The following is a 144,179-nucleotide window of genomic DNA, read 5'->3' on the forward strand; positions in this document are numbered from 1 at the left end:
TGGCAAATCTTCTTCCAGCTATAATTAAGATTATGCCAGCACTGTACCTCGTAACTTATATTTGCACTTGTTTATAATACAACCATAAAGATCCGCTTCAGTCAGAAATTTGGCACTGGTGGCTTACATTTGGGAATAAAAATGTTTATACACATTTAAAATTTAAGGAAAATGAAAACAAAACCATTCACACGTATTTAATCGGCCATCAATGGCAACAAATTAACAAAGTCTGAAACAGTTTAGTAGAACTGAGAAATGTAGTAGTGACCATTTATTAACGGAGTTTATTTTTTTATGGATTTCTGCTTCCATAACTATCCATTTAAGGAAAAGATACATTGCATGTTCATCATGAACACTGGTCTGCTTCCTCTACCCTGACTTCTGGCCACATTTCTGGTCCCCTCTTGAGAAAACTAGTTAGGTCTTTATTCTATAGACTTACAGCATCTTAATAGTGATTTATCTCTTGCAGTTGATTTGCTACTCTGTTTGCTATAGCGCTTCCCTTCCCTTCCCCACATCTTTCTCTAACACACGCGAAACTGGATGGCTTATCTGAGCCCTTCTGAACAGCTTCATTGGGACACAGGTACAGTACTGCTCCCTGCATTCAAACTCTGATATGTTCTTTCTGTAGTCATTTGCCCTACAGGTAATGGTACAGGGAGCTGCAATGGTATCCCCTCAGTACTGAGTGAAGCAGAATTGATTGTGTCTTAATTCAGTGAGAAACTGGATCTAACATATCAGAAGTCAAATAACATAGCAAATATATTATTAAAATGGATGACCCAAGTTCTGTATTCTGAATAACATTTTAAATAGTCGGTGTACGTACAGTTGAGGTAATGTGCAAAACTTGAGATAATAATGGGCTTATTCAATACATAAATGAGATGATTGGTTTATCTTATTCAGCCTATTTAATAACTGCATGTCTTTTCTGCTATTTTTGTTTATCTATTATGAGACTGTTGGTAATCAAAAAAACTTTACATATAATAAAAACCTAAAATGCTGTTAATGCTCTTCCATTTTGTAAAAGAACAAAAGTATTCTCATATTACTCATTTCTTGGCACATAACAAACAGTTAGTATCTTTTCCACTGTGGAAATTATATTTGAAAAATATTACCTAGTTGCTACTGTTCTAACTTTTAGAACACCACCATGAATTTGTTGGTTCACGTTAATGACTCTTGGTCCTATAATTAAAAGAAATCAAAAGCCCTAAGAAGAAATCAAAAGACATCTTCGCTTTGCTCATATTTAGAAAACAACCAGACAGCAAAATTATCTTTTACAAAATATTTAATATTGAAACCTACTCACAGCCTATTTGCAGGCAAAGTGCTGCTAGCTTCAGTGGACAGATTTACAGATGAGTTTTGCAGTCCTTCCACTGGGGCTGTATCAGATCCAGAGGTTTTTGTGACATACTATTTCAAACCAAAATAATTTAAATACTTAAAATAAACAATTTGAAGCAAGTATATGAATTCAAAGGTTTAATTACACATCTCAAGCCATGTGCTTGGCTCTCTTTTTTTAATGCTTATTATTCAGTGATAAAAATGTGTGAAAAAAATGACAATTGTGTGTCAGGTGATTCCTATTAGATATAAATGGGACTGGAATATAGTGTTACTGATTTTGATTCCCTTCCTTGAATTTAATATCAGGATTGCTAGGTCTAAGCAAATATTTTTCTTGATAGTAGTGTCATATGATAAATATATTTTTACATATTCACAGACCACATGTTCAGAGGGAATCTGACTTTTGCTACCGTCTATATGTATATAAGTAGGTATGTATGTTAGAATCCGTTGCTGAGATCTACAAGTTAAACATGCAAGAAATTTTATGAAAGATTGCTTTCATTAAGAAAAAAAAATAAATTCTGATATCCTTGAAAGATTACATGTAAGTTAGGATTGCAACATAGGGCAAATACAAAATCAGATCAGTATTAATGCTGAAATCTATCACGGTATTCTTTACATAGTGTTCTGACTAGCATAGCCCCCAAAAGACTTTTAAAAAGTAATTAAAATTCCAATCTGTTCATATTAGCAGTGTCTTCTTTATAAAGGTGATACAATTTATAGCTCTGGGAGTACTCCCTTCACTGATCCTTAATATCACAGAACTCCACAGAATATCTCATGCTTTTTTTTTTTTTTTTTTAACATTTTCAATTAGATGCAGAGTCTTCAGCTAGGAGCGTTACTTGAAAATAAAAAGTTTGCTAAACATGTACACAGATGGCAAAAATCTTTCCTAATAACATTAATAATTCAATTAATCTAATACCTTGTAAGTAACTTTTATAATTTTAAAGGCTGTATAAGCCTCAAGCCCGTCTGTGTTACACCACCTTTCATTTATGTCAGAAGGTGCTAGGAATCATCTTGCAGTCAGTAGTACAAACAGAAACAGTGAAGTATTGATGTGAAAATTTAGAATTAATATAATGACTACTCTTTCTACTGCCTTCTGTCTATACATACATTTGAAATGCTGTTGCATGTTGAAATGTTGCATGTTGAAATGCATATGCCTGCATGTTTTGACCTGTGAATATAATATTGTGCAACACAGCTCATTCTGTCCTTCTAGAAAGTAATTTTCTTGTTATTGTGGTATTTATCTGGGCATCAAAAGTTCTGGGTTCCAGTCATAACAGCGAGCTTGCTTTGTGACCTATAGGACATGACTTAACCTGTAAGATTTTCCTGCCTGAAAAATGAGAAACACTCCTTCAGCAGAATGAAGAAGTGCATTTCCTTGAGGATAAAACTTTAATATAAAAGGGGCAGGGAGAATCTACCCTGCTAGTTTCTTTCCTGTGTCACAAAATATTTTGAAGGCTATTTAAAGATAACAGACACTGTCAGAGGGACAATGTGGTGCCGTATATCTGTTATTTCTTTTAAGCTAGTCAGTGAAGTCAAGAGTACAATTAACACAAACCAGTTACAGTACTGCCCTACACAGAGCTACTGAAATAAACGTCACTAGCACTGCACATGTCAAACTGATGATATGTAGTGCTGCAATACCCAGACAAAACCAAACCATGTTTACATTTATATGTTCTGCCTTTTCCTTCAAGAACAGTGGAACTCTGCAGACTTCAGGGAACCTGCCAGCTCTAGCAGGAGTAAACCGTGCCCGAGAGCCTCAGGCGTGGGCACTCCTCCCATCCTGGAGATCTCTCGCTCACCCGGAGGGGCCGAGAGAGGAGCCCTCGTACAGCACAACTGCTGTCCCGATGGACTATGCCATCCCTCCTTCCCCAAAAGCACCAACGAGAGGTGTGCCCACGCAAAGACCTTTCAAGTTGAATAAGCAGAGAATAGCTGAGAACCCACAATGTCTTTTCTAGGTTTAATCATAAATTTATTTCGGGACGGCATGACAATTTTATTTTAATATTTTTGTGCATTTGATTTAAATAAAAGTACTGGGCAAATCTATTAATTTGATAAATGGCCTGATGTATGTTCTTAAAAGCGGTTAATATTCTAAGTGAGGTCCGCTATAGTAGTCATTCAAATTAGCTTGCAAAATCTGTGTCATGTTTTCAGACGCATACACGCTAAATTCTTACATTAAAAACAAGTTAATCGTACCAAAAGAGTGAAGCTCTCGCTCTTAAGCCAAAATATATTCCTCTTCATAATACCGTGCAGTTATCGGCATGTCCCTTGGATTTATGACTTATGACATTTGTTTACCAACAGGTGGTTGCATATCTTGCCATTTATATTTTAAGCAACAGTAAACACAACTAAAAATAATGTAAGATAAACAAAATAAAACTCAGTGGGGTTTTTTAAAGTGTTCTTAGAGAAAAGCTGTACTTATAAGCTAGGTCTTCAAGTAGTTCACACCAGGCCCAGCAACACAGAAGAATACTGCAAGAGCAATAAGGATTTTTAGGGGCATTATGATAGTGTAATGGAAACACATCTGCCCCCAAAAGTCCCTCATTTTCCCTGCGGTAAAGAGCCATGCAGGAAGTGGTGAATGCTGTGGAACATCAAGAATGAAACTATAAAGAAAAATTTTTTTAGTTAGAACAATTTTCCAACAATACTTCAGGATTTCATAATTTCCTGTTAGTCCACTGCATAGGAAAATTGTAGTTTTTCAAATAGCTTCTAAGTCATTTACTTTGGATGTGTAAGATGGTTCAGTCCATTCACCAAAGTGAATTCTGAAGCAGCTATCTTAGAAATACGGTTAGTATTGGGAAGCTAAAAACATTATGCATAAAGCACAGACAATCCAGGACAATTTTTGTTCTTTCAGCTCCCAAAAAGCAAAAAGTAAAACAGAATAATCATCATTAACAGTTGACCCATATCTCCCATTTTTAAGGATTTACTTCAGTGACAGCACAAATGTTAGTTTATGGAAGGAAATGATACATAATAAAATTATACAACATCTTTCATTTTAAAGAACTTAAAAATATTTTCCAACCAACCACGTGGGCAATTTTCCATACATACAGAAAGACCACTCAGAGTACAAATGCGAAGAGAAATCAAATTTAGAAAAGACTGAATACTCCATATTTATAAATATCCTTAGTAAAACAGGTAGCACATTTGAACTTTAGTTGTGCCTGTTCAATTGACATGCCTAATAAAAAGTTACTCTTTCAAAATAATCCACGCTAAATAGCACCTAACAGGCATATTTTTCAAAGGATTCTTGTAGCATAACGTATAAAATATAATAATATTGTTGAAAAAAGCAACGCTCAATTCCTCATATATAATTTAATATGGTGTTCTGTGTAACACATTTGTTCTTTGTTTGTTTGTGTTATAATATAAAAAATTATTCTTTCCTCAGGTTCCAGAAATTTTACTGTGATCTCACTTGTATTCTTTGTCAAAGTAGGTCCAGTGATTTCAGTGGAGATACTGCTGACTTACACCAGCATCCAGGCACCTACTGACAGATGTGTGCAGTTTATGTGACTTAAAATAGGCCTCTTTCTTATTACAGAAGAAAACTTCTATACAAACAGTAGCAGCATCAAAGCAAAAATCTAGATTATGCTGACTTTAGTAGACATTTTTAACAATAGCAATATATAACAAATAGAAATACCGCTTCAGTAAAATTAACTGCATTCATATATTTTTACTGACACTTGTGGGCCAATCCTGAAACATCCTGAAATTATTTTTCTCACCCTTTCCTAAAACCATTTATACATCCCTTGTTGTAGATGACAGAACACATTTTGTCTTTTTTTGTTGTTGTTTGTTTGTCTTAATTCTTATCCTGACCTACAAAACAAAAGAAAAGCTATTACTTTAAAAAATTGGTGTCTAGCTACTGGTTTATATCGGTTCATATAGAAAGGCCATGATTCCAGTAAAAGGATTTGGATTGCCTGACTGAAGCTCAGATACTTAAAATAGCAAAAATGCATCAATACTATATTACACAGGTGAATTGTAGCCTCCTCCATTAACAGCTAAATTAAAATATTACAGCAGTATTAACTAAAAAGATGGAAATAGTTTTGTTTAAAGTTATTAATGTGTATCAACGATGTAAGCATTCAGTATATTAGGAAATCAGTTAGGACTGATGCATCGTTTTTAAGCCTTCTTTTGAGTTCAGCTAGGAGCATGTATGCTCCAAACAGGAGAAGAAAAAAAATGTATTTTAAAACTCTGGAGCCTGTCTGTAGAGAATTACGTTTCCAACGTGAAAAATAAAATGTTGATAATTGAAGAGCCTTTATATCTAATAGGGAGTCAGAAATCAGTGGTAACCTTCTGAAACCAACCGCTAATATGTAGTCATATTTGGCTAGCTCACAAAGCAAGTTAGCTCGATAATAGGCGTGTCATTTCTATTCCTATTATCTTTATTTATTCTGTACGTGTTGTAGAGATGTCCTGAAAGAAATCCACAAACTGACTAATACCTCTCCATTCACGTGTCACCTACATAAACATTGCCCTTGGACTGAAACCTTGTAAACAGAAATTACTTGGGCATTTTGACAACAGGCAAAAAAAGCTGATTCTTTGTTTCTTTTTTCCATGGGTGTACCTTTACCAAATTCCTTACACATTTGCATCGTTTGACTGAGAAAAGCATATGACATTGCAACAGGAGGTTTGCTTATTTATTTAACTGATGTTTGCTGTGAACAGGGCAGATGATGCCTTAAATTGATTAATTTCACCAGAAGCTTCACAGTCTCAAGCTGCACGCTCTGAAGTGGATTTGGCAGTTCATGTAATACAACCACTTTTCTACCACTTCTTCCACTACAGGTGCAGCTTCCAGGCGATACCAATGTTTTTCCCCCAGTATTTTAAAGCCATCCAAAAAACCTTACAATTTTTTTTTTCTTCATAACCCGCTAAATATTATTTTTACAGCAAATAAAAGAGGATTTTTGAGTGATACCTTTTAAAAATACATTCTGAACATACTGATGTATATTTGTATAGATTTCCTTTGTGGCATGAGGTCCAGGTTTTGTGCAGGCAAGCAGTGCTGATGTGTAACATTATAACAGAGCAAAGAACAAGACACAATTTAAAAATCATACCTTGGATGTCTCTGTTCTTGCCCTGGAAAAACTCTGGATAGCTTCATAGGAAGGGATAACTGATTTTGTAGCCTTTACTAAGGCAAAATTTTTAGTTGTTCCAGGTCATGAGTTTCCAAACTCGGGGTCACTACCTCCCTCTCTTTTTTTCTGTGGCTACATCAGAGGGGAGTCACAAAACTTTTCTGTTGCAACATGAGGTCAGCAGATGTCAAAGGTTGAGGCCCTGCTTCAGAAAATGCAGGCCACAGACCAATCCCTAAACCATGCCACTTGATTCTGGTGGAGATCCTGGTCTTTTCACTGCTTTCAATAAAATTTCAAAAGTAAACAGATTAGGCCATTCGATAATCCTCTGCTGGTTCAGTGTTTGTAAGCTGGTTTTTTAAAGGTTTGCTTAAAAATGCAGAAAAGTCATTCTAAAAATGTAGTTTAAAATTTATTTTAAATAGAAACATAACTAGTAGGGCTTTCAACTTTATAAATTATAAATGCAATAAATAATTGGAGTTGATCTTTCTAAATACTATTTTTTCAATAATTCATGACAGTTTTTATCTCAAGGAAAATTAATTTTGATTCCAAACATACCATCTACTTTTTGTCTTCTGTAAATTTCTTTTTTCATTTCAAATAGCAAGACAGACTGATCCCAGGTATTTAATTATTAATGGTCTGGATATGCAGTGCACTTCAGGAGTCCCAGCTCTGAGGCTACCACCCCACACTGCACGCAAACCTTGTGGGAAAACCAGTGTGAGGGAAAGAGATCAAATTTTTATAACATAGATGTTTAGGGAATCTGCCACTGTTTTGTCTAATCATCATTCATTTGGGTAACACATATAAAATGAACATACATTGAAAGTTGAATATATATGCATGCTATCTGTAGTAGTAGAAAACTGTTTTTCTGCATACTAGAGACAAACAGCTCTTTCTGTAAGCTTACTAATGGGAAAATATGTGAATAAAAATTTTCTATGAGGAAGGCCTACAGAAATGTAACTGTGTTAACACTGCTCATTAATAATTAAAATAGTTTATTAATTCTATAGCTAGGTTATTGGTGCTAGAAGGAATGCATGTGAATTTTATGTATCTTCAATAGAGATTCAGATAGAACCTATTTGAAAAAATATCTAACAATAGCTGGTTAACAAAGTATGCTACGTAAAGCACATCTCACTGAAAGTAGCTATACAAAATTACATGTTTTAACTTAAGAGCTTTAAAGTAATAGTTGCCAAGAAGCAACTGCTGTATTTCAGCAGAGCAGAGTTGATCTTTGCTGCTCTTTGGATACGTGAGTTTGTTTCTCTTTTCCTTAAAGCAAGATCCTCACATTGATCTACTTTCTGATCTCTGATTCTCTGCTCTTATGTTCTCAGAATATTAGTGAAGAGACCAGAGAAGTTAACCCAATCCAAATCTGATGACTTGTAATATTGAACAGGTCTAGAAGGTATTCACAAACTAAGTACTATAATACAAAAATAAAAAATTTCTACAGTTAAATTTGTAGCTTAATTGGCTCATGAAAATTTAACCTTCTCATAAATGCTGCTCTTGAACAGCATTATTCCATGCAAAATAGTAGCTAAAAGGCTTTTAGCAGCACAATTCAGACCTAAGCTCTTCCACATCAGATTTCAGTCTAAAACAAGTGAGGAATTTCTTGCACTGAGGTTTGGATATGTCCTGTTTCACATGTGTAGCTATTACATTGCTATAAAACGTAAAATAACAGAATTGCATAGAAAAATCTTGATAATTCAGCATGATATCCGTTTGCATGAATATACAGATCCTGCATATAGTCATGAGATATAACACATACCAACAACTTCGCTTTAACAGCGTATCACTGTGTAACTTCAGCTGAATTTCCAGGCCTTTTTGAAATACTCAAATTGATTCAGCCTGAGTAGGTCAGCACTTAAAATTAATCTGACTGCAATGATAATGTGACCACAATGTGAATGTCTAGATGTTTATGTGTAACTTAAGCAGGTGATTAGCTGGCATAAAATGTCAAAACTATGACAGACACATTTACACCAACTGAGAGGATGCTCCTGTATGTATTTTGTGTGCATATGCTGTATACGTGAGCCATTCTATAAATTATATTGTGTGACTGTAATGTGTTTCATTCAGTCTTAAATAGATGTACGGTATATTCAGAAACCACAAGAAAGTTCAGCTTATCTACTAACAAATTTTCAACACTTACTAGAATCCCATGAGGAAAGTACAACTACATCATTTTTAAGTAAAAAATATGCTTAGCTTGTTTAGGATATCGATACCAAAATGTAAGCAGTAACGTGAACAGCTTTACCGAGCTCAGGTTTACAGTGCCTTACTCATAAGAATATATTCTACAACTTTTATCAGTACAAAAATTAGTAATCTTTAAATTGGTTCATAGATACAGACTGTACACATGTAGACACACAAACACACACATGTAAAAAAACCAGCTAGTTGATGAGGTACATTAAAACCGAACACTTTGTGAGAAAAAAAACTGAGGAGGTGATTGACAATACAAATGTTACTGGTGTTTATGGGATGTTTTCAAGGTTTAATCTGCCTCTCTTTTCAAGGGACTTACTTCCTTTTCTCCCAATTCACCTATATCAAATGGCCACTCTTTGAAACATAACTTTTTCTTTGGCTTTTGCTGTCTTTTTAAGAGAAAACCACCACCACCAGTTAGAAAACTTTTTTTTTTTTTTTACGTTTAACTTTCAGAATGATAGTATTTTCTATCCACTTTTTATCACTGAGGATGACATTAAAGTTAGAATATTATTATTTATTTAAAGTGTATAGTAGCCTTTTACTAAGTGCAGCAGTAGTTTACTACTGAGTTTAATGTCCACTGTAAGAGCCATAACGTACTGGTTTCTTTTGCAGAACAAAGTGACCACCAAAAGCGGGACTTTGTGGGCCAGTTGGATAAAACATAAGCTCATCTCGCCCCCAAAACCCCGACTCTGGAACCACAACCTTCCGAGATTCAATTTGTAAGTAAAGTATCTTTGTAAGATATGCCCAATCAACTGAGAGAATCATTGCTTATAAAGTGGGAAATTTTCAGACTAATAACAGAGAATATTATAGCCAAGTCACAATACACACTCCTTCACTCTGTGGACAGCAGGAACTGCTAACAGATACTGTTTGGTTTTATTCGCACTTAATGATTTATGTATTAAGTAGGTAAGCGGCACCTTCTGTAAGTGTCTATAAAATGACACGGAACTCCCCCAGAATGACGGTTATTTATTAGACCCAGCACTCGAAGCATCTATTAAGATTTCTTCTCAAAGCGAGCAGCAACTTCGTTGTCTATCTCTTCCAGTGTATTTCAGCCTAAAGTCGACACGTTACAGAGAGATGTCTGTCTTTATTCTACATTCGTTACTTGTACACTAAACTAGACAGTATTTTCACTTCACGTGAAACAAGTGGGTCTTTTCCCACTAACAACGGTAGTTTCAAGTATTCAGCTGGTGTCTAAATCTCACTCCCCTCAGCTTTATGTTTCTTAAGAGCTTCCTTCAAGGGCGAGAGGAAAAGCAGAGATCTGTAGACAAAAGGACCGTCTTTTCTAAATCCTCAGTTTATAATTCCAACAGAACTTCCAAATAAAGTCCAAGTTTAAAAGCGTGACCGTTTACACTTGGACAGCTGAAGTAGGTAAGCGCTGTCAGTTACTTTAAAAGAAACTAACTACTGCGCTTGGAAACCCGCTCTTGCGTTTGTTCTGCTGTTGGCAACCAAAACGGGGAGCCAAAGAACGCTGTCCTAGCTGAGCGGCTGGATAATCAGCAAATACATCGTGAAAGGAAAACGCAGAGAAGTTGATGGAAATTCCGGCCAAGCAGAAACGCTAGAACGAAATACGTGGCCTGCGGAAAGCGGAATTAGCTGCCTTGCTTACGAAGACCTCGCTCACCGCCGTCGCGCTTGAGCTTACCGACCACACGTACCGACGCCTACCAGCGCGCCCGCCCGCCTTCGGCCACAGCCGCCCCCGCCGCCACGTTCCGGCCCCGGGACGGGGCCGCCGGCCGGACGCCCGGGAGCAGCGAGCACCTGTAGCTCCCGGGGGCGCCCGGCACGGCGGCAGACCGGCCCCTGCCCCGCACGGCGCCGGAGCCAGGCGGGGCCCGGCCTCCCCCGCCCGCCGGCGCCCCCTCCGCGGCCTGCGGCAGGTGGGCGCGGGGCCGCCGGCACGTGCCGCCGCGCCGCGCCGCGCCGCGCCGGGAGGCGGCGGGGGATGCGCGGCCCCGCGCCGCGGCCGCCCCCGCGCGCCCGCGGCCGCCCCCGACCCCGCGCCCCCCCCCCCGGCGGCGCGAGGCGCCTTTCGGCGGCCGCGCCGGCTCGGCCCGCGCCCGCGCGCCCAGGTGCCCGCCTGGCGCGGAGCGGCGCGGAGCGGCGGCACCCCCTCCCTCCCTCCCTCCGTCCGTCCGTCCGTCCGTCCGTCCCTCCCCGCTGCAGGGCGCGGCCCCGGCCGCCCGCGGCGGCGGAGCGGGGCGCGGGGCGGCGGCCCCACCTGCGGGCCTGGCAGGCGGCGGGGACGTGCGCGGGGCCACGCTTCCCCCCGGGGGGGCGGGGGAGGGGCGCGGAAGGAGAGCGCAACTTACCGCTCGTCAGTGCCCCGGCGCTGCCCCCGCGAAGCCGTGAATAAATCAACGGCCGAAGCGAGCGGGATCCCGGGGAGGGGGAGCCGGTCGCCTGGCAGGTTCCCGTTCTTGAAAGGAGACAGCCCTCCGGTCCTCGCTCCGGGCCGGCTCCTTCCGTTGGCAAAATCCTGACTCATTACATAAAAAGATCACCCTGCCAGGCGCCCAGAAACATTTCTTCATCACGGTCACGCCACAAGCTAAACAAGAGGCCACATCAAGGGGAGGGGGAGAAGGGGAAGCGGAGGGGGGAGAGAAAAAATCCAGAAGGTTTTTTGTTGGTTTTTTTTTTTTTTTTTTCCTTAAGATCCTCTTCCTTCAAAAAAGAAAAAAAAAAAAAAAAGTGCACGGGGAAAAAAAGAGCAGCCACCAGGAAAAAAAACTAGAGAAGATTCACTCATTGTTGCCACAAAGACACCTCTCCCCACTCCCTCTCCATGCTCGTTCCTCCAACAGTGCTACAAAGACGTGCAGTCTGCGCCGGGAGTTGCTGAGCCCCAGCCGTGAGCTCCTCAACTCCGCGGGGGCCGTGCCAGGAGACCCGGGGCTCAAGAGTCCTCCGAGAGTAGGTGTGGTAAGTCCAAGACCGTCCGAATTTTTTTATTTTTTTTATTTTTTTTTTCCTAGAAACTACCTCCAAATATAGTAACAGGGAAGGGGCATTCCTAGAAATTCGGGAGACGTCAGAAAGGGAAGATTTGTGAAATTCAGCTTCACTTCCTGCAGAGGGCTCCTAGCACAGGAAAAAAAAAAAAAATCAAGTGAGCAATAAAGTGCTTTTCATGCTTCTCTGATCAGATAATGGTTAAAAAAAGAATGGTAAAACACTTAACTCACATTTCTCCGATATGATCTAGGAGTTTCATATGCGAAGAAAGCTAATCAGTAACCCCCTTCCCTCATTTTCTACTAATGTTTGTAGATGTCTTATCTCCTGTATTTACTTTCCCCCGTGTCCTCATATCAGACCTATGTACACAGCAAATAAAAGGAATATGCATACGAGTGAAAAATGGGCCAAATGATAACCCTGCCATGTATCACAGGAATGCTAATTAATGTTCGTGTGTTATTTTAAACAGGCTTTGTGGCTTGATTCTTTCACGCTACACTGATGTGAATAATTCATGTAGATGCGTGCAGTATCGTTACTCGCATGAACAGGAATCCGTATAGGCTGGCTTTTATTTAAGGGCCCCAATACTGAGAACTGCTGAGCGCCGTCAGTCCCCATTGACTTAACGGTATCTTAGGCTGTTAATTAATTCTGCTCAGCAATTCACGGGATCAGGCCCTGACCGACAAATGTAAATCGGGACTTGCAGCAGACCTGCACACTGCCGTGAGACACTGTTATTCCTCACGTGTCGCCTAGATCTGTGTATTTGCTTTGTGCTTGTGTCTAACACCCCGTTCTTCTTTAGTCTTATCTTTTAAAAAAACACTATTTGATACATTTCATAGAAAGCAGAAGTGAATGTTTGCAAAGCAATAGTGGATGAAGATGTTGTTACGTGCTATTAATTATATAAATATATCAATGCATTTGTAATAAAGCATTATTTATCCAGGAATAGCAAAGGTTGCTGTAAAAAACACAGTAGCCAGCTTTTGGGGAAAGATAATAGATTTCAATGTGTGCAACTCTTGCAGGTTAATTGAATTTCCGTAATGAAATTCCCCTCAGCCACATGAAATCCTTGGGTTTGTTCTTTGAATTTCATTATGACTTGCAGAGTCTTCTCTGCCCTCAAATCAAATGCAATAAAAACACTGTAGTCTGGCTTTACTTCAGTGTTTTATAAACACTCACATTTAATCAAAACTTAGTTACAGACACATTGTCTATCTGCAGTTTTGAAGGGGAATTAGCAGAGTTCACCTGACAATCCTAAGTGTGCTTTGACTGCTAAGTATGTTTTAACTGTTATCACAGTGCTCAGTAAACGATTGCTTCAGAATACAGACTCAGCTTTCAGAGAGGTGCACCCACAGTGTTTCGTTAGCAATAATGCCTGGTTAGAAGTAGATTTATTTTAAGTAATCTCTTGGAATTCCAAACGGCTCTAGTTAATTGCAAAAAGGCCTTTTTAAGCTGGCTGGCTTACTTACGGCACACTGCTCTACTCTGCCTGTCACTCTCACTTCCTGAGCGAAAAAGTGAATGGCAGCTTCAAGTTCAAGATCTTTTGATCATTAAAAGAAATGGATGTGCTGTCCTCTGTTGGTCATACTGGTTGTCACATGTAAAATTCAATTAATTCAAAAAGGCAGTAAGAGGCTCTGTTAAAACAACAAAAATGATGAAAGTAAATTTGCTCCACCTTCCGCTTTCACCAGTAAGACTGCACAGTGTGAGGGATTTCTAAATCATTTCTAAAAGATGATGAAATGATGGATACTAGAAGCTGGATTAAGGAGAGGACCCATTTCACATGACTCCATACTTAGAGATTCAGCCCCACTGGACTCCGGCTGCTGTTGGGCCACCCACCCGCCCTGCTGTGCCAGCATGCTGGGTGACAGCGGGAGCTGCAGCCTCCCTCCGGCTCCAGGGCTGGGGCCAGGGTTGCGGGGGGGCTGCCGCGCTGCCAAGCGCGGGGTGAGAGAGGAAGTTTCCAGCTTAAATTTCACGTCACACGGTCCGGCCTGGGGACAGGGCCATGTGTGCCAGTTCGGATAATTTGTGCTCACATGTAATGACTCACGTCGTGTGATGCAATGGCAGCTCTGCTGCTTCTCGTAGCGCTATAACTATGGCAGCTCAGGCTTTGCCAGGTACGCGTAATGCAAATTCCCACTTTACCGCTCATGGTGTCCTTCTGGGAGTCATGATGTGTAGAAATGCTCTGCTCTGCTCAGTGTTGGTAAGCAGCAGTAGCGTGTCCGCTTTGGGTCTTCATTTCAAGAAGAGTGTGTAGCAACTGGAGAGGACCTCGGTGATTGTAGCAAGAATGATTAGAGGTGTAGAAAACCTGACCTAAAAAGGGAGATGTTAAAATTTGGGGATTGTGTTGTCTAGAAGGGAGAAAGCTGAAGGCAAACATAGTAACACTTTCAAAAAGGTTTAACATCACATAAATGAATCTATGTCATGGCAGTCAGCCTGTGTGGTATGTTAATTATCTCTACATCTTAACTGCTACCGGAGCTATCAATTTCTGGTCTGCACTAGCTTCTCTTATGCTGTGATTTCATAGACAGTTCTCTAATTACAAAACTAATTTTGAGTAAATAACCATAAGACATGTCTTAAAAATGTTACTTAGCAAAATTACTGTGCTAATAATTTAGCAAAGTTATTTAGCAAAATGTAAGTTCTGTCTGCAAACTAAGGAAAACCAGGCTCTGTATCGTCTAATTTCTGTTTGTGCCATGTAACACAGACTCACAGCCCTCAAACCATTGTTAGGTGGGTGAGACGCAGCCGTAGCTCTCATGCATACCTGGCTTAGTCCTATATTTCTAAAAAAACAAGAAAGAATTTATGAAAGCATTACTCATCACAGGCAGGGTGGCTCCTCTCCAGGTTTATCCCTGAGGTTGGAGTAAGAGAAAGCAGTATTTATCAAACACATGTTTTGTCCTTGAGTTTGATTTTTGTTTAGTTTTGAAAACCCTCTTATGAAAGCAGCTTCAGGGACACGGCTGTTCCTCAGTGTCCTTCGTATCCATGAGTAAAAATATCTAAGAAAACAGAAACCAGTTTAGAACATGTTGGGTTGTAGTTGTGCATGTGCTCTGTGCAGAAACTGTCACTGCTCAAAATCAATAATTTACATTTTTCTTCTCTCTAGGGAGATTGGGCAGTGTTGTCATGGATTTCATACTAGAGATTTCAAGTTAAAAAATGAGCTGGAAGGTAAGCACTATGATTTCCTCTCTGCTGATGCTTCATCAAAGTTATGCCAAATTTGCTGAAGAGCAGTTTTGGACACTTGTGAACATTGATAGTGAACTAAGTGCAAAAAATATAGATTTTAATTACATGTAATTAATACAGTCAGATAATCTTCATAACACTAAATCTGTGCAAAAAAAAAAAAGCCTTATATAGAATAAATGGTTACAGCCCTTCTTTAAATCAAAGTACCACTTGAATGATGATTTTGACGTACTATCAGAATTTATGTATTTTATTTTAAAAGATTTTACAAAATCTAGCGTAAATAGGTAATGACAGGGTTTTTTGTTCATACAACAGCTGTACAGTTTTGATTCTAGACAACAGTGGTGCGAAATACGAGAGGAAGGTTTGTGAGGAAGAAAACAAAACCGACTGTGTGGACTAATAAAAGGTCAGTGAAATTTCAAATGGCAAGCAAATATCAAACATGAATCAATAAAGGTTTCCTTCAATGTGTAGTGCTGTTATTATTTACATCATCGGGATGGTTTTAAGCGCGGGTTTGGTGGCTGGCCCTGTCCGTGTCCCGAGTTGGACTTCCCGGCTGCTCGAGGTCCTGCCGGACCAGCTGCATGGCTGACGCACCCAGTGTTTGCTTGCGCTTGGAGACGGGTGAGCATCGCACGCGACCAACCTGCCCTTTCCTTACCCAGTTTCAATGTCACAGGGAATTTTTCTGTTTAAAAAACCAGAAAACGTAAAGTGAACACTAGCCAGATTGCAAATAATCCTTCCAAGTAGTTAGTGATGTAGATGAAGAAACCTCTGGTTTTACTAACCAGAAGGCAGAACTAAATTAATAAATAATTAACTGAATTACAGGCTAGGGGAAGCAGTGAAAAGAACCAGGGATTACAGGAGGGTCTCGGTAGCTGCAGCCTGTGGAGAACGGCTCTTCAAGCCAGAGTTGGCAGAGGCCCGTCTTGTTCCTCACAGGAAGGGATCCACGTTGTGGTGGGCGCCATCGCGTGCTGCGAGGCTGCCGCCTGTGACACGGCTTCCACTGGGGCAGACATCTTTTCCGCGCCCTGCGACAGCGTCTGCTAATTTCGCTTCTTCGGGTTGAGCTCGAGGGTCTCTTGACCATAGGGTTAGGCCCCAAGGAAGGTGGTCTGAAGAAAAACGGTTCCGTTGACTGCCAACGCGGAGAGCGAGGTTTCGGCAGCCGGTGTAGCGAGGTAGAGGAGGGCGGGTCTGACTGGCGACAATCGCAGGAGGAGCAGGGCGTCCCTGCCAGGCCCCTCGGTGGAGGCGGGAGCACCGCTGCCGCAGGTGGGACCCGCCTCAGCGGCGTTACTCGTGCTCGGTGCGCTCAAGGCCGCCGCCGCTCACATTCCGCTGCAGGCGCGCAGCCGACCCGCGGCCGTTGCCGGGTGCCCTCCCGGGCCCGGAGCCTGTTCGACCCCCCTCGGAGAGTGCCGCTGCCGGGCGGGTCTCCTCTGTCCGTCCGTCCGTCCTGGCTGGCGCCGCCAGGTAGGGCGGAGCCGCGGGGCTCCCCGCCTTCCCCTAAAAAGGATCGGGAATGCTCCTGCCGGCGCGAGCCCGCCAAGGCACGGACGGGGTTCGAACCCGTGATCTTCGGTTTACGAGACCGACGCCTTACCACTTGGCCACCGCGCCTGCGTTAACGCACCCTCCCGACGCCCTCCTATCGCTGGCGCCACTCCCGCGCCGCCTGCCGCCCTCGCCAGCCGCGCGCCAGCAGCGGGCGGCCGCCTCCGCCACGCCCCCGCGGTCCGCCGCGCGCGCCTGCGCCTGCGCCAGCACCTGGCGACCGTTAGGCGGTCCGACACGGGGGGGGGGGGGGGGTGAGTAGGGGGCCACTGCGCGCGGCCGTTCCTCCCTCAGGCGCGGAGGGCGCGGCAGCAGGTTGCCCCTCGGTAGGTGTCTGCGGAGGAAGAGGCGGTAGTTGTGGGAGGGGGGCCGAGGGAAGTCCCTCTCTCCGTGGGAGCGGCGAGGAGCTGTCCCGTCCGTCCGTCCGTCCGTGGAGGCGTCCGCAAGGGCAAAGCCCTCTCCCCGCCTCGGCCCCGGCGAGGCGTCAGGGCCCCGGGACTCTCCCGCCTGTAAGGGCGGCCGGGCCGGGCCGACAGAGGGGTGTTCCCCGGGGGGCTGTGTGTGGTTTTGTGGTGCCGCAAGTGGCGGGCACGCAGCTGAGGTGCGGCGGGGGTTTTCTTCACCGAAAGGTGGCACTCGCTGCGTTCAGAGCAGTAAACGCATTGGAAGCGATGTGGTCTTCCTCGGACCAGAAAGAGCAGCTTCGAGAGCGGGAAGAAAAGCGGGAATAAAACTTTCTTCCTCGGAGAAAGAAGCAGAAATGCAAAACGTTGGGATAATTACATGGTAAATGTTAAATTAAAATCACTAAGTGCCTGCTACGTTCCCTATAAAAACTTAGTGTTGTGAAATGCTGAAAAGGTGTTGAAATGAATACATCGGTCTCCTAGATACTTACAAGTGTGACCTGAAAATGAAACTTTTAGTTTTCGTCTACTGTTCACTATGGAGATCCCTTTGAATTCCATGTGAATCTTTTGCTGGACACCCAAGTTATTCTCTGTCTTCCTGGATGAAAGGAGTTTTGTTTATTGACCTGTGGGTGGTACTGATCCCAGCTATCATCAGTCTCGCTCTTTTTTTTTTTTTTTTTTCTTTTGATGGAAGAAGCATGTAAACATGTTAACAGAGGTACCTTTGTAAAGGTTGAGATCAGAGTTATTAATTTGGTGGTGCTGTAATGCAGGTGTGTTAAAAAACAATATATCTATGTCCTTTTGGGATGTTCTTTGAACTGTCATCAGGAAAACTCATGCCTGTTGGCTTGACTGTACGAGCAAATTTAAGTTCTTTAAAAGTTGCCATTTGTCAGCTTCTCTGTGATAACTCTATGCATGCGTGCCTGCCTGTGTTTCAGCAGAGCAATTCAAATTAGGTTGACCTGCAGTGAAAGGTGTCTGATCTAAATTACCTTACTGGATAGTTAGCCTATGTTAAGTGTGTTTGCTACTAACCCTGGCATAGCTGTCCCAAAGGTGATTTGTTCTGGTTTTCCAGCCCTTATGGGCATAGCTGATGGCCTGGCGAACCTGAACACTTGCTGGATGCAGCAAGTCGTGTTCATTGCTAGCTTCAAAGGATATGCCCTCATCTGGACTATGGAAAGCTGGGAAGCCAGAATAGTACTGTTGTATTCTGCTTTTGTCTTGATCATTGTGGTCACTGCAGCACTTAAAAAGTGTGATGATGCATAGGAGTGGAAACTGCCTAACTCAACTCACACCCGTAAATTTTATGATAAGGAGTGACCTCGGAGGGCCAGTTATCTTAGCTGACTGAAGAAGAGTTACTCTTAGTATTACCAAGCTGGCAGTAGGAAGGAGCTAGATTTTAATAAATCATGCTTGACTGATGTCCTTCCATTTCTGGCCCACTAGCTTATTACAAAATATGCTCTTTTATGTGCCATACTTGCTAGTTGTAACTTGTCATCACAGTTCCTGTGCAGTTCATGTCTGTGTTTGTTTTATTCATGTTTTTGTATTTTTATAAGCTGAGAAGTAATTTTGTGCTGGGAGGAAGCAGAGGGGACTATTTGAATTATGTGTAGAATTTGTATGAGTTGTATCTCTTCAAATGCACTACATTTTTAATAAATGTATTTGGTTGGCATCAGAAATAGTATTTAATGGTAAATCAACTTCTAATGCTAAAGTTCTTCCTTAACTGTATGGAGAGATTGAAAGTTCAGTTTGGAATTGTAAAGGTCTTCTGAATAGATTAAGAGGAAATACTTGATTGGGTTTTAAAAAAGTTGCCTACTCTCTAAGCCTAACTTTCTCAACGTGTCTGGAAAAAATGTTACTGTATCTGTCTTAACAAAGTGCTGTTTAATGGTGAGCTGATTTATCAAAACAGTACATTTTATAACTAAAGTTATAAATTTGATTTTAAAATGTGTAATTGCCTGTGGTGTCTTGACGTCTGGATACTTTTGTTTGGAAGTGTCTTTTATGCTGGTTGTTAACCCTTGTTTGAGCTCCATGTGAAAGCCCTTATTCTTTATGGTGAATCCTCCTTATGCAGTGTTCTCTTCTGACAAAATCTTTTTTAAAACACTATGTGACTTTCCTAAAGGAAAGTCTTTAGTAGACACCAATGCTGAAAAGTTGTCAGAGATTTTGTTGGAGGGAGAAAATAATCACCAGGTTTTTTTCTTCCTTCCCTAAGCCTCACTCTTATGCGATGGAGGTGCTCCTTTAGGAGAGGGCTTTGATGTTTGGTTTGATGTACAAAACTAGGCCTTTCTACAAATCTCCCTGACTCTTTTGAGGAGATACAGGAGAACACTCATATTTATGCAGAATTAGTGCAACTCTGTAACTGAGTTTATAAAGACTTGCTGTGCGGCAGCTGGACTGCTTCTCAGTTATCAATTACTTGAGCTTAGACTTTTTCCTAGCTTTGTGAAGGAATGTTTCTGTTCACTATTTTAACTTTTAATCAACAGCTTGTCTGATACAGTGTTACGGTAGAGTGGCCCTGCAGTCCTTGTTCTGCAGAGAAGACTGGAGACTCATCTTCAGGTAGTATTTTATGTGAAGGGAAATATTTCTTAAAGTTACTCTATAAATTTATGGATAAACACTTAAAGGAAAAAAGAAACAGCTATTTGTGTCTCAGATGCTCTAATTTGTTACTTTGATTCTCTTTTAGGAAGGTCTCGGTATGGTTGTAGACTATAGTATGGGGTGTGTGGAAGTCTGTGTGACTTCTTTGCTATCAAAGAAACATCTCTGACTTGAGACAGTACAAATATTCTAAGAAATATATCACTCTAGCAATATTTGTGTAACACACAACAAGCTAATAGAGAGAGTATGTAACATTTAATATTGTACAGAGTAAAGAGAAATGTAATGATAGCCATTTATAGAACATGGTTTAATATATTCAGGTTTTACTGAAAATGAGGGTTTAGCTTGTGTAAGAAGTTCATTCAGCATAATCTCAAGCTTCATCAGTCCTTCTTGTCTTGGTGTTTACATCATAATACTAACATGAGTACAGTTTGGGGGGAGGGTTATGTGTTTATATTTCTTGGTCTTTGTAAAACAATAAAACCCCCAAATTGCCAGTTGGCACCAAAACAAGTGCTTTATCTCTGATATATTCTAAATATAAATTCTGTAATGCACAAATGCATAGTCAAAAAGTGCTGCGCTTGTTTTGCAATATTTATGTTTGGTGTGTGCTATCTGAAAGTAAGTTTGTGGCGTATATAGCCTACAAATTTTTAGAATGGTTAAATTTCATAAAGAAAAGGTATTTTATTAAATTTACAGGGTATATTAGTAAGTTTCAATTTGTTCAATTATATAGGTTTTGTAATATTTGGCCAAGTTCTGATGTCATCAGTGTAGAACAGACTTTAATAAGGAAGCGGTGGGTGATCTAGTATGGAGACTGCCTCCACAAGAGGAGGTATAATAGTAAATATTTAAATGAAGCAGCTTCATCATGAAAAGAAGCTTGTGCATATTGAACAGCTTATAGTTCGTTCTCTTGAAGAAATGCATAGAGGTGTTCTGGAACACAAGCTGAGCAGAATACCAAATGCAAATACGCATTCCCACAATCCAGAACATCTTGAAAACCTTGGAAGAATTTAGGAGTGTCATGAATGAAAGTAGGTGCAATCTTTTCTACATCAGAAATAATTTTCTAATCCTTTCTTTGCCATATTATAGTTCTGAAATATCCGTTAAGCTCTCACAGAATAACCTTATTCTTTGTACTTGGGTTTTTTACAAATTATTTTTTATTGTGAAAAGGTAGCTCCTATTCAGAAAAATATGATACAAACACTATTTCCTTTCTTGTTAAATTCAAGACTAGTACTGTAAAGTATAAAGAATCACAGTATTCTGTAGTTGATAAGAATGCGCATATAAACTCACTTGGGGATTATTTCTGTATTGTGACAATGTAACTCAATTAGGAACAGAAGTCTGTATTGCAAGGTGAAATACACCCAGCAATCTGCAATGGTAGTTTAATAGTTTTTGACTTCACTCTGAGAAGCCTTAAAGGTTCATTTGCGTAAGTGAACAAAATGTTGCATTTGACTCACAAATGAGGTTAAACTATCTGGGGAATAATCAGGAGCTTGCCTGATCACACAGGCACAGCTATCTAAGAGATCTATCTATGTGGCTTGATCTGAGCAGCTCAGTGGAACCTTTCCAGCAGTTTGCTCCAGGTCAGTGACATAAGAGGTTCACAATAGGAACACACACCTTTCTGGAATGCCTCGTTTATGCTGTATTTTGCGTTTCCCTTTTTCCCTCCCTGAAAAAAAATCTCACTTGGAGTGAGGAAGAAACTAGGTTTTTCCCTCTTCCTTTTTTACCCTGCCACCGTTAAGTCATAACAATATTAGAGCCCTCCCATCTCCCTTGCTGTTGCTTTTATACATGCAGGTTGTTCTCTTCCACAAGCTAGTGGTGTGGACTAATCCAAGAGATTATCCTTAGAGAATTTTGCTAGAAACATGACTCTCTGTGGTTGACAAAAATACATACTAGAATACTATATTTTCCCAAGTCTTACCACAGCATCTCGGGTTTTGATCAATTTTTCTTCTTTGATGGGGATGGATGTAAACTAGTGCTTGTTCAGTGAGCTCTTTAGTACCCCTGCGCAGTCATATGTGGTCAGTGCACGCATTATGTAACTTTAAAGTCCTCTTCTGCGCTGGACTTTAGAAGACATTTTAAATAAGGTGTTTTGCTCTTGTGAAAAAGAACAGGGAATGTCCAAAATTACTTAATACATCTTTGCACGTATTAGTATACTGTCAGAGCTGTTTAGGTTTGTGCAATTAACACATGGTTACTCTCTGGGTAGCATAGGAAAAGGACTCCCTTCCAAGTTGTTCATACCTTCTAAAAAGTACTATGGCAGGATAGGTATTCTTGGAGGCTTTGGTTTTTAAGATTGGGCTGAGCCAAAAAAACAGTCATTTTTCAATGAACTAGTTAAGAGATGAGTCGTGGGGGGTGCACCCCAGCAACTGTATATCATGAAAATTCGGTGACAAATGACAAAATAAGGACTGCACGGCTTATGAGTTATATAAAAAGCTCATTGATTACAATTGTTTTAATTTTTATGAAGCCACTTCATTTAAAATATATTGAAGAGTATCACATCTATTTTACTTGTGTGTTATGTAAGGTAGTTCCACTTGTGCATACGTTAGGATTTTTTTTTTTTTTTTAAAGGACAAAAGTACTGAAAAGTCAGGGTTCTTACCCTACCTTTTCCTGAGAAAAGAATAAAAAACAGGAAAGGAATTAATATAATAGTATCGCGGGGGTGGGGGAAGTCCAAACCTAAACTTTTAGAGTTCAGGAAATCTCTATTCTTACAGATTTTGGCTCTGATTTTGAAGACAAACCATCGTTCCTTTGGACTTTGTCTAAGTGCAGGTTTCATTCTTACTCCTTTTTTTTGGAGAAAGGTACTTAGAACATAGGCCAAATTTTTCTGACTCATAAGAGTCAGAATTTTTGTTGATTTTTATTAATGGTATTTTCCACTTTTAAGTAGTAAGCATGGACAAATGAACACAGTTTTCCTTTTTTATTTGAGACACTTAGCAAAAATGCTGAAATATCAAACATTTTCTCGGTAGCTACAATATTGCCACTATGTACAAAATATTTGATAAATGTAGTACACATATAAAAATACAGTATGCATTACATATATACAGTACAATGTGCAAAACATATGGCATTCAAACATATGGAATTGATTTTAGGGGTGCAAACAGCAAATACAAAGGCATCATGGTTTCTTATAGAAAGGCAATACATAAACTGACGCCCTGATTGCCATAACTTGCATTTAGTAAAGTAGTGCTTAAATGAAGAGGGCCCTAGAGACAGATGTCTATCTTCTTTTTTTCACAAAATGAGATGCTAAGACGTAATTATGACTATGAAAATAAGAAGAGAAACACCTACTAGGGTTAGCGTTATTTCTACTGCAAGCAGTACTGTGAAGAAAAATCCTATCTGGAAAAAAGCCTGTGCTATTACTTAATACAAATTTCTCAAACAACAAAAACAAATCTGTACTGTTAAACATCAAAAACAGCTTTGAAAATATCTACATCCTTGATTTTAGAAAAGTATGGATAATACTTTTGGGGATTTAATTTCCTATGCTTCAAAATATGAAGTGCCTCCTTTGGCAAAATAAATGGCAATGCTTTGGTTCCTATTTAAATTTTTATATTATTATAATTTATTTTAGGCTGTCTTTTGAATATCTGAGCTGTGTTTTTTATAAAAATAGCGTGATTATATAGTTATTAACCATTCCCTGCTTTTTATTGAGATTTTGCTCTCATAGCTAGAATGGCTTTTTTTGGCTAGATTTCTAGAAATACATGTATGCACTTTTAACTTAAAAAGTCTTTATATTCAGTATTAGACACTACAGAATGATGTAGGTGTCTCTTTTTTGCACTTTGTTCCTATCAAACTGGTATAAAAGGAATACTTGAGATTACTTCAGGTTTTAATGAATGCTCTTTATTGGCCATGTATATATACTATGTGCAACTCCATTCCACATATCCCACATAAAACCCCATCTCTAGTATCGTCTAGAAGTTATCAAAAGGCAATTTAATAGACCACAGTATAGTTTCAACAGCACATTTACTAGAGATAAGTGGAAGAAATTTTTTTCCAGTTTTAATAGAATTTGCTTTAAGTTTATAATACACAGAAGATGCCATCCAAATAATTGTTTACATCGGTGAGCTTTAGTGTGTTTGATTACATAATGCCCTTCCAGTTAAATGTATTCTACAATTGCATTTTCTCTGTCTTGAAAACAGTTCAGCAGCTTGTGCTTGGTTTCCAATTGTGGTGCCTACAGTTTTCAGGCATCTGAATGTTTGAGATTACATAACATAAAAGCTGAATATTGAAACTTCCATTTTGATCACCTGCTTCCTTGAACATAACTCCTGGTGGTGAATTTAGAAATACCTTGGAAAGAAATTGCAGTAGTAAGTAGTGATGATTTCTAAAAGGTGTGGCCTCAGCTTTTTGAAGGTCTGATTCTGAAAGGCCACACTGCTGGATTAGACTCTAAATCTCTGTAGAAATCAACTGCCATAAATTAATTGTATTCTCAGACAGAATTGCTAAATTTATGACAATGATTTCTTAACTATTTATAATGTTAAACAACATTTTGCCTGTAAACTTACTTGCCTTAATTAATGCTGAATGGCACTAAAAGTGCATAACAAATACCATTTCTGTATTAAAAGCATGATGTGACTCCTCTTGATTAACATTAGCCTTGTAAAATGTATGTCTGAGCTCTGTGTCTATAAGTGTAAACACCAACTTTCGATTTTCACACTGATAAAATGGTATTCCTAATTACTTTGAAGGATCTACTAACACCACATTTGATGGGAAGTGTTCTGTTAGTATATTGCAGGCATTAAATGGCAGATTTAGTGCCAGTACATTCCTTTGCGACTCTTCTCTTAATGAGAAATCTTCAGTTCTGTACAGTCAAACTGCACAGTCATGATTAAATTTAAGATGTATTGTATTTGTGTTACAAAAATTGTCATGTAAAACATGCACACACAGAAGTCTAAGTAAAATCTATTTCTGCCATAACAGGCATATATAACTATGGCAAATATATCACATTTCAGAACAAAGTCTAAAGCAAACCATTAATACACAATTCTGAAATGTACAAAAAAGTAATCACACATTCCCTACACTAGAATATTTGTACTTCAAAACCTAAAATGATCCCATAATTTTTTTAATCGCTTTTTTTTTTTTTCCCAAATAGACTTCTGGAGTAGAAAGCTATACTGTACTGATAACAACACATCTCAACTGTTTGGGTTTATTTCTGCACATAGATTCCTATGGATTAATTAACATTCTACACTGTCAATAAGGATAGTTTTGTAGCAAGATGACTTTGCCAGTTTAAAGCTCTATTTACATGCACATCAAAAATGACAGTACAGTTGCTCTAGGTTACTTTGTCCTCTAAAAATTAATTTACTTGCCTTGTACTTAATCAGAAGGCAGGGTCAGGAAGGGGTAACTCTAACCACACATATGTGGTATGATGTCTGGTGTATCACACGTAATAAATTGACAGTACTGTAGAACACTAAATTTCATTCAAAGTTGTTTTTATCAGACCAAGAGTCCTTAATTCTTATTCTCGTAACAGCTGAGGGCACTTAGTATCTCAGAGTATTAGCTCCCAAGATAATATGATGAAAAGGAATGCAAAAAGTTGAATATATTTGTTTAGTGTTATTGAAGATTCCTATACCATCAAAATTTAAGGCAGACAGTCCACGTGCAATATTGTACTCAAGTACTGTAGGCACAGCAAGAAGGAATAATGAAAGAGGTCTTTCAACTTCATCTTTTGTTGTGAAAAATCTCCATAGATTGTTTTTCTGTACTTCAATCTTAAAGTAAATCCTGGCCTGTAAAACTATTGAAGAAATACAATGATTTAAAGTGCTGGTAACTGATATGATGCAAACATATGATGCCAGTTTAAAACTTGAATCAATGATGTAATCCACTATTTTATCTGAAGCCATTATTAGTAAACCATACTGCATTTGCAGTTAACTCCACAACATGATTGTGTTGTTTTTCTGTTTTTTTAAATGTGATACAGGTTGCTAAATAGTTAACAGCTACTTTCTGTTTTCATTATTTCTTTGATACTCTGATATATATCATTAGTCTAAGAAGTAAGCAAAAGCTTCAGGGCATTTTTTGATTAGCTCCTACAAAACTTTATTTTTGAAGGCTGGTGGCGAGGGAGAAATTCTGCAATGAGATCAGTTTTCAGACTAGAAAACATATCAAGCTTCCATTGTTCAGGAAATAGGGGACTGTTTCTTTTTATCTTAATTTAGGAATTCCCTAATAGGAAATAATTTCAATTTTAAGTTTGATGATCAGCCTACATCATCTATGGCAATATTTAACACCTACTACCTGAGAGACAACCATAGAACTTAAAAGTATTTTACCTCTATTTGCATTTTTTTTGTTTGTTTTTCCAACTGCTATCATAATAGACTATGAAAAAAACAAATAAGGGCTTTAAAAAAAAATAATATTTTCATGTGCTGTGCTTTGAGGTAAGAGCTTAATTTTTGCTATTATCTGTTTCAGATATGACATAGCCTTCTTATCACAAACCAGTACATCCTGATACTGCTATTTAGGATTCTCACTGAGCAGCTTCTCCGTTTAGCTTCCCTGATGTTATGTAGTGGTAGACAAAGCTGTTCAATAGATAAAGTATTCATTAAGAAATGATGGTTGTCCTGTCAGTACTGTCCCCTGCAAGTTGGTCTGATCCTACAAACATCTTTTATTGAGGGCATTGGGACTATTCTTGCATAGATGCTTGCAGGATCGTAGTGCAGAACAGCATTAATTAAACTTTTCTACTTCCTCAAACTGTTGTAATATGCTGAGATACTGGATTCAATGATCTGTAACAAATATCCTCAAACACAGAGTAAATTAGGATATTTATTATTTCCACTGTAGTAATCTTGTTTGAAGACCACTGTTCCCTTCTGTTCACAAAAATAAGCTATACAAAGTTAAAAGAGTATACAAATAACTGTCTGATATACACATTAAAACCTAGCTATTAAATGCAGAGCATTGCTATAGAAAATTCAGTGTTCTCAATATTACCTGGCGTAGCTACGGTGGATTTCTTGCAGTTACACTTAATATCCCTTTGGATGCAGTTAAATTCTTCCCTCATGATTAAAGAATGGGGGAAGAGTTTTAAAAACCACAAAACCAAAATATAAAAACAACTTAAACAAATTAAGAGACTAGATACATGAAATTTCACTGAACCAGCCAGTGCTTCTACTTGCCTTTGCTCTCACAATTCATTTGGAACCTGGCTCAGGCTATCCACAGGAACAATGAAGTGCAGTGATACCTCACCCTCCCCCAAACATTTGCTCACTGTGTCAAAACAGACAGTTGAAATCTCACTTTTTCTTCTCTAAGTTTAGCCATATTGTGTTGCTCATTTAAGCATTACAAAGTCAGAAACATAACTTCTTTCTTAAATATTTGTGATGTGTTTACCTTGGGGTACTTCTAATCAGTAACTACAATCATCCTTTCCTGACTTGTGAAATACAGCTTTCAGAGGGCCCTAATCTGCATTACTGATAGGAGCATAAAGTAATTCACTGTTGTAAACTTGAAAAATCAATAAGGAATTAGCTTCAAGCATTTGTTCTTCCAAACATCACTGTCTTAATTTATCTTAACTGCAATCAGAATGATATAATAATGGACCTCTGCTGTGAAGAGACTTGCAGGTCGTGTTCTCATTGGCTGTAGCTTAATCCCAGTGCAACTGTAGATCTTGCGGATCTAGAAAGTCAGTGGAAAACACGCTGGGGGCAGTAGAACTGAGAGGAGTGAGTCCAGATGAGGAGCTGGGCATTGTAATGTCTAGCCATTCCATATTGTCCAAATTTGTATCAGGAAGGTCAAGAGACAGACAAGAATTATTCGTGGTAAACTGCGGGTCACATGTTTCCATGGGTGAATGAGAGTGATCTAAAATGCTGGAGTGATTAAGTAGATCATTCTGGAGGTCTTCAATTAAAGAAAATGGCTCTCTGTCCTCATTACTGCTTGTCAGTTGAGGAATTTCATTACCTGATGGTAAAGTTCCATCCAAGAGGGCTTCAAGTTGGTTTTCCAAACTTATAGACAAGCTGGTTGTTGGTTCTAAAGACACAGGAGGAGGGGCCATTTGGATTTGCGGTGGTGGGCGGGATACCACTGTATTCACTGGCATTGTAGTGATGTTGGCTGTTACTGGTCTCATTTTAGAAATGGGAGATGGTTCCTCCTTTATTGGAAGGGAAATCTCTGTAATAAAAAAACCACCCACACACTATTGAATTCAGAAAAGATAATGACATATGTCCTCAGGCTTACAACTTCCACCCTTTTCTTGCCCACTTTGGGATGCATCCACAGTGAACTCCATGGACTAAGTCATTCTGCTGTTCTGATAATACTAACACTACATACATTAGACTATGTCAGGTACTCTATCAACAACAAAGTATTTTAAAACAAGTTCCAGAGTTCTGCTTTCAATAATACTTCAGCCAGTTAGAATATTTATATTGATGAAAAAAGGAACAATGTTCTAGATGTTAGCTTTGCCTCCTTCATGATTATAGTTCTTTTGACTAATTAGAATAATTATGGAACCAACATGTTTCCTCATTTGGAGAAGAGCACCTGAACCAATTTTCAGTTCCATCTCTGTTTAGCACTCTGTCTACCTTTATGAAGTAGAGTCCAAGAGATCAACTGATGTGATGAGGATGCATTTATTACTGATTCTAGAATCTAAAACTACTCTTCTGTCAAGAAGTTCCATATAAGATAGTAGCAGTAACCATAAAAACAAATAAAGCAAAGTAAGTTCCAGTTAATTCTTATATGCTAATGGAGAATATGCAAATAAATACTCTAGCACAGGTGATGTTTTTGCCAGCAAAAAAACACCTGACAATGTTTTGCACCAGTTTTCCAAGCAAAAACCACATCCTTAAAAGCTGTAAGAGCATCTATTAAAATGATTGCTTAGTAAAAGCAAAGCATTACTAAACAGACCCTCTCACTCTTTTGAAGTACATTACATTAATAAACTAAACATTTTCAGTGTAGAACTCACTTATGTAAGTGCAAGAGCACCGAATGCTTTACTTCGTTTTTCATAAAGATCATCAGGAAACATTTGCTTTTTTATTGCAACTTAGCAAATATGGAGCAGTTGTTGCCTTTAAGATCCAATAGGTTTAGTAATGTAACACTCAAAGCAAAATATTTAAGTAAGCACACGAATGTTTCCTCCATCTTCTGTTCCAGAGGTAGAACTTCTTCAAACTACCCATGCAATATTTTAATAAAAGCACTGAAAGCATTTTTTAATTTAGCTTGAGTTGTTCAGTGCACAGGTCACTTAACTCATGTCTGTCACTGTCTACTCCATTTTCTTCAGCTGACACTGCAATTTGCTTTGAAAAAGGAAAAATACTTTAATGTTTAGAATATCGCTAAAATCTTCTAATAGCCTGCAATCAGTCACTTCTGTCCTGGCATTCACTGCCATCAAGATTCTTGTATGACAGTAGTACAAAACATTAAGTTAATTGAATTGCTTGGCACCAAGAACATTTCCCAGTATTGTAATGGCTTCTTAGTCTACAAAGCCTAATTATGTCCGAAAGCCTCCTTCTTTTACTGCAAAGCTACTTTGTATATTACTTGAGTTATTTCAGTTCCTTTCTGATAATTCCCTTATTTTAACTGACATAGAAAGTTGTTATTCATTAATGTCTCTATGTAGTTCATTCACACTTTTTCCAGTAACGTATCTTTGATGTTTAGAGTTGATAATATATGGTTATATTTAATGAAATTTTAGTATCAACATGCTTTAACTCTTTATTCTATTTTTTGTATAATTTCAATATACTTAGTATGGACTTGCTCAACTTTTCCTATTTTGATAAAATACATCTGTGCTAACCTAAGGTGTTATTTTAATTGTTTGAATGCTGTATGGATTATTGCAAAGGTCTGCCTGGGCTAATTTAGAAGCAGAGAAGTTCTACAGTAGGTTGACTGTATGTTTTGGTAAATGTTTTCTTTAATAAATAATTATTGCAAACCTTCAGAAATATTAGTTTAATTCAGGCTGGATAGCTTCTACCTCCTCTCCCTGGATGAGTTCTTTCATTTCATTCCTTTAATTATAACACTGACTTTTTATTATCAGGTTTTAAATCTCTACATCACACAGATGCCAATTATCTTACCTCCGCTCTTGATGAGAATATCAAAAAGATCATCCATCTGCTGACTGTGCACACTGGAAATCTGTAATGCATGAGAAAAGGGTTATTCTTTTAAGATGTAGTATTTTTTCCTAAGCTGACTGATCCTAGCTTCTCTCAATAGTACATAAGTACTAACCTATGATCAAGACTAAAATTCTTCATGTGAAACTGTCAATCTAGAAAACAGAGAAATAGTTTGGAGAGACACTTGTAATCCCTGTGGTCAGTTTCAGTACAAAGGAATAGGGAAAAAATCTGAAATGCAAGACAAAGATTTTATGAATGCAACCTAGAAGAGAGGTACAGAAAACTAGGGATAAGAAGGAGAATTACTAACCCTGTTTTGTACCAGGCCAAGTATCTGGAATAACTGCAGGACTTTGCGGGCTGCACCCTGAACTGCTTTCTCTCAGATACCCTGCGAAAGCCATCATTTAAGACGGATTTTGTTAGGTATGGGTTTGTGTTTTTTTTTTTTTTTCCCCCAATTTGTAGATTCATGTTCTTCTCTTTTTTAATGGGGCAGGGCAGCTTTCATCAACTGTTTATCTGTTTGTTTTAAATAGCCATCTCCTGAATATCTGAACCTTAAGCAAAAGGTAACAAAACCTCCGCAAACCCATTCTTTCAAAAATAGTCTAGGAAAAGTGGCGACTTTTATGATGGTCTCAAAATGAAAACAGTGTTTTAAAACATTGGTTATACTCTGGAGATGGGAAGTAATTTGTCATCAGTAGATCTAGCTCCTGGAAAGACGCCAGTGGAGAGGCACTTTGCTAACTGGTAGCAATAAAATCACATAGGACCACCTATGTGCCTTCACTGTCAGGATGTCTCGCACATGCCAAGAACATATAAAATAGCATTAGATACCTATGCTTCTTCCTGAGTGTCTGCCACCACAAAACCAGCAACCAATACCAAGTCACCACAAGGTTTTATCTTTTGGCATAGTTCTGAAACGCATGAGGTTAGGGATGCTCATTAGTTTTGTTTGCAATTTTCCTCCAACACGAAGGTTATCATAGTACACTGACAAAGCACTCGGTAGGATTATTCATCAAGCTTACTAAATATAGACTCTTTTCAAGTAAGCACCTATGCTCATGTTTATATATGTTTGCCTAAGTGTGTATAAACACACTCACACACATTCTCCTCAAGTTTACTCACTTTGGAAAAAGTATTTTCTTTTTTAAGTCTGAACCTTGGGTATCATACATCCTTGAAACAAGTCAGTTGAAGGCTAGTTATTATTAAGTACCAATAGCAGCATTATCTCAATTATATTTGTCACCAAGTGGATACTGCAAGACTCATTTACATGTCTGTTGCTTTTAATGAAAAGAATCATGACACAAGAATCCTGTAGTTAAACACAATTATGAAAATATTAACAGAGTATGTTATAAAATCTTGACACCAAACAAAAAACTAAAGTAAGCAATGGCTTTGATAATTCTAAAGAAAAAAAATGGCTTTACTAGACTCAACAGGAGAAAATAACTACCTCACGGTGCGATGTCTGAATATTGCGGGTCTGTTTTATGGCCTCTTCATAACGAGGAGGATCTTTTGTCTTGGATACTGTGTTGTTGAAGAGGGATTGTTGAACTATGTAAGGCTGGGCTTGAGATGGAGAGCCAGGCTGCATGAAATAACAAAATAATGACTAAACAATATGTTTTAGTGAATTCAAGATGTATCAAGTTCTACAGATTATCCTATTTTGTCATACCAATCTAAATATTTACAAATAACAGTAGCATAGGTGATCAGAGGGATAAAATAATAGTTTCTTTCTCTCTCTCTCATACATACATACATATATGCATTATTAAAATCTACAAAACATTCTTCCTCCTGGAGTGAACTTCAGTATGTACATAGTCACATATTATTTAAGAATAAAAACATAAAGCTGAACTTTATGGAACACTGTTGGGCTAACCTTACCTTGTTAGGAGTAGTAGGTCCATTCTGCACAGAGGGGACCTGATTACCACCAGTGTGAACATTAGAGTTTGACGTTTTATTAATAAAAGATTGTGAAGGTGTTGTAACTGGTGCCGTCTGATAGGAAAATACTGTATTTGATGTGGTAGGTGGAAAAACCTGTAAAGGATTCATGTATCAGTCTTAGGTTGTGGGGTTTTTAAAATATTAATAACATTGGGTAAATGACATTAATAAAGTTTTAAGACTTTTTTTTTTTAAATACTTGCTTGCTTAAATTCCCTATTAATGGAATGTTATTTGTACTGATTTTTCCCTCCAGTGGAATAATTTGTAAATCTAGAACAATTACTCTTTGAAAGAAACTTTGTGCTGTGACAAGCTTTCATTCATCACTGATAACTAAAAATATTTTCCTGCAACTTCCCAGAAGTGTGAGGAAAGTGTAATATAATTTTTCCAAAATACATTCAGGAGAGTATGGAACAGTTTAACGTAGTATGCGTGACTTCCCCACCTAGTGGACAGTCAATAAAATTAACTTACTTCTGGCCTGATACAAACTAGTATATGTATCCACACTTGTCCTGTGCTGCCTGCTTTAAGACAGAAGGGTTTTGTTTGTGCCATATAATTCTAGTTTCTTTTAACTACAGCTATCTATGAGTAGTGAGGGAGAGGCAAAAGATATAACTGATGAACTTGGGTATCAACTGTGAATTTGGTTACTGGTATATAAACTTTTTATTTTTTCAACTGAGAGTCCATACACTCACTACAAATGATTCCAAGCAGTATCCTACTTCTCATATTTTTAAGTTAAAGGGAGAGGAAGAGGACCTATGAATGTATGAGTGCATAAGACTGTTCTTTTAAATTCAGTATCGCTCCCAGATACCTTTATGACAAAGGTGTGACAAATCTCAGATTGGGGATGGAGATAAAGCTAGGATAAGCTCTGTGGAGTACAGTCTGAATACCAGATGGTCTGCTGTGAGAGGGTTTAATACAGTTTTTGTTAGCCACCTGGATCATCTGTGTGAAAACCGTTGTACTTTTCCAGCTGTCTACCACTGAGGTGAATGGCTGTGGAGATGTCTCCTTATTACTGAATGAATTGAAGAACAAGGGCCATGTAGTAGCTAGAATGTTGACACCTCAAGTGTGCAGGAGAAAATAAATGGATTTTTATGCTGGTTTGCATAAAAATCTGAGCTACCTGAGAAAGTCTAGATGAATTGAAGGGAAACCAGTTCTGGAAAACAACTATTTATGGAGGTGATCACTATTAGGAAGACCAACTTCACTAAAAAGTGTGACATTAATAAGTAGCATCACTCACTCACAGTTCATTAGCTCAATCTGACTGCTGAAATATCCAAGCCTCATGAAATGCAAACAATAGACAGATAGATTTAATGCTGAATGCATGAAGACTGTCCTGATCTATTGTATCACATCAGTATTTTACATTCTGATATAAAACCCAGTGCAATTATGCTGCTTGGTTTCCTATGTAAAAGATGGCAGCAGATGTGTGAGAAAAACAGCTAGGATAGGCAGGCATTCAGCTCCAGGATAGCCAGATGCAGACTAAGGTCTGCTGGGAACTATGTGGTCTCCATGACAACTGATCTGAATAGGGCAAAAGACCAGAGGGTACAATTCTTGGTTATCTCCTGCAATCATTTCAAAGAACTTCTAGACAGCAAAGGAAGCAAACTGCTAGTCTCTGGCACAGGTATATGCCTCAGGATGACTGGAAAATTTCTACAGGGAACCTGTTGAATTAACAACGTAAGATTAGCCCCTCACCAAATCCCAGAGAACCTGGACGAAATCTGCTTTTTGGATATATGTCAGTTTTGACTTCTGTAGGACAAGCTCAATGTCCATGAAATTAAACAGATTGAACATGCAGTCTGAAGAGTAATGATGCTCATTTAGTTGTGTTCCCCTTTATTAGCCAGCTGTCTAGAGAATGGCAGGGCATAATGATACATCCTCTATGATAAATTCTTATCTAGAACAAGAGCCTTAGCAGAAGCAGATCAAGGACAATGCACAGATAGAAGCCCCAAATCACATCAGAACATGGGTTTTATGATGCACTTTTGTAAACTGAAATATAAACTTCAAAGGATGAGATATTTTGTAACAGTTACATAAAATACTGTAAAAACTACCCTCTTCATCTTGAAATGTCAGTTGTTTCTGAATTATCCTTTCCTTGGGGCAGGCTGAAAAACCTTGTTGTCCTAAGTGATAGGAGCCTGAGAGTCAATAGCACTGATAAGGAAGAAATAAAGGTCCAAACCCAATCTCTTGAGTTCCTAATAATAGAGGTCAGCCTGGAAGAGGCTCAAAGGAGGAGAAAGCCTTTTCTTTTGTGATGACTGCTGCCGATGGGTTGGTATCAGTCACCATATGAACATGACTGGATTGGCACTCACAGCTGTGCATCCAGTGCTGATGAACATCTGTTTTGGAATGGGAAGTTTCAGAGCTGATTGTTTTGGGTAGAGAGGAAGAGAAGTATCTCTCTGAATCACTCTCTGCATTCCTCAGGAAGAGATGTATATGTGGTGGGGTTTTGACTGACTGGAATTGCTATGCTCAGTATCTGAGTCCATAGTTGCCTTCTTAAGTAAGGATGAAATCAACAAGGAAAGCAGGAAAACTAAAAGGAACTCCTATAAAAGAATCTCTGAAGTCATAGGTAAAAGCTTTCTCTTAGGAACTGCCTACAAGATTCATTCATATTGAGCCAGTGGCAAATAAGAGAAACCGACTGGAATATCTGATACACCATGTGTACCAAGCATGAGGAAGAACGTAGTAGGAGTGGTGCCATAAGAGTACCATGAAGATAAAAATTCTTTAGCCTTACATGTATTTATTTGCAACTGAAAAATAAAGTCCTGCACAGACTAAAATTCTGGAAAGAAAAGGAGTTACAAGTCCATTATATCACACAGAAAAATATGGTACAGAGATGTTAGGTAACTTGATCATTTATATATGACACAGATGACATAAAAGATTCTAAAAGCACTGCCTAGAATTAGATTACACAACTATTCATCTTAATGCTTATTGCTATCCACAAACCTTTCTGATTTGTTGGGTCTGACCAAGTGCATGCTGCGTGATGGTGGTTTGTTTTGATTGTGGAGTATGCATCTGAGGTGCTGTCTGGACCAGGCCAGAAGAAATAGGAGCAGGTATTTGTGATGGGGTCTGTATTCCAGCTTGTGACTGAGCCTAAAGGATGAAGATAAAATATTTGCATTATTCGCATCTCACAGTAAATTACATCATGTAAAAATCTATTGCATAGATTATGCAGAATAGCAATAGCATGTATTCTGGGAAGGATGAGGGTGAACTGTACATAGGAGACAAAATTTTTACTCTCTTTGGTACTGGTGAGTTCCTAGCTAAAAGGTGGTGTTTATTTTGCCAAGGGAGTTTAAGAAAGATAAAGACAAACGAGAGGGTCCACTGAAGAGCAATGAAAATAGTAAGAGATAGAGAGAGCATAACCAGTAAGAAAGGACTATAAGAACTGGGTTTGAGTAACCAGAAAGACAAAACTGATGATGCAAGAAAAAGGTTGTTTTTAAGCAGATCGTAAGCAGATAGTTTTTAATGGCCACTGAAAGGCAAGAAGTGTGTCTAGCCTCAGGAAAGACAATTTTAGCTGGTAGTTAGGAAAACTTTCTGCAATATCAGTGAAGTGAAGTATCAGAACAAGCTGCTTAAGGTTATTACAGAATTCTAGCAGGAATTTAGAACAATTTAGACAAAGATCTGTCTGGGTGCATAGCTACCAGGAATAGCTCTTGCACTGCGGACTGAGGGGCCCATCCCCATCAGATTTTCACAGCCCTCGTTAAATATTGCTAAATGTGATAGCACACATGCTAGCACCAAAGCCCAGGCCCACAACATGCCACCACAGCCAAGTACATGCTGGAGCTGAAAGAATACTTTGCTGGCCCAATAACCATGTGAGTGGCAGGGGATTTCATCTAGCTATGTCCCAATACTACCTTATAGTCAGCCTAAAAACAGTATTTGTGTAACCACGATGGTTTCTTTTTGGAAGTCTGCTGGAGTTCTACAACCTAGCATTCACATTTTTAAATCTAATGAGCTATCACCACACAAGGAAGTTCTAACACATGTTTTGCAAACAGGTATACCTCAAAATAAAGTACTGGGTTTGTAGCTCTCTTATTACAATTTGGAGTTGACAGAATGGTGGTATATGCTGATACAAATCAAAACCAACTGTGCACGGAGGCACTACACGGTAAGACAATTACTTTTCAGGAAAGAGTATCTGGGAACAAAAGTTGCAAAGAAAGCAAGTGCCAGAAGAAGTTATAAAGAGACTGCCCCTTAAGTTTTTCTACTGTTTTCCCTAAAGCAGAAACAGGCTAAGTCTGATTTTAAAGTTACTTACAAGCAGTACGTTTACCTATTTATAATAAATTATGCAAATAGTGCCATGCAGTTTACATGATGAAGAATAAAAAACACCCTTACCTGCAACTTTATATTTCCAACTGGTAGCTGCACTGCAGTGGTAGAATTCGGTCCCTGGATAGATAGTGGAAGGAGCAGCTGTGCAGTTCCTTGGGTAGTTAATAAAGCTTGAGGTTGGGCAACAACTGCAGTTTGTGGCTGCCTCTGTGGATTAACATAAAATTGAGAAATGGCATTCTGAGGTTCAGCTTTGGCCACAGGTATCTCCTGCTTGATAATAACTGCCTTTTTGGCAACTGGACTCTGGCCACTCGTATATACCGATTGTCCTAAAGAATGACTAGCTACAGGTACAGATTGACTTGTACTAGAGCAGTCAGTTAGAGCATTTTCATCTTTGACAACAGCACTGAATTGCTTCTGTTCCAAAGCAGCTGAGTTACCAGAAGTCTGAGACTGTTGCTGTTGTCCCCGCTTTTCAACCTCAAGTTGCATTTTCAGTACTTCCACAAGTTTTTGCTCTTGTTCCAGTTTCCTTTTGAGCTCTTCAATCTGCTTTTCTTTTTCTTGAAGCTTGCGGTCCTTTTCTGCTACATCAAACTCCATAGTCGAGATGCTTCCATTACTGCGATTCTGATTATCATCACTCATATTTGCTCTTAGTGGTGAAGTACTTAAGAATTGGGATGGTGACACCATGTTCATAATTTCTGTGAAAGTATCTGCCATACTAGTATCATCTGTGCTTAGAGTAGATTGTTCTGAAGGAGAGGGAGATATAGGCAAAGGAGAGTTAATGTTTTCAGTATTTACTACTTTGCAGCCAGGTCCAGTAGATGTTTTTTCTGGAGGAAAGCTGGATATTGTATTAGCCACTGGTTTATTTAGTGTTGCAACAGGAAATGCCACAGTCACTTCCCCAGTGTTACCTGTGGCCCCAGTAGAAGTGGTTACTGTAACAGAGCTACTAGTAGTGACCCCATTGTTATTAAGATCTTGATAGGGTTTCAGACGCTCAATAAGATCTGTTTTTGTTCCAGACACTGGTAGTCCCCTCAATTTCAACTCCATTTTAAGCTCAGCTACCTGAAATAAAATAAAGCATGACAGTAAAAAAATAAAATATTAAAACTTATTTACATACATTCTACCACATTACATCTTAATAAGAAAAATGATTTTTCAGCATATTCACTAGTTATTACACCTCAAGGTTCTGACAGTATGCATGATCCATGGGCACAGTTCCATGACCTGCTACTTACTTTCACTGTTTAAGTGGCCAAAACCTTAGTAGTGTTCAGTTTTTGTACAATGAATAGTAGCAAAGTTATGCTGATTTTTCATAAATATTCAAAATAGGAGAATGATCGTACAGCTTCAATTCTGGGCTAAAAACTTCTGAAGCAAACCTGTAGAAGATGGCAGCAGTGCAGATAAAAGCACTGAACACTAGCACACTGAACCCCTTTGTTACACCATCAAGACAGATCTATTTCTGAGAAATTTTATCAGGTCAGTTGGATGACTCAATAGACCCATCAAACACAAAAGGCTCGCTCTCTCTAATTAGCAACTGAACAGTTACAGCTATATGCCACCTGGCTTTCTTTTACAAACATAAAGTTTAAGCAGTCAAAATTAAACCAGTATCTGATAGAGAAAAAAGTGAAGTGCAAATGTGTTGAGTGTAAGTTAATTCTGTGCTTCAAAATATCAAGAAAGAACAGTCACAATGAATGGCTTCTGTGTATGATCTACATACACCACATCTAGCTGTAGAGCGTTTGGGCTATACGTATGTTAGAACCACCTCCAGAAGAATAAAAGGTAGTGACCTCAGTAATATTTCAGTACTTTGCCAGTCTAGAATTTTATATTACAGGTTCTCATGATTTGGAAATGATGAAAAGTCACAGCAATCCATTTACCATCTCTAAGAACCACAGCAATTTTATGTTAAGTAACTGTCTACTTAATGATTATCAGCTGTCTCCCCCAGTCTAGTATCCTTGACACTTGCTTAAGAGTGGATTCCAATTTTTTTGTTTTTCAACAATGTATTTCTGAATTCTTAATCAGAACTGATTTAGATGATTGATTGTTAAAACCACCACCAGCAAGTCTGCAAGTATGGCTTATGTTACTGTTACCACATTAGCAGGAATACCAATAAATTACACAGAAATGGGTAAGTGAAAGGCTTTAATTACTGCAAAGCACAAATTCAGATATTAACTTAAATATCTTAAAAAGTTAATAAAGTTTGAAAAGCTTATTTCAAACACTGTTGTTTAAATTGCATTTTATAGACTTGTTTCATATTAAAAGATTGGCTTTAACTGACGACAATACATTACTGTCTTGAGAATCTGACCTTCTGAAATCTCTTTTTTATCCTTTAAAGTCTAAAAGAGATACTCATTCCCATCCCTCAGAAACCCAACACCTTGGTTAAGGAAGGGAGAAATGAATAAACTGCCCACTAGATGTCCCTGCTCTTCCGCTCAGGTTTGGCACATTGATGTAGTTGCTGTTGAAAGGATCTGAACCTAAACCCCCACAAGCTGCTTCAGATTAATTTTCATTAAGTCCCTCAAAGTATTAATTCCTGTGAATGTATTTCTGAAGGAAGAAAATCGTATGCAATGCTTTCATATTACAGTTTAAACAGAGTTTACACAGTTATATTTATAACTTCAAGAAGCTTTTATGAAATTTAGTGTTCATCTTCAGATGTGTTGGACTCTGGTATGATCTCTTATTTTCTATTCTCTTTTACTAGTGTTATTTCTGTGTTGCTTTATAGCAGTGACTTCTCTGAATATGTTATTACTAGGGCATCTTTTAATTTATACTACTTAACCTCTTCATTGATATATTAAAATTGTCAAGAGGAAATTACTGTTCCAGTGTTTAAATCTGCCTGGGCTAAAACTTCACATGAAGTGCACCTCATAGTTTACCCAAGGTATCAAATTATGTACCTATGCAATCTAGCTGAAATTATTCTTCCTCTTCTAATTCTTTGGGAAAGAAATGTCATTTCTGGAACATATCCACATAAGGAAGCTAAATCAAAACAAATATTTAAGTCTAGAAGAGTTGTGTATGAAAACTTTGACAACCTTATTCTAAACAATTAAGAAAAAAAATACAATTTTCATTGGTAAATAATATCCCAGCTTACTCTTAACAGTAACAGTTTGCAAGTTACAACCTATAGTTGTGCACAGGAGTGGACAAATCCCTCTTATTTTTTACCTTCAAGTCATCCAAGCTTGATGGCAGAGGTCCTGGTTTCCGGCTAGGAATATTACTATTCTGTCTCGGTGAGCTGGCAGCTGATGTTGGTGTACTGTTGTTCAAAGTATTCAGTGGTGTATTCCCGTTGTTACTCTGTTTGTCGTTCAGTGGCCTTCAAGTAATAAGAAAAAGGGGGACAAAAATGTCAATGCTAAACACATGTTTTCAATCAAGAAGCTGTGATTCTGAATCCACTGTCTACCAAGTTAATGAACAAATTAATTTTTTTTACAAATAGATATTTAACACAAAAAAATTACCATTAAATATTTTTAGTATAACAGCACAGAGAAGTATGTTGATATTTAATTTTCTCTTCAGTTGAGCATACTAATTTATGCTTCATAGTTTTTATTACTGTCATGGCATCCCTGAAGGATACTATGGACTGCAGAATCAGTTCATACAAACTAATCATCAGTTAGGGCAACTAGTTTTTGTTTGTCATCAATACCCCCCCCCCCCCCCCCCCCCCCCCCATATTGAACCCTGTGTATCAACCCAACATACATGTCCAACATTCATATATAGTAAGGACGGATGTGAAGGCAGTTTACTTTGAAGATGATGCATTTTTGTCAGCTGTACTTATAATAAGAATATCCTACAAGGATCTCAAAATATTTGTAATAATTGTAAAAAAATTAAAAATGCCATCATTTACACTAGATACCATAAATCAGCTCTTTTATTTTGTTCAACTGATTTATGAAGAAATGCTTCTGAAATGTCAGTAAATGGAACATAAGAAGCGTGGGTAAGCAGGCAGAAACATATCTAGTCCAAATGTTAGGATACATGGTAATCATAAACATAACCACAGATGGTATCTTTAACTTTTCTAGCCTTACTTGCTGAGGAAAAATAACTCAGTTGAAAACTCATTTAGAAAAAAAAAACCACAGTTGAAAGTCATTTGAATTTAGGGTTGTGTGGCATGTTACACTGTAGGCACTTCTAGGAAAAGATTGGTCTTAGATGGTGAGAATGAAACACTGCAGATAGTCAGCTTCTCATCCTGCTATAGAGTGCTGGCAACTCTTTGAAGATTTATTTTTCTGACTGCTTCTATCTATACATCAGAAAGTATACTTCCCACTGTTAAAAGTGCTAAAGATCAACACTGATGAGGAACTCATATAAGCATTAGTGATGATGCTATAAACAATATACAAATTTTAGCTAATTTAGAATTACTCTTCTTATTTGTAAACTGCAAAAACGTGGTCTGTGAAACTGATGTAAAAAGGCAATAAAAACCACAACAATAGTACATGTTTTTGTAAAAGCCATCATCCGTAAGCTTCTATTCTGCTCTGCCTACCTATGTCATATTTGAGTGGAACTGGTGTCAAAACTTTCTTGCTTTTGCATAAATGCTTTTGCATTTCAAATACATATCTGGTCAGAAAAAAATGCATCTAACAGGTAAGAGGTTCTGTTTCCATGTCACACAAAAATAACTAGGACTACTTAAAGGCTTATCAGACTTCAAGATTATTTTAACAAGAAAACCACCTCATCACCTTGTTAAATGAGGCAAATAATACCTACAGTAATGCACATCGCCATTTAAGTTTTCTTGGGTTCCAACTGTCTCTTAACATTTGCAAAACACATTTACTTCTAAAGCACAAAGTCTATAACTGATGTATATATCTTTTCTTTAAAGGACACAAACAATGCTTCACATACTTCAGTGGTGCAGGTAGAATTGTCTGGTAATTGTAGTGTTGTTGCTGTTGGCTCAGGATCTGCAGCTGCAAAAAGAGTTGCTGCTGTTGTAGCAGACGAGCATAGTTGGAGTCCATCTGTGGCTCATTTTTCTCACCTTTCTGATCAGGTGGAATATATTGATGATACTTCAATTTTTTCACCCTTGGCTTAGGTTCTTTACATTTCTTGCTCCGATGCTTATCATTTGGGTTCTTTGGGTGGCTTTGCTGTTCATGGATGGAAAAGATTCAAACAACTACAACAGACATCTCATTTACAAGCAGTTATGCAAAGTACAAAGATAAAGCATATAGGAACACATTTACTGCAAAGAGTTGCTGAATACAATTATCCCTGCAAACCTGCCCAAAAGGATCGCTTACCATCCTTGAAAAAGCTAATGTACTCCAGCAGGCTTATACTGTGCACAAGAAAGGGTCATCAAATCATAATTTGTGAGTGTTTTTTTAATAGATGGCACAAATGAAGCTAAGGGATTCTGCTAGTCATGACCTGTCATTGCAAAGAGGCATTCTTCTAAAACAGGTAAGTTCAAAGCCACTTAGCACTTTGTACAAGTAAGAACTAGTATCTTAAAATATCTGTAAACACTTGCAGATCAGAAATACTTACAGGTCTAGATTAAAAGCATGGACAGGCAGTCCTATAGATTACAGGATTACTCGTATGAAACTTTCAGCAGTATCCTTATTAGGAATACCTGCACACGTGGTAAAACTCTCTTCCTTTACAAGCTCTTTGAAATTATTTTGAGTGAAAAGTTGAAGGCAGTTACCTAGTCATACAGAAGGTATCAAAGCAGCAATCCTGTGTTGATCCATGCACATCTATTACACAGATAGCCTGTTTTGGGGGATATCTGAATTTGTCATTAAGGTCCTGCATTAATTAAGCTGGTACAAGTCCGGTGATATCACTGGATATAGTCCAATTTATACTAGAAATTGACTATTAGAGGTCATCCCTGTACATTTAACTAAGAATTAATTTCATGTAGCTGGAGACCATGGGCAAAGTTGCTGAAATGAAATATTATAGATGACATCTAACACAACCCCCTCTCTAATTGTATTTGAGAAAGTTTTCCACGCTTTCTTCCATGCTTTTTAGGTCAGTGTCAAAAGAGAACTGAATATGTTCTTCTGATATTCAAATACAAGGATACAGTAACTTCTTTCACATAGTACATTCTGCTTATACAATAGATGAACTAAGAAAATAGTTGCAGAAAAGAAGCAGTGCTGTTCACCAGTTTGGTTATAGGTAGGCTATGAATGTGACTGCCTCTGTTCCTATTAAATTATTGTCCGTACAAAACTACATTAGAAAAGATTAATTTTACCAACAGAAAGCAGAAACTCAATATTGCAAAAATCTATTTCCTTATTTCTTAGAGACTTCCATTGCAATATAATGCATAATTCTGCTTGAAAAATGTTGTAAACTGTACTGTAAGGACCTCTTGAAATAATGAGCCAGTCCCTACAAGTGTTAATGGTTGATCTTAGCATACAAAAGCTTTCAGTCAACAACCCAGTATGTTCTCCTCAACACTAATAAAAGTTGTTGTTAGTTATAGGCACTATAACATTACTGATGTATTTTTTCATTAAACACAGCATTGGAAAAGGACATAGATTAAGAACATCGTCCTCAGATGCCATTATTACAAATACCTACCTTTACTAACGTTGGCCCAGGCTTTGCTGCAGATACAGTATTTGTGGTCAGGGTGGTTGCAGCAGTAGAACGTGTAACGTGCTGTTCAATTGTAGAGGGAGTTTTGAGAAATTCAGGAACTGGAGAGGTTAAAGGTGGATACTAGTATTAAAAAAATATAAGGAAAAAGAGAAACATTAAAAACATCCACCACCTGAGTAATTGAAAAAATGTGAAAAGGTTAAGACAATTTACTATCATGTCAAATTCACAAAATATTTTTAGGAGGAATGGCAAAAACAGGACTCTTGTGTACATTTTGGCACACTTCAAATATTGCAAATAAGATAAATTGGTTTCTTACCTTGACTTCTTAGCTTGCATTTTAACTACCACATGTAAATATATCCAAAATCTGTTTTTACTAATATAGGATTTACTTCTAGTTTCACCAAAGCAAAACAGCACTTGATTTTAATATCAATTTTTGTAGTATATCATAAATATTTTTCCAACATTAACATTTTTCATTATTATTATTATTATTATTATTGTTTTTTCTGCAGGTAAAAAGAATGACAACCAAAAAGGATTTATAACAACATACAAAAAAGCCCCCAGGAAAGGCTTTTTTTTCATAACCTTTACACCATGTTTTAATTTGCAGCATTTGTTTCTCCTTTTAACATACATGAAAACAAAAAGAAATATGAAAACATTTTCTTTCTGTCTTTCTTACAAAATCATAAAAAAGAGCTGGAAGGACCTTCAGAAGTAACCTCACCCATTCAAGTCAGGAACATTTTACTTAAACTGCTCCTAACATGTATTTGTCTCTGGTTGGTAGCCCAGAATCAGATTAACTAATTGATGACAGTTCTTAACTTAGCAATTGCAAAAGTCTTCTAGAACTGACAGCTGTCATTAAAGTACTTTTGCTCCTGGCATAAGGATAAAAAAAGAAGTCTTCTATTCAAGGTAGTCAGTCAGAATTACAGGAAAAGATTATGTCAATTAAATTTCTTTTCTTGTTATTGTTAACAAGTTTCATATATGAAGGCTTCTACAACCAAAGAATTATAGATTTTAAGAATATAACTAATTTCTATACTTTTATATGCAATTAAGTACCGAAAAATAGTTCAAACAATTTTATTAATTATAAATAAAACAAGACATAAGGGTTAAAAATAATTAAAGGAAAAATGAAATGCATTGTTAGCAATTGTTAGCGGAGATACCACCATTTGTTACTACTTTGCTTTAAGCAACAATAAAAGTTGACCCTAGACACACTACACATACACTGAAGCAGCCTACTGAAGTTATACTGCTTTATTCCTATAGAATTGAAGCCTTCGCTGTTTTCTGTTTGTGAAGTCAGAATCTTGTGTAAACAAGGAGAATCTTACCACTCAAACTAGTACTGTCAGAAAAGCCTCTCCTTCATGAAGGTCAAACATCAACATAGGAAAACAAACATTTTGTTTCAGAATGATCACGCAGCAGCAGAGCAGATGTATTTTGAAGAGACAGCTTCCTATTGTATTTTCATGGCAACCACACCTCTGACTGTGCCAGGAGGTGCATTTCTTCTGTATTTGATTGACAGCACAATTATATTACTGTGTAGGTACAATCCAGTAGCCTGAACTTCACCAAGTTTGTTCCCTTGCTGTTACAAACATCACATCTGTAATTTCTTCTATAAACTTAGGAAATTGCATACAGACTTAGGACTTTATTATTATTCTTTTCCTGGCACCATTACGCCTACCAGAAAATTCCCCAAAGTTTTCCACATAACAACCAAACTTCACTGAGCTTAACTTTGTCATATCAATTTTTTCTGTGCTGAAATTGTTTTCTGATTTAAAACCCATTTCCTTCTGTAGTGAATATCCCTCTGATGGGATATAGACTGCGTACATAAACAGATCTTAGTCCTTGTTTTTCTAGCTACCCAAACGGATTTTTATTCTTTTCTCATAAAAGAGTTTTTTCATTCTCTGATCATCCTTTCCTGTTTGTGTTACAGTTTTCATTAGTCTTTCTTGGATATAAGTAACTGGAAATGTATAGGATATCCCATATGGGGTCTCATTGGATCCTTACAGTGGCATTACACTTCTGCTGGAATCATCTCTTCTGACATACTTGCAGCTTTACAGAGGACACAGTAGGTCACAGTCAGTTTACTGCTGACCACTGCACCCCAACCATCCTCCTCTTCAGTCCTCTCTTGAGTCAGAGTCCCCACGTTTCCACATTTCTTTTTCATGGGAAGGAGAGGTGTTGTGTATTTTTCTTTATAAGAACTATTCCATTCTATTGGAGTTACATTTCTCTCCTAAAAGCCAGATCAACCAGTTCTTTCTGCATAACAACAATCCAACTCTGTGCTGACTATGCCTTCCATCTTTTGTTACGTGACCCATTCTTATGTCAAGCCCATCCATTTCCCTTCTATTCCTATCAGTAAATATCTTTTTTCTTCAGAATACATTCTAAAACCTTGCATTCTAATTAAGTCAGATGGGTACTTCTCCCTAATTCATTTCTTCTTGTGCTCTACGATTCTTCCATGAGATTGTACCACAAAGGACTTAAATCAGTTTGCTTAAAAACACTTGGTACACATCTTGCAACTTTATGTCCTGGTTCGTCTGTATTTCTGGGATGGCAATTATCAAGCTGCCAGTCTACATGCACTAAGCTCTCCGACTTTTGCCTACAATTAAATTATAATAATTTTCCCTTCTATCTCTGTGTTTCTTTTATACATTTTGCTGCATCTCCAACCATCAGCTGCCAACAGGCAGCTATAGATAGCTTGCCGTAACCTATCTAAACTGTATAGTGGTTTTGATCCTTCCGTAGTGCAGCCATCCAGAGGAAAAGCTCCTGATACTGCTTTACTACATTGCAAGATTCAGTACGCCATGCGTAGTCACTGAAACACTGCACACATGCCAGTCTTGGGGTTGTGTCAGTTTATGGTGGCAGGCTGAAGATATAAATGCCTCTATTTTTATATCCAACTTTCAAAGTGTTTGCTCTGGAAAGCATCTGATATCTACAGTATCTGTGATTTGCTGGACTTGCATAAGAATTGGCAGGGGACTTTAGAGGGACTCACCCTTTGAAAAAGGGTTCTGGATGCTGTATTCCAACATACTGCACTCGTGTTGCTATCAAGTTTAAAAGGCTGATTCTAGTTACAGCAGTAACATTTAAAAAAGCACTTAGTCTGTCTTGTACAGTATTACCATAAAGCACAGGAGAATTCTAATGATCTCATGATTTTCCCTGGTTCTTAAATTTTCTTTTCCTGAAGTCCCAACTAAAAAGTATTTTAAAGGTTTGATACTTCAGCTTTTTCATTACATAATCTTTTACCATCCCTCATTCTGATCCTTCTTGAACCCAAGCAAATAACTTGACTTCAAACATACTATTTAGTAACCCTCTATAGGCTACGAAAACAACTCCATAATGACAGCACAACAAAATTCTTTAAAATGGAAAAGTTAATAACTTAGAAGAAAACCACAACACAAAACCAACCAACCAAAAAAACCCCACCCCAACACCAAACCCCCCACATCTTTAATTCATGTTGTTTGAAAATCATGGTGTTAAACATTCTCATCTTGCCATAGAGAAAATTACTTTTTCCTTACATTAGTTGTTATCCTAAGCTACAAAGGATTAATGGCTACATGAAATACAAAGCTTTTTACAGACTTCCCAATTTAACTTGCAAGTGTTAGATGAGGCAATGAACCGTGCATATCATTTACTTGAAAAAATTTTAAATTAAAAAACTAAATTAACAGGTCTCAACTTCTTAACTTGATTACTTCATAAAGTAACGTAAAGATTATTTTCTTTGAACAGATCTTCTATTTCCAATTGCAGATAATATGGTTTCTGGACCTTCTAACTGCAAACAAGCATCTAACAGGTCACCAAGCTACAGTGAATATATTAAGAAAACTGTCATTATATTCTGTCTCATCAAGCAAAATACTTCAGCTGTTTAGAAGATAACTGTTCAATGTCTTCACAATTGTGAACACCACAATTTGATCTGTTTAGGGTGGTGTATAAAATGCCTAATGCTTACCAGATGCAAATACATCAGGTTAAAGCAAGTTTTAGGTCATCAGTCAACTAGAGCTGAAGGTTCTCAAAGTTATGTTACATCCTCTGAGGCCTGGAAATGCGTGGAGGAGGAAGCCTTGAAAAGAACTCTGGCTGCAATCCACTGTTTTCAAAACATTCTTTGTATTTTATGTTGTAAAATTTGTCAGAGGAAATTAAAAGAATGAAGGAGCAATTTCCCAGACACATCTCCTGTAGAGACATGCTGTGCTGTTATTATTTATTTCAAAAGGAACAACAAGGTAAGCATCTGTTTTATTCTGCAGAAGAGCAACTTCACGTTTTAGATCTGTGCACAGAAGTAGCTGTAATATGTTATGAAATCCATAAGCAAAGGATTGAAGTTCTATCTGAAGGGCTTTTTCAATCAAGTTCAAGTGCTGTTATTTTGTTGCTGCAATCACATATCTATCTTATGCTTCCTACTTGAAAAGCTTTTGGCATGTATTGCTTTGAGTATTTTTATTTAACTCTCCATTAGAAACCTAACTCTTTACTTAGGAATCTAATTTCATGTGGTTTGTTTTCAATTTATTCAACACAAATTACATTCTTTCAACACAAAACCCAATTCACATCTTAATCCGTATGTTAGGGAACAATGAAATAAAATGGATGTGCCATACTTTGTTTCCAGCATTGTTTTTGAATATGAACTTTGCATTACTTTTTTCTATCTACTATAGAATAGTAGATAGTTATAGATAACTACAGAACATGTCATTTCAACACATAAACACAACCTAGTGGCTCCTCTAGGCAAGTATAGCTTGGAATATAAGCACAATTTGTCATTTACTTAGCTCTGTCAGTCTCAAATGAACAAGCTGTTCATGAGTGGAGGTGAGTACTGTTAAAGGGGGCTAGTTTGGAGTTTGCTGACCATTGAAGCTAGTTGCCGTCAGACAACATATGATGACTTTGCTTGCCTTTCCCTCTACTGGAGCCTTAATTTGGGTCTCTTTCTCAGTCTAGAGAAAAAGTTCCACGAAAGTTACAGAAATCTAGTTAAAAGCAAACCCTTCTCCTCTTAACTGGGCTTAAGTTAGTGAGTTTAAAATTACTAGATAAGGTATGTCAGAAAACATCATAAACAATCTATTTTAGCTAAACATAGTAACACTTAAATAAATACATATATATTTTATGAATAAACTTACTGATTAACTCAAAGGTGAAGATAAAGACCTATGAAGCAAGCACTGTACAAAATATTCTAGAGAGCATCCAGATTACTGTATGATTATGCATATAACCCTGTGTTTTCATTAGCCAATAGAAGATAAAAGAAATTAATTTGTAGCACATGATGTTTGTTTCATTACTGTTTTGGCAAATTATTTTACACAAGCACTTTTATAACGTATTTAAAAATAGGGTAGGCGAGCTTACTGTCCATTTCCAATCACGAAATTAAATTGTTTTAAGAAGAGTTCTCTTTCAAAACTTATATTTGCAATTCTTGTGAAAACAGTCAAGTGTTTTCATTCAAACGCACTGTTCTTTAAATACACACACATTTAAATGCTCTAATATAAAGACAACATTTTATCTGCCATGGCAGACATAGTTACTTTCCTTTCTTTGTAAGGAATGTGAGAAAATACTAAAAACCTCATAGAAAAATCAACATAAAGGTTATTTTCATTTCTTAAATAGTCAATTCCTTAGGCACTATTTTAAAACTTCAGGAGACAACATTTAAATTATGTGGGAAACCTTATTTTTTATGGACTTTTCTGGAGATAATGGAATTGACGTCAACTGTTGTTGTTTCAGCTAAGTTTAATTCTAAACGAGTTCAAGACCTTCCCCAGAATGAAGACAGACATTAAGTAATCAATAACAGCTGGAGTAAACCATGGATATGACCTTTTAAACAACTTCTGGGAAAGCTGTAGATCTTCTATGGGCCATAATGAATTTCAGTGAATTTATGGCTTTACTACAGTCTATGGGAATTTCATCATTGCCGACAGCTAAGCCAGGGTTCTAGTCTATACTCTCCCAAACAGCAAATGGGAGTCCCAGACACTTCTTTGCAACAGCAAATGTATTCATTCCATGTGAAACTATGCCCCATTTCTATAGTGCCAGACCAAAGAACATACTGTGAAGATTTTGTTTCAACATTTAAAAACTCTACCTGTGTTGACGTAGTAGCAGTTGGTGTTACTGGTGATGGTGAGTCACTTGTTTTTGGCTCACCAGGGGAAGCTGCTGAACCCTGGGATTCTTGGCTGGCTGGCTGATCTGGTGATAAAGCATCACTGCTGTCTTCATCAAATGAATAATCATCCAAAGCTTGAGGATAATTCTCTTGTCCAACTGCTAGAATGTTTACAAAGAAACAAGCAAAACAATTTTTTTTTTTAGTTACACAAATTAAATTTAGACATTGGTGGCAGAATTAGCTAATTGCTGGAAAATTACCAGTTTTCAGCACAATCTAAACATATGGCACGTAAGTATTTATTGTGTTTTTAATATAATGACAGCTATATTAAAGGAATCAATAAAACTAAGTGCATAGCAGAAGTTGTTTTAATAAGAGATTAAAAGGTATGTTCAACATGGGGAGTGCACACAGACACCTATGACAGATTGAGTAATGTCTACGTTTGGTTATTTTGTAATAATTTTTATTAAGAAGCAAGCCTTTTCAAAGACAGTATTATACTCCAACTATATAATTCTAACTTAGTTTTAAATAAAAATAGGATAACTTCAATTAAATGATGACAGTTTAGGACTCAGAAGCTGAAAGAATAAGTAGTAATAAACTTTGTTTTCTTCTAGTGAACTTTACCCTCAAGAGTTAAATTATTATTTTTCACAATGCTATATATATAACAGATAGAAGCTGTGGGACTTCTACTTGCCTATAATAGCTTCTTTAACACTGGAATCTACAGGAAGAATATTTTTTTCTACCAGTTCCATAGGGCCAGGCCTCTGAGCAATCTTCTCATTCAGGTCATCTGCCAACCGAGCTCTCTTCAGTTTCATCTGAGTGGCTTGTAATGAAGGCTCTGCGAAGGTCTCTAAAAAGATAAATTGATTTAAATATTCTGTTCTATCTTTTCTCCAATTTCATGACAAACAACATCGTCTTGTCTTTGCAATAACTATTCCACTTTCATCAAAAGCAGGCAAGTATTATTCTGAAAATTCTCAAATTAATAACCAAAATAAGATTATATGAGTAGATATTGTTCATCCCCATAATCATGTTTTTCTATAAATATAACCTCTTTTTTACCATCAGTACTACTTTTGGTGAACATTTGTATAATGTCCAACAATAAAGCAGGGAATATAAAATAAATGCTAATTATAATCTGAATGGTAAAAGTTTAATTAATCCATTGATTTTTGGATTCTCTCTTGACAAACATCTTAAAAACTTTACCTTTAAAAATAGCTTCTAGCACAATTTTGGGTCTTCAAAATTGTATTTCAATGAAAATACAGAGATAGGCTGTCAATACAGATGTGATCTATCAATATGGAGACTCCTATCTGGGTTTGGTATCAAAGTGCACGTTTTGAAATCTGATGGCTATTAAATTGACTTGGATTATAGTTATTTGGCAATTTCTTTATTTGTTCAGATTATGGTAAAACACAGTAATTCAGCCCCATTCATAAAAAGACTACTGTTCCAAATGACCTGAGCAACAAGGAAAGTAACAAGGCAGGGTAAAAGTCAAGTTTAAAGATTGTTTGGGGAGGAGGTGATGGATGAAAAGTACGAGGCTGTCAGATTATTTTAGGGTACAAGTAGAAATTGAAGCAATGTATACACTACATGTACATATACCATGGTATAATTACCATTATAGAATAAAAGCAATATGCAATTGCAAATATGTACACAGTTGAGAATACTTTCACTGCCATAGATGTATCTATTACTATACAGGATTAGAATACAGATCACAACAGACACTGCAGAAGTAGAGAAACAGAGCATATAAACCTTAAGAAATAATTCATATCAAAGCCTAATTCAGCTAGAAAACCGAGCATATAACCAAAGTTCCTTCTCATAGCAGCTGAAAATGTACATACAGGTGGGTACATACCTTCGAGGATGTGCATTCTGACCAGCTCAGACCGGTCCGGCCTGCTGCGAATCTTGTGCTTCAAAAAATTTTCAGTCTTTAAAGAAATGAGGAAATAGCATTTAACTACTGTTTACTAGAAAAATCAAAGTAGTTTGATAGATCACTGATGTCCAATCAATGAATATTTGCAGTTGCATTCAGAGAGGTGGACATTGCTGTTAGAACATGGGCAGTAGAGAGGTTGGGTTTGTTTTGTTTTGTTCTGCTTTTCTATCAGTTAAGCAGTGCTAATGAATTTCTATCTTCCCCAAACAAGTTGTGAATGTTTCTGGATTTGATCCCATACCACCACAGAAAATCACAATAGTATAGATCTGCTGCAGAAATACTGCACAAGCGTAATTTACCCAAGTACCCTATACTTAACTGGAGGTAACTATGTATTATGCTATGACCGTAAGTTTATTGCCCCACCACGATCTGTGAAGGATTAAGGAAGTTCCTCTCAGATTTGATACCAATATTTTATTTTAATGTATTCTTCCAAGATAAAAGCACATGTTATTACTGTAATGGTAATAATTCTTTCATGCACTCAGAGAATTTAGTATCGCATACAACTGATTATCTATTTTCAGCTGTTAATAACAAGTTTACACAAAGTGGTTTACCCTGGCTCGCTCCAGGCTCTTTATCTGTTCATGGAATGCAGCTGGACTTTTCAAAGCTGTGAAGGGAGAGTAAGAGTTAAATTGACAGAAAGTGATTTCCAAAAGAAACATCCTAATCAGTATGTGAATATGGGTTTTTAACACCATCTGAGTTGCATTTGCATCTGTCCAGGCTTACATTTGACTAATCCTAGTTGTATTCACTTATATTTAACAGAGATGAGCAACACTCCTAGACAGAATACTTGGAATATTTGATTTTAACAGATATTATGATGTAACAGTTAAATTTTTCACTATGTACACCGCGGTCTATTTACCAAAACTGTTCCACAGTAGAAATTTTATGAGGTAAGGTTCACAATGCCAAAATACTGTTTCATTTATTCCACTGTATTTACTATCTGTCTATACCTCATACTTGCTGTTACTAGAGAGAACTGGACAGTCCCTTAAAAACTATTTGTGCTGATTTTTAAAAAAAATTGTAAAAGCCCCAAATGTTCAGATTAGAAAACAGAATGATGGTTAGCTGCTAAATAGCCAAAAAAGAGTAAAAAACACTATTCAGCTAGAAATAATATGAACTGTAGAGTGCTTCATCTCAGTTGGATTGTTCAAAGGAAGTGAAATGGCAGCAGGCATAATCCATCTTATTCGCCACACTTTTGGCAGAAATAAGATACTGCAAAACACAATCTTTAACACTTTCTGACAGTTCCAAAGTTTTTTCCCAGGTTTCACTCAAAAAGAAACAGATCATTCTGTTCTTGAAGATGATCAACACTATGGACCTCAGAAGGTGAAGATGCTTTAGGCAAAGCAATCTGAAGTCTGCTGTATACTCAGAAACCTTCAAGAAGAGATCAGCTTTAAGATACTGTGCTTTCAGGCTAGAGTTCACCAGTGTACACTGGGCTATTTATAACTTGACAGAATTTTGATATGTGGGGTTTTGTTTGTTTTAAGAAACATCACATTTCACAGTTGAATCTTTTGACAACTTGGACCTATTATCTTGAAGCTAGTCTCATCCCACACTATCCACTTAGGGATTCTCGATGCTTCCTGCGCACCCCTCATTCTGAGGCCAGGCTGATCTCCAAAACAAGTCAGAAAACCTTATACTAAATAATTGTAGTCACTGGGAGCCCAAGTGGAGGAACACCAAAACACCTCTAAGGAAAGAGTTAAATGCAGCTGACCGCTAGGCTACTAAATATCCACATTCAGGAGGACTTTCTTGTGATTCCTAAATTGATTTTAGGTATCGTAAGTGCTGCTGCTGCAACAACCATCATCTCTAACAGACTGAAATCAATAAAGGAGAAAATGGACTCCGGCAATAAAGTGCAGTTGCATAAAGCATGCCAATTACTTACTTTCAAAATACAAGTGCTGTGAGCTCAGACATACAAATGTAACAAATATCCAAATTTACAAACATTATGTGCTTGTCAAAGCAGTATGATCTCCAATTAAATTCCAGTAGTAGAACAAAGTTAGAGATAAAAATGATTTACTGAAGAACTGATAACTTATTGCATAGCTATCAAGGATGGTAGGCAGCCAGGCAAAAAAGTCAGAAGCTCAGCATTACAGAATTCTGAAATCATAAATACGTCTCCAACTGTATTTATGAACTTGGTGATGTTGCTGCCTTAGTGAGACACTTCACACTACGGTGATCAGCAGCAACTTAACTCCTCCAAAGAAGCATCTCAAGGCATTAATTTAATTTTTATCACTATATAATCTTTGTTTTGGTAAAGAATACAAAACTCAACACCAATTTAGACAGTTGTCCAGATGTGGCAAGTTGATCACGAACTTCTGGCAACTGGAAAAAATGTTCTAAACCCAAAAAAATTTTCAAAAAAACCCCAAATGCACACACACACACACAAACCCAACCACAAAAAACCAAACAAAAAACCAAAGCCTCTTCTCATATCCTTGGAAGGTATTCATACTCGAAAAGAAAGGCCTATGCACAGAAGCTTCTGCATTAGGTCACCTGATGCAGTGTACAACACCTAGCCTAACCCACTGCCTCATGTCCTGTAACATCACAGCTACCATCATGCAGGATTTAACACTGAAGATGTATCTGTTAGTGCATAAGTCACAACTTCTATGTGTCCTTTGTTTTTGTTTAGCAACCCTTGCCATCCTACTCTTTAAAGACTGCTGGCTTTGTTATTGATGTCTGCTCCCTTATATAAAGAAATTTATTTCAGTAAGATTAATCATAATTTGAAGAGAGAAAATAAAAGGAGAATCAGACTATGTCTGCAAATATTTGCCTTTTCATCACAATAGCTATTCTAACTGCAACCTTTGCTCAGCATGATGAATTTACTTCGTGCTCATTTAGATTACCAAAAGGATCCTACAAGTCTTTTCAAATGATAAAGTTATTCTTCATGATTCTCACAGAAATGCCTATCTTCATTTTATATATTCAGTTCATAATTAATACAGTATAGTAACACAAATTACTAGAAATAGTGTCTTACGTGGCATGATGCCCTGGTCCACCAGCTGTTCTCGTGTCCGTCTTTGTTGTAGCCTCAGCTGAAGTACTGACAAAAGAAAACAATCATTCATTCATATGTAAGCATACTATCCTTCTGAAAGTACAAAAATATTATTCAAAAGATACCAAGTATTTCAACTTTAGAAATATTTTTTCTATATGTATTCAGACCTGACAATAACCTCTAAGACACCTGTCATTAAGGATCAACTGCTAACGTCATTTGGAGTGACTGCTTCCAATCCCTAGCTATATTAGAGTTTGTTGCTTTTTGGTCACATCTGATAAAGGGACTGTATTTCATACATACGTCCACGTTTCCTATCAACTAGGCCTCATAAGATGTATTACGTATACATCTAAATCTAGGATTTTTTTTTTCTTTTCCCCCTAGTAACATTAGTCTTAGATAACAGAATCAAGAAAACATAGTGAGGTATAAAGAGTTTATACCATAAACTACAACACATAATGATTGTATAGCCTTCTTACATGTCTTAAACCAACTTAAACATGACTGCACTATGTTGAAATAGAGATTCTGTTTTCAGAGCATTTTAAAAGAAAAGCTGTATGTGTTTCGTTGATCATTTTTCCTTAAGGATTTTTTTTTTTTTTAAATATAAAGTCTTATTGTACATTTAAATAAATCTTGCTGACACACAAGAAACTGAAGAGAAGCCAGATTTTACCTGGCTTATTTAAAAACACCAAAAAAGTCATACAATCAGGAACAGACCTCACCCTCTCTCCAAACATCAGAAAATGCTGTTTTCCTGATTGAGATATGTGTTATCACAATTATTTAAAGGACCAAATAAATCCAATACTGTCAAATTTGGAAAACCTGTTTACAGTTTCAGAAGTAACTTCTTACGTTTCATTACATTTAATAAAGTGTACAAAGATTCTCATCTTATTGTTACTGTAAGAATAACCAATGTGACACATTAAATACTATACCAGGAACTGCACAAACCCCAGGGGAGGACATAGACATAAAGGCCTCATACTTTCAAAGATAAGGGCTTTTTTGTAAATGTTCCCGGGGGGAGGGGTGGGGGTGGTGGGTTTAAAATAAAAAAAAATAAAATAAAATAAAAAAGTAGTTGTTTGTTTCTTCTATTGTTCTCTTCCCCTTGCTTCTGTATCAATTTATCACAGTGCTTCATTGTTTCTTAGACACATGTAGGCATTACCCTAATGTGAAATTTCATCTTTTGAACAAAAGGTGGTCAAGATGCTTGGTCAAGAAAAAATATATTAAAGATGTAATATTTACAGTCCTAAATTCTGCCTTGATAGATTATTATGGATATACAATTATGACATGCTGTTCCCATTGTATTTCATGAGGAAGCAAAACAAACTAATGCACTGTACAAAACATCAAAATGAATGTAATTTCCAAAAAATTAGGGTAAGGACAAAGTTCATTGTTTTCAGAATTTAAAAGGAACCAGCTTATTTCCTGTTCTACAGTACAGGAAGGATACTCTTCTGCCTAAAGCATTAAGACTGGGAATAGCAAGTCCTGAAAACAAGGACATTATTTTCTTGTGTCACACAAAAATTGAGAATTTAAATACAAACATTTCAGGGCTGTGGCATGACAGTTCTGTTCAGACTTAACAATATTGTTACACAAGAATTGCACAGGACAGAGATGGGACAATGAAAAAGTAACAACAGTAAAAGGTAAACTGATGGAAAGTCATTCAAAATGTACTGGATTCCTCTGGAAACTTGAAAATACCTGCTGTAAGTAATGAGTTGTATTTTCCAAGTAATATTAAATGACTGTAAAAAGTAAACCGAAGAATTATTTTATAATAGTTTGAATGATTTATTTTTGGTCTTGCTTAATTTCACGTGGCTCTAGGTAAGCCGTGACCTCTTCTTACGCTCTTACTAGTAGGTGCAAACTTGTGCTGCCTGAAGTCTTGAACAAACTCAAATTGTGCTGTTACACACTCCTTTCAGCAGCACTTCCTAGGTTGGGTTTGGCGTATGGTGTAGTGTAGCTAGCTACACACTCCCAAGAAGTTCAGAGCATGAGTAGAGAAATTTAAAATCTTTCTGCAGAAAACCACGTGGGTTTCTAAGTCCAATTGACCTAATCTGTCCCCAAAAATGCAGATAAGTGTGCGCAGACACACATTTATGCAACTGTACACCCAACTTTAAAAATCCACCAGCTTTATACAAGTGTGAATTAAGAAAAAAACCCAAAACACAACCGTATTGGGTCAGGACTTAGCCGTACAGAAAACAAAGAAATGCACATTTCAATGGGAATGAATTGTAAGCATCCGATATAATGTTACAGTGTTAAGCTGCTTTCCCTGGGGCTACTGCTAAGCACTAGCACAAAGCACTGAGAAATTCACTAACTGCTGTGGTGTTTACAGGAAAGCAAAAAACTCTTGATACATTCTTGGTTTGGATTCTCTTGCTTGTAAAATCAAGAAAGCTCAGTTAGTCATAAAACTAAATGGGCAACCCCTTCAAAAATCCTAAATAAGTTTTACCCATTCAAATGATATAAGAAGAAATTTATAAACAGCATAGCAAGACTGCTGTATTTCAGACCCAGTATTTTTGGTCTTGAGTAGATTAAAACTTGACTTTCTTCTGTTCTTCACTCAAACTTTGCTTCCTTTTACACAACTAGGAAGCCATGGAAAAGGTTGAAAAGCTCTGAAAAGTGTCCTGCTCTGGGCAGGAACCTCATCCATGCTATACAGCTGTATTTGGGGTCCAAATTTACACCATACTTAAATGTGGCTGTCTTGGAACACTAAACATGCTACAAATGTGTTTACCAAATCTTTTACCTAGTTACAAGTCAGTTTTAAACATATGCCTCTATTTCAGGCTTAAGGTCTTCAAGAAAAATGACCTGCTCCAACATCAGTTATGTCCAAGGTAGAGCTGATATATATCATCAGACACATTTACAGTAAGTAAATCAGAATTAGTATTTTTTTCAATTCCATCACCTGGAACACAGTGGATAAACAAGCAAATGCTGGTAATATTACAGCACGTGCAGGAATGTTATCACTGATGCGAGTATCTACCAACATATCTATTAAGAAAAAAATGTATTTGTGGTACATGGTATTTCTGATTTCTAATATGCTTTTTACTCAGACTTTCTTTTTTACTTTATCATAAATCCCATTTTGTAGGTGTAGCTGGTTCAGCTACAGCTACCTAAGCATTGCTAGTATGGTGCTTTCAAATATTAATAAACTGAAGCAGGAAAGTTAAACAACTTTGAAATTGACCTTCACACTATGGAATGATCACAGTGTTTTGCAGCGTTGATGGTAACAATTTGAAAGCCCTCACTAATTCACCAATTTGGGCAGCTGGCTAAATGGGAGAATTATTTTGTAGGAAGTGCATTCACCATCTGCTTTATGAAACCTACTACAGACAACAGATACTTGTTCTTCATCTTATCAGACTTTACTTATTTAAAGTTCTAAAGTAGTATCACTGCAATCTCAAATGTGATGTGCAAAGCCTTTGTGCAGGAAAACATAGCTTGACAGTGTTTTTGTAAGAAATTAGTTTAACTGTTAAAATTACATATAAAGGGCTGCAGTTTTATCAGAAATTTATTATTTAATCTGGCTTTCCCAGATCCAGATATTGACATGACTCTCAGACCACAGCTTTTCATCTTTCACATGAAAAGGATCAGACTTCTCTGTGGCATTCCACTATGCGAAGACAGACAGTGCTCACTGTTAGGTCATACGGTTGCATTGGACAGTCTGAACATATCCCACCAGTTCAGCAATTTTTGCATTTCAAGTTTTCATTGGCAAGTTTGTAGGACAAAAAGTCATGAAGGCCTCACACTGTACTTTGCCAATACAAGTAAGCTAAATAACCACTGCAAAGCTTTTAATATGCATTTCCATATATTCCCCTAAAGTGTACTTTAGAGAGTCTGCCTGAGGTACATTCAGCTGCTGAAACTTCTCTTGGAAAACCAACCAACCACCCACCCCACAAACAAAAAGCCCCTCAAAAAACAGTATACCAAAGTTTCTGTTCAAGGTCCTGTTTTGAACCCTCTTTCAACAGCACTAGAAACATACTATGTGTGTGTCCAAAGGAGGAGGACACTTTGAACACTGTGAGCACGCTGGTACAGACTCGTTGAGCGTGATGCAGTTCCTGGAGCTCCCCATCTGTGCCATCCAGCGTGATGTGCATCAGAAAGTGGGAAAGGCTGTGCCTCCCTCTGACATCACGCTTGCACACAGCCCTACACCACAGAAGCATCAAACTGTAAAAACATAGCCCAGTGGATGTGTTACTTATGTTTGTAACTGATGCGATTTCTGTCAGTTCCTGAAAATTAATGCTGCTTGGCCATGGCCACGATAGGTGCTATTTGCCCAGGAAATGGGGGAGGGAGACTAAAATAAATCTATTCAGCAAAAAATCGTGGTAAAAATGTAGGTAGCTTATCTCTTATTCTCCAACTGGTTTCAACCGATTCTTTAATGAACATTAATTCCAAATGTAGGTAATGGGAAACTCTGCTACATAATTTAAGAATGTATTGTCTCTATGATTTGTGGCTTCAATTATGATCAGATATTTGCTTAAGCTTTGCAGAAAGAGTAAAAACTGACCCATACCCTAAACAATGTATAGTCTAATAAGAGAATATGCAGTGGACTATAGCAGAAGGATGAGAAGAACAGTAAGAATGTACCTGCTCATAAACCACATGCACTCAGGTGTGAAGCTTTAGCATATTTTAGCCAATATATCTATAACATACTTATTGTCTCTCATAACACTACTTGTCTACCCATCATCTCTTAACCTACACTGGGCATCGCAAAGCAAATAAGGGATGATTTTGAAGCTGTCCCATGTGTATCTGGACAAGTCATAAATATGTGGAAGGACTGAAAAGAAGGTGCAGTTACTCTCTTATTAAATAGTTATTAAATAACTATCAGGAACTTTAATATTACATAGTGAAGAAAGGACAGCCTGTAGCATGACTAATAGGGAAGCACTGCAGGGAGAATACTAAAGAAGAGAGGATTCATAGTTAGAAAGATGGTATAAGAAGATAATCATTGAATATTTTGACTTGATCAGAGCAAGGAGGTTAAACAGAAACAAAGTTGGATGAAAACCAGATGTTTGCTTTTGCAAACAACTCCAGAATTAAGAAGGTTAAAAAAAGTTTGGTGTCTGATTTTTGTTTAAATAGTGAGCAGTTGAATGTGTTATTAAAGTTTCTAAATAGAAAGTCATTGTGAATAAAAACCCTATTATTTTAAAAAGTTGAAAAGCTGAAAAAAAGTTTTGCTTTTCCAAAGGAAACAGATTGGGAAAAAGCTAATATTTATATCTCAATAAAAGACATAAGGACTTAAAATACTTTTAGCTCCCACAGTGGCAAAAAGTAAGAAGCAGAGATGTTTCTAAGGAAGAAATGGTAACATGAGTACATGAGTTGCACAGCTACATCTAGTCAAAGAAATTTGTTTTACAGGTCTGCTACAGTCAGTAATGACCTTTATATTGTCATTGTAGTTAGGAGCCCTACAACTGAGCAGAAACAAGTTAGACAGACTTGTATCTTTATACTGGAGATGAACCTGAAGTGTGTAGAAAGGAAGGGAGTAAGAATGAGGTTTGTGAAAAGCTTAAAAGGAAATGGGGACCCACAGAAAGCAGCTCAAAGAACAGCCAGAAAGATAGGAAAGATGGGAGTCACAGAAACTAAATCACAAGTTTTCAATAAGGAAAATGGGATGAAATTATCTTCAAAGAGAAGAATGAATGATGTGAGAAACCCTCTACAGAATAGAATGCAGGTTGGTTTAAATCTCATGTAATTTAATCTAATACAGACTTTGCTTATCATATATACAGAAATCCATACAGCAAGAGATTTCTGAACAGTCAGTAACACAAAAGAGGTAAATCTAATAAGGATGGATGAGCTAGGAGGACATACCTTCCAAAAAATCTAAAACCCACTGAGGCATTAGCCAAAGTTCTTATACTGTACTATTTGTTCCTTTTTTGGGGGGTTTTGTTTTTGCTTTATTACAAAGAACTGTTTACAGACAAACCAGCATGGAATCTGGGGAAGGGAGAATTCAAGACATGAGGTACTACAAAACAAAGTTCCACATGGGGTGGTACCAACTCAAACACTGTGTTTAACAGATTGTTCTTATTGGGGTAAATGCAATCAGCTTGTTGCCTGATAGTTTACCTCTCACTTTTACACTTATGCAGGCAGTTACCTGCATAACATCTAAAATCATAGAAGATGATCTCCAAAATAAAGGCCCAGAACTGACAAAGATTTAGATATGATAATACACTATTAATGTCAGTAATACCGTTCCTCATATTTGAAGTGTATGTGCAAAAGAAGGGCTATGTTAACATGACTGAGCAAATCTAGTTGCTAAAAACTGACACAAAATATTTTGCACTTCACATTATCTGGCAGGAATCCCCCTTCACACCACTGCAACTGTAAGAAATTGTCTTTGAACTGCTTCTGAATAAAAGCCACGCATAGAGAGGTCAGTAAAACTCCTGTTTTGACTGAAGGGGAAGGGCAGGTATTCCTTTTTATTTTCAAGTCAGTGTATGATTTTAAGATTAACACCAGGTGAAGAGATTCCAGAATTTCCATGTATTTTCTTCAGTCAATAAAATGATCATTAAATCTTAGATAGCTTATTTAGTACTTACTGACAAAACCAAAATGCATAATCCCTCCTCACAATAAGAACATCTGGTTATCTGACTCTCATCAAGTCAGTAGAAGTCTTCTGACTTCACTGGAGGTATAGATTTTTTACCACCTGAAAAACTGAGTGCCAGAGGCTGGTGCTCCCACTCTTACAGTTTCTTCCAGTGTTAGCATATCAGGGAATCAACGCTTCTATATGCAAGGGAATGGAGATGATGGTACAAAAAGGAGAGGTTATCTGTTAGCCAATGCACTTTATTATTTTGAAACTTCCATATAGCCGTACATTTTATAAAGTTAATGGCCTCTCTTTTCAAACAGTGAGTACTGTTCAGGTTCACATACACTATACCCTAAAGGGGCATAAAGATTAAGAATAACCAAAACAAGCAGATCCTCAATAGCTTGCTAAAGCGTTATGCTGGTTTGAATGCAAGAAAGCTGGCACAAATAGGCACTTATGCAAGTACACATCACATTCTGTGTAAGACCCTTTGAAAGGTAAGAAGCACAGAGCAGTCCAGTCAGGTCTTACTCAGGGTGGATGGTAGAATAAGTGAAAATAAAAGTGTATTATTAAATCACTTAGAACAAACAACTATTATCAAAGCTGAGCAAGTGATTTCTGCTACAAATCTGTAATTTCTATCCTATGGAAAAGATGTCTCAAAGTAGTGCTATACAATCACAAGCACTGGAATGTAAAGAGGCCAAAAATAAATTGATAGTTGTCCTGCAGGAACAATGCTATCTACACCGATTGACAAGCTTTCACCACTGCTTCTTGTCTTGAAAAAAACCCAGAACTCATACTGTGCACAGTTCCAGCCCTAATAATTCCACATCTAACACAGTTAATTACATATCCTATTAATTGAAAATCAAATTTAATCTTTTTATAGAAGGTACTATGAAATGGCAAATAGTTGTGCCATTTAACAATTACACAGATGAAACAGACACTAAACCATTGAGAAGGCATTCATTAGACTGCAAATGGTTCTTTCAAATGACAGCAAGAAGAAAAATAATGCATCAAGATTTTTTTATGTTCTGCATGTAATCATCTCTCCAAAGTTAAAATCCAGTGGATATTAGCTATTTAAGCCCTTAAAACTGCAAGTAAAAATGGGAAAATGTAATGTCCAACATTCCTGCATACTCCCTTGGAAATTTCCAAGAGCCTAGAAACTCCAGTGCAGGCTGCTAGGCTGGCTGCCATGGAAACAGACAGTGCTGGAAATAGGGCCGTTTTCTTTAAATTAAAAAGCTGTTACACAGAAAGCCTCCCTTTCTTCCTGCCAGCTTAAACCAGCTTTTATGCAGCCAAGGTCTCTAACATGTTGAGGTTGAAACACAGAGCAATAGATGTTAACAGACGTTCTAGTTGCAATGAAGCACGGCTGCAGGAGATGAACTATTCTATTGTATCCTCTATCTGAAGTAATTTATAACTAGTTATTTGCATCAGGACTATAACATTAATACAAGTATATGAACAGCAGGGCGGCAGTAAAGTAGAATAGAGTATTTTATCAGATGGTAGGTGGACTATACAAGTGATCTAAGCATTGGTTTTGTATTAGAATTCTGGACCAACCTCACAGCACAGCATGAGTTACAGAATTGCAGAAATTGAGCATCAAGTACTTAACACTGCCTCTTTCAGTTGTTACACTTGCACCCCCAAACTCCAGCTGCTTGGACTTAAAAGTTTATATGGCATTTTCTAAACAGTGTTATTTACACTAAGTTGATTTTCCAGAGACAGATGTGTTGCTTTCTCCTGAGTTGTGATTGTTTCTCCCTCAACTCTATATGCGGTGTTGTACTCTATTTGTAATTCATTAAATGCATTATTGAGACAAAACCAGTTAATCTTTTCAACTAATATTTGTTCTGTGAATAAAACTAAAAATTTAATAAACTGAATGTTTTGTATAGTAAGTAGAAGAAAGAGAAGGTGCTATGCAAGGTACACATTTCAGGAAGGTTATGGAATATGGTAACCAGTTTGGACCTGGCATTACTCATTCCACACGTGTCCAAAGTCAGAAATTTGGTAACGTAGCATTCCTTTCATTTATATGGCATGTCAAAGAACGAAGGAAGGAGAGGGAAAACCCATGAAAATATTTAGCTACCTGTAATTTGTTGGAAGTGATTCTAAATAAGTTACCCAGCATTTTAAAGATAAAATGCATTTAAAATCGTGGTACTTGCCTCCCATCAGCTTGAAGACGGTGATACAGTATGTTAAATACTTTCAGTTTTAAAACAAAAATAATTCATCATTAAAGAAATCACACATCATCTAAACATGAGTGAATATGTTATATTGGGTTCAGTCTTCAAAACTTTCACATATGCCAGGTTATCATTTAAAAAAAGAAAGTATTTTACTTATTTTTACTTGGTTTTATAAAAAAATCCCTTACTTATTTTTATATACTTTTAATGTTCTTTTTTCCATTATTGTATATGTGATTTTTCTGCTAAGACTGTACCCAAAATAATTAAGAAAAACTGAGTATGCATCAGAGGCTGTTTCACTTAAGCAATTATTCAGTCATACTTCCGTTTCAGCTTAGAAATGTTCTGGATAAGTGTAAAGCATTTGAATGGAGACTACTGAGGGCCATTTCAGATAATCTCTTCAGAATTCTGGAGGGAAACCCTGCAGGACTTCCAAATCTTTTAAATTATACCACTGTGATTTAAAGCTTTTGTCTGTAAGCCAGTAATGATGTACACATAACTCTTTCCAGAAGTAACATCATCATAGTGAAAGTAGAAAATGAAAAGCTAGATGGGAAAGATAGCTAAATGTAAACTTAACATTTAAAACAAAAATATAAAGCATAACAATATCGTCAGTTGAGAAGCTTAAATGACTAGGGTATAGGACAATCTGTATTGTGTCCTATTGCTATGGAACACGTTGCTTAGAAACAAGCCAGAACATACACGAGCCTCCAAACAAATTACCGGAATGTCTGCTGGGATGGATATATATATATATATATATGTAAAAAGCAAAATCTATACTTTTCACAGTTCTGTTTATATCTTCAAAATGAGAAAAATCACTACCATCTTGGGTAGAAAGTCTGAATCAACTAAAGCTTACATTTCAAGTATTCTGTAAGATTGCGTACCTTAAATGTATAAATAATAATTAATTTTCTAAATCTACAAGTATTCCTCTGCTTAGTACAGTCTTACAATTTTTTAAAAAATAATTTGCATTTCCTCAAATACTACTATCAGCCACAAAGTGTTCTGTCAGGGGACTCAGGAAACTTGGGTTTAAATTCTGCATCTACTACAGACTTGCTTTGTGATAATTTGGAGCATATTGTATTGAATGATGACAGATGATTTCCAGCCAAGGCCTCTCAAGGAGGTATTACCTCCATTTTCCATGCTCTTCCTAGGCACAGTGGAGTGAGTAAACAAAATACATAACCAAGCAGATCCTCCGACTCATGAGATTACACATTAATTCAAAACACTGAGGAAGGTGGATTTACACTAAGATGCCTGATTGCAAACTGGGATGTAAGCAATGGCATTGTGTCAACTTTGCTATGTAGACAACAACATCTGATTTCTGCAGATGCTTGCCCAGTGGATGAGTCAGACTGCTTACAGTGACAGCAAAGTCCCTGCATTAAGAAGCACTTTGCATTAAAAAGGCTGAGGTACATACATGTTTTGTTGGACACTGTGAAAGGAAAGAAGAAACCTCCAGCATAGCAACAAAACACACAGTGGTTTCAGAGCGTGGTTTCATAACTTAATATGACCTAAGACAGGATTACTGATGAAAAGACAATGGTCTCTTCCTCCCTCCAACCCCAGCTGCTTCTGTTGCATCAACACTGGCAAAGATGGAGCTCATCAGGTCAGTGCTCTGATTTGGCTGAAAAGTAACACTTAAATAGTCTTCAGTAATACCTGTTCACTGATCCTACTCACTTCAGGGCTGCGTAATTACTGAAGCAAACACAAGAAAGAGGTTGGCAGTGAGCAGGGTAGGGCTGGATGAAACTACATGTACTTTCACAGCAGCAGCAGTCTTAATCCTAACCCTTTATGAAACCTTTAAGAAATCTTGTAGTTGCCATAGCAGGTTTCCTTAGAACTCTTGGTTAGCCAACTGCTTCCTCTAATTGGATACAGATTACATACAAAATTAAATTAATACATTGTGGCCTTGGTTTATTGAAGTATTTAAGCATGTGTTTATTGTAATGGTATTACCATATATTTATTATTCATTTAAGTGCTACACTGAAGAAGAAATTTTTGCAGAATAAGTGCTGATTTACTTATAAGACATAAAATTATCCCACTGTCATTAAAGAGACTGTTTATGGTAGATACATGAAGTTAAGAATTTTAACACAGCCTCACAGGATCAGAAAACTGAATTTATAGTGCTTCCTTTATCAACTAAGACTACAGGAATAATACCCCCCCCCCCAGTATTTTTCTCATTATCTGTGTCTCAAAAAACATACCCGGTAGACTGCCACTGATAAGGGGTCATAAAACCACCTCTAAACACCATAAAACAAAACTTTAAAAGTTTTGGTTTTTTTGTTTTTTTTTTTTTTAAAAAAAAAGAACCACCAAACCCAGCAAACCAACAGTAGACTCTTAAGTCTAACATGCTACCGCAGGAGAGCAGTAGAGGTCAAGAGTATCACCAATACTGAACACGCCAGCAACAGCAGGAAATCTGTTAAAAAAACAATTCTCATACAAATATTCATTCGATTGCAAGGGAGGAAGGGAAGAAATCCTTCCTGACTAAATCTGGTAATCTGGCAAGCTATTAACCAGACAGCATGAAGATGTTTCCAGTGAGCACCTGAGAAATCCCTGTGCTTTACTCATTCCACCCTGTATCCTGTTTCTTGCACTTGCCAGTCTCCAGTTTCTCCAGTAAAATTAAAAAGCAATACAAGTCCAGGAAAGAAATTATGTTTCAAGGTGGAAACAAAATTTCCCTCCCGGTTAGTGTTTTTTCCTTAAAGTAACTCGCAGGCAACTGGTAACTTTGAAGCTCAGATTCATATATGAAAAATATAGTGCAAACAAAACTGGGATCCAGCCCGCTTTTAAAACCCACCTGAGATAGCACCATACTGATTTGTTTCACCAATTTAATATTGTGTCTTCAAGAGTTCTGCATGGTCATGCACTGTTGCAGGAGCTCATCAGTCTTTATATTAAAACAATTTAGGGTACAAGGCAAGACTTCATAAATTCACTTTACACCTCAGATACTGCAGCCTGAATATATTCCTAATGTATGCGTTGTTGATGATACTAACTCTTTCTTACTAACTGTATGCACAATGATGTTCTGATTTAAGGCTTTTCACTTGAATTTTCTAAATGTTTTGGCTACTTAGTTGACTTTAGAAGTCAATGCTACAGGAAAAAGCTGTTTAGTTAGCACGGTATGGTTAGCATCAGAGCCAAAAAGTATTTTTGTTCCTTGCTCACACAAAACAGATCTGATAAATCTGATAAAACAGATAAAATTAAGAACTGCTTTCACAGAACAGTCAATATGTAACAATAACATACGAGTTGTTTACAAGAAAGTAGGGTAATTAAGAGGATTTCCTCCTGTGCTATAGGATTCTGTAATGTGTACCTTCTAAGAGTATTCATTAGCCTAAGCAAAGAAAAAAGTCATCCTTGTAATCTAACCTCCCAGTGCCCTTAATATTAATTTGCTGAAGACAGTGTTGGGATTTGTGTTTCTACCAGAAGTCTCTTTCCTTACAAAGAAATAGTACTTATAAAAGAACTGCACCTAACAATTACCATAAGGTACTCATTGCTGAAATAAGCACACAGTACTATCTCAGGATTTTAAGATTATCAAACCTGTGCAAAATATATTATGAAGATTACATTTTTCTTTTTTTGCAGTTTTAACCATTCACAGATGGTATTCGTAAGTATTTTTGTGTCCTAAGAAAAAAGGGTTGATGATTCAGGTGGCAAAACCAGTCACATCATCATTTGAATTAAAGGAAAAAGAAAGGGGATGGGGAGAGGAGGGGAGAGATGGGATGACAAAAAACCCAGAGACAGAATGCCACAAGCTAATTCAGAATATACTGTTCTGTAAAATAAGTGTTTTAATGTTATTTATAGTGTTACTTAAATAGCATGAAATTAACAACTGCAATTGAATTTTTAAAAGTCTACAAAATCTACAAACTACATATTTCCTAACACTGTAAATTGAAAAGGTGAAGCTCTGTTTTAGTCTCTCTAGATGCAAATCAAGCAGATTTGCAATGTTTTCAACAATTCATTCTATATAGTACAAGAAAGAAAATGCCTGTTTTTTCTAAGCTTTAGAAAGAGGAAAGGCTGGAAGAGGAGATCCTGTAGTCACACTCTCAAAAAGAGGTTCATTATTTTAACTATTAGGTTGCCAAACTTAGAAGAGAGAAAAGGATAAGCAATATTCACTGGGGAAAAGTAAAAAAGTAAAAATGGAGAACAGGTACTAAAACAGAGAAAAGGAAGCAAAGATAGTGATTGTGGAAAACAATTATATCTTCTTTTATATATTGAATGATTTAAACTCTAAAATAGTCATGAATTTAGACTGGAAGAGTGTCCTATAACTGCAGGTTTTTTGCTACTCTGACCGACCGTTACTATTGTAATGTACATTCTTTCATCCACTTTCTACATAACTGACATAATTCAAAGACTGAAGATAATCGTTATTGTGGTTACTTATTAGCCCACCTACACTACCCACCATGCTAGTTTTTTCACATCTTTCTCCCCTGTATTTCTTGGTAGCTTAGATTAGTTAGGGTTTTTTTCTTACAGTATTTCCTACAACAGTATGCTTACTCCTCTGTCCCTCTCAACTTGCTCGCCTTCTTTCTTTGTTCCTGTGGCCCCACAGAACTTCAGATGTAGCAGCAGCAGGTTTAACTGGGCCTGTTTGGAGTTGCAAGGCAAACACCATGAAAAAGAAGCCAACATTGGCCCTTTCTCTTCGATCACTGTCTTTCAATCAGTACTCTCTTGTTGTAAAGTAGAACTGTTATGCTCTCAGCCACAGCCACGTGCATCAACACTCAACTTATTATCTCTCTTTCCAATCAACAAGAAACCTTTGGTATCAGTACATTACATACAAATCAGTGTTCTCCCTAGCCCTAGCTTAGAGCCAAGTAAAGGGTTTTTTTAAAAAAAATAAACTGTCAGTTGCTGAATTCAAGAATGACTATGGGCTATCTTTTCACTACTTGAAACATTATTAAGACCCCAATTTAAAAACAAACAAAACCCCCAAACAAACTGAGCATTTACATTCTGAGAAAGGCATGTTCTCATGTAGAAGGGGGAAAAACAGCAGTCTTGCCACAACACCAAGGAATAAATCTCTGAACCACCAGACAATCGAGAGATCTGGAGTAAAAGCCAAGGCAGAGAGCTGTAAAAGGAAAGAAGGAATTTTGTCTACTACAAATAGTTTGTTTCCAATTGATTAAGAACTTGGAGTTTGAGTCTTAAACTGCAAAGAGCCTGGTATGTTAAAATATATCAGTTAAACTGTTCTATGCAGGGCTGGCAGCTAACCTAGTGAGGTCTCTTCCTTCTCCTCCTTAACACTGGCCAGCTAGAAGGAGTAAGACAACTTCCATTTCTCAGCAGTACTATTGCTACAGCTTAACAAATACTACTTTAAATGAATCTGGTATAGTACCATTTGTCAGCTTTAAATAATGCTCCAAATATCCTCTATATTATTGCTATTTTACAAACTAATGCTTATGTATTATATCAATTTAAAGCACAGTCTAAAACCCAAACATTTAAGACGACATAACGTTATTTGAAAAGCATACATCTGGAAAGCAGAGTCAAATCTAATTAAAGTATGAGGGCAGAAGGGAATTCTAGAGAAAGACAGTAGTCAAAAAAAGCACTGTTGAAAATGAGGTAGTAATACATGTCTAAAACTAAAGGTTTGTGGGGTTTTACTTTTAATAGTGTCATATTTAATGACATTTATTTCATTATATTTTTTTCCACAGTGGCATTTTGAAGCATTTTGTGTAATATTCACAGAACAATTTCAGAGTACTTAATTCAGCACTAAATGCAACTCTGAAAAGAGTACTTAATCACTCATTTTTTCTTCATACTACAATTTCTATCAAGCTATTATCATCATTATTTTAACAGCTTCAGGTAATTTCTAAATTTAGCTTTTAGAAATTTTTTTAAGACAGAAAACCATACCTCATTTAATGTACAAAAATTCTCCCTGACATATAGCATTACACCACCAATGCTGGTGAACTGAATCTGCCCAGTACTTCTGCATTTTCTGTCCCCCAACCAGCAAGTGACTGACCTTCCTTGAGACTTTTCTGGCTGTTCAGCTCAAGGCATTCCTTCTCCTTCAGTGGCTTAACATCTCCTGCAGGTAAAATCTCAGAAAAACCCTGTTGCTGCTTCTTGGAGCTATCGATCATGATGAGAATCCTTTAGAATAGCAACATCCAGCATAGGAAAAAAAAAATTAATTTGTCACTAAGCAGTACACTGCTGTCCCGAACACTGCTTCCAGGTCCTCGCTCCTAATAAATGAGCAATTGCGCCTTTGTGCAGCTGAAAGCAGCCATCATCATCCTTCACTTTCTAGGTTGACCTGCAGTATGCTCAAGCTGCTTTAGAGCCTGTAACTCACTCAGACAGCAGGCACAGAGCATGTGAAGCAGAACTCCCAAATCCCACCTCTCTTCCCAGACAACCACTCCCCCTTTTCGTTCAGTTACGCTTGCTTCCTCTGCACATTCGTGTTTCAATATGCAGCTTGATGGTCAATCATCTGACAAAGGATGAGTCAAGCAGTTAAAAATAAATCCAGCAGTCGCTGAAGGAGCAGCATTTGCTGATACCCAAGACAAACTACTGCCGAGGACTCTCTCCCTTTTTGCCCCTTCCCCCACTACTCTGAACACTGCTGCAGGCAGCAGAAATACTTCATCTTTGCCTGACTGGCACATTCGTTACTCATTAAGTTTCACCAGTAAACAAAGCTGCACATTGGCATTTGAAAAAGTTACGTTGAGGAACCTTCCCAGCCACCCCAGCCCCAGGTCTTGCTTCAGACATTTATCTAGCAGAGGTAATGGGAAAACCAGTCATTATTTCCATGTCTTTCCTTGCAGTATAAGGATTCTGTTCCTTGTTGTAAATAGCTAAAACCCAAGTATTTTATTATTTTCCTTTTTGCATTACAGTTACACATCTCATTATTCCCAGCAGTTTCAGGAGTATTTCCTCCCACAGCTTCTGATCTGCCATTCTCTCCAGCATATCACATTTATCTTACGTGAGTCATCAACTTCAGTATCAACCGGGAAGATTCTGGGGAAATGGATCCCCTCTAATTATCTGGCACTGGCCATAAGGAACAGCAGACTAGTTTGCATTTCATGTAGAGAAAATAAACTATATGTAATTTTAAGTAGTCACTACCTGTCAACAAGTAGCTCTAGCAGGTCTATCTTCCCCTCCCTTTGGCCTAAAAATGCTATCATTATACTTATTTTCCACACCCCTACTTCATATTTTAAATCCTTTGGCCTGAAATTATAAGAGACATCTCCACTCAGAAAAACTGTTTCACTTTTATGGCATCAGATTTGAAAAGATCTATATACAATACCAAACACCTGATGCAGAATTTTTAAAAGTAGAAACTTGGAAAAATCATCTTTCCTCTTTGGATCTTTCTACAAGACAATCATTCAACACCGACTCTTCATCTTAGCAATGCACTCCTGGGGCAAGCATTGATACCACAGGGAGCGGGGCTGTGTGACACAGGCAGCAGGACTTGAAGGCCTCTCCCCATCTTCCTACTGCTGGGAGAAGGGAGACCTAGATCTACTCAGAACTGCAGATTCAAAGGAGTCACAAGCTTACTAGGCTGTATCAGCTTCTTGACTTCTAGAGGAGCTGAAAATACAGGCAAAAGAAAACTCTTGCAGCGTAACTGATTTGAGGCAGCTCTCCCAACCTAAGGGATGTTTGCACATCATTTGTATAAAAATTACCAGCTTAAATTAGATTTTGCTTAAATACAAATTATAGACTATTCTAATACATCTGCTTTTGCAGTGATTTTTACTGAACGCAAGAGAAAAAAAATTACCGTGGAAGAACTCCTTCATAAATCAAATGAACTTCCTCACTGCCTGCAGCCAGAACACTTATTATGCATAAGAAACAAAATTAATGTTGAGAAACTCCACACATTCAGGGAAAAAAAAAAAATTCCAGACAAACAGAATACAAACACAAACTGCTTAAGAAACCTATATGAAAATCTGAGACAGTCAATAAATAGAATCTTACAAATTTATGGATATACCAGATTATAACTCCACATTTTTCTTGTGCCAACAGAGAAGTTAACAGTTTGGACGGATTAATTATATTCTAACAGTATAACAATATGTAACAGCAGAAATTGTTTTATGGGAAGGGTACAGTGCACTTCACGCATTTTCTGGAAAATCAGTACTTTGTTCTGAAGCTATTTCAAAATGATTCAGAGAACAGAGTATTTTGAAATTAAAGAAACCAACATACTAATACGGAAGTGTGTACTTAAAGAATTGAAGGAGTAATATTTCCCCTCAAATGTCATAGTTCTATCCATTCCTATCTGTTTATAGTGCTTTATATAAATTAAGAGTGTCCAGTGCTCAAGTGAATGTTGGATCACAGTAATAGCAGTTGGGTAACAGCAGTTCAAGCCTTCATGAACGTTTCTCACCTGTTGAGAAAGATGAGCTTTAGTAGCATGGAGTTCCTGCTGTCCACTCCTCCCCTTTTTCAAGGGTACCCCCTCCACAGCAGAATTTACAGAAATTAATATGCTTATGCTTCAGTCACTTGGAGTTAAGCCTAATATTTTGCTTCAGATTCACCCCCCAGTTCAATGCAAGCTAACATACAGATGAATATTTTAAAACACCTTTAAGTCCAGTCAAAATCTCAACAGTAATTTGCAAATAACTTTATGAAGAAAAGCAGGAATCACAGAATTTACAGAAAATAAGAATGATGAAATTCTTGTGCAGACTAGGAGATATGAATGATCAAAACAATGCTGCGTATTTTCCATATAACCAAATATTGTAGTTGCCAATAAATGCTATACAATATTGAATAGTTGGGACTGGGGCAGACGTTAACAACTGAAGAGGAAAAGACACTCCTGGAAGAAGAAAATAGTTTTTGTTAGATGCAGTTATACTGTGAATATAAAGAATGCCTGGACATTCTGCCCAGGGAACAGTTCCTCATAAATCCCTACACAGAGAATGACATTTATCCCCCATATAACGAAAAAAGGCTCGCAGTCCAACATTGTCTTGTTTTCCCAGCAGTCTTGAATAAACATTAATCCAAGCTCAACTGATAATTTGGATATACTGGTTACTTGAGTGATCAACAGTATAGTTCTATTATTTTTAGTGATAAGGCTTCAAAGAAAAAATAATCACTGTGTCGCAACATGTCTATTAGAAAAGTCTAAAATTCTGAGACAGTTTCACTGGCACCTGGGGGCATCTCACAACTGCTGGCTCAGTAGCTGTAGTTGCAGCACTGTAACATGGGAAAAGTGCATGTTTTTATGAGCAACTTTCTCACATTCCTAAGAACGGTACTAGGAGGAACAGAAACAGTTAGCTGGTTAGCACATTCAAGTACTAAATTCATCTGCTAACCAACGACACTCAGTTGTTCAGTGGTGTCTTGCAGTCACGAGCAGGTCCCATGTGAATCAAGGCAAAGTGCCTCCTCATAATCCCCAGAGAGCCAATTCACCTGCCATTTAAGAGCTCCCCTTTCCCTGCTAAATGAAATAAATTTGTAACTCTCCTAGAACAGTTCACATATGTTCTTACCTTTGACTGCTAAAGCACCAACACCTACTTCTCAGATTAACTTATGCACTTGCAAATCTGATAGCAATTTTTGAAGCTCCTGCAAAATAGCAGAAGCCCTGCCATTGGCCACAGACACCATGTTGATACTTTAAACATACTTCCTGTGTCTGGATTATATCTGTCTCAAAGGTCATTGTTTTGACAGATAAAAACAGCTTTGTACAGCAGTTACTTTCATTGCTGGTTTTGAAGGATGCTAATTCCACATTTATCTTAAAAAAAACCTGTGAAAGACTTCAAGGGTGGGAACTTAATACTTTCCCATTCAAATTACTCATTTTGTCCTATAACAAAAAATCCTCTAGAGTAAGTATTAGTGAAACAATAGCAACTTGTTTGTTCTTTGACCACTTTTTAAAGCCTTTTCTCTATTTCAGCAGCTATACGGTAAATAGAACACAACCCATGAAATATAAATTATATACAAAAAAAGCTTGGGATCTTTCAACTCCACTCACAGTTTGGAAGTGCTTTTGTGTTCAGTTTCTAAAAGGCAGCTGGAATTTGGATTGTCATTGGAAATTAATGGCATTATTAAAAAACAGGCCAAAAAACTTTTTCAAATCGTGAAATTTTCATCTTATCTTTCTGACTGTGTACTTAAATACAGAAGGTTTCATAATAAAGGAAAGAGAACGACTCATTTCCAAAGAAAACACTGGATGTATAACCTCTCCAATTTGAACACGTACCTGTTTCCAAAGAGCGATTTTTAAGAGTACAAATAGCTAAATGACACTGAGGATCTTACAGAAACCTATAATGAGCTAGAAACAAAACTGTGCCTGTAACACTAGTTTCTATCAAAAACCAAAACATAAATATGTATCTCTTTCAGCTAACAGAAAATCTTAAGTGGTGCATGTGGTATCTTTCAATTACAGGCTTAAATCCAATTACAAACAGCATCAGTGTATCAAAACCAGAAGCTGAAGTAAAAGATACACAACACGCTTATCGTTTCAATAAAAATTAGATCTGTTGGAATTCACATCATCTTCAGAGGGTAGAAGTATGTCTCATTTTAATTTCAATTTATTTAAGTTATATATAATGTATACAAGTGGGTGAAATGAAGAAAAAAGGCTTCAGAATGGAACATCCCTGTCAGTTCCATAAACCGTAATCCAGTAACTTCTCATTTATTAGCAATATATTGCACAAGTTTTTCATAAACATTTGCTTTTAATTTAAGGTAATAAATTTTTTTCTTTCCATCCTCCTGCAACACAGACTTTCAAGTTCTGCCAACCTTCAGCCTACAGAAAAAGCATTATTTAAAAAGAGGAAGTGCCTAACAGATATTCGCCAAAATCACAATGTACAGGAGGAAACAATGCAGCAACATTGTACCCTCCACAGTGCCTGCTTGTCTGCAGCACAGAATAGTCCTGTTATCTTTTTAAGTATCAGTGATCTGGTGAGTGAGATCAGTAACTGCAAGCAACTTCACAACCTCATTAAACATGAAGTAACTAAGCTACAATTGCTTTAACAGTACATTCCAACTCTTCACATCATATGGAGCTCATTCCTTTGCAATCCCATAAAAAAACCCAACCCAAATGCTACAGATGAACTTAAACTCTAGGAAAATAAAAAAAAAAAGAAAAAAAAGAACAATCTTATGTATTTAATTTATTTCACTACCACAAGACTTTGAAGTGGGGGAGGTGAAGCCTAATTACTCAAACATTTGTTTCATCTTGGCTTTTCGCACACCTTCATGAATTTCTTGGTCCTTTATATCGTGCTAAGATAATCCAGTTCTTGATCATGGTGTAATAATTTCTTCACATAGGAAAATAGTGCTCTGACTACACAAACTAAAATATTTATTTAACTAATCCCTGTTATAATTTATTCTATTATTTCTTTAAACACTAAGAATGTTACCTCAAACTGTTAACTTAAGGAGTTTTGTTTTGGGGGCTTTTGTTTGTTTCCCTCCTCTGCTCCGCTACTTGCAATAGGTTTCTATTCTGCTTTCTTGTTCTGTTAAAAAAAAATAATTCTATACCAGTACATTAAGCTCTTTGCTTTGAACACTTAAGACATTTGTCAAAAAACTCAGCAGTAAATCTCATACAGTCTTATGCTTGTATTCAAGATAAATATACAAACCCCAAAGCATTGAAGTCTCTCATCTTCATATTCTTTTGGTAGTAAAACATCAAGTATATCTTCTATTTGTTTTTTTGAAAAGTCAAGTGAAAAATTTGAGTAATTTTTGAAATAGCATTGTGTACTTTGCTGTGACTAAGGAATTACCTCAGAAGGACTGGCAATTTCTTCCTATATTCTCCACCATTGATGGTAACAAAGACCCAAACAACCCAAATTATGGTCACCATCTATCTCAGTTACTCTTCCCAGAAAAATCCCAAACACTTACAGTGATATCAAATTTATAACTCTCCATGTTCTACTTCTTTTCTCCCACTAAAACCTGCACAAATTCCTTTTAAGGGAGGACATATGTCGGCAGTGTTCACTGTTTAAATTAAAATTCCCTACCATTCAGCCTTGCCCATATATACATCTAAGCAAATAAATAAATAAATACTTTTAAAGTATATTATAAAATACATAAACATATATTTTTTTATATATATGTTTAACCGCACATATACATATATAATTTTTTAAGGACAATATTTGGTCATCCACCAGGCTACCTATGATTTGCAAAAGGCACATATAATAAGTACTGCACATCAATTACCAGTTCTGTTTGTACTACATTACCTTCTTGTAGTGGCTGATCACAAGCTAACATTGCAACGATAACATATGCAGCTAGGATTTAGTTCTAACAATTTAAAAAAATTATACAGTGGAATTTAAAATTAACTCAACATTCTTTTCTAGCTATGCATTTAGTTATCCACAAGGAATTTCAGGAAAAAAAAAGTCAGAATAAGACAGCTTGATCAAGAGATCTCATTAAAGGAAAACATACTTTCCATATCTCCTGTAATCACTCAAATGCCAAGCCCTCTAACAGGACCTTTTCATATATACCAGATGCCTTAAATTGAGTCAGTCACAGGTCACATCTCCCATGTTAATCTCTTCACAATAAGCAGATAATTTAAGAAAAAAAAAATAAAAAATCTATAAATCAAACTAAAATGATGGAATGTTTGTTTAGAAGTTTACCAAATGGTATGACCCTACTGGAATTCTTTCATGTAGCCTGTGAAAATGTCAGAATATATTCCATTTAAGAGGTCACAGTCCCTAGAGAGCTCTGAGTTTTGGCCTGTATGTCTTTTCACATGCTTTAATATTTGAAAATTGTTCCTTGTAGACACTGACTGATGCCCTGGGAATGCTAGGATTGTGGGAACTGGCAGTACCAATGACAAAGACAGACTTACTGGGAAATCAGTACCTACTCAGTTTGCTCTCTCATCTCATAACAGATAAGACAACATTAAAATATTTACAGGGAGACCAAAAGAATCCATACATTAAAAACCATGTTCTTTCTACGGACACTGTTTGGTTAAAAGAAAAAAACACCAACAAACTCCAAAAAAACCCCACAGCACCCCAAAAAAACCCCAAAACACAGACAAATATGTATTAACTACAATATGCTGTGTGTTCTTACAAAGGATTATTTAGTAGAATATTTGCACCAGACGTTCCATGGACTATTAAAACTTTAAAGGAAAGACAAACCACAAAATCACTGAGGTTGGAAGCAACCTCTTGAGATCACCGAGCCCAACCGCCTGCTCAAGCAGGGTCAGCTGGAACAGGTTGCCCAGGACTGTGCCCAGTCAGATTTTTAATATCGCCATGGATGGAGATTGCACAACCTCTCTGGGTAACCATTCTTCTACACACACACACACATTATATATACACTATACTATATACACACACACAGACACACACACACACTTTTCTATTGTAAACTTATATAAACTATATACTACTTCTATAACTACATAGGTTTTTTAGAATATACTTACTTTGAAGTTTTGGAGGTTTTTTTGTTGTATTTTTTTGGGGGGGTGGGAGGGGGGTGTTGTTAAGCAGAATATCTGTATGCTGTTTTCCAGATCTCATTGCTTTCAGCTTAGTGACTATGAAACTACTGAACTTAAGTTGACATTTCCAATTATTTTCTGTGCCAATCTATTACTTTAATCAGAACTAAGTTTTCCATTTGTTGTTCTCTAGTCTTCCCACTAGCCATCTTTTCCCCACTTTACCTCTCCTGATTCTCAATAAAGTAACTTTTAAGCACAGTAACCTACCTATATAACATTGGGAGATGAAAAAACATGCCTAATTGCAGATCTTAAAAGAGTGGAAAAAACCCCTGTCATACACAGATACAAGGAGAATGTCTGAAATTTACCCGATTCCCTAGTATCAACTTTGCAGCTTCAAACCTATTAACTGCACAGAGGATTAAGAATTTGTTCAGAAGCCATAAAACTATGCCAAGAATGCATGTTACCAGTGCTACATAATGAGGGAGTAGAAGATAAGAGATAACAGGCAAACTAATATACCCACAACTCTTTTAGATGCCAGAAAAATTCCCTTGGTTCATCATATTTATTTAAGTAATATCATTAGGTTAAGTGTGATGTAGATTTCATTCAGTTATTTTGAGAACCGTCTGTCTCCCAGCTGGCTCGACTGGTCCCTTAGGAGGACTGAATAGACACCATTTGGAATATTTGGTTTTGGTTTGGTTTTTTGGTTCGTTTTTTTTTGTTGTTTTGGTCGGGGGGTGGGGGGGAAGGGGGGAGGGGGGGAAGGCGGACAGGGTGTTTTGCATCTTCACCTTAACTCACTACAGTTCTCCACAAGCTCTAGTGGCCCCATAGGAAGCTGTCATTCTCATCAGACCTTCAGTGCTTCAATGTCTTTGCTCCTGAGTGTCATGGTTCTTATGCAGCCAGAGGCACTGATTTCTTCTAGTAGAGATTTTACCAGTCTTGCTTTTGCTTTAAGGTGTTTACTGCCCCAAGGCTTTTTTCCTGACAAAACTTCCAAGACTCTTAGCTCTTTTCTCAATTAGCTCAATTCTGCTGTAGAATATTAGCTGCTAGCCATCAAAGAGCGAGATTTAGCAGATAGCCATGGTGGGCACATAACAACCTTTTCTACCCTCCTCCAGTACAAGATATACAACCCCAAACAGAACCAGAATTCGATCCCATGTCTACTCTGGTCTGAGTTTAGAGAAGCAGACACCCATTAGCTGGAACAAAACTGTTTCTCCACACAATGCAGAGGATAGAGAACAGGCACACTCACAATCCGAAATCATTTGTAGCCAAGACAAAGAGCTGAAACAAGCCTACAGAGTGCTAAAGGACAGTCAACGGCCCGTATAGGAGCCAACCAGTTACCCACCTGTTTTACAAGAATATAGCCAGGCTCCCATCTGTGGATGACAACTGCACATGAGTAACTTACATGTCTCTTTCAGAAACTAGTAGCCACTTTCACAAGGAGTTTCTGGCACCGTGGGCTAACAAAGCCAAGAGAGATTGCTGTAAAACATAGAAGCCAGGACCTTTTAATTTTACATGTACCTTGAAACAACTATGATTGCATGGCTCCTGACATCCAGACCTTCACACCTACCTGTACCAGCCAAAGTGGCACGATCACCAATTCTGAGAAAGTACTAATTCAGCATGCAAAAAGCTTTGCTCATCCAGTATTTCCTTTTTTTGATGGTATCTGCATGTGCAGTCCCTTCCCACCCTTTGGCTCTGAAACAGCAAGTTGGAAGGATGAAAGCAGCATCATTCCCATCCACCCTCCTGCTGTCAACAGCAGACAGCCTATCCTTCCCTCCCTTGCCACCTCCTGGCTCTCAGACAGAAGCTTGTGAAACTGTGGTACAGTGTGTGGGTAGCATATTGTTCTGACTAGTACTTCAGCTGTGCCATGCTGCCTGCTACTCTTGTCATTCTTCCTCCACTGCAGTCCAACTAAACAACACCTAGTCATCAATTTTCTCCCTCCTGCTCCCAAAGAGGAGCCTCATCTGTGTCACTTTTCTCCTCCAACCACTGTCCTTCCTAAGGACACAGCATCTTGACTAAGAAAGCAAACACAGCGTACACAACCTAGCGTTCTTCAGGCAGGGATGCAAACCAAGAGCCTCTTAAGGCCACGGCATTCTGTTTCCCAACCTCCATTCACATGAGGACCCCAACTGCTTACGTGACAGACATGGACTATACACCAGTGGTTGCCGTTAGACTGCCAGAATCACAGGCATGTCTTCAGTCCACTCTATAGGTGACAAGTATCAAAAGCAAAACCAATGAAAAGGTAACTTTTGCTGCTTTTTGGCAAGTGCAACAAGAGTTGGCCTCCAGAGAACAGGCACAATAATACACTGCAATAAACAGGGCACAAGTTTACATGATCAATGCATTGCACGTATTGCCTAATTATCCAGAAAGATGCAAACTAATGAGAAACTGAAATTAATTTCATTAGCAATCCAGTATTGCCCACAGCCGTTGACTTAAAAACAGCTCAAAAGAAAAAAGGGAATCTTAAAATTGTGACAGTCAAGAAGACCAACATACAACATTCTGGAAAGATGTACCTTTGTTATTACACTTAACTACTAACACAAGGTTACCTTCTACAAACAGTTTGTTGTTCTGTCCTCAAATAATTAAAAGTGTTTGCTTTAGAGATGGTTCAGTTGAAGTATTTCAGCCCCGCAATAAAACCTTTATCTAGCAAATCAGCTTGAAAACTCCCATTACTTGCCCTGCTATTAAAATATGAAACATTAATTGGTTAGTATTCGTGTTTCACAGACTTTTTATGATGGAAGACATCTGTCTGAAAAATGACATTTGAGAAGACAAGAATATGTTGCTGCCCTCCTCTCTTTCTCAGTCTCCAAAGAAATTATCTATTTGTCTTTATTCAGGGAGTAAACACCTGCATGTAGTAAATGGCTGCAGAAGCTTAAGATGCTATTGCCCTCCAACTGTTTGTTTTTGATCCTCTACTGGAAGTTACAACCTCTTCAACAGAGTTGACAGAGCATATAGGTGTTCCTTTGTCAACTCAAGGGACAACAGTTCCACTGGAGCTTAATCTAAACCATGAATCTTGCACCAAAAAATACTGAGCTATGCTCACCTGAACTCTTATGCTAGCTTTGCTGTATGACTGTGATCTCTGGGGGCAGACTGGGCAGGGGAAGAGGAGTAAAATGTAAAGAAAAGGACAAAGTAGTAACATCTCAATTGACTGTTGGCTCACCAGGCATGTGCTTGCAATTTCATTGTACATTTCTGTTACCCTGGTGTGACTACCTCCATGGTAAACAAAACCAAACCAAAGCATAAGCCTCCCACACTTCTAGTGTCATTGGAAAAACTTGAAACACGATTTCTGTACTAACTTGTGCAAGCCAGCCTAACAACACTATGCAGAACAATACTAGAGTAATTCACCCTTCTACTGGACTACTGCCAAAAGACTCATTCAAGTAAACAAAAGGTTTAAAGGATCACTACCAAAGCTCACGGAAAGCATAATGCTTCCTGTGTAAAAATATTCAACAAAAAACCTTAAACATTTCAGAATTTTTTATTAAGTGCCACTGTATTTCTGCTTACTGAAATCTTTTGTGCTTACAGACTTATAAAATAGTGACATGTTAACATACTCCTGAAGAAATCCTGTTTTGGTAAAAAGTAAAAACAAAGAGTAAGTATTAAAGCTACTTTTAATATGAATCCATCAAATTAAATTTTACTTTACAAGTTTTCTTCTGACTTTCATCATTTCTACAAAAAAATTACCTTTAACCAAATTAACCAAAACTACTAAATCTGAAATTATAGGTGTGCGATAGTTTGGGTGCTCTGGAGGATGACAGTGCCCAACCTCTTTTTGTTGTTCTGAGAAAGCAATTTGAACACAAACATCCATTTCTTCCAGGAACAAAAGCAGCCAGCCAGTATAAAGTCAGATATTGTCAGCTCTTTCACATAAGGACAGGAAGAGAACTAGGAGGCTCCTCTTAAGTTCATTTAGGAATTATTTAAATACTACTAAAGTAGCATTCCCTCAGTGGCAGGACACTTAAACAACATTAGAAAGATCTAGAACACTGAAAAGGATAGGAAATTGCACCAGTGTCCACCAAACACTTCTTTATCACATCTGTCAGACTATATTCCTCCAATTGTATTTCTCAATCTGCCTTGCAGATTGTTGAGCCTTTTCCTTTTCAAAAGCAATAGGGTTGTGCTAATAATGACCTTGGAAACAATGCCAAACCTTTTGGCCAAGCCCAGCCAGATGACTTAGTCTTGTCACAAAAGACACATATGAAGAGAAGCCACGGCCCATTATGTGAACTTCATACAATCTCTTCCTCAAAGACGACATTAAAATCTTTGTGGGAGGCCTGATACTTACTATGGACAGATGCTCAAAAGTATCCTAAGTCATAAGAGAAATTATGATAAATAATGAGGATTAACAGGGTAATGGTTCTTAAGTCAACTGAGGAGAGTGAGAGGCACAGCAGAGTGAGAGGTAGCTTCTCAAATTATTCATTTCCCCTCTGCCACTTCATTTATGAAAATCTCCTTGTTATTTCAAAAAGCCAGAGCCCTTAAGCATTAAAATCTTTTGTTGCTGCCTTTTCTTTGGAAAATAAACAAGAAGCGTATTATATATGAAGACAATACAAAACCTACCTATACGTTATTTTATTAATTCATGAAAGCACAAAAATACTTTCAAGTTATGGGAAGAATGCCTAAGAAAAGAAACAACTGTCCAGTACAGAAGAACTAAAAGTGAAAGACTAAAGAGCAAACACAAGTAAGTTTAGCACCTGAAGCTGCATACCTCATTTTACTGCTTGCTTGACAATTTACCTTTATTAGTAAAAACAGGAAGATAACAAAACAATTAAGTGAAGGCAATAAATACAGACATAGCAAGGTTTGTCAAAAGAGAAATTGATGAGCTTGCCATCTCATAATGGATTTTTCCTATTTAATTTAGTGCATTCTTGTGGTAGTAGTCTTCAGAATTTAAAAGTTTGAGTCCTTTAGACTCAATATGGACACCTGTGTCATCCATTTCAGTTTTACAGGCAACTAAAAAGTCCAAATTTTCCAGATGTATAGTTACACACAGGATGCAAAAACCCCCACTACATTCTCTTTTTGATAAGGTCTACAAGTTAAGTGTTGACATTTTTTAGCCTCATTATGAAATAGCTTTCTTTAAATACATATTTCTGTTGCTTCCTTGATAAAAAGGTAAAATGTTGTAAGCTATCTTAAAACAAGCTTCTCAAATAGTAGCCAACAAAACCCAATGTCTCCCAAGTTACAATTCTTTTTTCTGCCTTACAAAAAATAATTCTTAAGGATGTAGAGCCAAAAATATTAATAAGTTAGCTGCAGGTCCCTTAGTTTAAAAGGCTTTGAACATATTATATCAGTTAACACAGTATTTTGTATTTCAAGATCTCCACACGTGTTAAAAAATAAGGAAGTAATTGTAAAAGACATGCTCAAATATTCAAAGAGCTTGTCATTCCACATTTATATAAGCTAAGCCTAAGTCTCTTCCCTACCATATTTTCCCTTTATTATGTTTTTCTTTCTTGGAGTGCTATATAATACTGAGGGTATGTACACAAGGCACCATACAGTTAGTCCCTCATTGTGTAAACCAGGAGCATCTTGGTTGTAGACAACATTCCATGTCTTTCTGAAACAGAAAATACCATGACTTGGACCTGTCCCTGGATATTTGATATACATACAGCCTAGCAATATATATCCCCATTTTTTCTACTTTAAAGCCAGGATATTCAGATAGTTTTCTTCTTATTTAATAATGCTTATACTATTAAAACTGAATTAATAGCTAGCTGTAGCTAAACTGATTTAAAAAAATGCTTCAAAACATTAAATACTTCCTTTACATAATTTCAATGTTCCCACTATTTACTACAAATACTGGAAAACAAATCTTCATTATTAGAAGAAGTATTACTGTATTACTAGTGTGACAAAAACCCCAAACACACACACACACACAAAAAGAGAGGTTCATGCCTTCTCCCCAATAAAAATGAGCCTACATTTGGATTCAGGCCTAATTCTTCCTGATGCTTACTGTAACAGTGGAAACACTTTCTTCCTAAGTTGCTATGCCAACATCAACAACAAGGAAAGATACTGGAGAGATTCCCAAAATGTAAATTGTGTTTTTCTTTAGTTGTTCAACCTTAAACCATGTGGCGATTTGAACTTTCTGGAATACAATGTGAAACTTCAATTCTGTATTGTTTTTGCAGAAAAAAACCCTGTTCTTGCTAATTATCCATTTTTGTCTGATAACAATACAACTCTCAAAAATATTTAATTAATACTTTTTCTTATACACCCTCTCTAGTTTTAAAACTATTTAAAAATGTAAACAACTCCATTCTATATGCCTCAACAAAGTATTCTAGGTGGGGTTGTGAAATCAAGACCATGCCATGACAGGTGAAGCTGATCAGGACAGATTTAGTTACAAACACTGTAGCACTTTAACTCTACATAGTATGGTTTGGGAAGATTGAGTGATGAGAGTCAATTAATGTTATTTGAAGAAATCAAACATCATTATTCCCACAGAAAACATTTAAGCAATGCAGAGAAAAGAACAACAGTCACTTTTGCACTCACCATTCTTTCGTTCGTTGAGAGGAGGTAAGTACTGATTGGGCTGCAATGAGAGTTCCTTAAACTCATGAGCAACTGCTTCACTATGAGGACTAGGAGCAAGCCGTGTTAGTGATCCAGAGTCGTCCTCAGCGTCTGCTGTCCCCAAGTGATCCATTGTGTTAAATCGTCTGGAGACAGGGAGAGCAAGTGGTCTCTTAATCACACTATCGTTGATAAAATTAATAAAGAAAAAAAAAAATAATCACAGACATGTTATGTTTTTTGTTCGGGTTTTGGTCAGTTCCTTTGCACACAAAATTCAACTTTAAAATTATATATATGTTACCTACTGATTTACCACAAGTATTATGGGTTTGCAAAAATATAGTAAAGCAATGTATTTACAAGCAATTTCACAGTCATTTGGTTCCAAGAAGCAGGAGTTTCTCTGTTCACTTTGACAGAAATATTACACAGTGTTAACTCTCAATATGGATGTCCAGAAGCTCCTGTCTTATAGTGACACAGCCTGTTTATTAGAAAAACATTCTTTTTTTTCAGTAGCTTATATTAGAGAATGCTCAATTAATATATGATAACATACAAACAGCTTTTAATATTTTGAAGCGCTGTACAACTTTCCTTCGGATCAAAAATCAACTTTCGTATTAATACAGGAATTCATACCACCAAAGAACTATATTAGAACTAGTTAATCTTCAATCCATCCAGCAAGGAAGGCTTTTTGCTATGAATTTTTTCAAATTAATTTTACTGTACACTAGGTACTTATTGTAAAATACTCTACAGAGTGGAATAAAAGTCCCTATTTATTATTTCTTTCCTTTCTACCATTAATGGGGTACTTAATCTACAGCGAGGAGAGACAGAAGCATGAATTACTGGTACAGACTTTTTCTAGCTCACAGAACTCTGAAATCATTAAAATGTCAATAAATCAATATGGACTTCAATGAAGTCCATCCCTGGATTCTTGGAAACTAGAACAATATGAAATATTAATAATTCATGAAGATCCATAAAACTGAAGAAATGTCTTGTTGAATTGTTTGTTTAGTTATTTTTCTTAAGAAACACTGCTGCTTGCCCATACTCAACCTTAAATTTCAAACTTCAGGTGTGCTGAATGTAAATACCACATGTGTTGGGGTGCATATTTAAAGGTTTTTAAAATGCAACATGTGTTTCAACGACCATACCCAAAACATTTCAAGTGTTACTTGATATTTTAAAAAACATCAAGATGATAAAAAATGATCATGACCACCAAAGAATGGCCTACACTACAAAAAGGGATAAAGAATCATGTTGCTCAAAGTGCCAATTTAAAAATAAGACATATAAGCAAGTACTGCTTGATATATACCTCAGTAGAACAAATACGATCAAGTGTATATTTTTCATTATCTTCCATAGTTACCAAGTGGTGCTTTCACATTAAATGAAGACACATTAACTTACTGTTATGCAAGATTTTCTTCTTTGTTCTTCGCTTTTACAAGCATAATTTACCAGCTCTCATTTGATTTCCTGACATTACACTCTCCTCAAACTCCCACTCACCCGTACAAATTAAGTACATTATTAACCAAGCAAGTCTCTTCAGAGTAGAATTTCAGTGAAAATTTAGCTGCTTATCTGCTCATATTCACAGCATTTTATCCACAATTTATTACCTGAGTTATGTCTTAGAGTCACTTTTCAAAGAGATTAAACCACATTAGCTGTATTCATGCCATTAAATCCATATGAAATTAATAGAAACACCTTCTTGTACTAAAGGTTTAACATTTATTATGCTGTATGTTAGCTTTGACTAAGTCTTTTCCCCATGACAGATAACTAAATATCTTGCTTTACATTAAACCGGTTTAACTTCCATCACTTCTACAACACACTGCTAAATGTCCATTTCTTAATTTTCATTTCAGGAATACATGTAAATGTGGTTTTATTGTCCAGATTCAGCTAAGAATAAGGCATGCAAGAATTATATGCAACACATTAAATTATATTGATTGCAACATTGCAGTGCAACTCAAAACAAGTTGACTTCTCACACAAAACGTACTTAATTTGTAGTTTGAACCTGATTAAATCAGGTTAGAAGGGACCTTCTGGAGGTCATCTAGTCCATCCCCCAATCTTGAGTAGGGATACCAGCTGCCCAGGAATTTGTCTTGTCAGGTTCTGAAAATCTCCAAAGCTGGTGAATCCACCACCTCCAGGTAACCTCACTATGAATGCCATGCCCACCTCTTTCAAACAGAGCTGCTTCTACTGCAACCTATGACTGCTGCCTCTTGCTATTTTGCCGTAACACAGATGATATTGCTGACTGTGACTCTCAGATCCCAGTTTTTACTGTGGTTTCATACAGTACATGAACTTGATCATTAGGAAACCTCTAAACTAAAAGTTCTCCAATGCAGAACTCTAACCCTGATTTGAAAGTTTCCAATTCACAGTAAAGTCTCAGCTATTGCAAATTCCTTGTCTTAGATCTTTTGGATAAACAATCTTAACCACTAAAAATAAAGTCATTAATAAAAAAAACCTGCAGCAAGCCTAAACATCCACTATTTATCAGTTTACCATCCTTTACCATTACAGAATTTCACAGGAACAAGCCTCTAGGAAGCAAAACTGAAACAGGTTACAGCATGCACATTGAATAACCACAGCTGATGCCTCTTTTGTTTCCTCAAGCAGTTGTCTATACTGATTGACAGAGCAGGATGAGGTCACTACACACTGTTACATGCAGAAAGCCCTCTTTCAATTTTTTGCTGCAAGGGTGCTGAAAGCCTATATGCTGTTAAAAATCTAGTTTTTTTTCCAAAATGATCTTTTAATACTAGAACAACTAGAATCTCATTTCTTTTCATTTTTATTGATGAATTGCTACCATATCAAACTACAGAAATATTTTTGAGCTTAGAACAATGAATTTTCTTGACCTTCCCCCAAAAAAGAAAACACATACCTCCACCCAACATTTGTAAGCTTTTTGTGTGTGTGTGTGTGTGTGTGTGTGGTGGGGGGAAGTCAGTGACCTACATCATCAAGATCTGGCTCAGATACACTATGATCAGTGACAGCTCCTTACTGAATCAATAATAGAACATCTGAACAATACTATGAAGATGACAAATTGAAGACCTGCAGTAATAAAATATAAACAATTAATTTTATTCTCCTCTTTTGTCCAACTGGCATCTAAAGGAGAATTCAGCTGTTCAACTTTCTAAACAGAACTTTAAAAATTAGCATCCATGAAATTACTAGTTTGTCTTAGGCATAAGGTTTTCCTTATTAACAAAGTAATTCTGAAACTTAAATAAAAATAATTTTGATAAATACCTTTCCAAACAAACAAAAGAAATAAACAAGAAAAATTATATCTCTATGTAAACAACATCTTTTTACACTGTTGTATGTATGAGATGATAAACCACTACTATTTTTTAGCATGCTCATTTTAAATGCTAGAGAAGATGCATACAATTGCTTTATCATCAGCTAAAGGTTACAACCAGCAGCATTTACTTCACTTGAAACTAAAGATATGCAGAACATCTCCCATCTATCTTCAGTTTTCAAAAGCTGTATTTCATTCTGACATTTCTAATATAACTGATTGTTTGGACATTAGCAATTCAAACACAAAAAACCAGTAGGAGAAAAATATTAGTTCACCTTGATTAAAATCAAACCCTGTACAATAAATATTTTATCATAGAATCAGAGTGGTTTGGGTTGGAAGGGACCTTAAAAAATCATCTAGTATCCAGTCATGTGCAAAAGTGAGAAACTTACCTGATTTAGAATTTAATGTACCATGATACTATCATATTTTATATTAAAGATAACACATTTGCCTCCCCTTTCTCATTTATTTGAAGCCTCCTCTTCAAATCTTGAAGAATTACTTCATATTTGCCATCTGCATTTACAGATGGTAACCATTATCTATGTAACCCCTGACTTCAAGCAGACCTATACACAAAAGTGTATTAATAACATAGCAGAAACTCAACAGTAAAAACACATACAGGAAAAAACACAACTAAAAAAATCCATACTATTAAAGTATCAATGTTCTACTCTGCATCATCTAAGAAAGCACCATTTTATACAAGGCTAATCTGACAGACGGAAATCAGTTGTCACTTCAGGGGTTTCCACTCCCTTCCTTGAAACCAAGGCATTCAAAAGTTTATTAAGTTGTATGAACCATCATTTTATTTGGTATGAAAAACATTTCTACTTATAAAGTGTTGGAAAGTATAATACCATCTTATTTGTAGCAATTAAAATAAAACTACTCCACTCTTCCAATAGTCCCAAACAATTTCAGGTCTGAGTTTTTTGTTTGTTTTAAACACAGAATTCAGCAAAATGTTTAAGAGCAGTAAAGTGAAAACTAGAACAAATTATTTTCCTACTTAATCTTCAGAATAGATTATGAAAATAGAATATGCACCAGCACTGCAAGCAATGCTTCGGTTCACATTTATCTGACAACTACATAGAAAGAGCGTTCCAGTACTCGCAAGAGAGAACTCCTGTACAGTGTATGAGTCTTATGTAAGTGTTCTCACAGATTGTAGGTGGTTGCTATCTTTTCTTAACTGCTGAAGACAAACGCTTCTTTTATTTTTAAACATTTTATCTTCAAAAGACAAAGTATATTTCCTTAGAAAAATCTTAGAAGGGGAGAAAATACATACTTCCCTGCCACTTGAGACACTAGAACTGGTATTTTATTCAGCACAAATTGTGAAATCTGGATGACACTTACGTAGTAAATCAGATTTTAGAAATCTGCTGGAAAAAAACAGGTCAAGAATCACACTGCATTCAAACTCTGGCCAAGTCAAATGGCTGACCTTAACACTGCTCACTCATGTAGATCTGCAAGGAACTTAGGTCACTATACACAGTGCAGTATCAAATTATTAATAGTCACACCAGATTAGATATTAGCATACCAGGCTCTACTACAGAATTTATTACACAATCATGGTGTTAACATCAGCAGTCAAATCACCTAGGTTTAAGCTTCTCCATTTATAAAACTCAGTAAAATTTTAAATTGTATAGCTAGCAGTTTGTAATACACCAGACTCCTTAGTGGGAAGAATACTAGAATTGCAAAACGTTGGGTGTTTTTTTTGTTGTTGTTGTTTTTTTGGGGTTTTTTTTCCTTCTTCTTCAGTGTGTCAGGAAACAGTAGAGGAGACACTTAAAAAGCTTAAGCACTGCATCCATCAGGTTAGCTTAACACTTGCCAGGGAAGGTCATTTGCATTACGCTCTTGGATTTCTTTGTCAATGCCTAGAAAGACTTTAAAATCTGTACAGTGAGGATGATGATCTCTAACACTATAGTGGTTAATATGCATTTAGGGGACCATTACGGTTTCAAATATTACTTCAATTTGAACAGTAAGCATTAATGATTTGTATCATTATGGGCTAAGTGACAATATGAGACTAACTTGGCAACTCCCCCTTCCATCTCATAAAAGAAGGGCAAGGACTAAGCTTTCAGAATGCAGCCAGCCCTATCTAGTGCATAGATATGCCTAGAGTAAACTTCCTTCCTAATTTTCAAATCAACCGAGTCACAGTGGTCAGACCCTTGGAATGCTCAGTACCTCCTTTCTCCACAGGATCAATACAAGTAGGACTTGGACATCAACACTCAAAAAACACAGCTCACTGAACAATACGGTAACTATAAGCTAAGAGAGTCACTTCCCAGAGACAAGAACTGGGGATGAAATACCCGCTGCAAAGAGAGGAAAAGACGCAGTATTTTTAAAGAATGACTCCTCTTGGCATGCTGCCTATCAGCAAGGGATAAAAAGAAAATTAAGAAACAAATAGTAGGGTTGGCTGCAGGAAATCCATCTCAAATCAGTTCCTGGAGCAATACCAAATCTAGGTGTCTGCTACTGAGACAATAACGCTCCTCAGTCTAGTACATAGTGGTTTCTCTGTGACCTCTAAAATGCAGCATGTTCTATTTGGTAGATACCAGCACATATCATATATGCACAATTTCATTTCAGCTATGCTTACATCCTATTATAGATGTGAGATCTTACAAAATTCCTACATGAAAAACTATTGGGGCTCCTTTTATAATTGTTCTGAATAGCTTTTTCAGTATGTCCATATGTATTTTTTCCCCAAATTCTAAGGACTACTTATATTTCATTACAAAACTGAAAGACAAATAATAATAATAATAATTAAAAAAAGCTTTGGAAATACTTAGAGTGTCTAAAAGCCACTTAAAGCTATTCCTCCAAATCACTAACCTGTCTTTCACACCAAGTCTCATATATTGGTGTTTTTAAAATAGTAAAGATGTAAAAACCAAAAAATAACCTTTTGCATTTAGTACTGCAATTTTAACAGTAAACTGTTACAGAAAAGATTTTTATTTTTTTGTTTTCTCAGTAGGTTTCAAATCCACTTACTGAAATAGCATTTAGAACCAGTAAAGATGAATATATGACTGAGTACAAAATGAACAGACATGGAAAGTACGTGCTATTAATAATCATCCAGATTATCAGTAAATTAACTGAATATGTTAATCTAATTTATTTCTGACATTCATAATTTCACTGATTGGAGAAAATGTCTCAAATTGTTTGCCTCTGTTGCAAGAACAATGCTTATTCTGTTGAGATTTATGCCTCTCACTTTGTGTATTCTACAGTGGATTAAAAGACCAACAAATGATTTTCATGAAAAAAGAGTCTTGAAAACATTAAATCATTTTAGTATTTCACTTCACACAGTATAATGCTGTTCCTTTTCCCAAAGAGACGCAGTGTCAACACTGCTGACAACTCAGTGTTGCTTATAACTTCTGCAGTTCATTTCTTACACAGCCTCTCTCATTGTAAGTATTTTGGATACAGTATATGTACTTTGAAATTAAAACTGACATTATATTACTACATTGAAAGAGAAATTGCAATCCTACAGTTAAAATACAGTGTTATATTAATGAAGATACATTTTGTGGTAAAATACACTGCAACAAGGATTTAAATCATATGGCTATTTTTAAAAAGGTAATTAGACAAAGGCAGAAAAAGATGAGAAATATCAACTGCTAACTAACTATGAGTAATGATCTTGGATTATGCATTATCAAAACCTCACTGTTACTATTCATTTCTTTAAAAAACAGTGTGCAGAAGTATATGACACTGAGGTCCTGTCATGCTTCTCACCATATCAGTAATTGAAATGACACGCTTCTTAAAGGAGCATGGAGTCAAGACTGGACTGATAAATATTTCAGATAAATTTCCTCTTTTATTAAATTATTGAGATTAAATTTTTTAACTGTCTACTCTAGCTAAATTAATACCACTGAGCAGACACTAGAAGTGTCATTTAACACTTTTGCTTGTTTCAATGACAATGCTACACTGAGATTGTCTCTATTAATTCTTAGAAGGAAATCTTTACATCTTAAGTCTTTGGACTGATTAAAGTCTGAAAAGAAATAAGCTACCCTAGCAAATGCATGCCATAAATTAGGTAAAGTACAGAAAATTACTTATACCTGGACCAAGGCAGGGGATGAGTCAACAGAATACTAGATGATAAATTCCTTCTCGTACCATCTCTAGGCAAAAAAAAAAAAAAAAAAAAAAAAAAAGGAACACCTCATTTGTAATAGGACATGCGGCCTGCTAAATGCAAATAATTATCAGGTGGAGAGTGTGGGTCTGTGATGAACAAAGGCAGCCTCCTACAGCTCCCTTACAGCATAGGGAAGCTAAAGCTTACCCTGTTGCTGTGTAGGCCCATACAGATGATTTACCTTTTTTTTTTTTTTTCTTCTCCACATTACTGCCTTCTCAAAACTAACCTATTCAAATAACATTTGGTAGGTAAAATCTTCTGGGCTTCACATAACCCTTCAGTGGAAAGGATATAACTCACAGGAATGTTGTTAAGCTTAGTGTTTAAATACTTCAAAGGCCTCATAAAAATAATTGTAATATATGTACTTCAAATATCTTCTGTGTTCATACTCTGTGGGCTTTAAAATGGTAATTAATGATAGAATTTATCCAAGATGATAAACTTCTTACAAATATTTATGAAGTAAAGCAAGCCAAGGTTCAATGTGCATAATATGCAAGTCACTAAAACAAAACCAATCCCTTCAGATGGAAGTAATGTTTAAATTGTTTACCAATTATATAAAACTTTTCAAATCTACCATCTTTCTTTAAGAAAGTTATGAAAATAACTTTGCAGGATGCACCAAAATCAATAAACAGTCTGATGGACCAAACGAAAAAGTAAAGTCTAGGATTAGCTGCCTCTTAAAAATAATACACGGTCAACAACCTTCTTTTAAAGAGTATGAACTACTTTCCTATTCTATCATGTGAAAGAGAGACATCGTCACCTAGGTAGCTCTGCAAGTTCTTTAAAAGCAAGCATCAAAGCCAGCATTTATTAATCCATCCGGATAACCCAAAACATCTTTTAACATACCTTCTACTGACACAATGCTTTATAAGCAGAAGGTACATTATGCTTAAATTACAGTACAGTACTGTTTGTAGCACAAAGTTTATAAAGACTTAACTCATGTTGAAAACTCTGCATCACAGTAAGAAGATATGTTATTTCATAAACAATTAAGTCCATCCTTCCTAACAGCTGCTACCTGAGCACTCAATAGCAACAAGAATTATGGCAACAATAGTTGAAAATATAATAAATGTTGTTCTACGACTTGTCGTGAGGAACTTCCAGATACAGTCTTCAACAACTTTTTGATCACCTTATGAGCAGACATAATTTGATTTCATCTCATCTTTTTCGTGGATATTCTTAGTCAACAATGCTCATATTGAGGCAATGCTAAGTCATTCAGCTGGATTAACTTGATTAAATAAACACGAAGCTGCTACAGCACATATCCTCACTAGTTCTATTAAAATAAACAGCATCATAAAAATACTTTAAACTAGAAAGGTAAAATATGAAGTAATATCTTGTTTAGCTGTTATACAAACACACACACTGTGTATGGAAATATGCCATTTGCAAATGCTCAGAAAAATCTACAATCCTGTTTTTCAGTCTATGAAGATGATTTTGATTGTCAATATTTTACATCTGCTTTAATACTCTACTAAAATTTAAAATGCCTGTATTAATGCTGGCAGCAAATAAATTTAGACTCAGCTTAGAAAACAACACAAGATCAGTTTTATAATACCTAAATTTAGCAAGACAGAAACAAAACGAAAGCATGCACATTATTGGTGTGCAAACAAACGATGCTTCTAGTTTCTCATCCTCATGGACCTCGACACATTTAAATTAGATCTCTCTTTTCCAATAAAACATAAGCAACATATTTCAGAAGTAATTTATTTGAATTCCAATTAAAAAAAATCAAAAGATCTTAATATCAGTTTTAATATGAAGCACTTAGTAGTAGTGTTCAAATAATTGCAAGATAAACTCAGATTTACCTGCCAAAAAGCAAGTTCAATTCTTCTGGTCTATGACAGAACTTTGTGGAAGGAATTAGTAAGATAACACTTGCTCCATGATTTTCTGTGGCCAGCAAACATAAACAGTGTAGCCAGCAGAATCTATTTATGTAATTGAAGTTGACAACATATTTTAAAAAAATAAATATTAAAACAAAAGTATTTTTTGGTATTATAAAAGCACTTGATAGCTCAAGTCTGGAGTAAGGGTCAAATATTTATATGAACACATCATACGACTGCTAAACATTTTAGTGTTATGTCCTAGAAGTGGGCATTTATTAAAAACAAGGAAGAGAAAATATACAGAGCTTTTTAGAAGAGGTTTTCTGACAGTTCAGAAAATAATTAATTAGTAACTTTTATCAATAAATGGATCATAATCTTCAGTAATTCCTTTATGTGTTCAGAGTCCTTTAACAGCCAAAATGCTGATCTTAAAAATGAATGTTGGTAGAGCATCTAAGGCATTTCAGAAAAGGTTAAATTACTCCATGATTTCATTTGTTTGCTTAGCTACTTCAAGATGTTCCCATTTATGACTAAGCTGCAGGTGCTATTCTGTTTATTTTAGTGCTTGTAAACCAAGCCCTTGAATTGAACAAAGCAAGGAAAGCATTAGGATTCAAGTCAAAGAGGAAGGAACTGCAGGACTGTTTCCCGTTGAACATGCTACTTTATACCTTGCTTCATAAGCATGACTGAACATTACACAATCATTTCTATAAAATGAAATTTCTTGAAGAAGATATACTTTGCTTCTTTTCATTTCTATACATTGTTACAGATATTAGCAAAATTTTATTATCATTTTTGGTGTACCAAACACTGATATTTGACCTCTTAAAAAAATATAATCAACTTCTATAGGACAGAATTTAACTTATTATTCACATTCAGCAATAAACTAAATGCTAATTAGACATGATTTCAAAATAATGTAGCATAATTAGGGATTATTAGCAACTTCAACTTAGGGGATCTTGCAAATATCAAAATGATTATGTCTGAATTGCAACTCACTGCACTCATGCAGATGATACTCAGTTAAGTAGTCCCTATTCATAACCTTAGGACAACTTAGAAAATCTCTCTTTCACAAACCTTTTGCTGCATATTGACTTGTACCAACACAGCTACTTTCAGATATTAACAATGCAAACAATAACTTGAATTAGGTCCCATGGAAAACAGTCAACTTGTTGCTCTTAACTTTTGAAACTAAAACTTGTAAAGTTTAACCTGCTAAGGGATGAAAGAAAAACATAAAAGGTGACCAATTAATGTTTAAATTAAAAAAATTAAAAATCAACTTTCTGTACATCTTAAGCAGCAGCTATTTACCATGTGTTCTTTATTTGATTTATGCTAAGTGCTTAGAGTTCATCTAAAATATTCTCTTTTCTGTTCTTTTCTTATATCACATAACCACCCTGTACAAAGCATGGCAGAGCATTATGATATGTATTTAACTGTCCCAAATGACTGTTTTTACTTTGCAAGTTATTAGAAGTATTTAATCTTCTCGTCTATTTCCTTTAACTAGAAAGAAAACAGAGGCCTAGTACCAAACGATTAACATGGCTGGTTTACAAGTTCATGGGACGAGCTCTTCTTTTCAACAATTCAATTTACATTGGATGACGTGACACATTTTGAATAGCAAAAAAGTATGATTAAGGGCTAATTAAAGAAGGTGATGGAAGTTTTAAGATGATTTTTTTATAGTTCGGCTGTCCTGCTTAGACAAAACCATTGGGTAAGCTGCAACCGTAAGATTTTGAAGGCTCTCCTAGCGCTCCCAAAGATAACTCACAGTTGACTACATACATTAAATACATGTATTCATCACATGCATGCTGTGTGGGTATGAATGCTCATCTTTCTCAACTAACAGAGGCAGTGACACAAAGTTTTGGCAGTCCCGTAATACCACTTCATGCTATCGCCAACTCTTCTATTCAATACACGTAAATTATTCTCAACTGTATTTGTCATTATCTTAGAATCAAAATGAGGTCAATATACTTGTCACTTCTTACAGCCAAAGCTGCTACTGGAACTGGGCAAATATGTTTATTTGCTTGGCTTAGAAGTATTACTTTCTATTACAAACCTTTAAAAGCACTTAAAAGGGAAAGAGCACAGTTGTTTTATCACTTGTATACCAGCTATCATTTAGATTCATGGCTTCAGGAGAACCTCTTGCTCCTCAGTCTTCAACTGATGCTTTCTCCAAGTTACACCTACCAATATAGCAGGTTTAAAGAAAAGTTATTACACCTTACCTGGAAGCAAACAGAACAGTGTCACACTACATTTGGTGACAGTGAACCACTGCTCAACTGCTCATATCCCACATTGTATTAAGTGACCTAATTTTTTTATACAACAGTAACAAAAGGTCAGAATGTGAATGCAGTTACACCACTTGTAATAGATTTACACCTTGCAGTACCTTCCCAAGAATTAAAGTGGGCTTTTTTATAGATCCAAGAAGGATGCAGACTAAAAGAATGCCAAATTCCATGCAATTAAGCACAGCCTTTCAGGTAGGAAAAAAACCAACACAAACAAACCACAACCCCACAACCCCTGGCTTCCTAAACATTGGAAATTAAGCATGAAGATATACCACAAACATAGTATTACGACTTTAACAGAAAAATAAATTTTGTTAAAGTCAAAGTAACACTCTTTACTAAACAAGAGCCTAACTTTTACTTCTCAAATCAAGAACATTTCTTCTAACAAGGCCAATAATACTCTCTGTGAGGAGGGTAAGACCACGGGAAGGAATACTTATTGTTTCTTTACAAATACAGAACCCAGATTATAAGTGATCAAGCTTAATCCCCAGATCAACACCCATATTCTAAAATAATCAGAGAAAGTATGTTATTAGTATGGTGCCTGAAAACTAACTTTCTAAACAGTTTAATGCTATAATCCACAGTCCATGCCCTCGGTGCTTTAAGAACCAATTTCTCACGATCTCCAAAGCTAAAATGAACTTGAATTCCATTTTCCACACTGAAATTAGCTAAAGACTAATAGGGCAGAAACTCTGGGTCAGGAGAGTTTATGTTGCCTAAGGCCACTTTCAAAGAAGTCTTATCTGTTAAACCATTGTGTGTTCCAATACTTCATTCCTCACAAAGCTGCTTGTTTAAAAATAAATAAATAAATAAGAGATAGATGGTAACCATAAAATTGTTTACAGTAGATTTCTGCTACGCTTAACAGCTGTAACATCTAAATTCTGTATTTCTTGGGATGTTCCCATAATAGAACTTGAAGTGAAAAAAAAGCCATTAAACCTTCCCCTTACAAAATGATCATCACTCATCTCCCTCAGTTATAAAGTAGAGCAAAAAGTCCTGTTTATGCAGAAATGGCAGTGACCAAGAACAAGTTGATCAAGAAAGAAACATAATAGCCTTCAGAAATACTTAAAATCTCAAGAACCACTCAACAGGAAGTTAATAAACATAGAAAAAAAGGCCTCTTGTATTCAAAGATATAAATTTTGCATGCACAGACTGAAAAATGGGAAAGCCTGACTGCAACAAATTATTTCCTTCACTCTGGTAAGACTAATTATTTCCAAAATTATCTTTAAGGAAAATAATATTTAGAAATTCACGATGAAAGTAATAACACACACACAAAATCAATTTAACACTGATATGATGAGTGCAAAAAACACAGACAGTCTGTACCCACCCTCCCTGCCCCCCCCCCCCCCCCAGTTTAAAGAACAGGATATTTCTGAATTAAAAGGGAAGAAACACTATTACTGAAGTCTGCTATACTAATATAGAAAGCTGCTGTGCAACACTGCCTTATTGTTACAAAACTTAAACAGCTCTTACTAAAGGTTATTCCTTAATTCAAAACAGAACATGTCACCACTAGAATATCTACTTCAAACATTTACAAAAATTAAACTATAGCTATTGACTAATTAGATCCAATAGTATAGTGACTAAATACAGGGCATTTCTGTTAGATCCACCAAGTCCACTTGCAATTGTGCTGACAAAATTACCAGTCTCTCAGATGTTTTTTCACCACCCAATTTCTAATTACGATGATCCTGTTCACACTGCTGGGTCAGCTGTTGGCATGGGTGCTCCTTATCCACAGAGAGTTCAATCAATCAGCTTAATGAGTTTGAACAGAGTTACCTTTGCTAACTTGGCTAAGCTGAACTGAAATAGTTTAGGAGAACAAACCTGAGCAGGCAAACATCTCTGGTAGGGCTGGAATGAGAGGCTCCACCAAAAGACAACATGTATCATCTTAATCACGCTTCACTAAGTTATGTGGCTGAATAGTTCTCTTCCACATTTGAAGTACATTTTCAACTGAGGGAGTAAGCTTCATGAGCTTCAGTAAGCCAATAAAAATCTTTAAAACACAGGCTGAAATATTTTTAACGTATTTTCCTAATATCATTCTGCATAATGCTAATGAAAAAGCTCTTGCTGATCATTTCTTTTCATGAACACTTCAAAACTAGAGTAACAGTCAATTTACAAACTGATGAGCCTAAAAATACGTCAAGCCATAATTTCTCTCCTACATAATTATTTTATTTGTATACTAGACATTTTCGGTCTTCGGCAGCATAGCAGAAAATATACTTTCTTTAGTATTCCTTCTGATACGTAAGACACTTCTATCATTTAACACTCATCAAATGTAATTTATTAGGGTAAGTGTGTTTCAGAACACTTGGGTTAGGTCCATTTACTAACATGAAAACACACAACGTATTTAATAATGAATAAATCAGTAAAAAAAGGCTGAAAAATCTAAGGAATGCCACTCTTTACTCAAAAGTACATTTTTTGAACAGCATTAAAAATATTTTTGAAAAAAAATATACTACAAAGTTTTATTAGAAACCCTGTTGGAAAACTACTGATAATATAATGAAAGTAAGATATTCATTAAATATTATCTGGTCAAATATAATTACTATAGCCCAGGTTTCTCTTTTTCTCTTGCCTTATTTTCATTATTTCTTTTCTGGCATCAGATCATAGTTCTTTTCTTCCCCAGATCATTTCAGTACCTGCTTTCCTTCTTGATTCTTCTTCCCGAATTCTCTTTTTTTTTTTTTCCTAACCTCCATCTATCATTAAATCACTTCTCATCTCAGCTTCCACTTTACCCATCAAAAATGCTCTGTATACCATCCTTCCTTAATATTATCTTCTCTTCTCTTGACCACATTCCATGGCTGGCCGGCCAGCCAGCCAGCATAAGGCTTTCAACAGCCTACCTACACTACAGATGCCAAGAAGCCACAGACAGATCAAAGAGATGCTACAGAATTCTATCTTTTGGACTACCTTCTGGCCCCTTTACTGCCCCAAGTGTTTGAGAAACAGTAGATTTAGAACTGTGCCTATGTTCAAGAGCCTCCTGTCAACTATCAATCTGGTTTAGTCTGCAGAAAAGGAAAGTACCTTCTAGGGTTTTAGGCATCCTCCATTTCAGATTTCTAGTTTGTCTCCATCTTGCCCACCTTTGCTCCTGCTCAGAACTTTCTCAGGGCAGAGAAAAATGAACTCTTGGCTGATTGGCTGAAGTAGGTTGTTACCATCTGTATTTCACCCTTTCCCAGAGATTCCACCCTTCTGTTTTCCCAGTGATGCATGATGAGTTTTTAAAATCAGGCATATTTTTACAGGACCTGGTAAAAGAGCAGTCAAATGGTTAAACTGGCAGAACAGAGGAAGGGTGGAACATCTGGCAGAGGAAGGAAGGAGTCATTAACCACTCAACTTAGATCCACCACCACCGCCAGAACAGTTTTCTTCACCATGCTGATCCAATTCCAGAAGAAATCACCAATTACACTATGTTATTCATAGAAGCAAAGAAAGTTGGCTGAAACTGTCTACAGATGTAGAGTGAATTATTTAAAGCTTGATTCACATTGTAAGATTTAGCATTCCTATAAGCATAAAGATCATTTACATTTTGCAGAAACTGATAGTGTTTGCTCTATAAACCCTTTATCTTACACCAAGTGAAAGTATTTGAGTGCTGCTGTATTATTTGACATTAACATAAATAAGCATCACTGTAAATAATCCGTACAAATTTAGAAATAATTAAGACTATATAATAAAGTAGTAACTTCTCACATATTAAGTATTTACTAGAAAAAGAGTAAGTGAGCATTACCCTCATAAACCAGATATTAAAATCCTTCTGCTGTACAGAAACTCCAAATGAAATTAGTGTTGAATACATTAACTAGAAAATGGTGAGGTTGTCAGTCATTCCTGATTTCACACAGTTGTGTGACGATGATGTGATTATTCTCAATATTTACCTAAACTATATAAGCCAAACTACAGAAACATTGGAAATTTTTAAAGAAATAACAGCAAGTCCCAAACAAACGACACGTTAACTGATCAACGTTGCTTTTGGAGCAATTCTTCAGTACTCCGTGATAGTGAGTATTATTAGCGCTTTTAGTACTTGCAAATTGTATTTAATTTTTTGATTTCTTACCTGAAAAAACTTCAAGGTTTGCAAAAATACATTAATCAGTATGAGTTCATCTACTCTTCTGGAGTGCAAGCATCAAATTCTGCAATTTTACTAAAAAAAACCCACTTTGTATTAGTGAAATACTTAAAAATGAGAACTTGCATGCAAACACACAGCTTCATTGTCAATTTTGCATTCAATTTCATAGCAAATGCTGCTAAACAGTGAATGAAAGTCTGAATTTATCTGTCTTTCTTACTAGGAGTGTACATAAATTTATTTCCTTCTGTTAGATGCAAAGCAAGCACAACTATGAGAGGAAAATGTGTGAACAAGAATATTGACATCCAAAAAAATTATTTTATTGATTTGAATTAATAGAAAATCTGACACATCATTACAAAATGGTGTTAAGAGCTGATTCAAAAAGATTTTTAAAATTATTTCTGAATTCACAAACTTACAAGTCTTCAAGGAAAACCTTATAAATATACTAAATATACTGAGTATATTTATAGACAGTATAGCTGTACAAAGACTACAACTTACATATTGAAAATCGTTAGCAAAACATTAAGGCATTTCTTTTGGTTACCTGTCTTGAGTTGTATTTTCCATGGAAAGATATTTTTAAGATGATTTTTTTTCATAATATTTTTAAGATACTTTTTAAAAAGAAAATCCTAAAAAAATAACCTAGCAAGTAACATGATATCATAATAAAAAAAACAAACACTCCAAACTAGTTGATTTATTAGTCCACTAAAAAACTCCTAAAATAATACACAAATGGTAAAATTCAGACTGACCATAATGAACATAAAGATCCCATTAATTTCTGTATAGTAATCTCAGCATACACAGCAAGCTCCATTTTCAAATTACACACATTCCAAGGCCCTCATCTGCCTGATTACCACCAAAGAAAGATTATAAAAGCACAAATACAATGCTTTGCTTTCACACTTACAAAGTCACTTGCATACAAGAATAAAACAATCTGAGAAAGAGGGCTAATTCACAACATACAAAAATATTGATAACACACAAAACTTGTGCAGCATTTTAAAACAAAAAATGAGATTAATGGTGACGTCGCATGTTCTCTCAGGTAACGTTATAAACCTCACTAAGGCCGTAATTCAGAATTTACACTGAATACCTATCAATGTAAAAGAGACTACCTATACACAAACTTGCAGCTATAACACTGTGATGCAAGAAGAAATACATCCACCACAGTGACATTTATACACAGATTCCTTTGCTTATGTTAAGTCACAACTATTACTTTCCTAAAGCTTTACTAACGTGGTTCTAAATCCTGAAAAGCTTTAAGCATGTGTTCAACTTTGTGCAACCCATTTAGTCTCATAAACACATGTGTAAAGCTTTTCTGAATTACAACTTTACCAAGCAATGCTTTTTCATTTTTAAAGAAGGGGAACAAAATTAAGGATTGTGCCAGCAATGCAATCAGACAGAATGTCAGTAACTGGAATTCTATGTCTCTTCTATTTTTTTTTTTTTTTTGTATAGGAAATACTGAGAAACTTGCCACTTCATGAGATGCAAGAACCATTTATGGTTATTAACTGGACTTTACTGGAATACACTCAACAACTTGAACTCTATTTTAATGAGGTTCTCTAATGAATTTTTATGAGCTACCTTTTTTACATTTATAATAAAAAATGACTGGCAAACTAATTATGTCTCTAGAATTTTTAATCAAGTTTTCAGCAACTGTTCCCTAGCCTTCCAGCAGACTTCTAACAGAAACAAAATGTGGAAATAAAAATACAATTGTCTATCCTTTTCAGCGATATAAATTAAGGCTACTTATCTTGTAAATTCACAGTTTGAGAAGGGTAGAAAACCAGAGGGTTTTGTCTTTTTGTCTTTATTTTTAGTGTTTCGTTCATTTGTGTTTCACTAGTCAGTGTAAAGATCAAAAATGAGCTTAACTATGACTTCTCTCTCACTTTGTTGCTTTTGGCGTCATGCCCAGGTTTAAGCCAGTTTTCAAACATTTAATTAATGGCTTTAGTCAAGTACCCAAATATGAAATCTTAAAATACTGTCTACTGAGTCAACGATCACAGAGATTCAGTTTATTGCACAAGTGCAAAACTGTTATATTAACATCTGGATTTAATAACAGTAATCTGAACACTTTAATAAATTCTGTAATGTGCATTTGCTTTGGAGTTTCAGGATATGGAAGATTTTTGTGGCTGTGGCTTTGACAGAGCCTCAACAACCCTGAAGAGTAGTTTTACAGCAGCTGTCAATCTTTACCACTGAAGAAAAGTTTGAAAAAGTTTTATTCCACAATTAATATTTTGCAGTTTAGGCTCTTTAAATTCAGGTGATAAAAAAGCTTAAGAAACAATGCCAGGAATACTGGTTCACTGTGCTCAATGCAGCACAGAGTAATTTCATTTAAAGAAGCAAACATGAAACATTCATGGTTGTGAAGTGCAAATAAACTTAATTTCAGTTGTTGATCTCTTTTTTAGGCATACTGCTAAAAAAGTTGCAGATACATTCACAGTAAGAAAGAAAGGTTGCCCATTTACTAAACCAGGACATGAAGCGAACTGGTTTGCTAAGTCTAATCAAACCTGCTCTTCTTCATGTAGCCTGAATGTAACCCTAAAACACACCTTACCTTCAGGTTAAAGGAAAATCCCCTATATTTAAGTGTTTCCAGTTGCTAATTTTTTGCCTAACACTACAGTTCTGGGGTTTGTTGGAATACATCAATGCTCCAGATACATACCACCTTCCGTGTATATCCAGGAATTTTTGTATGTCTTGCTGTTCTTTCATTCTCTGGAGCAGTTTAGCCATGAAAGTTGTGTGCAGTGTCTGGCTTTTTCTGTAGAGGTGGAGCCAGTGCTCTGTTTCATCTTAGAGGGGCCTCAGTAGAAATTATCAAGCAGGCTTTAAGCTTGATGCTCTGTCTCGGTTATTCTGAAAATAAAGCAATGCCTCCCACCCCCCCAACAAAGCCCTTTTTCCCCATATAAAAGATGGGGAGGGAGGGGGCAGGATCAGAATTTTCACCATTTTGGTACCAGCTGAACATGAGAGGCACACAGTTCCAAAATTGAGAATGTTTTAGTTGACGTAACCCAAGTTCCTTATTTTACTAAGCTGCTCGAGTCCCTTCCTAATACCTACTGAAATGGAATTTTATCAGCATCTGTTAAACCCTCTTGGTTACTACCTTCGAGAAAGAAGTTTCCTTTCCTCATCTGTAACTGGATTTATTTAATCAAAACATGTTGGGTCTGGTGGTACTTTGGAAGTGCTGTGAAGTGCTCTGGTGCTATGCTGGTACTAGCCTGAGTCTCTGTAGAATAATTGTTAAAAATAAACAAAATGCTACATAGGCCAAAGTTTCACCTACCAATATAAAAACCATTCACATTTAGAAAAAGTCTAACATAACCTGTGAAGGCTTGCAAGCATGACAGTCTTTTAAAAAAGAGAAAATATTATTTAATCAACATAAGAATATTTAAGTAAAAATGCTAAGAGGTGATTGAAAACCACTCATATCAAATGGCAAAGCAAAAACATCACAATAACTTGCTATTAGCTTATGTAACACATGTACTATATATCCCCAAATTCCTGTTTGTATGAGAATGTACCTCTTGGAAAACTTTCCATTTTAACAGGATTATAAAACTGGCATAATTTAAAGTGATAGACTGCTCACTAAAAAACAGCAGCTTTATAAAAACCCTGTATTTATATAGTTTTAATTATTTTATGAAATAGTGCTTACCTTGTATCTCTAGCCTCCTTCTATAGTGTCTGTTTCAGCACATTTCTGGTCAATTGGAAAGCAAAGATAGGAAAAACAAAAATCACAAAAATGTCACAAAGATTCTTTATTTTAGAAGTTACATATTCTATTCCACCTCAGAAATTAAAACCTTATGAATAAAAGTTGCTCTCAGTTTTGTGATGTCACAGTATCTTATCAGGTTAAAAATCCTTAAACTAATTTCACTATGCTCTAAACTCATTTTTTAGCACCTTTCATATTACTATTCAAATTCTAACATACTAACTATTTGTCTTTCCAGTTACCTCTGGCAAGAATAATAGTGCTAGAGGTGCATCACCCACTCCTTTTAACTCAACTACAGTACACAAAACCAGTCCTAGCTCCTTCAAGTCCACCTTGCATAATTCCTTAGAGCTGGAATATCTTCACACTTGGAATTATATCTATGCACTATAACATCATTTAATAACAGAAATCTATTTTAGTTTTCTATAGATTCTAATACAAAGGAACCTTTATAAAGAAAAAGAAAAGGAAACCGTTCATAACCACATTTTGGCTTTTTGCTATGACAACAACTCAAACATATTTGTTCCGTCAACATTTCATTTATTAGTATATTTTAGAGTATGTGTGTACATATATATATGACACATATGATTATGTGTCAGACACATACAGACACATATGATTATGCCAATGTAAAACTGCTGCATACTAAATTTAGAAAAGTATTAAAAAAATCAGTTTTCTTTAAGACTGGCATTTATTAAATGTTGTTTCATACAACATTAATGAGGTTTTCCAGTTTTGGCTTTGAACCTATAGGTATTGGCCTAAAAGGTCCCATACAATGCTCAGCCTCACAATGTTGCTTTTGCTGCGAGAGATGTATCCTAATAGATAGGGTTTTTCTGCTTTTAAAGCTTTGCATGCCTAAAGGCTGAAGCTGATGTTATGGTTTCTATACATATCAGTGAAAGAAGTTAAAAATTAAACATGCAAAAAACCAAACCAAAACACACAAGAAAAAGAGGTTACAAGACGGAAATGCCAAAAAGGCCTAAAAAAAGAAATGGCTTACAATAAAAGGTATTCCCTCTTCCTTCCAGTAATTATTTAATCAGTAATCTAAATGCCATTTAAAAAAAAAACCCAAAAGCAAACCCACAACTAAGTATATTTCCTATCTAATGTCATATTAATTCATAATTTCATCAATTATCTAATCTAATTTCTAGGCTACCAAGCAAGTGCTCCAACTTACTGAGCATTTACGCATATAAACACTAAATTTGTCTGAGTATCTGTGTATTAACCTCTACCTTTAAAGCTTTTTTTCTAACAACTCATTCAACAGAATCCCACAAATTAAAAATGGTAAATATTAAGGTGATTTTCCTGTTACTGTATGACTGCTCCTAAAATTTCACCCGTATCAGTAAGTTCAGTCTTCTGCATTTCTCCAAATACAGCCAAATCATGAAAGTTGTTCTGCACTTCCAATAATGTACTAAGGATTTTCAGCTTCCAGATGTTTTTATTTTCTTAATAACTGGTGTGATTACCAGACAGCACCCTGTCAAGTTTTAGATGCAAGTTATACCACAAAATCATAATTTGGCCTAACTAATTACACAGGAAAGAAAACTTCAGGAAGGAACTAGTTAAAATGTCAAACATTAAGAAAATAATCTTATGAAATGCCAGCTGTGCCTTTGTTGAGACCTTTAAAACATCAATTTTCAAAACCTGGGCATTCTTCCATCATAAAGGGAAAGATGTAGTGGGAGGAAGAAGTGTAATCACCTTCCCATAAACAAGAACTTCAGAACATGCTGTACTGACAGTACAGTGTAAGCTGGTTTTTTTTTTTTTCTTAAAAGGTGACTGATGTTAGTCTAAATCTTTTAGACAGTGACAGCAAAGGTATGAGATTTCACAGTGCTGTTTGTGAAATACGCAGGAAAAGATAATTTTCTGACGCTTACTCGACGATTGTTAAACAAATTATTCATTTTAAATCCTGTAGCTTTTATTTCAGCTATACTGCCTGCTGTAGTCCTAGTATTATCTCCTGACTACACTGAGACAGCATAACACCAGTCTTCTGCGCTACATACTTAGAAACCAATTAAAAAACCCACACATAAACGGCATAAAGGCAAATGTATTTGCCGGCAGAAAGGAAAGGCACTGCAACACAGCTCTGTACCTTGCTCCCTCCGTTCCGAGGAACGTCAGTTTCACAAGTGTTAACCGATTTACGTGCATCCGAGATACAGATCTGTGCACACAACTGCTGCAGACCCACTCGTTATTTTCCGCAGAAAGCTGATTAGCCAAGTGCCATCTAAAAGCTATGTATTTCATAAACAACAAACCAAACGCTTTAACAGTCCCCGCTCTAAGGGCAGCCGCTCTTTTAGCAGGTAAGCGAAGCTACGCCGCAGTTGCATGGCTTGGGTTATCAAGAGCAGAGGCCTCATCTTCATTGCTTTCAACAAGGAAAGGCTTTCATTTCAATGCACGTATTTTTGAGGCCAGGCCCTGCAGTTACGCCTTTCTACCCACAGGCCCCGTACCTCACCCAGGAGTCAGTGTGCCTCACTAAAATAACAACAATAATAACAATAATCCGTGACCGCCGTGCAACAGAAGGAAAATCTATCAGCGTGAGCACGGCAGAAGTGGAGCCGGGCAGGGGTCCGGGGAGACGCACCCCAGAGCACGACGCACCCCGCGCCGGGCTGACTCCACCTGCGCGGCCCTGCGGGGCGGGGGAGCCCCCGCAGAGAGGCCCGGCGGGGCTGAGGTCCCCTCAGCCGCCGGCGCCGCCACCACGTCCCCAGGCGCCGGCCCTGCGGGGATCCCGCCCTCCCCCGGCGGGGACGGTGTGTGTTGAGGAGGAGGAGGAGGAGGAGGAGGAGGAGGAGCGGGGGGGGTGGGCCGCTCCCGGCCCCCACCAGCGCGGCAAGCGGGCGGGCGGGCGCCCCTCCTGGCGCCGGCCCAGGGCGGCGAGGCGCTCTCCCACACGCCTTCAGCCGCCTTAAGATGGCTCTGGCTGGCGCGAACGGGCGGCCACCCGCGGGCGGGGCCGTGCCGCAGCCTACCTAGATGGCAGCAGCTGGCTCGCGGCTGCCGCTCACCGCCCTCCGGCCCCTCCGCGGCGGTGGCGGCGGCCGGCCCGACCCGACCCGACCCCGCGGGCGCGGCACCGCGGCCATCCCGCCGCCTGCCGGGGGCGAGCCGCCGCCGCCCCGCCCGTCACGTGACGCGCGCTCCCCCGCGGACCCCGCGTGGAGGAGCCCGCTCGAGCGGCGGCACCGTCCGCCCCCCACTCACGCCCTCGCTCACCCTCGCTCGCCGCCGCCGCCGCGGACATGTCCTCTCGCGAGCTCTGCGGCCGAGACCGCCCTCGGGCGCGCGCCCCGGCGGTTGGCCCGCGGGCGGGGGCGGGGAAGCCGCGCGCGCTGGCACTCTGCGGCGGCCTCACACATGTGGGAGGCGGGAGGGGGCGGGCCGGGCCGCGCCGGGCCGGCTGCATCCGGGTACTCGCGCCCCTCACGGCGGGGCAGGTGAGGGGGTGGGCGCTCGCGGCTTCTCGCTCTGCTGCTCGTCCCGGCTGTCCTCCAGGCGCCGAGGGGGGCTGCTCCGAAAAACGTTCCGGGGGTCCCTCCCCCAGGGCCTGAGGTAAACCGCCCCCCTCCCTTGCGGCGGCCCCTCGCCCGGTGCCCCTCCGCCACGGCAGCGCCCCGCGAGGGCTGAGACCGCCGCCCGTTCTCCGGTACCTCCTCGCTCCGGACGCACCTGGCCGGGAGCGTCGCGCCGGACTGACCCCCTGCCCCGCGGCTTGGCTCGGGGGTGGCAGGGCCCAGCCGAGGGGCCCGGGGCTAGGCGGGGCTTATGCAGCGCTGAGGCGAGGCTGGGGTGAGTAGAGCACACCCCCCCGCCGCGGCGGCACGGCCCGGCCGGGCCGGGTCGGTTTCCGCAGAGCTTTCCTCCAGGTGCTGCCGCGCACGAATTTGAAATTCGAAGCAAAACTCGGCGCACTGCTTCAAACTTCGGCTGTGCAAACAGACGTAAACAAGATGGGACTCGTGTGTTTTCCCTTCAGGCTGAGCTATAAATGTCCCAGGTGACTGAACCTGATCAAACATCAAACCAATCAGGAGGGGGAAAAAAGGCATTTCGTAGAAGAGGTTTTAGAAACCTGATGATGTCGCTTGAGAACGCGCAATAGAAAAAAACAGGCATTTATTCTGCAAGCAGAATATGAGCATGCACGCACACAACAATTTGTTGCATGTGTTGTGCAACATTGTGCTCACAGCAGTGAATACCTTGCTAACAAAAGGACTTTTACTAATACCAACCTAGACCTACTCCATAAGTGTACTGCATCAGTCCCGTTATTATGCGACTCTGCTTTTGTTTTGTATTTTTTTAGCTCGCAGATTAAGAACTGAACTGCCACTTAGTGCAACGGTCCAATACAGCTTTTTTGTTATTTACAATTTGCTAGTGTCCAGGAGCTTGCTAGGAGACTACATCATGCTTATGCTACATGGTAACAAAGCAAAACCTGGTTCCCTGCTCCAAAGAGTTTTTCAGTGCATTTGTTCAGCAGGATATCACAGGCAAATGGAAGAGATACATGCCCTAAAAAAACACCTCCCAAAACCAGTTTTTAATTCCTTATGGTTTTCAGATGCTAAACAACATTCTGATATGCCTCATTATAGACTAATGCTTTGACATTCAAAGAATCACTTGTTCAAATTATTTAGATGAATTGGAAGGGTTATTATTTGTTTTGCTTTTTTAAACAGGGTATGTATCTCTTACATTCCTCGAGATTACACTTAGCTGATCTGATTTTATCCAATGTTAGCAACGAACTAAAACCAGCAATGACCCAGAAAATTAGCAATGAACTGTGTAAAGATCTCATTAAAACCTGTAATTTGCTCCAGATTTACTTCTGTCACCCTTCAAATAAAATAGTTCAGATGTGAGTCTGCTGTGGCAACCAGAAATGTGAACAACTACAAATAAGTACTCAGTTTAACGTGTAGCATCTAATTAATCAAAATAGGATTACAAAACAGTTAAGGTGAAATTGAATAAAACCAATTTATATCTGAAATTTCAGATTTCTAAGAAAATGGGAAAAAGCTGTGTAATGGCGCAGAGATTAAGATCTTAGTCCTGCTTTTCCATTACATTATTTGGAGAGGGTCCTAAAACTTTTGAAGCTAAGGCAGAGAAATGATAAACATATGAATTCAATGGATGACTACTGTGTCCAAACATCATTTTCTCAAACAGAGAAATGATACTCTAAATTCAGGACAAGTAATTACATAAGACCAAACAGCTATTGCTGTTAACAAAAACAGCAGAAAAAGTAATGGAGATGTACGTAACAGGGAAGTAGGTGAGACTGATAAAGTTGAAAAGAACTGTGCAGTGGAACAACTATAGGAATACCTTTAGTTCAAGGTCTTTTTGCATGGACAAATGCTTTTAACATGATCACAGATTTGTAGAGATTAAAGACGCTAACAGACTGATTCTTATTCAGCAATATTTGTGTTTTAACACAAACGAGGGATTCAGCTGAACGTAGCTACATCCCTGTTTTTTACGTTTAGTCTCTTAAGGACAAATCAAGGAGGCTTCATGAGGTCATCCCAATGACCATGCCTAGAACATGTATATTATCTTTGAAAATCAATAAATTTTTGGTGCTGCCCTCTCCTGTAAAATCTTCTAATTTTTTTGATGTTTTGGGAGTAAAAAGTTGGTCTAGGGAGTTCTAGAAAAACTAATAATTAAACAACAACAACAAAATCCTCACCTAAAAGTTCAACAGTGCACAGAAAACAAAAGTGATTGGGGGAAACAGATATATAATGTGAGTTCTAGCAAAGAATTTTGGGTATGAATGTTACTGGAGATCAGATGTCAGATAATTATGCCAAAGAAATTATGTTATGACTTTTTCTCTTTTAAATCCACTGAATAACAGGAATATTGCAGTATAAATCTTTTTGGAATGGCTTCTATTCACAAAGAATTCTTTATTTTCTGTTTTCCTGAAAACACAAGACATCCCTTTGCTGCTTGTGTTGACAGAGTTCAGTCTGCCTCTTCACCTTTTTTTCCTTTCAGTTAGCCAACACAGCTAAAAAACCAGAAACATAAAAAGATTAGCTGTGATTTAAGGTGTCTGTAACATATAAATCACATTTCTATCTTGTATATAAGAATTGAAATTACATAATTATTGCAGAAATGCAGATTACTGCCTTACAGAGTGTACAGAATATGGGGAAACAAGCATGTACGAGAACGTTGTGCAAAAGGGGTGAAATCTCCTTAATGTCACAATGCAGTCTAGATTATTCTAGTTATTTCAACTGCTGCGTGTATTTAGACATTGCCAATTAATTGATTAGAAGGTTATAGACGTGCTTCATATTATGGAATACCTTGAGTATTCCATGATAAGGAATACTATAGAATACCAAAAACCTGAAAAAAAAAAGTATCAGAGGCAAAGGTGTGTTAAAAGGTTGACATTAAGCACAGTTAATACTCATTTCTTGAAAGTATTTGTGCTTTTTAAAACAACATGGTGATACTAGCCAGTGAAAAGGACGACACATTTAAAGCAGCGAATAACAACTTAAAAACAGTTTTCCATAAAATCACTCTATGGAAATTGTCCAGCTCCACACAATAGCTCTTGCCTTTTGAGCACCACCTTTCCTGTCTTGGGCATGAACAAGTACACCACTTCCTTCTTATTACAGAAAAGTTCAACTAGAGCACTTGGCATTTGCCTCCAAGAATAACAATGAACTCTATATTCCCTTTCTTACAATAGAAGTAAGCATAAGAAGCAGAGCTACTGTAACTTTAACTGCTAGAGTAATGCTGCTGTTTGAAAAGATTGACCTAACTCTCCCTCTGTTGCTGACAAACTAGTGTCCTGCTGTTAGAAACTGCTAACCATGGAAAACAGACAAATATCACAATACCAGTATTTTAATATCCAAATTAATGCACAAATAAAAATATTTGTTGTGTTTCACCATGCAGTTGTAAGCTGTATATTTTAGGAAAGGATTATTTATTTAATGAAACAATGCAAAAATTTTTTTAGAAATTATTCAGAAACTACAGATGCTTTTCAATTCTAGTAGAGGCTTTATGTAAAGAATTTGATTGTTCTAGAGATGTAAATGCTGTGTTCAGATTTGCTAATTCTGACAGGCAATTCATTATTTAAAACATAAAATAGAAATATTCTGTAATTAATTTTAAATTAATACAATAATTATCAAATTCACCCATACAGTTTTGTGTGGTTTTAAATGTCAAAGTCGTATCAAACACAAGCAGTAGTAGTAGTAAAATCGTCAATGTACTTGTCTGAGATGTATCTGTAAAAATCTTACATATCACACCTCAAAGTCATTTGAATTTTTTTCCAAAAGCTTTCCATCAGTTATTTTCTCAAGCATATTAGAAAAGAGAGGGTTTATTATATGTCTTCTAGACCAGCAAGTCCATATATGGGTTGATAAAGAGAAGACTCTGTTTTCCAGAAATATTTAGAGTATCTTGCTGTCACTCTTGCCTGTGTATATAGCTTCAGGTGAACATGGAATTTCATTGCTGTTAATGCAATAACCAGTGCATCCGATTGACTAATTATCAATAACTTTCTACTATTGTTTATAGAAAGATTGTCTCTTAGTGCCTGTATTCTGCAGGTCTTTTAGTCTGTTTTTCTTTTTCTGATACATAAGTACTTGGTAACCATATACAAGAATCACACTAGCTTTCTGGGGAGGAGATTCATATACACCCCTCAATAAAACCACATTCTGTATAAACCCTAGCAAAGAATTTAAAAAAATGTTAGTGTACATTTTCAAGTAGTGTTTTTTTGGTTATCCTAATCTTCAGGCGTTGTGACGTTCATTTGTAACATCCTTCTCAAGAAAGCACTTGAAGCCTGTATCTGCTAACACAAATAACTGAAGTACTTCATTTAAAACATAGCCAAATTTATGCTATTTCAGAGACAAGCTTTTATTCGTAGGTTACCTTGCCAACCACAATTAGCATCCTCTCAGATGAAGTGTATCATACAGTTACAGCTCTCTACAAACAGAAATGCCATGTAAATGAATTACATTAAATTTAAGAATTTTTATTTATTTTTTGTTATTTATAGGCATGAGAATGTCTTGAAACTGTTAAGAATTTTTAAAATGCTGCTTTAGAACATGTTGGAAATACACCTTCATTGAAGCACTGAAAATAATATATTTGTATACATAAAATCAATTTCTGAACATGAGATTAAAATTAAGCATTTCAGAGAATTTCTGTAAATCTGCCTTTATCCCCGAGCACCAGTGAATCACCTTGGTTTTTTTCTGTTCAGGTTGCAATTAGTATATAGGGTGTGAGGGTTTTTGCTCAACTTGAATGTTTATTGAATGGTTAACCTTTAAGAGGTTTAATTACACATTATTAGAATTCAAATGCTGAGAAAAGCATTTTGTAATACTTATTCACTGCTCCAGGTATTTTTGTCAGAAAGTAGTTCCAGGTTTTCCAGCATATCTATGGGGTATCCACAGTGCACAAAAGAACAATTAACGCTGAAGCTCAAGAGGGGTTAAAATACAGGATATGACTACAGAAATTGCTTGTTAAGAAATTTTGATCATGTCCAAGCTAGAGGGAAAAGGAAGATATAGAGGAAACTTTCTAGTAACATTGTAGATGTAGTTACCTTATTTTCACTTTCCAGAGAGATAAATCCCTATTTCTATTTCTTTGAGTAGGTCCTTAAGTAGGGGATATCTTAGCTTTTGCAAATATCTGTTGTCTGTGCTCTTTCATCTTTTTAAGGCAGGCTATATCCGCAAAGATTTGGGACAACCTGCAAAAAAATAAATGCAATAATTAGCCTTGGCTCCCAAAGCTAAGTGTCAACTATGTATTTGATGGGGGATATTTCATTTCTTGGTAGAATTCATTGAGCAAATATCACAATTTTGCCATGTAACTTGCAGGATTACAGAATAGTAGTGCAGTTAGCTTACAATTGAGCAAGCTATTTTGAAACTAGGATGAGAACTATAGCTTCTGTTAGTGTCATATAAATAGTAATTGTTATATTCCAATATATTCCTTAAGGGCCTGAGATCAAAATAAGATTGACAAAACATGCTATGCAATGTAAAAATGACTCCTTTCTACAAAGAGGTTTCTCCAAAGGTCTTTCTGAGTTATTTCAAATAACTGAGGGGGAAGTGGCTAAGATGGGTTGTTGATACAGTGTTATTTGGATTTGAATAAGCTTTTAACACTCCTGTTGCAAAGGCTCTTGCAAAATGGCAGCATGGTTAAAAAGGGGTGGTTCTGTCACAGAGGAACAACTCCTTCAGTTCAACAGGAAACAAAGGATGGGAATGTTTATATGAAGCCTCCCATTGTGGCTGCTCTTGGAGGGAGGATGCTGGTCTAGATGGACTTTTAGCGTAAACCACAATACCACATCTTATTTCTGTATGACAAGGAAATTGAAAAAGACAGCATTTATCAGGATAATAGCTAAGAAAAAAACCCCAACCAAATACAAAAACCTCCCTCCGGATGACTGGTTAAATTAGTAGGTTAAATAAGAATGTAAACCATTATTAATTTGAAACAGCCATGTTATAGAAACAGTAGACTGACCTTATCGCTGCCATAATTTTTTTGTATTTTCTAGAGAAACTTACAGTGGGTTTAACCCAGTGATTATACAGAGGGGACTCAATGTCCGGAAGCAGTGATCCTGCAAACAGTTTTATTCTCCATTGCCAACTGTAGTCATGCTGACCCTATTGAATGGAGCTCACTGGGGGTCATTGGTGGATTCTTGTAAAAGAAAGCAATATTACACTTAGGGTTATATCTGAGAAAATAATTATAACTCATTAATATTGGCTGTTGCTACATCAGTTTGTAGCAGTAACAAACAGCAGTTACTTATATTAATTGTAAATTCAGTCTTGCACTGAAGCTTGAATAGTCTGTCACAATTACGTATTTATTAATGGCATTTAAATTCTATTATTTCATTTGTGTTTGATGGTTGAATGTTAATGATGCCAAGATTAAAGCTTAGAACCTATGTTTTTACTTTCTCCATATTAAAGAGCAAACAAACCAACCAGCAAACATTAAAGGCAAACCTTCGTTAAATATCTATGTTTTTGAAAACAGGCAGTTTTTCTGTAGCTAGCTTTTTCTATAGTACCTGAATGGAAGGTGTATCTGTAGTGTTTGAAATATTACCATGCACAGCTATTTCTTATATTTTTTTAACTGAATTTTTAGGTTTTGATTTGCTATATGAATGTTACATATTATCTCCTCAAAAACAGAAACCAAAACTCAAGTATGGCTCAACAAAAAATGGTTTGTTACAATCTGTCAGCTGTACACATAGTCTGGATATATAGTTTATCCAGATCTTTCCATTCTTTTCTTTCCTCTAATCCTCCTGATAGCTTCCCTTTTTTTTGGTTATTTCTTCTTATGGGATACCTGTATCCCCTGTATCAGCCCGTTTTGCCTGCATTAGACTTTTCTGCCTGTTTTTCCTCTTGTGTAGATGCAGCCCCTCCTCTGAACACGTGTGTATTCCATCTCTGCAGCCTCCTCATACCTCTTTATTCCTCATCTGCCTGTTTCTTTAAGCAATGGGAAGCATGCCAGAGACTACTGTTCTTTCATGTCTCAGCCATAGTCTTGCAGTTTTGCAGAAACTGGAGGCTTGCAGGGATGAGATTGAGTTGACAATAGGAGTCTACCTACCCGTCAGCTGCAGGTTTTGTTGCCTGCTTCCTGTCCTTTTACTCAGCAGCTGATGGGGAAAAAAAAAGGTGAACAAAGATTAAAACAATAGTCTCTGCTTCTCTTTCCTCCAGGTATACCAAAAAGAGGGAGAAACGCTCTGTTGACTCTTGCTACTCCAAAAAATTTGGCTTGGGACATATTCTCATGTAGATGTGAGGTGTAGGTCCACAGCTATTCCCAGGCAGTAGGTGAATATAAATGACCAGGTTGTTAAAGCTATTTTGCTGATATATTAATTTATATGAAACAAAAGTCTTCTTCAGTAGGCAATACTCCTTGCCAAAACAGTGGTGGCCTGAACAGTGGCAGAATGATGCAGCTGCTCAAAGTTTGGGGGCATAGGTAGATGATGGGGCCAGGTAGAATTGTTGCTTCTGTGAGTGCTGAGGCATCTGGAGGGACACGGAAAGATGTAGACTTAATTTGTGTGGATTTGGGCCAGTGGCTGTATGAGAAGCAGTTATTAGCTGTGTGGCTCTAAAGGCTGCTACAGTTAGCCAAGGAGACTTGGGAAGCTTTCAGGATATCCCCTTGGGAAATGTTTTTCTAGAGAGCTGAAGATATATTCTGTGGTTCAGCAGGGGACTCCAGAATCTCTAGTCAGTCTCAGCCAGCGGCAAAAAAACCTAACCAAACAAAAAAGAAGCCCTAGTGATGGTAGCTGTAGTCTTATTTACTGCTATCCAGCAGAGACTAGCAAGAAAAGAGTGTAATTTATCACCTTAGTGCCAGTTTAGCAGACCTTGCAAAACCCTTCTGCCTTTTCTGTAGAAATGAAGGAAAAGACCTTCTTTAACTATTGAATATGTCTTTTCTTTCATTGGAAGGCGTCTTCTGCTCCAGACCATGTACTCCACAGGACCGCCAATGTTATTCTACTTTACGATTTGTTCATTTCATGAATATCAAAGAAGATGGAGCTGATGGTCAATTTACACTTTAAAATGATTACTCATTTTGTTTAACCGAGTTGCCAGTGTAGTGTGTTTAAATTGCAGACACATGGGGGCTAAGTGTGGGTTATTAGTAGCCCACAGTTTGTGAAAGATCCTGAACTCTTTGTCAATTGCTTCTCTTGGTCTTCAAGAATGAGGATTTCTGAAATTTCGGGTCACGCATCAAAGCATTTGAGGAAAGGGTGTTTGCAGAGGGGATGCTTGGTATTAGTTTTGGAAGATTGGCAGCCAGGTCTTTAATTCTAATTAAATGAGAGAGATAATTTCTCACACAGAGAGGTAGTTGATTTAATTTTAATTTTTGTCAGAATGCCCAGAGCATTGAATGGGTATTTGATCATTGGAACAACATCCTTAGTACAGATCGAAAGAATTAATACAATTAATTCACCACCGCCATGGGAAAAATTCTGGGATTTTGTTTACGCAGATTGAAACTGATGATGAATATACAAAACCAAATGTATGATACTCTTGCGTTTTCCATGATGCAAGTTCAATTTCTTATGTAAAGCTCAGACCTGAGAGGCAAAAAGCACTTACTTTGGTACATGGGAGATGGAGGCTTGCCTAGTTCCTCATTGGAGACTGGAGAGTCCATGGGCTACTTGTCCCGGGTAGTAACTGAGACCTTTCCCAAGGGATGAAGATATCTCAGTGCTCATCTTATTTTGTTCTAGACCATTTTGAAATATAGTTATAATGAAAGCTTGTTTAAAATGTAAAAATAGCAAAACGTGCGGAGGCTGCTCTTCATTTTGTAAGTCAAAGCTTGTGACTACAGAATGCTGCTTAGCAACAGATGGGGAAAATCTGAAGGTGATGACATAATTTTGCACGCCCTGAAAATTAATTATTCATGTTCATCCTACCTTTTAAGCACCATCCTTTTCGTGTCCCTATTCTGCTTGTTCCTTGGGATTAGGACTGTGTGACTGGCTCAGTCATGTAACCCAGTTTTATTATCACCCATACTCATGCTGATGCAGCTGTGATTCAGCTGCAGAGCTCTAGCTCAGGCTTCTTCAGTTCTCTGTCCCACTGTACTGTACATAATGTGTACTGATCCGTATGGAATAGGACACAAAGGTGTCCTAGAAAGGAAGGAAGGACACCACAGACTGCAGTTTCTGTAGATGGTTATTTTATTAAGCACACACTTCCATCTCAGCTAGCACCATTCACCACCAACCCTTGCTGTAACTCCCCTGCAACTTCTTTTCACACCTAGTTCACCAACAGTTTGACTTCTTAAGTCTTTTTCATGCTTTCAAAAAGCAGAGGGTTGCTTTTGTTTCTAAGTTTGGTTTTCCTTAGGAAATTAATCAGATGCCAGATAGCAATATTTATAAAATAAATTTTTCAAATTAAGTATTCTCAGATTGTGGCGTTTGGGAAGTTGTAAAGCTCCCATTTGATTCACTTGCCACTGCCATCCTTCAGCATGCACAGGGTGGAAGCATAAATACGATATTATAAATTGGCAAGTAGTGTTTGATTTATCTGCAGACGCTTTCTGTGTGAACCAAGACTTATGTTGACCAAGTCATTAATCAGTTTGGTAGGCTTAAAAATATAAGCACCTCATACCCAACTATTTATTTGCATAAGTAGTTAATGAAGCAGTAATTTGCATTCATGTTTAACTGGTATATGCCACCAGATGAAATCTTGCCTGACAGGTGGTAAAAAGTCTTTGATGGGATGTTTGTACTCTTCACTGGGTGAATTTCAACTTTTAAAATGTAGTTTTGACACAATGTAGCATGGGAGTTATTTACAAAAGTTACATTTTTCTTTGTTTCTTCTTAGCCCTAAAGCAAGGTGCCTTCAAGTAAGGATACTGATTCTCTGTACATACAGAGCTGAGAAAACTTCAGGGTGAATTATTCAAGATATTGATTAGGGATAAACCAGCAAATTATAAGAAGTTTTTTTGTAAAGACGGTCATCGTATATTGATTATGCTTATTACTTAATAAAAGCATGTTTCAAGACTTGAGTTGTCAAAGCGTTACTACCTCCCTCGTATGCCTCAGTGGCATATAAATCCATTTAAACAAACAGGATAATCCTTTTTATAAAGAAAGTAGAACAGCATTTATGAATATTTAAATTTTCTGAAAGAATGCACTTTAAAAAATATCATCTTGCTATCTGATTTATAAGAAAGATATACTTTACATTACATGCCATAATTACATGAAAGATATACATAATTACATGCCATTAAAAGAATGCATACACATGTCCTCAAGTTTTCTTTTTTATTTTTCCAATTAGCATAATAATCTCATGTAGCAGAGGCAGGTGATTGTATGCTTTACAGAGTTACAAAAAAGTGCAGTTAGAAAGAAGTGCAATCTGTACAGATATCTGCTACATGGTTCTATTTTAAGAGATTCAGGATGAAAAGTAGAGTTATGAAAGTGCATATTATGACTTTATAGTCAATGAACATATGAATAGCCATGCTGCAGAGGACCAGACATCTGACTTACTTTATACTATTTCTCTGACACTGGATAAAAAAGTGGATGCATAGGGAAGACTAGATGATGTATTCCCAGGCTCCACCAGTTTGTACCTTAAAGACTTTCTGAACCATATGTGGTGTGGAGACACGGACAAGTAGTGTACAGTGTTGTGAGCTATTTGTGATCAAATATGGGTTCCAATGAGGAAAAGAAGCCCATATTCTTCTAGAGATTGTGCAGGCCCATATTAAGAATTTTAGATCTCTTTTGCATAGCACTAATGGGGAACTAAGGTGCATTTGTAATTATAAAAATTGTGATAGTCTTGGTTAGCAAGTAGTCCGATATATGAGTACATTGAAGAGTGGTATTGCTTGCTACATGTAATGGGTACAGTGAGTCTTAGCTATGTGTACTATGTTTGGAAACTATTTAGATATTTGAATGCTATTTTAATATAAATGAATTCGTTTTGGGTATGTATGGGATATCCTTCAGTTAGCAACAATTTTGTGTTCTCCCCATGTTAACAGATAGCTTGAGAGGCAGAGCAGATGTTAATAAGCACAGGTACAGCAGTAAGTTTAACCTTTACAAGAAATTAAAAAAGCCTGGGAAATACTAATTCTTAGGTAGATTACTCTTACAATGCACTCATAAAATGAAATAGAGCTAGAATCTAAGCTGCTGATTTGTAAATTGAATATCTCATTTAGTGTTGATTTTATTTGCTAATAATCTTGTTTACTGGCATTTGAATTTATTTTCTTGCCCCCTTTTTTTTTTCTTTAACAGTTAGAAAAAATTAGTCTGATGTATGGATTACTTGCCTGCATTTGAAGAAAGACTTTTCACTCCTAAAAAGGAACATTATAAGGACTGCTTAATAATTAAATAGTAGATGGCTAGTGCAGTAAGCATAGGTTTTTACATATTCTCAAATGCAAGAGGTAAAACAAAAGTGTTATTGTAAGAAGAGGCAATAGGACACAGGTCTCCTCTGCTGAAAAGACTCAAGTCTCTCCTTTTCTTTCCTGGGTTGCATAACCATTTCTTTGCCACAGTTTCCCCTCTTCTTTGGCTGAAGTTGATTAAAGAGTTATAATTTCTATTTCAATCTATTTTATACAGTACTTAGAAGATGCCTAGATCCTCCAGTTGGCATCTACACACATTTGAAAAAAAACCCCATCATATAGCTGCTAATTTGAGCTTCCAAGTTGAAAGTTTGGATGTTCAGTTAGGATGCGATTAGTAGAAAATGAGGCATTATGTACCAAAATCCCCATCTCAGCTTTGAAAGTTAAGCTTATGATGAAATAAGACATTTCAAAATTGAAGTTATGGCTGCATTCTCTCTTCCTCTCTAGGCCAAACATGTGTTCATAATCCTTTCTACTTATTCATTATTTCTTAACACACAATAGCAAATTAAGTCCACATGAGCCTTTTAGATAAATAAAATGAGATCATAACTGATTTGGCCCTGATGCTATTTTGGAATCTGCTGGTTTAAGCAGTGTAACCCTAACAATAAGGGTCAGGCTAATTATAGTTGCTTAGAAATCCAGATTTTGTAGGTCTGAGCTGGGTCCTGCCTGCCAGCCTAAATTTCTCTGTAGTATTTGAAACTCACCCTTTGAACAAGGACTTGAACTGAAAAAGTCTAGCAGCAAAACAGTAACTTCTTGGTTCTTGACTTTATGCTACCACTTAATCCCCAGGCTTTCTCTCTACAGGGTAGTTAGAGGCAACCCAGAAGGTAAGATGAAGCTGGCTTCTGGAAAGGTTTTATTGGTCAGTTAGTGCCATAGCATAGGTGTCATACTGCGTCCCAAAGCTATATTGCAGGTGGCAGAACATTTCTGCATGTGGCTGAGACTGGCTTAGGGTGAATCAGTCCTACGAATCAAGAGAAACTTCAGTGTATGCTGCTCAGAGTTTGAGTTACTGAAATTAAGACTTTTACCTTAAACTGGTAATAAATAACAGCATCTCAGAAGTGAAAAAGCATATGCAGGAATATGAAAGATAAGACTTTTAAGGTATAAACTGACCTATGAGTCAGTGGCTAATTTCAATTTCACACTTCATCATAGATCTGTTTTGTCAGCTTGGGCATATCCCTTTGCCTTTAGTTTTTCTGGCTGCCTATTTGTGAGATTAAATACATCACCAAGTGCATGACAGAATTAAGCTCTTAATTTTATAGTCTATCGAACAGGCACAGTACTCTCCTTACAGGGCCTGTTTGGTATTTGTCTAGAGGTTGTATTCTTTCAACCACAATGGGTCAAGTTACATGAGTTCCATTTATGTCCATAGTCATTATAAAAGAGTTATTGTATTAGTATAAGAAATCACCAGCAAGCCTGTGAGCAAGCCTACCCCATTACCGTGCAGTAATTTTATTTAACACTGAACTTTGCATGCTACTTTTTACCTCATCTGTTTTTTAGTGCACAAACCGAGACATAGAGGAGCCATGTATACTGCTGACATGTTAGAAGAAACAAAGTAAAATATAATAAGAGCAAAAACAGAAGGGATTTTTTTATTATTATATCAAGCCTTTATAACCTGTTACAGCTAAAGAGTTAAAAAAAAGTTGAAAAAGGAATTACTATACCTGTTTAAGTCTTTTAAAATCTTTTTTTCTGAGATAAAATTTATAGTTAAGTTCCCAGTTTAAACTGTTGTTACTCAAGGTAAATAAGATCTGTATAATACCTTGGAAGAAATCTGATGGTAGTCTTCCCTAATTGACAGAGTACTTGAAAGCTTTTTCCTTCTTTTTTTTTTGTTGGTTGTTTTTTTTTTTTTTCATGGAAGGAACATCTCCAATCTGGTTAGAATCCTTGATCCAGGTTTAGGATTTGAACTAGTAACAATTTTTACATTCAATAAACAAACACTCCAAAACCTCACTTATGTGCAGAATGCTTCATTCTTGAAAAATTGTACTGTTCCTAAAATTGCATTTAGATAAAAGCTGTTCACCTTCAGACAATGAAACCATTAAAAACCAAACCAAAACAACAACAAACAACAAAACAAAGGAGAGGAGATAGCTCTGACTTGCAGAAACAATCCTAGCTGACTGTTCTGGGAATGATCTTCAGAATTACCTCATTATTTATTGTTGGTGCAGCCCACCAATTAAACAAACAGTTTTATATATAGAAACAGGGATGGGCTTAGCTTACTTTTTCAGGGTCATTTTCAGAGACATGGACACTGAAGATGTGCAGGCTCATATTACCTAACACAGCAGATACTCTGTGTCTCTGCGTGTAGATGCATGTGCAAATGCGTATGTGTAATGTTACACTCTATTGGCAGAGTTGATAATAAATGAAGGAAAGCTGGAAATTCCTGGTGGATATCAGCTGAAATTCCTCTATTTGGGTAATAATGCATGTGTTATTCAAGCCATTAGAAATATGTCAGGGGTCCTTAAGAAGCTGGTGGGGCTGAGAGAAAAAAACCCACCACCTTTTGGTGTCAGTAAAAATTTGTGGAAAAAATTCAGATGACTTAGCATGTGATTATTCAAACCTTCTGTCAAGTAAATATTTAAGTGAAAAAGAAAATCTTGATTATGACTTCTGTCAGCTAGCGATGTGCAGTGTAATGCTAATATTTAAGAAAACCCTAATTTACTGTAATAGTTATACGAACCATAATACAGCAGATTTATTGCTGCAGTTCAAGGCTTGCTTGAGACGTCTTCACTATCTCAAAGACTATCTGAATAGATAGTACCTCATGCACCAAGATTTGCATGGGACATGCCTCAAAAGTTTCTAGGGTTTTTTTCATATATGATACGGACAGGACTCTTTTCTTGAAGGATCTCTAGATTCTTGCTGTTGTGATATAGCTGAAGGTGACCTGAACATTTACATACTGGCCATCTCTGTGTTAGGTGCGTCTGTCGTCTCCAACTAGTGGTCATAACATAATGCTTTCAGACTGCAAGCATTATAAATATAGTATGACTTTTAAGTTATAGAAAAAGAAGTGGATTGATACACTTCAGAATGCATCTGTAACAAATGTAACAAGTGGATTACATAGACTGTAGCGGTTAGAATCATGTAATAGTTTAACACAAATATATGTTGATTTTTGAAGACCAGAGTTCTTTCCAAAACTTAACATTCACAAATTTCAAAGGTGAAGCAGGAACAAAGTGTACCTTGACAATGGGAAGAGCTAGATAAGGGTATTTCATTAAAGAAAATTTAGACGAAAATAGGAGACATGGCATTAATATTTTTGCTGTTGCAGATGTCCCAAGTCCTGATATAAATGATTATGCATGAAATATGAGTTTTTGCAGGCTCTGAAAACTTGCCAGCTGTATTACTGCAATGTGTTAAAAGGGCCATGAGATATAAATACCACAAGAAAGTTTGCAAATTCTGAGATCTATGTGTAAGATTCCAAGAATTTTGTTACATGTAAAAAACGCTTTGAAAGTTTTCCAGGGCTGGAAATAATTTGTAAAATCAACTGATTATAATTTAATTGTATCTATATTTGGCCTGGTTTTAATCTCTTAAAAAAAAAAAAAATCCAAGACAAAAATGAGAATTGCACGTTGCAAGAACTGCCAACCTGCTGCTCTGTGTTTTCTCTACATGTCAGTTTTCCAAGTATGATGTGCCTCAAGACTGAGACTAAAATTAAAATGAAGTACAATTCATTTTTTATATAAGCCCCTGGATATTAAGTACTGAACAAGGCTCCAGTGCAGCCAGTCTTGCAAAGAACTCAGTGTTAGTTGTGCTTAATATACATCACAAATTGCAGCAATATTTAAGCAGCATTCCTGAAGGCAAACAAATAGACAAGGATACAGACAGACAGACATTGTTAGGATAAGAGAAGCAAAAAATAAATTACAAAATTCCAGAGAAAAAAATAGAAGAAAGATGAAAGTTGAATGGAGAATTTGAGAATTATGCAAGTACAGCATCTTGAGAAAAAAGTTACAAAGAAACTGTAAGCTCTTAAGTCAGCGTGAAATGACGCTCTGGGTGTATGACACACAGACCTCCACTGCAGCTGCAAGTTCCTGGTGCCCCTGGGCCCTGTGATGTTCCATTCACCCAAGAGGGTGTTCAGAATACGGATGATCAGGTGCGTGTCCCACTGTGTATGCGAATGGGAACTGAGTAGCTCTATGCAAATAACTCAAATTAGAAAGATGCTGCCTATTTTTAGGGGGGCTGAAATGCAGCTGTGTCAAGTTTAGGCATTATGTGCCAATTTCGCTGGGCCAGCTCCTGGGCTTTGAATCCCTTGGGAGATCATTTAGTATGTGTTTGAATTGAATGTTAGTATGTTTCTGTGGACAATAGGTAATAGTCACAAGAGAGAGATAAACCAGAGCTCTTTCACTGAATCTACAAATGGAAATTTGCTTCTCTTCTTGCTAATCCAATTATGTAATATTCCAGTGTATACTTGTGAGCTTTTTGAGTTAGGGTTGGTGGAATTTGAATTCGGCTGAACTACAGTTATCAAAGAGAAGCTGGAGCAGTGAGGAATGGTGATTTAAAAATAAAACTTTTATAAATTTAGAGTACACGTGATGTGATATATTTAGTAGTGATGTTGAAAACTATCATCAAAAATTATAAATGTACACTCTAGCATTCTTGAAAATCCTCCTGTGAGGCCCCTGCCCCAAATCCTTTAATCAGTAGTCCCAGCTGTGATTGCTAGTTTAATAGTTTCTGAAACAGTGTTTAGTCTTCTTTGGACCTTGCTCATTGTAAACCTTACTATCTCATAAACAAAGAGACTTATGTGTGGTTTTACTTTGAGTCTCCATAAAAACACTATTCATCGTGATCTGCTGAACAAACTTATGTGAGAAAGGTAGCCATTAAAAATGGAAGTCTGTTGCAAAATTTTTTTTGCCACCTGACCACTGTCTTTTCATAAACAAAAAGAAAGAATAAAAATGAGAATGGTCTAAGTGCCATTCTGAGAGTTGAGGAAGAAGCTGGGAGCTTAAGAACAAGATTGCATTGCTGAATAATAATTTCAGTTTGGAAACAATGATGTCAGTTGTTTAATAACTACAGTGTATTGCTCTTTGATAGTAGATGATAAAGTTGAAGGAAAAAAGAAATAACACTGAGTGACAGAGAACCCTAGAAATGAAATCTATGTCTTTATCTACAGAGGGAAGTGCTTACAAACAGAACTATGGTAAAATGCAAGCTAAGAAAACACTATCTATTTAACCCCAATTTAATATTCCTAGGAAGACTGCTTTATAGCAGTTGTGGAGTAAGATAATTTCATCATGCTCTAAAAAAATCGCACTAAAATCAGTACATATGCAAGACCATTTTGATATATTGCAGCAACATCTTCTGTTTAGACAACAAATCACCATAGCAGTGTAGTAGCCCTGGTTACCCTTACTAAGTTCAGTAAGACTAAAGAATTCATCTCTTAGCTAAGTATTGGCTATCCAAGCTACTGAACATTTCTTCCCTGTTTTCTAGACTGCGTGGCTGAGAATATTTCTTCCTTCCAATTTATTGCAGAGAAGCTTGTAAAATACAGATCAAAACTCAAGTAAAAAACCGGCCAGCCTATTTGTATTAAAAAGTCTGGGAGATGAACTCGTAACATTTTGTACTCAAAATAAAAATGGCACTGAGGCTTTAAAACATTTTAATATTTCCTTGTACAGCCTTATCAAAACATTTAGTCAGTCATGCACATTCTCTCTGTCTCTGGCCTTTTTTAATAGAGTAAATTACCTTTTTTTCCCCCACAACCAATTCTTGATTCCAAGAATAAAGTTCAAGGGAAGATAATAGTGCTAAAGTGTTTATCTTCTACAGGATCCTCTTAGTTCCCTCTTATTTAGTTAGCTCCATCAAGTCAGTAGGGAAAAAAGCCAAGTGTTTTTAGTCAGTCATTATGATACTGGTTCCCTTAAAGAGTATTAAGAGAAGCTAAAGCTGAGAAATGAACAATTATTTCAAATGTCAGTGTTTCATCAATTGAAGCCAAAGAGAGGACAGTAGCTCTGAATTATCTCTCAACCTCATTCTGGGTCAAATTTCACAGTGACTCTGTCCGATCCCATTTTTAGTGGCTGGGGAGGGCGGGATGGGAAGGTTTAAAGGTACTCTTTCTATTATTAAATACTCTTTGCCATCATTCTGTACCACGAATCATGCAACCTTTCAAATTCATAAGTTACTTGAATTTTGATTTCAAAATAATCAGACAAAAGCAACTCCAGATTACAAGAAATGTACCCAACAATTACACATTACTAGCCTCGCCAAACTTGCTGTTATCACAGTTAAGTCATTTTTAACTGATAAACATCAAGGAAGATTCTTGGTGTTTAACTCTTCCCCATCATCTTGTAGACGAGAGATATTATTTCTCCTGGTTTGAAGCTGAACTTGGAATAAAGTGGAAATAAAAAAAAGAATAGAAGTGAGAAATATTATTGACAAATACATGTATCAGTTATGTCTGACTAGTTGCTAGCCAACTGTGGAACAGGGTATTAGGAATATTATTTGAGAGGGGAAGTTTTGGAAAGGATGACTATACAAAAAAAAAAAAAGGGGAGAAAACTTTAGGAAAAAAGTGTATGCGATTGCAAATTAAGAGAAATTAGCGCCTGTATTGCCAATGAGTGTATTTTCAATGCAGGAGGCTAGCTCACAGGTAAGTACATATTAAAGACTTCATATGAAAAACATAGAAGGGTTTATGCTTAGAGTTGATTCTGCAAATGTCCAAAATCCTTGCTATTATGTCAAGAAAGAGTGAATATGTGAAATAAGTTATAATTACAAAGTATTACAAAATCCTGGAGCAATAATTTCTGAACTTTTTTGGTTTATGACCCTACTTGCATTTCTTAAAACCACATATTGTAGGAAACAGATCAACTGAATATTAATTTAATTTAGGCTATCCTTGAGTAAGAGCTAAGGAGAACTTTATCCTAAAATAGTCCTTATAAAAGGATTGTAAACCTTGCTGGCATCCAGCTTATGGAGCCTGAAATAAAAATTGTCAATTGGTAAGCCCACACATGAGAAGTTTCTTTAACAACCCTCAGTTACATTTCTTTATGCTGTTTGGCATATAAATAATGTATTAATTTAATAACTTGTTTGGCAAATGTTTGCTTTTGGATTCTCTTCTACAGTCATAGAACTGGAATTCTGGATGACTAAGGAAAGCTTTAGAGACAACTGTTTTTATTTTTAAAAATTAAGTTACTTGTGGTTGTACTATCACTGCAGATGAGAAAGCCTCACAATCACAAAATGCTTACATTTAAACTTTTAAAGAGTCACTGTTCTTTAGAGTACAGCTGCATATTTTATAAGCAGTGTGGATTTCTGTTCAGCTGGTTACATTTAAGTTTTGCAAGCATAAATTTGAAAGTGATCAATTCAGCTGGTACTAGAAAAGCCCTAATATATTAAGTTCATGCAGAAAAAGTAATTCTGAAGGTAAAGTTTGTTTTGGTTAGGGAGTGCACATAGGTAACATGGCAAGCAAAATGACTCCTTTGCAATTGTAGCTAGAAACTGCAAGTGTCACCACTAGCAGGAATGGTATCCAGACAACTTAAAACTTAGGAACTGCAACATAATCTATCCTGTGCAAAATATATTTGCTAATATAAGCTGCATTTGTTCCTAAGAGATTTTGGTTTTACTGTTTTTCTAGACGAAACCTTGTGCAATCAAAGCCTAAAATGAACTGCAGAAACAAGCTTACTTCCCAATAGCATATAAACCCCATTGGTTTCACATATTCAGTGACTATGAAATGTGTAGTCTTGGTTTGGGTATAAGAAAGAGTCTGAGACACTCCCAAACTGAAGGCTGTATTTTTTATTTTTTTTTTTTTTTTTAATAAAAACCCCACAAACTTAAAACATCAAGCAATGACAAGATATACAAAAATTCATCACTGTTGATAATAGTACTGTAAGGTCAGGGAATGCAACCTAAGGATTTTCATCATTCACTCAAAACATTTTGTTGCATCTGCATAGAGGTAGACTCTTTGGCTTGGTTATTTCAGGATAAGTCGTTTCAGGAGACAAGACCTCTTCCACCTTTGTTCACAATTTGTACCTACTGCCCCAGAAGGACACACTGCTAACTTGCAATCTAACCTAATACAGTAAAATGCCAAATCACAAATAAGCAATAATAACATATAACAATGTTACTTGTGGTTGTTTTAAAGAAAAAGCCAAATCCTGCATTGAAAAAACCCAAATAATCAAAAAAACCTTACGAACATTCCACATATATATAAAAAAGGCAATTTAATCTAAGTATTTAGCAAATATTAATTGCATTATGTGACTTTGATCTAGCGTACAACACAAAGCTACAACTTTATAACCTCTTCATATACCCTTCATTTTCACGTTATACAAATCTAAGCAAAAAAAAAAAAAAAAAAAAGCCACTGACAAAGCCGAGACACAGTACATCTGAAAAAACCCCCAAACCTACAGTTCATTGAACATCTTAATGATGCAAATGCATGAACAATATATGTTTTCAAAGGTTGTTCAGCTCTCCTTTTCTGAATCAGGTTCTATAGGCTATGTATGCAGGACACTTATGTTCTTACTCTGATTTTCTGTTTCTTAGCACCACTTTACAGGCATTCTCAACCCTAAACATTTCTGACCTTATTGCTTTGAATAAGCAGAAGTCTCGTGGAAAGACCTCTTTTTATATTAAATGAAATAAATTAGAATATAGGGCAACAGAAACCCTAAGATCTGGATTATAAACCACACACTAAAAATAAAAATGTTCTGATATCAATACAGCCCAATGAGAAGCAAGATAATTAACAAATTTTAATCATATTATGGATGTATCTAATACTGCAATTTTCATCTGCAGAAAAATGTTCACTTTGAACTGTCACAGCTCAGTGCTAGACTATAAGTTAACAAATTCATAATTCACACTTAAAATGCACAGTAAACATTAGACCTGAAAGTGCACAGTACAGTTTTTACTGAACCTGAATATAGAAAATCAATATTTTCTCCTTTAATGATGGAGATTACATTGATCTGTTGTTAACATTAGAATTGTATAAGTATATATGTGCAAATCATTATAGATAAAGATTTTGTAAATAGCTAATGTAAATACATTAGCATGTAATGACACAGGACCAACCCTTTTGGCAATGGCAGTTTGTTACATAGTTCTCATATCAAAGTTCAGTGCAGAATATATGTTTTTAACAATATACACATGCACAAACTATCAAAAGAATAACAACTTTTTCCTGTTTTATGCTACACAGAATATTAAAAGTTTTACCTTCCAGGTGACAATAGCTTTACTGAATTTATTGACAGATGGTCTATTTAAGACATTAAAATACAAGTGCAATAGGACACAGAAAGAAGACAACATTGAAAGAACTGTCAATACTTTTTGAAAACCTTACTTAGAAAACTATTGCATTTTATGAGAGGAAATATGTTCTGGTATAAAGGAATAGTCCAAATAGTATAACAAGATTTTTCACTTTCAAGTGAATGAGGTGAAAGAGCTATCAAAACGGATTAAAAAACTTAAAGCATCTTAAAAGCATAAGTAAGGCACGCTGAGAATTAAGTTGTATTGTGCCACCACAGAATCTCTATCCAGCCTAGACCAAAGGAATGCACTTTGCAAAATCTAGCAAGACAGAGCTCTGCTGACTTTGGAATGTCAAAAAAGAAAGTATAACTTCTAGTAAAGTAAGCAAATATAATGTAGAACATACCATACAATTATAGTTTACTGTGACAAAGGCTTATGATGATGTTCTAAAATTCACGATTGAGTCCAAGTATGTTCTCCTAAACAAAATCCTGACAAAAGACCACAACGTGTTTCAAACAGCTCCATCACTGACAATCAAAAATTAGCAGTTTCCACAGAGCAAGACATTAAAAAAATGGCAAAAGCAAAGTGATATCTCATGCAGCAGGTCACACATACTAATCAAAATACAGTACATTTTTAGCTTTAGCAAGACATAACTTTCAAAAGAAAACATCTTTATCAATTAGTCTTAGCACTTAATTCTTATGGACTTGGTGAAGAATTTAATTTAGTTCATTCAGTGACATTATAGAATTGATTAAAGTGCTATAGGAAGAATAAAAATAATTTGCATTTCTTACTCCTATTGAAACTTGCCTTCAATAATAAGTAACTCAAATGTTAAAATGGATGGAACAGCATTAGCAAGAAACAGCTGGTTATCTTAGAGGGCATTTATTAAAATATTTCACGTACTTTGCCAAATTACTGTGCAAAAAAAGCTTATCTATGCCCTACGTTGAACAATCTCATTAGTCATCTTTTGCTTTTTCCTTTAGATATTGCGTCTCTGTAGGTCAGGTGAATAAAGTCAAAGAGTTGTGTGGCATTGGCAGCATTACCCAAAATTTTGGAGAGTTCATCTTTTGACAGTGTCACTAGCTCTGCAATGCTTTTAACGTGGTTCATTAAGGCACGGCAGTTTTTTGCATTAATACCTGGCATTTTTAATAGAAAGTCCTGAGGACCAGGGTTATACTTGTCTGACTCAGGAAGAATTTCAGAATCTGCTGTGACAGCCATTGCTGTTTCTGCATCAGGTTGGGGATGGTTTTGTTTTAACTCTTCAAACAGTTCAGCAGTAGCATGGGGAGAGGGACACCACAGGATACGTAACTTTGGGAAATGAAGTGTAAGAAGGGTTAGTTTAGAAGTAACATCATTACTGGAAATTTCCTGATGTAGAGAGCCTCGTGGAATCAAGGAGAAAGATTTGTTAGGATCAAATTCAATCAGAAGAATTGGTCGCTTATAGTAACGGGACATAGAAATGCATTGTGTATACAGTCTTCCATTATTTAAGGAACCAATCAGATCACTGATACTCTTCCGCTCTACACAGATATCAGGAGTTAAAATATAATCTCCAACTTCCAAAGTAACAGGCTCAATGTCAATACCACGACGATGAATCAGTGATGGAAGCTCACTACGAAATTCCCGCATATCCACTATTACAGTTTGCTGAACACTCTTCTGTTCCTGTCCACCTAAAGAGCAAAATAAATAGAGTTAACCTAATACTTATGACCTCTGACTCTGGTTGTAGAGTTGTCCTGTGTGCTGCCAATGCTTCTGTAATGGATGGACTTCACATCTCAAATTATACCTCAAATTCAGCAGTATAATAAATCCAGACTAATTTTTCACTGTTACAGAGAAAAATCAGTTGCCAAATTATGTACTGTAGTTCATGGAGTATACTCTGCAGTTTAATAGAACTACCATGCTACCTGCTATAAGCCTTGTATATGTGACAATGAAATATGTTAAGCTGTAGATGAAAATTATTTAAATGAATCAGGAAAATCTTTTAAAAAGTTGCCTGCGAAACAAGATAACGAAGCTGATCCTTTTTATCTCCAGCTGTTTCCCAAAGAAATACGGCATTTTATTGCAGGAGTTATATACTTCAGCCTCTATAGATCTGTAGAAGGATACATGAAGAGACTGCAGCATCAAGGCCACAAAAGACGTAATAGCAAAGATTAGAAAGCATATGGTGAAGGAGAGCAGGATTACAAAAATGACAGCAAAGAAAAACAAGGGCAGAGCTGTAAAGATGAACACAGAGTATACATGTCGGAGCAAAGGAACAAAAATGTGGTTATAACTGCAACAAAAGAAAGATGCTTTATTGCAAAGAAAGTAGACAAAACCCACAACCTGCAGTTGTTTACCCAGACACTCTGTTTCACCAAGATCAAAAGAAGTCCCCAACATTTACTAGCTCAAAGACAGCACTGCCTTTGACTACCTGTAGACTTCAGTTTTAATGTTTTAACTTCTCTCTACGTCCCTACAAGCAATACTAGACAGTCTTATAACCAGCTAGCTGCCTAGAAACAATCTAAATGGTATCTGTCTCAATGGTAAAATACTTCATTAATTGACATTTTCTTTTCAAAGAGAAACATAATTCATTGTCATTTCACAGAGAGGTAGATGGAGTAAGGGAGGTGATGTTTCTTTACCATCAAGACTGCAGAGTCAACGTGCAATATGTCTATGACCCAGATGCTTTGGACAGGATTTAAACACAATAGTTATAGGCCTAACTTCATGAACTGCTCACCTGCTTTGCGTGTGTCAGTGGAAGCAGAGGCAGGTTTAGCATCTCTTACTAGGTCTAAGTTTGTTTCATCTCTTCCTTCTCTTTCTTCAGGAATAACCATGCTGGCCTTCTCTCTACGGAACCACAAAGAAAGAAACACTAAAGACAACTATACGAGAAAAATAGATCAAAATACTTTAATACCCTTCAGCCAGATATAAAATTATATATAGTTTAATACGAATTGCAAACCTGATCAGAAATGCAATTTACTAGGTTTTCCAGATTGTTGGGCTAGATGCTATATTTTTATTTTCAATTGATAGCACTTTTTAGCATCTGCTTTTTTTATTTTTAGAACTTCTCCAGGCATGTGAAACAAAGGAATTAATGACTAATAATAGCAGTGTAACCTGGTGAGAAGACACCGTCAGTAAAAATACTGTTTTACACAGACTAAGAAAATAATTGGTTTGTTCCCCAAAAAGACTTCAGTCATAAAAGCCTTAGAAATATCTTACAAGAAATGTTACCTGCAGCCAAAACCGTACATTTACAGAAATGAAATTCATAGACTATTAGGGAAAAATACAAGTGGTGCTGTTTAGCCTTTGAAATTTAATATTAAAACCCCCTAAAATTAATAAATAAAGTATCAAGGACTTTGAAAAGGAAGGTTTTGACTTTTCATTGATTCTCAGTGGGAAAGTTCTTTTAACATCTGAAAAGAAATTGAATTAGAAGTTTATTTAAAGCCTTCACACAGTTAAGCACTTTAGTATTTAAAATGTAATCCTATAAGGGAATTACATGAAACAATAATAAAGGTAGTAAACTAATTTTGTTACCGAATGAGTTTTTCAAAGGCCTCCTTCTCTTTTCTCAGAGCTGTGAGATAGCGCTGTTCTTCTGTTGAGCCCCCATATATAAGAAAATAAACTCTGCAGGTTTGGAAGAGAGGGGGGAAAAAAAAAAAAAGAAAGAAAGAGATCACAAAACTTCATATTAAGTTAAAAACACCCACAACCAATACTTAAGATTGGTAGCAGTAAGTGGCTGACAAGTTAGTATTTGCCTTAAAAAAGGCAAGTGAAAAAACACTATCTTTTTCTGCAACAAAAATTCTTATATCCGGTGTTCCCTCTTTTCCCAGTGGCAGATACACTTACTGGAATTCTGGGATTCAGCCAGAGTGGACTTAGACTGCAGTCAGCCATTCAGTAAAGACACAAAGCAAGTATAATGGAGAAGTTACTTTCTTACTGTTTTTAAAATCTTCCCAGTAGAATATATATATTACAAACTAAAAAATCTGCAATCATCCTGGGTTAGGAAAAAACGCTACCTAAATACATTTAATGATGTACAAGGAAATTGTAGGTTCTACAAAGAACAAGCTGTCATTTATCTCGCAGGGATGAGCACACCGATAAATGAAGTTTTATCCTGCAAATGGTGATTTAAATGGAACATGTAAGAATTAATAATTACCTTAAGGAATTAATTGCCTATAGCTTTTCAGCACAGTCATTTTTTTCCAGTATATTTTAATTGAGGTACATTTTGACAGACTGATAGGATTTTATTCCTATTACTTTTTTCATGTGGTACATGTCCTAACCCCTACTTGCATGACTGCAACTGATTTTCCTGCTCTGAAGTGTGGGAACGTGATGCTGGAGATAGATATAACACATGTTGATTAGGCAATTAAAAATAAATTGTACAAATAACCCAGAAATTATCCTCATGCAATATGCTTTGTGAGTTGTCATCTATATCTGCAATAGGGAGTCCTTCCCTGGAAATCAGGTACAGACACACTAAATACTGCCAAAATGATTTCCATTTTCAGTTACGTTGCATATATACAAATCTTTGACTGGAAAATTACAACTGCTTTGTTAAATTTATTCAAGTAATTTTCATGAGGTGATTAAAGTATAAAGCATTAGAATTCAAAAGGTAATAATTTCATATGCCAATAAATTGTGTTTCAACTGTAGTAAGTAAAGCGTGTTTATTCTAAGACTTAAGGAACTGCTGTAAGTTATTTTCAGAGAGGTAGAGGTATAACTACAGTTTATTGTATTCAAGAAACGCTGCCTCAGGCAGCCATATAAATGAAAAATAATGCAAAAGCTCATATTATATTAAAGTTTTCTATTTTTTTAATTAGTCTGTAACATTTATTCATAAACATGAGTTTTGCAATTCACAAGTGTATCAAATATATATACACAATGCAGAAATCTTTGTCAGCTAACACCAGAAGAGTGTGTAACTGCAAATACTTCTCATTTTCTTTATTGCGTTTCCTTTACTTGTTTTTCTGTTACAGTTACTGAATTAGTGGTCGTCAGCATGACCAGACATCAGGAAATGTGAAAATTAACTGAATCCAAAATGAAGCTCATTGTGTAAAAATCACACCTATAGAGATGGTTCAAAATGAGACTATGGCACCTCCACATGGATTTATTGCCACTAAGATCATCTAAGCAGAGGTCTTGTAGAAGATGGAATGAACTTTTTTTTTTTTTTTTATAGGTACGTTTCTGCTGAAAGTGCACTTATTTTTTCTTTTAAGACTAAAATTACCCTGACCAAGTCAACTTGCCTCAAAGGCTTCCCAGGCCTGCTTGCCTTGTAGATTTCCAGCTGCCGAACAAAAGTTAGTTCTGCATCATATAATACAACGTATCTTGGTTCTACTTCATGCAGTACCCGAGTGAGCGCATAGGGATCACTGCAACCCTGCAACGGATGAATAATTGTGAGCGGGTTCTTGAAAATACCGTAGTAACAATCTGAGGGTAAGTTGACATGGAAATCTTCAGGAATGGTCTCTTCGATAATGCTTTCTTGGCTACTGCTTAATTCTTTGTTGTCTTCTACCTCTAACTGCTCTCCCTTTTCCTCCTCAGTTTTCCCTATCATTTGGATTATAGTCCGGTCTTGATGCTTCTTGTGTTTATTTTGTTTTGAAGAAGCTGTGAGTTTGGCTTTTTTGGCTTGAGGCCCTGTGTCTGGTCTGGCATTTCCTTTGGACTTGACAGCTTTTCTGTCCTTAATCCACACTTCTTCAGCTTTCTCATCCTTTCCAAAGGTTTTGTTATACAGTCTTGTTAAAAAAGCTTCTGCTCCAGCAATAATATACTCCCTGAGCTGCGCACAAGCTCGGTCATCACTGGCACAAATAAGCACTTGCCCTGCAGTCAAGAAACAATATCATGTTTATAATCTGTTATGCTGTACTTCTTATCCAGCTACAAGACATCTCTTGAGCAAATTGTTTTTAATGATCCTAGAAGCATGCCTGCCAAATGCCTTTACGTTTGGTTGTCACAGTTGTTCTGGACTTTCAGGGAGTCTAAATTGCATGATGTTTTGTACCAAAAATGATTACAGAACGTTAATGGAAGTTCAGCATTCCTTCTTCTTATACTATCTAAATTTGTGAAGTCTTCCTTTTGACCATCTGAAATGAGGCAGATATAGGGAATATATATATATCTATATATATATATTGAAATATACTTGGACAACTACTTTTTTTTTTTTTTTTAATGTGGAATATGAGAGAACTTAATTTGGACCATTCTAATTTTCAGCCTTTGTCAGCTGTGTTAAAGAGTCTAAAAAATACATGTTTCACACAGTATTATTGACATTTGTGGGCCTTGAATAACGATTCCCCACAAGTTGACTCAGATAAACTCCTACAACACTAGGTGAGAGAGCCAGATCTTATCCAGAGTCAGAACACTGTAGGTGGAAGAAAAGAGCATTTTTTTACCCTTACTATTTCCTAAAATAAAAATTGGTGAAATTTAAGGGGACGAAAAGCCCTAAAATAGGAAAGGCAGCAACACAGTTAGTTAGAAACACACTTGCCTTCTACTGTCTACCTCATTTAGGTGCATCTCCTGGAGAAGCAAATTTTCAGGTGCATGAGAAGAATGTGTGAGATGGAAATGGCATCAGACAGAACCCCTATTTTTTTTTTTTTTTTAATCTGAACTTGAGAAATGAGTTAATGGTACCTTCATTGATTATTACAAGTTTCCACGACATTAGTTTTATTGGTTTTGAGACTATGGTATCAGTACAATATTGAAATGTAAGTTAAAATATTTTTTGTAATAATACAGGGTATTTCCTAAACAGTATTGCATAGTAACCAACAGCATTTCTCTTTTAGAGCAAGAATTAAATAGGAGTTTATGTAACACAGTTTAGTTTTACATAGTTTAGGTACATAAACTCCTTAAGTCCACAATGTATTAAATTTAAAACTAGCTCTTTAGTAAAACTACAGTAAAGAGTTAGGGTCCTTCTCTCAAAAGTCAAGTAGAAGTAAAAACTAGCTGTAGTGTGAAAACTTACATCATTTAATATTCTCTCACCTGGACCACCAAGGTCTTCACTGTTCTTATTCTCATTTTCAATCTCTTTTAGTACTTCTCTCAAAGCTTCCCATTTTGGGTTACTTTCTAGAACCAATTCCCTTTTCAGTTCTGAAACAAAGTAAGATTGAACATAGCAGCTCTTGCAGCCAAAATATCCTTCAGAACTTTAAATTAGTGGTTAGATGTCAATAGCATGATGGTTGTTGGCAAATATGATATTCAACAGCCTACATATGCAACTTGTTATGCTAATGGGTTGGAAAGCACTCTTACAGAAACATTCAAAAATGGGGATAAGTGCTCCAGTAAAACAAAAATTTACAATATTCACTCATTCTTCAATTCTGAAACTCCTGGAAATATTTTAATAAAAGCAACAGCAGCCTCCTACCCGTTCACGTAAAATAAGATCAACCTAAACACCAATGTAATTCAAGAACAATTCCATAAAAGCTCTCCCAGTGATCAGCTAAGCAAGCTTAGAAGAACCCCTTAGTTCTTCATGACTCTGTTTTGTGTTTATTATATGCTTTTTGAACTAAGGTTATGTCTCAACTTATCCCAGCTAACAGATTGAGATCTTGAGCTGTTTTAAGATGTAGGGAACACAAGTAATAATATGCAGAGCGTCTGAAATCGTGTGACACTCTCAAACTTAAAATTAGGAATGATCAGTACCATTTTCCTTCTTTACATCACTTTTTTCAGAGCCTTTGCCTTTCTGATTCAGTTTTTCATCTGCAATGCGATAAACTCTAGCTCGAGCATTTACAAACATGGAAGTACTGGCGTCAAGAAACAGCCAACCTAAAGAGGAAAAGAAAGCAGTAGTAGTTTGACATTTGCAATGTGTATGTGTTTCAACCCTTTCCAGTAAAAGCCCCAGATTTCTCATCTGGAATACCTGTGCTACCTGCTTGCTATGTAATTACTAGCTTAATAAAAGACAGAAATGTGATGCAAATCTCACACTGTTAAGTAACAGCAGTTAAGTGGGAAGATGAAAGCATTATCTGTCAATAAAAACCTACGTCCTTATGGCTGGTTATATAAAACCTAATTAGACACCTTCATATGTTTGAGAATGTTAATTAAAAATATCTGTATTTCACTGTTTCATGCATTAACTTGTATGGTCATTCAGTGTTTACCTGAATTCTCACCAAAAGCTTTTTCACTTGCTTTCAGTGACTCTAGAAGATTAAGGAAAGTGACACAATCATACTGAGTTAGATACAGTAGCAAAGTACGTAGTATCTTCAAATCCTGGACCAGAGATTTTGTCTTGGCTCCAAGCTGATGCCAGAGAGGATCTAAATAGTGACGTATTGTCTAGAAATATAAATTGGAAAGTTCAGGATGTCAAATATATAGTATACTAACAAAGATAATGCACTTTTTTTTTTTTTTCCTTTACAGGGCATGCCACTAGTTTCCAAAGTTATTAAACATACTCAATTAAAAATTTGATGGTGAGGTATTTGTTTTGATAAGTAATCATTTTTTGCAAAGTTAACATAATATAGATGCTTATATGTAAAACATTTCAACAATTAGCAGATGTATATCATTTAATGCTTTCAGTGTATATTTTCCTGTCCATATAATAAAAAAAATACTGGCAAAATAAAAACACCCTTATTTTCCCACTACTGGCCTGTGCCTTTAGTATCTAGTATCCTTTACTTAAGTAAAAAACATTATAATGTCATTTAATTTTCAAAATAAGATGAGATGCACAGATATGCAACCTACAGAGCATAAGGAAAAAACCTCCAAATATTTAAAGTACAGAAGGCCTTACATCAAGATTAAATCACAGGTAACATAACCATGTTTCACTATGATGGTTGAAGTTTATGATTTTACCCTACAGAAAGCATATGTAAGCCAAACATTGCAGATCTGCCAAAAATAACAATGCACACACAATTAGTAACATATATAATGATTAAAGACAGAACAGATGCATGCATGAGCCATATTATGTATTATACACAGCGCTTCTCCTAACAGAGAAAATAAAAAATACAAGCAGGAAATTCAAGAGGAAAAAAAGGTGGGGGTGTGTGCAAGTAACTGCATACTTATCTCTGAAGTATTTTGAGCTGAAATTTTGGCAATCTTTGTAGTAATAATAATAAACCAACCATGAATCAGGATGTTCTTACTGCAGGGACTTTGGAAATGAAGGAAGAACAATAATACCAACACATCAAAAACTCTACTGGTTAACTGTAACATCACCATTTAACACAGTTTCTCTCCTTGCACCAGTAATAAACATGTCATGGGAGAATACTCAGTTGATGCTGGTTAGTTATTTTACAAATAATATTTTTGTTTGCATTGAAGATCTACATCCCTTTAATTAGACACAGCAGAACAATCAAAACAGTTACCTTGTCAAAAGGTTTACCAATAGCATTTTCTAAAGATAGATCTTCTACTTCAAGAGCTGGATTATAACGTTTGAGTTCTCTCAGACATGCGTTCAAAATGTCCAGGACTGAAGTTTGGATAGCACGCATAGCGGGGGTCATTGACACATGTATTTCCACCACTTCAGGTTTATGCTTCTCTAAAAATGAGTTCACTGCTATATGAAATCTAAGAGGAAAACAGCTTATTGAGATTTACGTGGATGGTTTGCTTGACCTACAATTATTCAAAAGCTTGTATAAACTACAATTACAATTGTTTTAAAAGTAAACAAGTAAGTTAATTACAAAATAAATCAGTTTATACTAATGTGAAGACTCCAATCTTATGAACAGCCTCAGAAAACCATCTATTCCACAATTATGACTGTAATCATGCAACTCTATAGTGCTGGTGAATGATCCATGTAGATCCACTAGATTCTACATCATTACTACATATAACAAATATTAAAGTAAAACCAAAAAATCTCAAGAGGGAGAAACTAGAATGGGTTCATATATCCTTTTGAATCACATGAATCCACTAGCAGATTCTGTGACCTTCCCAGATTCTGATTATAGCAGGTGCTTGTTAGAACGATGCCTTACAGCCAATGCGGCTGTACAGGCACATAGATGCTAGCTGATTTTTACCAACAGAACAAGGCTCAGAGAATGCTCTGTCTGACCTCTGAAACTCAGTGGGCATTTCCCTTACTGTATGCTGTACTCTCAGGTCTTTTCATGGTTCAGAAGCCAAGGAAGAAAATTTAGAGAGCTAACCCTTCCTATCCTAGTTATGTCCATTTCTACTCCTTTGTGATACTGGAATGTTAAAGAGTTTACAATGCAGAGTAACAGTACATTAAGATTGAGTGAAACTCATTCTAGACTGGACAAAAGGAACAAATGGGCAGACCTCCTGCCCAAGGCTAGAGCACTGAATGGGTAATCAGCTAAAGTGCCCAGTGCCATTTGTGGCTTTGCTCCTGAAAAACTTAATGCATGTCACAAACTTGGCAATTTGGTTTCTATCAGTCGTCAAGAAATATTCTTCATACACAACATACACGTAAAAGAAGATTAAACAAAATCTGACACGTAGAAAGAGATCCACGGAGTTTCATTGCAGTTGGAAGCAAATACCTTCATGAATGGCAGAACTGAGAGACTGTATTCCTATTACTTCATGGCTTAAATAATCTGTTTAATAAGTGAAGTTTTTCTTAAGCTATTAGGAATGTCACTTTCTGCTGCGATTTCTGTTGGCTAAAAGGACAGCTATAGCATAAGGTTCAGCCCCTTATAGATTTAATGTGGGTCTATTTTCAAAAATACTTAAACAAATTTAGCATCTTTAAGATCAATTCTCTCAAAAATTGAATGAAATTTGTTTGGGAATACAAGAGGGAACACACAGTAGCAGTGTGACTGCATACACCTCATTTTCTTAGGAACCCACTGTAAAATCCTTCACCTTTTCCACCTTTTTTTTAAGTTTAAAACTCCAATGAAATAAAGAGGTGCTGTACCTTGGCCACAGATAAAGTTTCCTGACAAAAAGATTTCTCATCACTCTTTCCACGTGGCAAAATCCAGTATTAAATGCAACTGCATTATCTGTAAAGGCTTTAATGAAGCCTTGCTTGTTCTTCTGGCGATAAAGTCGCAAGATAAATGCTTCCTGACAGGACTCAATGATTCTGTGCGCTTTGTAGACCAAAATGCCTAGCAAAATAAAAGGTTTTCAAGTTACAAAAAAGTAAACAAAGGTCCAATTTTTTATAGATTTTTCCTCAAAACTCGTATTTTTTTTTAACCTTTTTTTTCTTAAATAAAAGACAATATGAATTTAAATCTTCTAAAGTGATGGTTGAACAAACTTTCCAGGGTTCAAACCAAGCAAGTCCTCAGTTTCAGTACCATGGAATCCCTGAATAACAGAACTGGGTTAATGATGCATCTTTAGCAAAAAAACCCTTGCGCTAGAGTGGCAGGACGTATCAGCTTAGAAAATTCTTTACTCCTAAGGCAAAACTTGAACCTTTTAAAAGGAGTAAAAGCAACTACAAGACATAACACACTATTACAACAAAGCAAGTTTAAATATGTTCAAGATTATGATATTTGAATTATTTTATTAGAGAAGTTCTGGCATTACAGACTTGTCAAGTATGTTTCACTGGTAACAGTTCAAGTCTTTACATAATCAAAGAACTTCTGAAAATATGTATTTTGCTTCCCCCCCGCTTTCTGATATTCATATTCACACTTGAGGACAGAAAGTACCATCAACTGTATGAGTACACCACCAATTTTCTTTTGGCTATGGGTGTATTAGTAAGAGAAGATTTACCATGCACATTTTAGTACAGAGAAGAGAAACAATAGTTAAGTGTTTGAGATGAATACTTCTGGGATTTACACTACACTCAGCCAACACCTGTTAAAATGAAGGCTTATTTTGTCTCATGCTTAATTGTGTTACATTACACACATTACATTTTTTCATTCTCCCCCTAGTGAAGTGAGGCCTATGTGGTACTTTTATCTGTTCACAGCTTCCAGTGGAATAATAAATGCCTTTCTAAAATGGAAGCAAAGGACATCAAACATCACAAATTTTACCTTGTGCCTACATAAGCTGACAAACTTGGAGTGCATTTAATTTCTATAACAAGTTTCTTCAACTCAGCACCCAGCCATTGATTTTAATATAACTTTACTTTGTAAATGAAAGAGCATCTATATGAAAAAGACTTTCATCTAACTGCTAGCCATTCATGATCAAGTCATGGAATAATCCACTAAAAGGTATTTTTCTATCTAGATATTATGTCTCTCCTGTGAAGCAAATTTTTCAAAACATAATAACGATCGTACTCATTTCTGAACATCTTCCAGTTTGTCAAGATGTGACTCTGAAAGGACATTACAGGCGAGACAGAATTTGTAATGGGCCAGTAAGACTATGTATTTATCATAATACCTTTCTACTTTTAGTCAATATTTCTCTGCTTATGAAGTAAGTTTATACTGCTGTGGAAGCCTTGGTAGAAACAACTTGCCACTGTTTACTCCACCAAGTTGCATCACTTTTACTATGCTATTAAGGAAATAATTTTTATTTGGCCACAACCACCAGGAATAATTCTTCTTTACTGCAGTGATAATTTCTTATTTTCATTTAGCTGAATTTATGAGTTCATCAGGTCTTAATTCACATGTGATTCTACATTGGTTTTATAAACAACATTTATAATACCTAGAAACACTTTTGCTATGTTAACTCCTCAAGAAACACTATTACAAGTTTTTGTTGGTTTTGTCATGCAATTTCACACACAAATAATATAAATTTCCAATAGAACCACATGTTATGCAAGTTTTAAATGAAGGAGCCAAGTCTACCAAAGCTGCTGTCACACTGACCTCCAGTGGCAATGCAAAAACTATGACAACTGTGTCATTATAGGACACGACTATTTTTTAGACCTTTAGTGTATTTTTTCTTTTCATACCACAAAGCCCAAAGGTGTGTTTTCTTTCTTTTTCTTCTTCTTTGGTAGTACAGAAATGTAAAGAGGAAGGAGTCAAGTGGATTAAGAGAAATTAAAGTAGGTTGCCCAGAAAATGTGGTCACTTTTGTTTTTTAACCTAGAATTATCAGAATTGACAGATCTGGCATCCTTTGGCTGTAGCATAAAACTGTTCAAAATGTTTTACAGATTAGAGCTTGTCATATATTGACTAAAAGGGATACAGCTTCTGAAGCAGAAACTTATGTTCTTCTAAGCATTCAACATTCAGTTATGTTTAGCCATTAAGATGTGAACATTTAGATAATGGTAAAATATTCTTATATTCCTGGCTCTTAGATATCTATTTTACTAGCTCTCCAGGCTGTAACAGGGTTTCCAGCTTAGACAAGAACATAAAAACAATGGTGATTGAGGGAGAAGGGGAAAAGAACACAGGACGAAAGAGAAAACTCTAACATCTTTCAAGTATGACTTCTATATAAGAACAGAAAAGGTCACAAGCTATTCCCAAAATCTGTATGTGATAGTAACAGCACTACTTCATAATACTGCTATTTAGATAGTGTCCAAGGCATGTCAAGACAAAGATTAGTAAGGTATTGCTATTTTTTGATGGGAAAAGTCATCAGGAATAATTTTTTAAATGCAAAAAATAGGTAGCATGCATGGTTGATAAAACAGGACATCTAAAAATCAGTTTTAATCACACGGCATTTAATCATAGGCCAATGTCCTACAGACCATAGGACACTACTTCACCAAGTGCAATCAATTCTTTTTCTTTGAAAGTCAGTCTGAATTTTGTTTCTTAGGTCAATGGCATAGTTTAACTGCTGATTTGTTTTCCAGCCACTTATTGATATAAGAAAGCCATACAAATGCATGATCCAGTATCTAAAAATAATGTGGATGTTTACAACTTCTATGGTTAAATAATGCAAACAAATCTGGAGCAAAGAAAACCACTGAAAAACATGAGAGAACTACATATTTGCTCCTTTTACCTCAGTCTTTGTGCAAAAAAAGGAATAATTCTTCAACCTCAATACCGGTTAGTAGAACTCTTCATATAGAATTAAGCTTTATGTATTTTCAAACAGAATAGTCTTACCTTTATTTCATTAAACTCTTACCAGTAATGAGGTTTGCAGGAATTCTGTCGGTAAGGAAATCTACCACAAGGATTCGACTTGTTGCAAAGATGACTCCTCCTTGTGTGTAAAATTCATATCGAGTATTATTTGTAATTTCATTGGTAACACGCCGAGGAAGATGAACAACTCCATCTGCCCTCAGCTGATCAATAAAATACTCCTAAAAAAAATACAATAAAAACACAAGACATCATCGTGGAAACTGATGAAATGGATGCAAAAAACCTTTAATTATACATACTCTGTTAATTTTGAGAAGCTGTCCAAAACCAATTGAAAGCACGGTAGTGTAGCATACTACCTAAGGAAGTCAGAAGTATGGGGTTTTTTTCTTCTTATGTATACTTTGTTCAGTCTCAAACTCTTCCAGGTGATTTAAAAATGCATGTATTTTCAGTAGCAGCTAGACAATACTTAAGCAAATATGAGCAAGTGACGCTCAAAGAAGCTTACGTTTTCTTATATTTTAACAGCTCTTTTTCAGAGAATAGGCAATTTCAATACTGACTTAGTAACAGAGAACTGGGAAGCGATCATCTTTGAGTCCACTCGCCTGTTATCAACGACAACTACAGCAAGTTGGTCATATACATCAAGCTTAATTTTATAATCTACAGCTGTGATATTTATTCACCCATGGTCACTACAAAAAATCCCCAGAACATCACCTCCCCGATGGTGGGAAATCTCCCTGGTTCCAGCGACAACAGACGGGCTGGTTGTTTTTTCTTCTCCTTTTTTCTTTTTTTTTCACAAGTAAGGTCAAACGTGTCAACAAGTTTCACCCCTTTCTGCTCACGGGCTACTTAGAGATTTCTGCCATTTGCAAGTTACGTATA

At 36.7% G+C, this 144,179-nt stretch overlaps 2 protein-coding genes, 1 long non-coding RNA gene and 1 other non-coding gene across 10 annotated transcripts in view; all 4 read right to left on the minus strand.

Moving 5' to 3' along the window:
* Window positions 1–11,628: 11,628 nt before the first annotated feature.
* LOC126034234 (uncharacterized) lies at window positions 11,629–16,148 on the minus strand. The gene is made up of 3 exons (XR_007504553.1): window positions 16,072–16,148; window positions 13,421–14,995; window positions 11,629–12,041 (listed from the first exon to the last, which is right to left on the minus strand). It is a non-coding gene; the product is annotated as an uncharacterized LOC126034234 (long non-coding RNA).
* A 615-nt stretch (window positions 16,149–16,763) lies between these two features.
* Window positions 16,764–16,835, minus strand: TRNAT-CGU (transfer RNA threonine (anticodon CGU)). Its single transcript has one exon. It is a non-coding gene; the product is annotated as a tRNA-Thr (tRNA).
* A 6,006-nt stretch (window positions 16,836–22,841) lies between these two features.
* MRTFB (myocardin related transcription factor B) lies at window positions 22,842–107,669 on the minus strand. Of its 7 annotated transcripts, XM_049835551.1 has the most exons (20): window positions 107,590–107,669; window positions 104,227–104,271; window positions 100,446–100,535; window positions 99,386–99,612; window positions 98,144–98,297; window positions 84,347–84,549; window positions 54,799–54,864; window positions 52,280–52,335; window positions 51,627–51,702; window positions 50,421–50,582; window positions 49,685–49,869; window positions 43,393–43,533; window positions 41,671–41,918; window positions 39,934–40,087; window positions 36,730–37,755; window positions 35,287–35,439; window positions 32,176–32,334; window positions 31,730–31,867; window positions 30,199–30,259; window positions 22,842–28,231 (listed from the first exon to the last, which is right to left on the minus strand). In XM_049835551.1, exons 5-20 carry the CDS (start codon window positions 98,200–98,202, stop codon window positions 27,693–27,695), a joined length of 3,426 nt encoding a protein of 1,141 aa, XP_049691508.1. In that variant the 5' UTR covers window positions 98,203–98,297; window positions 99,386–99,612; window positions 100,446–100,535; window positions 104,227–104,271; window positions 107,590–107,669; the 3' UTR covers window positions 22,842–27,692. The 7 variants fall into 7 exon arrangements, with proteins under 7 accessions (XP_049691508.1, XP_049691509.1, XP_049691510.1 ...); XM_049835552.1 differs by lacking the exon at window positions 100,446–100,535; XM_049835553.1 differs by lacking the exon at window positions 100,446–100,535 and having other exon boundaries at window positions 107,578–107,654.
* A 19,763-nt stretch (window positions 107,670–127,432) lies between these two features.
* The window catches only part of ERCC4 (ERCC excision repair 4, endonuclease catalytic subunit), a 17,284-nt gene continuing 537 nt past the window's right edge, over window positions 127,433–144,179 (minus strand). Inside the window, exons 2-11 of the mRNA XM_049791037.1 lie at window positions 143,320–143,500; window positions 140,177–140,372; window positions 138,624–138,831; window positions 137,373–137,553; window positions 136,900–137,028; window positions 136,219–136,329; window positions 134,430–135,021; window positions 132,658–132,750; window positions 131,831–131,943; window positions 127,433–130,745 (exon numbers count right to left, since the gene is read on the minus strand). Coding sequence (XP_049646994.1) covers window positions 130,012–130,745; window positions 131,831–131,943; window positions 132,658–132,750; window positions 134,430–135,021; window positions 136,219–136,329; window positions 136,900–137,028; window positions 137,373–137,553; window positions 138,624–138,831; window positions 140,177–140,372; window positions 143,320–143,500 — 2,538 coding nt within the window. The 3' untranslated portion in view covers window positions 127,433–130,011. The remainder of the gene's footprint in view (window positions 130,746–131,830; window positions 131,944–132,657; window positions 132,751–134,429; window positions 135,022–136,218; window positions 136,330–136,899; window positions 137,029–137,372; window positions 137,554–138,623; window positions 138,832–140,176; window positions 140,373–143,319; window positions 143,501–144,179) is intronic.

This window comes from Accipiter gentilis, chromosome 33, assembly GCF_929443795.1.
Source record: "Accipiter gentilis chromosome 33, bAccGen1.1, whole genome shotgun sequence".
Lineage (NCBI taxonomy): Eukaryota > Metazoa > Chordata > Aves > Accipitriformes > Accipitridae > Astur > Astur gentilis.

Excerpts from the sequence above, each read along its gene's own strand:
- MRTFB (XM_049835552.1), bottom strand. The coding sequence starts at position 98,202 with ATGTTGTCTTTTGGTGGAGCCTCTCATTCCAGCCCTACCAGAGATGTT. Across the intron at positions 52,336-54,798 it reads GGACCAGGGCATCATGCCAC|CTTTGAAAAGTCCAGCTGCA; the intron begins GTAAGACACTAT and ends CTCCCTTCACAG. Across the intron at positions 49,870-50,420 it reads TGTTAAAGAAGCTATTATAG|CAGTTGGACAAGAGAATTAT; the intron begins GCAAGTAGAAGT and ends TAAACATTCTAG.